This window comes from Drosophila mauritiana, chromosome 2R, assembly GCF_004382145.1.
Source record: "Drosophila mauritiana strain mau12 chromosome 2R, ASM438214v1, whole genome shotgun sequence".
NCBI lineage: Eukaryota > Metazoa > Arthropoda > Insecta > Diptera > Drosophilidae > Drosophila > Drosophila mauritiana.
In genome coordinates, this window is record NC_046668.1 from 762,971 (window position 1) to 907,149 (window position 144,179).

Below are 144,179 nucleotides of genomic sequence, written 5' to 3' on the forward strand. Positions count from 1 at the left end.
AAATCACGACAAGGCTCAAATACGAGCTCCAGGAGTAGCTAGTTCCCCGTCATTGAATATCACCTGCAACAGATATATTCTGAGTCTCCCCTATCTTCACCAGCTGAGTGAACGTAACTTGGAGTTCATCAAAGAGTTCGGGAGAGAGATACCAATCATTCCCATCCCATAATATTTATCGCAGCAGCGATTGGTTGTGCATTGATTTGTATCGGCATCACCTGTCTACGGTTCATCGGAGCGCGGAGATCTGCAATCCAATTAAACGGGATGATCGCCGAATTAAGACCATCCGAGGACTGCCGTAATCTTGAAGGGGGAGTAGTTAACACAAGCCAACGAACTAAAACAGTTGGCTCAGTGTGTGAAACATAATATCAAAGTGCTGACCCAGCATTGGGCCGGAAACCCGTGCGCAGCTGGCAAACACAGCATATTTGCGTGGCCGCAGCGAGTCTTTGTTAGCTTTCAGAATCATTTTAAGTTCAGTTTGAATTTGCATTTACCAGAATGAAGAGCGGCAGCTCGTCAACTCCGACTAAGCGTCGTAAAACACATTTTTATTACTTACTCTGCCAGCCCACACGGCTGGCAGTTAAAAGAGGAAAGTCCCTCTCAACGTAAATAATAATCTTCTGCTCCCCGGAATCCCCGGAGCAGCCAGCAAAGGAAGCCGTTCACCTCTGGCGGAAACCTGACGACGACAATATCGCAAGACGGTGCGATCAATCGTTAAATAATTTATTACAATCATAAAATTAAGCATAACACATAATTCCAGCCGATATTTTTAAGTAGGCAAGAAGATCTGCATACGATACCCAGAAAAATAAAGTAGATAACAAGCAAGATAACAAGTTAAATGAAACACGAAAGGAATTCAAAATAGATAGATATAGACAAACACCATTGGTAAAAACTAAGACAACAAACTCATTTAGAAAAACAGGAGAAATTACACAAATAGATGATAAACACTATGAAGAAAAGAACAGAGGAAGAAAAATTACTCACTATAAATTAAAATATAAAAAGAAAAATAATAAAACTTAATATGATAATAATTCCAGCACAACCCCAAACGATCAAGACAATCCAACATAATAACAAATTCTTGATGACCCTTTTCTATTTGTTACTATGCTCTACCCGATATGCCCAAGGACAAATCCTTGAAGTAAACCCAATTCAAGCCAAAAATGTCTACCTAATATTTAATACTGGATCAATAAGCTTACCAACTAATTACGAGTATCATTACTTATCTGTAAATATAACAATCAGAAGAACATGAAATTCTACCCCAAGCTCAATATTTAGTAGAAAAATTAAAATGTGAAATGAACGCAGTAAACGCGGCTTAGCTAATTTTATGGGCACAATGTATAAATACCTTTTTGAATCATTAGATCAAGCAGATAAAGAAGAGTTAGAATTAAAATTTACAATTTTTCCGAAAATGGAGTCAAAGCTAATGAACTCAACGAAGTCAAAAAAAACAGTAAATAAAGGTATAGAATTAATCCATTTATTAAGTGCGAGAAATAAAATTGAACAAAGATTAAACATTTTATTATTCAATTTACAACAATTTACCGAATATATAGAAGATATTGAACTTGGAATTCAGTTAACAACACTTGGCATTTTTAATCCTAAATTACTAAAACTTGATTACTTAACTTACTTACGCATATAAATTCCGAAAAACTTTAACATATTAAAACTCTCACCAGATTTTATCTTGTAAACTCTCTCTCATACTCATACTACATTTTACTACATACTCACAAACACAAACGGTGATAGTTGCGGGCGCGCGCGAGTAGTCGGGTGCACCGAGTTGGCGCTCCTGGAAAATCTCGGATCTCGCAGTCAGCTGGGATAGCAGTGCTGGTAAACGGCTAAAGCTCCCCGGTCTGGCAGCGCTGGTCGGATGCACGAGTCCCCAAGCACAGGCGGCGCTTTTTTCTTGGTGGATGCACTCACTGATAAGAGCTAACAGCTACGGAAATCGCCAAACGATCGGTTCTCCGGTCGTAGCATACATTTATGGGCGTCCGACGGGTATCCTTGGCAACATCGCATGGAAACCCGGAGACAGATCCATAACCAAGTAGGAGAGTCAGAACAAGAGTGTATAAAGTCAAGGAGCAGACCAATTTAGACCACTGCAGCGGGAAGTAAGCCACAACCCAGAATTCAGCAACGACCTCCCGGACCGCGCACGATGAGACCGCCGAGGGAGAGGCCTGATACGCTGGTTATCACCCCATCTGGTTTACCGTACAGCGAAGTGCTGCGGTTGGTCACAAGAGGCCAGGACACAAGGCTCAATCGGGAAAAACGTAACGAGGGTTAAGAGGACGGCCAAAGGTGAACTGCTTCTCGAGCTACGTGCCTCTGCCCAAGACTTGACGCAGAAGCTCAAGGTGGACATGGGAGCGGTGCTAGGAGACCGCGCCAGCCTTCGCGCGTTAACACAATCAAAAGTATTTTTGATTCGCGACCTTGAAGAGCTTACTACTGAAGACGAGCTGAAGAGGGCCCTGGAGGCCCAGGCAGAGATCCCAGCAGCAGTGGTGGCTATCAAGAGCCGCCGTCAAACGCAGTGTGGAGAGAAGACTGCTTTAATAGCAGTTCCAGCGACATAGGGTTTGTTTGGGCAAAGGTGGGCAGATGGTGGGTGTACAGCGTATACCTAGCTCCCAGCCTGACCTTAATCGCATTCAGTCGGGCATTGGATAGACTGGTAGCGAGTGCTAGAGGCCGCACCCAGGTTCTCATAGCTAGCGACTACAACGCATGGTCAAAGAGCTGGGGCAGTTCAACCACCAACGCGAGAGGCAGGTGCTGGAGGCATTCGCGACGTTGGACCTGGCTCTTCTAACCCAAGGAAACCGACACACAGTCAGGCGTGCTGAACTGGGCTCTGTAGTGGACCTCAGCTCACCGTTCAGGCTCGCGAGGTGGAGACTCAGCAAGGAATACACTGGCAGTGAGCACTTGGCCATAATTTGCGACCTGGGATGCCCTTCTTCGCCCCAAGCCCAGATAGTAGCCCAGACCAGGATGAAATACAAGACGAAAGCACTTCCTACACACGGTGAGCAGAGAAGGAGCTGAGCTGACGGCAGTGGCGCTGATGAGGCAGCTAAAGGCCGCGTGCGACGCCAGCATGCAAACGAGCAGGACGGATACGACAAAGAGCACTTGTCTACTGGTGGAACCAGGAGATAGAGAAGGCTCATCGAGATTGCCTCTCCGCCAGATGTCGCTATCAACGCGCTAGAGGTGCGGAGTCCTTTGCCGAACGCCCATCCGAGTATAGAGCCCACAGGAAAGCACTCAAGATAGCCATACGGGAGAGCAAGCGGAAATGCTTCATCGACCTATGCGATTCTGCTGACAGCGACCCATGGGGAAGTGCCTACAAGGTGGTGGTCAAGAAGGCATATACGAGGACTATTGGACTCAAGCTATTGGACCCAGCGATGCTCCGCAGTGTAGCGGAACATCTGTTCCCTGTGATGGATGGGTTACGTCCAGCCGACTCAGCCACAGGGGACCACGTCGAATCCGACGCCACGGTCAGCAGTGATGAGATCCTGGAGCTGGCAAAACTGCTGAAGGACGGCAAGGCCCCCGGGCCCGATGGCATCCCGATAAGGGCGCTTCGGCTTGCTCTCTACCTCCAGCCAGACTCGTTTGCGAAGGCATTCACCAAGTGCCTGACGGAAGGAGTTTTCCCGAGCTGCTGGAAAATTCAAAAGCTGCTGCTTCTCCCAAAACCAGGGAAACCACCCGAGGAGCCTTCATCGTTCCGGCCAATATGCCTCGTCTATGGAACTGGCAAGCTCCTGGAGAAACTGGTGTGCATTCGGCTAGAGAGGGTTATCGCTGACGCGGGTGACCTCTCTCGGTCCCAGATTGGCTGGTCTAAGCGCGGTCCATCGTCGACGCAGTCAACAGAGTGGCCCAAGCAATCGAGGGCACCAGATGGAAGGGGGGTAGCAAAGAGTACTGCCTCATGGTCGCACTAAACAGCAGGAACGCCTTCAACACAGCGATGTGGGACCGGATCCTAGAAGCATTAATTGGTTTCGGCGTTCCAGCTTACCTAGTCAGGATCATTCGGAGCTACTTCTCGGAACGGGTCCTACTGTACGAGTCGTCGGAAGGAGTCTTCAGGCACCAGGTCACCGGTTGAGTCCCGGAAGGCTCGGTACTCCGCCCGCTTCTGTGGAACGCCATGTATGACGGGATACTTCGCCTACCCCTGGTTGGGAGGAGCGAGATCGTAGGCTTCGCGGACGACGTGGCTTTGCTCGTTGTTGACAAGCATCCCGGTAAGGCTGAGAAAAAGTGTAACAAAAACATCAGGGCCATTGAACAATGGCTCAGCTCAATGGGGCTAGAGCTGGCGCCGGAGAAAACGAAGGCTGTCCTGATTAGCTCCAGGAAGGCAGTGGAGACGGCCACTGTCGAAGTAGGCAGTTCCTCGGTGTCCTCCTCTCGGGCTATTAAGTACCTGGCAGTCATGATAGACATTAGGCTTTCGTTCCGTGAACACGTAGCCTACGCAAGCTCGAAAGCAGCAGGAGTAAATCGGGCGTTATAAACCATAATGTTGAACATCCGAGGCCCAAAACATGCGAGTAGACGGCTGCTGACGAGCGTCAGCTCTCCCCAGTGTGGGCAAAAGCGCTTGAAACAGAAAGCTACGCTCAGGGCCTAAATGCTACCCATAGACTGTCTACACTACGTATCTGTTGCGCCTTCAGAACAGTGTCCAACGAGGCGGCATACCGCCTCTAGACCTATAAGCGCAGGAAGACAAAGTGGTCTTCAACCAAACCCATGCGCCAAGAGGTCAATACGAGGAGAAGCAAGGCAGCACACCCTGGAGACATGTCAGCACAGGTGGAACAACGGGCTAAAGTGTCGCTGGACGCAGCGGCTGATTCCTAATCTCAAGCCGTGCATAGAACGGAAGCATGGCGAAATAACGTTCCATCCAACGCAGATGATCAGTGGGCACGGTTGCTTTCGCAGCTATCTGAAGCGCTTTGGATATGATGACAAGGGCGTCGGGGGTGCAGATAGTAGAATTAATCTTCCAACACTGGAAACTCTTAGTGAAAGCACCTATTAAACAGCAATAAAACGATGAAAAATCAAAACATTTTTCTAAAGGGTGAAAAAGGCCTAATACTGCGTTAGACTGGTCGTGGCATATTTTTTTTTTGGAAGTCGATTGAAATTTACAAGACTAATAATTACATAAAAAAATATCAATATATTATTCGTAAGTGTAGCCGTGGGCGTTTTGCGCAATTTGTGGGCGCAAGAGTGGGTGGGGCAAAAGGGGTCAACAAACTGTATACACTACGAGTAACGGCTATAGAAATGTATTGTGTGTGTGTAACAAGTATTTCATTTGAAAGGCACTTGACTTCGATGATTCTACATTTGCATGTCTTAACTAAAATGTTTTATTAAATCATAGAAAAAGAATTAGGTTTATTTCAAAACATAAAATATAAAGCCAAAATAATTTCCTTCACATATCCCCTTCCGAATTTCGAAGTTACCTTCACTACTGCATAGAAATTACACATTCAAATTTAAATATATGAAGTTATTAAAATATGCAATTTTGTAATCTCATATCATAGCAAGAGAGAATGGTATAGTCAAGTTCCCTGACTTTCAGATACTTGTTACTCAGATTGAAGTGTGAACGAAAAATTTTAACATTTTATGAAATATCGGTAATAATAATAAAATGAAAAAACAAAAATTAATAATTGTTCAAAAGTCTGGACATGACTGTTTTGGGAGGTGTGTGGACATTAGTGGCAATGACAAAAAAAGATTATTACCTCAACAATTTCCTCTTATAGAAAGAAGTCCAAAAAGTCATCTGTTTAAATACAAATTTTGTGAGGGACAACGTCTGCCGGATCACTTAGTTAATAATAGATAGAAGTAGGCACAAAATTTGAATTATTCTTAATTTGCAAAACTAACATGCGCTCACTTGCAAAACTAGCACGTTCATAAATATTAATCGCTATAGTAAATTAGTTTAATTGGTCAAATATATTTTTTTTTTTTTTTGTTTATACTTTATTAAGGCATACGGGGTAGCTGAAAAACCCCTTTGTCACCTTGGTCTCTATTAATTCAGCCCTCGCAGGCGCGCCGGCTAACAAGAGTTAGCTGTACAAAACAATAATACAAATATTCCAATTAACATTATAACAATATGAGAGCATCATCTCCTGGTTCTCGTCAAGGGGGACCGTATGATGAGGTCCTTCGGCTGTCTCCTGCGGAGCCTTCTTGGTGGGCAGGCTCTGGACATTGCCTTGGCTAGGCGATTTCTGTGGCTCTCTAGCCTGTCGTGGTACCGGCTAGAGTGTATGTTTATTTCCTCAAAGACAGTGGCTAGCTTGAGGTCTTTGTGCAGGGTTGAGTTCCTTACGTACCATTCGCAGCCGGTAATCGTCCTGACGATTTTGTTTTGGGCAGCCTGAATGAAGCGAATTTGGCTGTCGCAAGCCAAGCCCCAAATCTGTCAACCATACTTCCATATTGGCGCTATAATTTGCTTGTAAATTGTCAGCTTGTTGGAGAGTGACAATTTACTTCGCGAATCAATTAGCCAGAAGTGCTTTGTCGCTGCTGCACACATTCGCAGATTTGTCACCATTAATGCCAATGTTCCAGCGTTTTGCCCATTCCGCAAATGTTGATGCAAAGTACCTGTAGGTGACACACACGTCGTCAGGAAATGTGGCCAACATTGACGTCCCTCTGGCCGAGGCATGTCGTAGCTGTACAGGCAATAAAGCAGCGGGCCAAGTACACTTCCAAGTACATTTGACAGGGCCGAGTGGAATCGTACCGCAAATGTTCTCTTTTCGAGATACGACCTCAGGAGGCCAAAGTACGGTGCAGCCTCACCATAGCGTTGAATAACAACGTAATGTAGAGGATCGCACATCTCGGTAGTGCCTTTAGGGTTGAGTTGCAGATAGTATCATGCCCTGGAGCTTTTTGGGGTTTTGTTTGGCGTTGACGTCAGCAATCTCGCTGGGGGTGATCGGTTGCATCGGCAAGTCCATTTGGAGCGCTTGGGACAGCTGGTCGTGAGTCGCGTCAACATCCTGGGGACTGGTGGGGTTCAGAGGCTGGAATCGCTCCGCGAGATGAACAGCAAACACTTCGGCTTGATCTAAGTCAGTCCGGCATCATGCACCACTATTATTATCCAATGGCGCTTTCCTTGCACAGCGCCTTTTGATAGCGCGCGTGGCATTCCAGATCGAGTGCGTCGCATCACATGCTTTACCAGTACACTGGTAAACAAGCACTGCAGTGTTTGCAAGCCTGTCATCGAACCAAGCTGATTTATGTTCGAACAGGGCGCGACACACTTTGCTCTGTTCCCATCCGCTTTGTCCAGCGGGTGGCGAGACCCCATAAGAACTGTTAATATACAAATATAAATACATAACATAGATACATATAAACATACGTAAACAAATATGTATGTTCATAAAAAAGTGTTTACACGGTCATAAATAAACAGGCAGTATAGGTTGCGAATTTCAGTACACGTGCTGGACGTTTAATATTACTTACGTTTTTGGTGACTAATACGCTTTTTCATTAGATATTTTTAATGATGAAAGGACGAAGTTTATTTAGTGATTTCGAACGATATTATTGGGCTTAGCGAACGAGATTTTGCACCGATGCGATATGTATAGGTAACGAAAAGCGAATGATAATGAGCGACTGAATTGCAGAGCGAACAGCTGAACGATAAGCCTAGGGTGTAGGTGCGAAACTAATAGAGTGATCGTGAGAGATGGGAGCTCAGATAACGAAGATATTGCTGCACACCCGAGGTGCCACAGAGTTTAACTGCCTCCAAAGATGACATGTAACAAAGTTAAAGTTTAGGAATCTTCTATCTTCTAAGAAGGGTCTTCATTTAACGCACTTATCTTAACTTTTTGCACCAAAAGATCGTAAAATAATATAATCAACACGTATCGAAGGAATCATTGATAGCTTCCCGATAACTTCGAGCTCCCATTTTCCTCTCTTATTATATCCGTTACTTGTAGAGTAAAAGGGTATACTAGATTCGTTGAAAAGGATGTAACAGGCAGACGGAAGCGTTTCCGACCATAAAAAGTATATATATTCTTGATCAGAACCAATAGCCGAGTCGATCTAGCCATATCCGTCTGTCCGTATGAACGTCGAGATCTCAGGAACTATTAATTTTAGAAGGTTCAGATTAATCATAAAGATTCTAGAGACAAAGACTCAGCGCAAGTTTATTGACCCATGCTGCCACGCCCCCACTTTTGAAAAATGTGGTGATATTTTTCCACATTTTTATTAGTCTTGTGAATTTCTATCGATTTGTAAACACGCCCATCTTAGAGCCATAAATCCGCCCAAAACTGCCACGCCCAAATTTTTTATAAATTTTTGGATATTTTTTAATAATTTTATTAGTCGTGTAAATTTTTATCGATTTGCCAAACGTTTTTGCCACGCCCTAACGCCTTAAAGCCGTCAAACCGGTCACGCCCACACTTTTGAACAATTTTTAAATTTTTTCTCATTTCATTCCCCAATATCTATCGATATCCCAGCAAATTTATGAAATTTCGCGTTCTCATTTTTACCATCTGATTCTCTCTAGCATTCTCTCTTGTTTTAACTAAAACACACATTTGGGTTTTATGTTATAATGATTATGCAGTGTTAGTGTTATTAAATGTATTCAATCGTAAGTGACAAAGAGGATATATGATTATTGTATTATAAAACCATTGGATATAAAAAAAATTATTTCTATCTGTTCATGTAGTGTTTGTAAGGAGTAAAAAATTAAGTTTCTTAAATACGCGTTATACTGATTGCGTCACTTAGAGATTCTCTTCTTAAGAGCTGTTTCTTATCATTTTCTAAATCAATCGGAGATATTCCGGAGCTGCGTTCGTTTAAATAAGTATTATCCTCCTCCACAATTTTTTCAAGGATAGCATCAGAACTGTTTAAAACTAAAAACTATATTAATTACTGCTTTCTATAAGCTGATACTAATTATTTTACCATTATGGACGACTATCGGTCCATTGCACATATTCTCTGAAGAGCCGCAATTTACGACGGAAACATCTGTAGGAGAGTTATTACGTCCGCCCTTTTGTAAGGCAACAGCTTTGCGTGCATGGCGCGTTGTCAAAACACCAGTTTCAACATCTCTTTCAAGTCGGTGTCCTGAAAATTAGGTATTTATTTTAACAAATATTTTACATAAGAATTATTACATAAGTAATATTATATTACCAGAGCGAGATCGAGTTAGTTGACGTTGCACATAGTCTTCAAGATCCTCCTCCTCTTTTCGACTTATAAGACAGTTTAAAACTAGTAAAAACAGTCCCAATCCAAGAGAAAATAATCCTGTGCAAGTTACTTCATTCCACCAGGCTGAGCTTGAGCCTAAGAAATCGATTATATGCAGCAAATAAAAAAAGAATATTCTGTTAAAATTACTTACTAAATAACTTCCATGACATAGTTTCGTCTGGAATAATACCAGCGCCGCAAAGAAAAACTCCAAACACAACGAATACAATACCTATATGCAACATGCCAATACTAGTAACTACCTATATTTAAACGATAAATATCATAAATTTTACTTATTTTATTATTTTAAACATAAACCTGGCTGTCAAGCATTCCCGGGCCAGAACTAACTGCATGACGAGGATGGTGATATTTTCGCCTCACGGATCCTGTTGGAGAATGAAATGTTTCCCCGCTTTCAGAACTTTGCGTGCTATAACGTCTTTCTCGCGCCCTTTTTTGTTCATCTCGACGTTTCCGTTGCCTTTTGATCGCCATTGCGGAATGAATGCCCACTGAATGCATTTTAGTTCCTAGAATGTTGTTTTTAATATAAAATGTTTATAGAAACTTTTTTCTTACATTTTTATGTTAAATAAAATATTAATTTTATTGTTTCATTTTTAATAAAGGATTACGATGAGGGGATTCGTTGTCCAGATTCGTTGGATAACTTATTTCCGTCTACCTAGAAAGTGTTTCCCATCCTATAAAGTATACATATTCTTAATCAGAATCACTAACCGAGTCCATCTGGCCATGTCCTGCCCGTATTTACATCAAGGTCTCAGGAACTATAAGCACAAGAAGATTAATATTTTACATGCTGATTGTAAAACAGATTGCCACGTTTACTCTTGCCATTTTCCTTGGATATGCGATAAACATCCATCCACAAACCTCACACCATCTAACAAACGGGAATATTACGTAAAAAATACTTAGCTATGCAAATATTTCAACTCAATCTACCACTGTTAACAAAAAAATTAAACTTAAAAAAGAGATAATGCTATAGGCGACTTCGCCAACTATCAGATACCCGTTACTCAGCTAGTAAAATGCGAACGAAAAATTTTGACATTTTTCTGGGATATCGGAGATATTGGAGAATACAATGAGATAAAAATTACACATCTAAAGTTTGGTCGTGGCAGTTTTGGCTGACTTGTTGGCGTTAGAGTGGGCGCGGCAAAAAGTCCTTTAGTAAATCGATGGAAATTTACAATAGTAACACATATATGAAAGTATACCCAAACTTTTTTTTAAATTATGGGCGTGGAAGTTTTGGGATGTTGGTGGAGTTAAGTGGGCGTGGAAAAAGTTTTTGGCAAATCTATAGAAATTTACAAGAAAAAAAAAATTAGAAGCGGTTTTGGGCGGTTTTAGGGCGTTAGACTGGGCGTGGCAAAAAGTTTTTTGGCGAATCGATAAAAATTAACAAGACTGCATGTATGCAAAAATATACAACAATTTTTCACAAATGTGGGCGTGGCAGTTTAAGGCGGTTTTTAGGCGTTAGAGTGGGCGTGGCAAACAATTTTTTGTATTGGCGTGGCAACATAGGCTAACATGGGAAACGCTTCCTTCTGCCTGTTACATACTTTTAATCTAATCTAGTATACCCTTTAACCAAAGACACTAGAATAACAAGATGCGTAACGCCTTACGGACTTTTTTGCACACGGCTTTTTCGGGGTGGCTCCACGCTCTCTTGAATTTTTGTTCAAGAGGGAGAGAGCGGAGAGCTGTACTGGCCTTTTATACGCATTCAGTGACATCCGACAACTTTATGTGTGCATTGTAAATTTGACAAAATATGCCCTTCACCTCAGAAGTTCTTAGACTTTAAATCTATATTATTATTGATCAATTGGCACCATGTAAAAAATTATTGTTTTGCATTGCCTTAACGTTATTATTATTTAAATATAGCTTAGAAATAGTAATTGCCGAATCTATGTACATAATATCACAAAATCAATTTCAAAATTGATTAGAATAATTGTCAATAATTAATAAAGCAATGATTGGTTGAGTGCTTGTGCCCGCACTTCGTTCCTCAAGTTATGACTTTTGCAACAAACAGTTTTCATATTGTTATTTATTTTATAAATTTTTATTTCCTACAACGCATTATTTTTATGAAATATTTTTTTCTCAATGTAATGCTTCTTTTTGATTTTGAGATTTTAACAATCGAATATTAAAAAACTTTTAAATTAAAATAGTCACGGCGTGAATTTTTTATTATTATATTATTCCATCATATTTATACGAAATTGGTCAAAACTTCAAATATGTCAATTCGTGGATTATTGGATCAGAATGGATTTCGGCCCGAAAATCGTCTTTTAGCAGAACTACGCATATGTCGGAGATTGAGTAGATCTAACATATTATTTTTGAATGTATCCGAAATAATGATATTCATTTGTTATGTTAAGAATAAGTAGCGAATAATAAAATACACGGAAAGCGTTCCGTTGTTAAGTGAGCATCATTTGTGCGTGTATTCAATGAGCATGGCGCCTGTTGTTCTTTTGTAGAGTTTCGTGGAGTTTCGTGGAGACAAAGTAAGGATGATGAAATAATTGATTGAAATTGAGCAATAGAAGAAAAGCATCGAGAGAGCGACGCTTGAGTAAATTAGTCCAGTGAGAACGATAGAACGAACAACAAGTAGGCGACTTACTGTGCTGCACAATATGGATACTGAAGTGGAAGAGAAGACGCGCTCTGCTTCTCCGTCATCAGAAGTGGGATCGGCCTACTCCCAAGACCTCTCGAGCGATCAGTGGCGTGCATTATTCGAATCGGAAAGCAAAAATTTCATGGAGTTGATTAAATCTATGCAGACTTCCAAAATGAGGACGTAACCCAGCAAAGTTACGCTACCAAAGTTTAATCCAGACACTGCAAGTGCAGATGTAGCTGCATGGCGCAAAACTGTTCATATATGGTAATTATGGCAGAAAATGTGTTAGAAGGAAGCGCTTTGGTTATGGCACTAGGCAACTCATCAGCAACTCAAAGGAGGAGCATTCCAATGGTTATCCCAGATTTGCTATGGTGGAATAAAGTGGCCAGAATTCCGAGTATTATTTACACAACTATATGATAGTGTACAGACGCCGGCAGCCATTTTGTTAAACATGTAAGTTAAAGTAAACGTTTGTTTATTTTCACAAAAAGGCAGTTCGGACCGGTGGTCCGTCTTTATTTTGACAAAAATCGAACCTAAATTTAAAGTCCAAATTGGGTGGTATTTATACCACCCAGAACCGTCGCTGCTTCTGCTAGCGTCAGTGCCAACTCCGTTGCTGACTCTGCTATCGTCGCTACCACGGAAGCGCTCCAGACGCTGATCTTGCATTTATTGGCTACTGCTGGTGCACGGCCGGATGCGCGTGGAAGACTTCGTAGATTGTTGTTGTGAATTCTTTTGGTGCTAACTTGTATAACTATGGCCCAAGAGCGAATAAGCGTTTGTCTGTATATGCCAGCAGACAACTAACGGCATTGAACTCGAAGTGGAAAGAAATGAGCAATGAAGAAATTGCTGTATCGGTCGTGCTCGCACATGTAGCTCAAATAGACCACCGACTGCAGCGTATATTATTCACAACGAATATCCAGACACGAAGCGAATTGGAAAAACAACTGCGTGCCTTTGCTTTTGCTAAACGCAATGACTAAAAGTCACCAGACTGTGCTAGTGCTCCAGAACGTAAGAAGCAGAAATTATCATCACGCATGAAGTGTAACTATTGTGCCAAACCTGGCCATCAGTTCGCAGAGTGCCGAACCAGAATGGCTGAAGAAGTGAAGATGGCGAAGAGTAACCCTTCAAACAGCAACTCTACTCCAAAGAGGGACATGTCAACCATAAAGTGCTACAAGTGTGGACAGCTGGGGCATATTGTAACAAGGTGCACAACATCGTTAAGCCAGGCTGAGAAACGAGTGGATATGTGCGCCGTTGTCGATCCAAGAGGGAATTTGCACCAAATGGGTGAGCCCGTTCAATACTTTTTTGATTCAGGAGTTGAGTGTTCCTTATTGAAAGAAAAATTAGCAGATAAGTTCATGGGAAATATAATAAATAATACTGCGCTTATAAGTTGTATAGGTGAAGGCTCCGTGACATGCACAATGCAAATTGTAGCTACCATAAAGACTTGTAATTTTTCCCTAGAAATCCTGTTCCATGTAGTCATGGACAAATATTTGAAGTACGATGTGTTGATTGGCCGTGAGATTTTAGGTCAAGGCTTTGGTGTAACTATTAGTGCCAACGAATTTGTTTTGTATAAAATTAATACTGTCAATACACTGTCTAGCATTACCAACATGAGTTATATGGATTCTATAAATGGGATAGTAATTTGAGTAAGTCCGACAAAGCTGAACTTGCAGAAATATTAAAATCCTATCCACCAAAATTATAAATGGTATACCAAGTAGCCGACTTACCACAGGTCAATTAGATATCCGTCTAATTGATGCCAATAAAACCGTAATTAGGCCCCCGTATAGGCTGAGTAACGATGAAAAGTTGTTGCTGAGGGGTACTTTTAGCCTCTAATGTTATACGTCCAAGCTGCTCCCTATTTTCAAGTCCAATGTTATTAGTTATAGCTTTATAGACCTTTATATTGAACTGGTCTAGCAGCATCCGCATTATGGGACCTGATCCAAGGGACTTTTCGTTATCTGTTATCACTACTTCAGGAATACCGAAGTTTATTAATGTTTCTTTCAGGGGTTGTTTAATTTCTTGGGTTGCTCGTGAATTGACTATTTTAGCTTGTGCGAATTTAGAAAATTTATTTATTGCTGTGAGGACTACTTGTTTACATGTGAGATAAAAGTCGACGTGAATAATTTGCCCTGGATATTGTGGTATAGGTGTGCTTTGTAGCTCTGGCTTATTTGGGTGCCTTTCGTATTTTTGTTCTTTGCAGGTCTGACCTTCCTTCGTTATTTTAGCCCTCATTTGTGGAAAATATACTTTTTCTAACAGCTGCTGTTTGTTTTCGCTGCTATTGCGGTGTGCTCTTCTGTGTTCCGATATAATTGCGTTTTCTTGGTCATTTTCGTCGGTCAGGTCTGTAACTATTTTATTAGAGAATCTGGTTTTGTAATTATTAAAAAGTGGATAAATTTCTTGTAGTTTCCTTTAGTTCTCCATGCGTTTGCAACGGAGGTCTACTAAATGCATTGGCAACCACGTTTGCCTTGCCAGGTTTGTGCAAAAGTTCGTGGGTGTATTCTTCTAAAATTGCTTTCCATCTTTCTATTTGATCGTTACGTCTTTTTGGATTGGTTGGGTGTGTGAGAGACTAGTGATCTGTAAATATATTTATTTTGATTGGACCATACAAAAAATTTTGAAGAGTTTGTATTGACCAAATTATTGCCAGCATTTCTTTTTTGTTCGGTGCGTAACTTTCTTCTGCCTTTCTTAAGGTTCTAGAAAAAACCATTATTGGTTTGTTCTCCTGAGCTAATACGGCTCCTATGGCATAATCGGAGGCATCGGTGGTTAATTGGAATTCTTTACTATAATCTGGATAAGCCAGCATGACTTATTCGGAAGCTAGAGTTTGTTTTAGTTTATTGAATGCTTCCAACACAAGCAGGCTGGTAATCAGCCGAAGATAAATTGAGCCAACGCCTCCAATGACTCAAAATCAAATAGGTTTGCACTATTGGATGACTGCGAAGTGCAGGAGCAGGGCAAGAAGAAGATAAAGCCGCCACCAATTTGTACACGTGAGAAAACATCAAGTGCGCTGGTTAACAAACTAGCTGCAATTATCGGAGAAAACAAGTTCCATGTTATACCTCTTACTAAGGGTAACATACAAGAAACGAAAGTGCAGACTCAGGATGAGTCTAGCCACCGATCAGTGATACTAATACGATTGCGAATTAAGCACCACTTTCTTGGTAATTGGCAAGAAGACTGCTTACAATGTACCTCTATAAACCTCCAATGCCATAACGGCTGCTGTCTTTTGCCCACCTCGCTTCACAATCTCTGAGGAAAAATTCACAACACTATTTGACTCGTTTGATGAAAGGTTTTGTACAGGTGGCGATTGGAATGCCAAGCACATGTACTGGGGATCTCGGATAGCGAACCCTAAAGGAAAACAGCTGTACAACGCAATCATCAAACCCCAACACAAACTTAACTATGTTTCCCCGGGAGCGCCTACATACTGGCCAGCAGATCCCATGAAGCTTCTAGATTTAATTGACTTTGCCATCACAAAAAGGATACCCCAATCAATGATTACAGCTGAGGCACTTCCAGAACTCTCATCTGATCACTGTCCGGTGCTCTTTGATCTTTTGTACCAGCTACAACACATCGAGCGACCGTGTAGGCTTACGAGCAATAGGACCAACTGAGCGAGGTACAAATAATATGTTTGTTCCCATACCGGCTTTTCTAGCCCCCTGGAAACCGAGCAAGACATTGATCAGTTTGCTGGTGATATAGAATCAATACTTGTCGCAGCAGCAAAAGCGTCAACTCCACAAGACAACCATGTATGCAGTATAAAGTTTAACAAGACAAGTAGAGATATTGAACTGCTTGTGCTTGAAAAACGACGACATCGAAGGGAGTGGCAGGAGCACAGATCACCTAACGCAAAGAGTAAATTAAAAGCAGCTTTTCGCAGACTTACCAAAGCGCTTAAGAAAGAAGAAGCAGACGCACAACTAAGGTACATCGAGAATCTAACTCCCACAGGCACAAAGAACTCGTTGTGGAAAGACCACAGGAACCTACAGGCACCAACCAAATCCGACCACTAACTCATTTACTCTCCCGCCTTTAACTGCATCTGACTTAGCACTACAAGATCCTGTAGAATTTTGGCCAAGCGAGATAACGAAAGTCATTAAAGAGCAACTGAAGACTGGAAAATCGCCTGGCTACGACTTAATAACCCCGAAAATGATCATCGAGCTCCCAATGTGGAAGAAATCAATTATAATTATGATCCCTAAGCCTGGGAAAGACAAAACACAGCCATCATCATACAGGCCAATAAGCTTACTTACTTTTCTATCCAAGTTATTTAAAAAGTGGTGCTGCTACGCATCAGTCCCCACCTCAAAACACACAACACACTCCCATCGCACCAATTTGGTTTTCGGGCAAAACATGGAGCCATTGAACAGGTTAACCGCATCACAACAGAAATTCGCACTGCCTTTGAACACCGTGAATACTGCACAGCTCTCTTCTTAGACGTTGCACAAGTTGCTGGATGGACTTATGTTTAAAATAATCAAACTGCTGCCTCAAAACATACATAAGCTTCTAAAGTTTTACCTATATAAAAGAGTGTTCGCGGTCAGATGCAGTTCAAGCACTTCAAGCGATTGTACTATAGAAGCCGGAGTACTTCAAGGAAATGTTCTGGGCCCAATTCTATACACCCTATACACAATACCAACAAACTACCAGCTAACGATATCCACATTCGCTGATGACACTGCAATACTAAGTCGATCCAGATGCCCAGTAAAAGCTACGATGCAACTAGTACGCCATCTAACTTGTGTAGAACAATGGCTTGCAAATTGGCGCATACGAGTAAACGAAGAAAAGTGCAAACAGGTAACATTTACTAAACAAACAAACCTGCCCGCCCTTGGTAATGAATCACACGCGCATCCCACAAGCCGATAACGTAACATACTTAGGTATTAATCTTGACAAGCGGCTCACCTGGCGGAAACACATAGAGGCCAAGACGACGCACCTCAGACTAAAAGCAAGGGATCTACACTGGCTTATAGACGTTCGCTCTCCCCTAAGCTTGGAGCACACAGTCCTCTTATATAACTCCGTTTTAAAACCCATATGGACCTATGGCTCCGAGCTGTGGGGCAACGCATCGAGAAGCAACATCGACATAGTACAGCGAGCGCAGTCTAGGATTCTGAGAATCATTACTGGAGCTCCGTGGTATCTTCGGAACGAGAATATACACAAAGACTTACAAATAAAACTTGTCATTGAGACGATAGCAGAGAAGAAAGTAAAATACAATGAAAAACTAGCCTCACATCCAAATCCTCTTGCAAGAAAACTTATTCGAGTATGCAGCCAAAGCCGACTGCACCGGAACGACCAACCAGCCCAGCGTTAAATTTGTTGGGCCAAACAGCACGAATCATTTCATAAAATGATATTTAGTTAGCTTAGAATAAGATTTGAGAACTTATTGTTAGTCTTTTAAGTAAAAGGGAAGATTCAATAAATAAGCAAAACATGAAAAAAAAAAAAATGTAATGCTTTCCTAGCGTTTTTGTCCAGGTAGATTAGCGTTCTGTTTGAGGCATTTTTTGAAATACGGCCTCGACCCTCTTCCCCTCTTAAAAGGGCGAGTTTCGCATAATCTTTGATAAAGCGACGTTAAAACCCTGAGAGTCCTAAAAAGGAACGAAGATCTTTGAGGGTCTTTGACTCGGGAAATTCTTCGATATCCCTGACTTTTTCGGGATTCTTTTTTATTCCAGTATCGGTTACTAAAAACCCTAAGAATTCCACTTCTTTTTTGAAGAATTCATATTTTCGAGCTGGATTCGCATATTTGCTTCTTCTAGAATATTAAATATTATCTTGATGTCTTTTAGATGGCTTTGGTAAAGATGATGATGTCATCGATGCATACGAAACACCTAATTCCTATATGTTCTCTAAGGATATCGTCCAGCGTCCGTTGAAAAATTGAAGGAGCGTTTTTGAGTCCAAACGGTAGTCTGGTAAACTCGTATTTACCCTGGTTAACTGAGAATGCCGATTTTTCGATATCGGATTTCCTTAGTGGAATTTGGCGAAAGCCGCTTTGAGGTCAATCACTGAAAAAAACTTATTCTGTCCTAGTTGTGCAAGTACGTTGTTAATGTCCGGTATCTGTCTGGAATGGTAACCATGTTCAATCTCCTATAGTCAATTACCATTCTGTGCTTTCTCTAGTTCTTAAATGTTTCGTTTGAGTTTCTGTAGCGTGTTCTACTTGAGTATCTAATTTGTTGACTTCGCGTGAGGTTTTCTGTTTTATTTTAAATCTTTTTTTATTCTGTATTGAAATATACCCCTTTCGCATATTAATTTGGGCTTTTACTTCGCGCAGTGTATCGTTTCCGATAATGGCATCGAAGGTCTTTAAGGAGGGTAGTTTTCAAAAATTAATAAAAGTATTTTTTAGGTCGAACAGATTGGCGATTGTATGGTGTGTTATAAAAATTATTCAGCCCACAGAGTTAACGAAAAAGGGTTGGTTGTTTTTTATTGGTTTTAGCTAATCTTGGTTAGATGTAATTTTTGTTGGATCCGGTGTCTATCAGAATGTTGATCATCTCTCCATTACCTGCTTTAGATTGGAAGTAGGGTAACGAAGAGTGTTCTACCAAAGACACTAGAATAACAAGATGCGTAACGCCATACGATTTTTTGGCACGCGATTTTTTGGCCGTGGCTCTAGAGGTGGCTCCAGGCTCTCTCCAGTTTTTGTTAGAGAGAGAAAGAGCGGAGAGCGCTACAGCAAACAGCTCTTTTCTACGCATACAGTGAAAGCAGACAACTGTATGTGTGCATACGTGTGCTCATGCATTGTAAATTTGACAAAATATGCCCTTCACCTTAGAAGTTCGTTGACTTTAAATCTATATTATTTTTTATCAATTGGCACCATGCGAAAAATTCTTGTTTTGCATTGCCTTAAGTTTATTATTATTTAAATAAAGCTTAGAAATAGTAATAGCCGAATCTATGTACATCACAAAATAAATTTCGAAAATGACTTTATATTAGAATACTTGTCATTAGGGTATTGAGCTTGCGACGTGAGAAAAATTAAAAAGGCAATGATTGTTGAGTGCTCGAAGTGCGGACCTTCGTGCCTCAAGATATGTCTTTTGCAACAAACTGTTTTCATATTTTTATTTATTTTATAAATTTTTATTACTTAAATTTTTAATACTTCAAAAAACTAAAGACACCATCTGATCTATTTTTTTTAATATTTGTAAAATACACATTAAAGTTTTTGAAATATTTTTTAAAATAATAAAAAACAAATGTGTATAAAAAAATTTATTGTTGAGCATTAAGTGCAAAAATAAAAGTAGTGTATATATATTACATATAATTATTTCTATTATATAAATATGTAAAGGGTAGCTAATTTGATCGGCGATCTTAACAAACGAATTTAAAAAACTTTAAAATTATAATAGTCAGTGAGTTTTTAATTATTATTTTATTTCATCATATTGCTACAAAATTGGCCATAACTCCAAATATGTAAATTCGTTTCTTTGATCAGAATTGATTTCGGCTTGAAAATCGTCTTCTAGCACAACACGCACACATATACGCGTTCTCGACTTCTTTTTCTTTTTTTTTCTACTCACAAGCAAGCAAATTCTATTTTTAGAGTTCTTACGCTCTCAGCGTAAGCGAGCGGAAAGAGAGCAAATTTGGCCTTCACCAAAAAAGTTATTTATGGCCGTTTCGCATCTTGTTATTCTATTTTATTTGGTTCTACTCTAAAAAATGTATGTATTCAGTATGTATGTATGTATTCAGTATGTTCTGTATCCTGCTCGAAATCTGAATAGTATTCATTGAGTGTTGCTTCAGTTTCTGTTGGTTCGTCGTTATACTCTGTAGTTTGTTCGCTAGCGGTGTCTATATGAAAATTTCTTTGTTTTTTGTCTGGCAGTCCGTTTAGTCCTTGTGGTGATGGTCTCTTTTCCTGCTGTCCAAATCTGGGTCTGTTTATGTAGTTAACTTGTTTTGTCTGCATACTTCTATCCATGTCTATAGGCTCTGGCCTAGGTTGTGGCTTTGGGGCCGATAGTCTTGGTGGCTGTGTTGGTAGGTTGCCATAGTGTTGTTGGTAATTCCCTCCATATTGTTGCTGTGGTACATAATGAGCTACTCTAGGGGTCTGTGGAACATAAGCCAAGTGTGTAATGAATGGTTGTCGATCTGCGTTTGAGAATTGTTGTACGGATTTTCTTGGTAGGGGTGGTCCTCGACCAGGGCCTTCGAATTTTCTTAAATGGGTTTGGCTATTATTTGCGTAATTGGTCCAAAATTTACGCGTTTATCCGCGTAGTGTGCTGTCAAACATTTTGAGATAGCTGTCCAATTTAGTGTTGTAAGACTCCAGGATTGAGTATGCGTTGCCTACAATTTTGTTCCTGATAACATTAAGAATTCGGTAATATTTGGGTGATCCTGCAAATGATGAATATATTTTTAATAAACATGTTACTATATATATATATATATATATATATATATGTGAAGACGTGTTTTCATCGAGCTCCGTATAAAATCGGTTGTTTTTAGTGAAGTGAATGGTTATTAATATAATACAAACAAATAAATCGAAAGCGAAAGAGACGCTCTGTGCGATGCACCATCGCTCGAATACATATTCTGTGTTTGAAATAGTATAAGCAAGTAGTTTTACACTATGAGCCAGAAAGACACTCGCGTTCAGCGACAACGCGAGCAAGACGATCGCCGGCTCTCATTGCAACGAAACAACGCATACTTCTCTTATGTCTCCGCGACTTCTGCAGACAGCGAGCGGTCAATCACCCATAACCCGACAAGTTTACCATTGCCAACAACTCAATAAAGAGCGCGTTCTTGCTCTCCCTCACTACTGTCACAAAACCCTCAATCTCCAAACACTTGCGAAATTTCTTTACGCTTACCTACGGTGACTAGTACTGTGACAACAACAACCACTGCAACTGCAATCACAACAACAACTGGAACGGTATCGTCAGCTCGCTCAATTTCGTCGACGCAAGCATTTGCTCCTACTGAGCCAGCGATCAAAACAAAAACACAATTTAACGGTTCTGCTGCGCTATCAGCAAGCCAAAACGTAAACAAGAACGCCGGGTCCACCATACAGACTGGATTGGATCGCTACATAACAATAAAAAGAAAACTTAGCCCTCAAAATTACAAAAGTCAACAAACAGAAAACAAATCAAAAATTACACGCGACAATGCTAACATGCTCACTAACAAAACGCCAGAAAACACCAACAGATTTGAGCTGCTGGCAAATTCTACTGATGAAAGTATACAACCGGCAAAGTCACCTAAGAAGGTCAAGCCTCCTCCAATATACATTCGCGAAAAAAGCTCAAGTGCATTAGTGAACAAAATAGCCACACTTATAGGAGAAAACTCATTTTACGTAATACCCTTAAGAAAAGGGAACATAAATGAAACAAAGGTTCAAATAGAAACCGAGGATAGCCATCGTCTACTAACCAAATTCTTGGATGAAGCAGGAAAAAACTTTTATACATACCAACTAAAAAGCGCAAAAGGCCTACAGGTTGTTCTCAAATGGATTGAGGCAACTGTTTCGACCACTGAAATCGTAGAAGCGCTCAAGGAAAAGAACTTTAGTGCAAAAATGGTCATGAACATATTAAACAAAAATAAGGAACCACAACCAATGTTCAAAATCGAGTTGGAGCCAGAGCGCCAGACACTGAAAAAAAATGAAGTTCATCCAATCTACAAGTTACAGCTCCTACTGCATCGGCGTATCACAGTGGAAGAGCCACACAAGCGCAATCGCCCAGTGCAGTGCACTAACTGCCAAGAATATGGCCACACTAAGGCGTACGCACAGCGAACTGCCATAAGAACAAGGAAGACATCTCTGTTAAAATGTGCAGCAACTGCGGTGAACTGGCGTGGCTGTGTAGTATACAAGGAACTAAAGAACCGCCTTAACAAACGCGGAGAATCAATACGCGCTCAGACCACCCACATCGCTCACACTCCGACACAATCGGGCCCGTCCTACACTGACATTCATGCAAACCACAATGCAAGAGCTTATGCGAAACCAAAATATGCTGATACAGCTTCTTCTGTCATCCAAATCAATATAATGTCTCCACTTCAAATATCTATGTGGAACGCGAATGGCGTTTCACGGCATAAAAACGAACTTGCCCAGTTCTTATTCGAAAAAAATATTGACGTCATGCTCCTCTCCGAGACACATCTAACAGACAAGCACAACTTCCATATCCCAGGATACTTATTCTACGCCACAAACCATCCGGACGGCAAAGCCCATGGGGGCACTGGTATACTTATCAGAAGTCGCATCAAACACCACCTTTATAACAGAACTGAAATGGACTACCTGCAATCCACTTCCATAAGCACTACTGTCCACCTCGTTTTGTAGTTTCTGAGGACCAATTCTCGGAATTTTTCAACTCACTCGGTGAGCGATTCATAGCGGCCGGTGACTACAATGCCAAGCATACGCACTGGGGATCACGTCTTCTGACCCCAAAGGGCAAACAACTTTACAACGCGCTCATTAAGCCGCGAAACAAGCTCGATCATGTGACTCCGGGTAGGCCTACATACTGGCCAGCAGATCCAAATAAGCTACCGGATCTCATTGACTTCGCAATAACAAGAAAGATTCCAAGAAATAATATTACGGCCGAGTCACTTGCAGAACTATCATCTGATCACTCTCCAGTTCTACTTACTCTCTGGCACCGACCACATATAACTGAGCGGCCCTACAGGCTGACAGGCAACAGGACCAACTGGGCAAGGTACGCGAGATATGTTTGTACTCACATGGAACCAACTCAAACAGTATTCACCGACGAGGATGTTGATCGCCTGGTCAAATCGATAGAGGAAACACTTGTTGCTGCAGCCAAGGCCTCTACACCTCCAGACACAAACAAAATGACAAATCATAGCAAGACAAATCGTGAAATCGAACAGCTAGTACTTGAAAAACGAAGACTAAGAAGAGAATGGCAGAATCATAGATCCCCAACGGCTAAAGAACATCTAAAAATAGCAACACGTAAACTAACCAGGGCACTTAAGCTTGAGGAAGCCAACGCCCAGCATCTATATATCAAACAACTATCGCCCACCAGCAGAAGGAACCCTTTGTGGAAAGCACACAAAAGCATACAGCCACCGGCAGAAACAGTAGTTCCACTGCGAGGTCCCTCTGGAAGCTGGATACGCAGCGACGAAGATAGAGCTAATGCGTTCGCCGATCACCTTCAGAAAGTATTCCAACCAAATCCTGCTAGCAACTCATTTGTCCTCCCTGTAGAAACTAAAAGCTTGTCCCCTATAAATCCAGTAACATTCAGCCAAAGTGAGATAGCATCTATCATAAAAGATCTGGCTGGAAGGACTGATGTACAAGATAACAAAACTGCTTCCCCAGAACACGCACAAAGTGTTCGAATCTTATCTCTTCAAAAGAGTGTTCTCAACCAGGTGTAACAGTTCGACTTCACACGACCGCGTTATCAATGCTGGAGTCCCCCAAGGTAGTGTACTGGGCCCCGTTCTTTACACCCTATTCACAGCAGACATGCCTACAAACTATCAGCTCACAACCTCTACGTTTGCTGACGATACCGCAATACTTAGCCGATCTAGATGCCCAGCAAAGGCAACAGAGCAACTTGCCTGCCATCTTAAAATAGTGGAAAGATGGTTTGCGGACTGGCGCATTAAGATAAACGAGACCAAAAGCAGACATGTAACCTTCACACTGAACAGACTAACCTGCCCACCCTGTACCCTGAACAATACATTTATCCCACAAGCAGACGTTGTAACATATCTCGGCGTTCACCTAGATAGACGCCTCACCTGGCGGCGACATATAGAATCTAAGAGGACTCATATGAAGCTTAAAGCTGCCAATCTTCACTGGCTTATTAATTACAATTCTCCCCTTAGTCTGGAATACAAAGTACTCCTCTACAATACCGTGCTGAAACCCATCTGGACATACGGCTGTGAACTATGGGGAAACGCCTCAAAAACCAACATTGAAATCATACAGCGAGCTCAGTCCACGATTCTGCGAACTATCACTGGGGCACCATGGTACCTACGCAGCGAAAGCATCCATAGAGACCTCCACATAAATCTTGTCAATGAGGAAATTCAGATGAAAAAAAGTAAACATCAAGCAAAGCTCACCGCACACGAAAATCCTCTAGCGAAGTCGCTTTCGCGAGTCTACAGTCAGAGCCGACTGAAGCGCAAAGATTCTCCAGCCCAGCAAAGAAATCCTAGGGCCGTCTCTAACTAATACAATTACTTCACATTGTAATTAATATAAGTTATATAATAAGATTTGAATAAATATTGTGTTAGTCTCACAAAAAGAGAAGATCCAATAAATAACGCAATAAGTTTAAAAAAAAAAAATATAATAAACATTTTACTATATCTGGGACTCGTTCTAAATTACTCATATTAACATTATTGATATGGACTGTTTGATCAAGTAGTGGTGTAGTGTCTGAGTTTAATTTTTGGTTCAAAATTCTCTCTACTATTTCCTGAATTTGTCCCTCCATATTGGCTACGTTAAGGGCTTGGTTTACTTCGGGGCCTGTGTTAGTATTAAGTAGGGCAGGCCTAATTAATTGTTTGGGTTTGCCATGATTATTTATAATATATTTTTCCTTAATATTTTCTCAAAGTGTTTCTCGTATAGGTTTTGTATGTTTTCAGAAATTTTTTTTCTGTATTTTCTCGTAAAGATTTTGTATGTTTTTAATTTTTGTTAAAAAATGTTATATTATATTATATTAAAAAAAAATTATATTTTCACTTTTCGTATAGATTTTGTATGTTCTTCAGTTGTGTTTTCTCTCATATCTTATCATGTTTAACTTACAGTACTTGATATTCTTCCTTTTTGCTTCTGGGGGCACTGGGGTACCTTTGTAACACTCTCGTCCAGTCGTCTGCGGCGATAGCCTTCACGCCGATGTAAGTGAATCCTTTCTTTGCAGGATGCGTCCCACGGTGATCTTGGCAGCCAGTTGGGTGCTCTTACAGATTTGTTGTTTTTATCGTTCGCGAACCGGGGCAGCCTATGGGGTGCACTTACTGGATTCTTGTTGCGACGAAGGATTTTTTCCGCGGCAGGACCCTTTTAATGTTGGGCGCCAGTTTTTTTTTCGCAAAAAAGTAGTTCGGACCGGTGGTCCGTCTTTATTTTGACAAAACTCGGAACTAAATTTAAAGTCCAAATTGGGTGGTATTTACACCCCCCAGCACCGTCGCTGCTTCTGCTAGCGTCAGTGCCAACTTGTGATCTTGTGTTCTTGCATTTATTGGCTACTGCTGGTGCACGGCCGGATGCGTGTGTAAGCCTTCGTAGATTGTTGTTGTGAATTCTTTTGGTGCTAACTTGTATAACTATGGCCCAAGAGCGAATAAGCGTTTGTCTGTATATGCCAGCAGACAACTAACGGCATTGAACTCGAAGTGGAAAGAAATGAGCAATGAAGAAATTGCTGTATCGGTCGTGCTCGCACATGTAGCTCAAATAGACCACCGACTGCAGCGTATATTATTCACAACGAATATCCAGACACGAAGCGAATTGGAAAAACAACTGCGTGCCTTTGCTTTTGCTAAACGCAATGACTAAAAGTCACCAGACTGTGCTAGTGCTCCAGAACGTAAGAAGCAGAAATTATCATCACGCATGAAGTGTAACTATTGTGCCAAACCTGGCCATCAGTTCGCAGAGTGCCGAACCAGAATGGCTGAAGAAGTGAAGATGGCGAAGAGTAACCCTTCAAACAGCAACTCTACTCCAAAGAGGGACATGTCAACCATAAAGTGCTACAAGTGTGGACAGCTGGGGCATATTGTAACAAGGTGCACAACATCGTTAAGCCAGGCTGAGAAACGAGTGGATATGTGCGTCGTTGTCGATCCAAGAGGGAATTTGCACCAAATTGGTGAGCCCGTTCCATACTTTTTTGATTCAGGAGTTGAGTGTTCCTTATTGAAACAATAATAAATTCATGGGAAAAATGATAAATAATACTGTGCTTATAAGTTGTATAGGTGAAGGCTCCGTGACATGCACAATTTTTTTCCCTAGAAATCCTGTTCCATGTAGTCATGGACAAATATTTGAAGTACGATGTGTTGATTGGCCGTGAGATTTTAGGTCAAGGCTTTGGTGTAACTATTAGTGCCAACGAATTTGTTTTGTATAAAATTAATACTGTCAATACACTGTCTAGCATTACCAATATGAGTTATATGGATTCTATAAATAGGGATAGTAATTTGAGTAAGTCCGACAAAGCTGAACTTGCAGAAATATTAAAATCCACCAAAATTATAAATGGTATACCATGTAGCCGAAAAAAGTATGGTAGTGATGCTTTGTGTATTGACAACCGGCAACTGAATTCAAATACAATTTACGATAAGTATCCTTTTCCCTTGATATCAGATCAAATTGATAGACTATGTATTTTACTAGCCTCGATATGGCGAGCAGTTCCTATCAGATACCAATAAAGTCAGAATAGATAGAACGCACAGCCTTTGTCACAACAGAAAGACAATACAAGCCACAATGAAAGCATTATGTGAGGTTGCATACTCATATCAAAGACTCTAGAATAACAAAATGCGTAACGGCCATACATTGGCTTGGCATTATGCACTCACTTTTTTGGTAAAGGCCAAATTTGCTCTCTTTCCGCTCGCTTATGCTGAGAGCCTGAGAAATCTAAAAATAGAATTAGCTTTCTTGTGTGAGTAAAAACAATAGGCGAGAACGTGTGTATGTGTGCGTACTTGTGCTAAAAGACGATTTTTGGTCCGAAATCAATTCTCATCAAAGAAACGAATTTACAAATTTGGAGTTTTGGCCAATTTCGTAGCAATATGATATATGATATAATATGATATAAAATAATAATTAAAAATTCACGCCCTGATAATTATAATTTTAAAGTTTTGTAAATTCATTTGTTAAAATCGGCGCTCGAATTAGCTACCGTTTACATATTTATATATATGTTGATAATTAATTATGTGTAATATACATATATTACATTCATTATTTACCTAAAACCATAATGAGAAAGCACTACTTTCATTTGTGCATTTTATGCATTGCTCAATAATAAACTTTTTTATACACTTTTGTTTTTTTATTATTTTTAAAAATATTTTAAAAATTTTAATGTGTATTTTACAAATATTAAAAAAAAGATCAGATGGTGCCATTAGTTTCCCGAAATCCGAGTCTGTTATAATTTATTTATAAATTTATAAAATAAATAAATATATAAAACTTTTTATTGCAAAAGTCATATCTTGAGGCACGAAGTGCGGACACAAGCACTAAACAATCATTGCCTTATTAATTTTTCACACGTCGATTCAGGAGTTGAGTGTTCCTTATTGAAACAATAATAAATTCATGGGAAAAATGATAAATAATACTGTGCTTATAAGTTGTATAGGTGAAGGCTCCGTGACATGCACAATTTTTTTCCCTAGAAATCCTGTTCCATGTAGTCATGGACAAATATTTGAAGTACGATGTGTTGATTGGCCGTGAGATTTTAGGTCAAGGCTTTGGTGTAACTATTAGTGCCAACGAATTTGTTTTGTATAAAATTAATACTGTCAATACACTGTCTAGCATTACCAATATGAGTTATATGGATTCTATAAATAGGGATAGTAATTTGAGTAAGTCCGACAAAGCTGAACTTGCAGAAATATTAAAATCCACCAAAATTATAAATGGTATACCATGTAGCCGAAAAAAGTATGGTAGTGATGCTTTGTGTATTGACAACCGGCAACTGAATTCAAATACAATTTACGATAAGTATCCTTTTCCCTTGATATCAGATCAAATTGATAGACTATGTATTTTACTAGCCTCGATATGGCGAGCAGTTCCTATCAGATACCAATAAAGTCAGAATAGATAGAACGCACAGCCTTTGTCACAACAGAAAGACAATACAAGCCACAATGAAAGCATTATGTGAGGTTGCATACTCATATCAAAGACTCTAGAATAACAAAATGCGTAACGGCCATACATTGGCTTGGCATTATGCACTCACTTTTTTGGTAAAGGCCAAATTTGCTCTCTTTCCGCTCGCTTATGCTGAGAGCCTGAGAAATCTAAAAATAGAATTAGCTTTCTTGTGTGAGTAAAAACAATAGGCGAGAACGTGTGTATGTGTGCGTACTTGTGCTAAAAGACGATTTTTGGTCCGAAATCAATTCTCATCAAAGAAACGAATTTACAAATTTGGAGTTTTGGCCAATTTCGTAGCAATATGATATATGATATAATATGATATAAAATAATAATTAAAAATTCACGCCCTGATAATTATAATTTTAAAGTTTTGTAAATTCATTTGTTAAAATCGGCGCTCGAATTAGCTACCGTTTACATATTTATATATATGTTGATAATTAATTATGTGTAATATACATATATTACATTCATTATTTACCTAAAACCATAATGAGAAAGCACTACTTTCATTTGTGCATTTTATGCATTGCTCAATAATAAACTTTTTTATACACTTTTGTTTTTTTATTATTTTTAAAAATATTTTAAAAATTTTAATGTGTATTTTACAAATATTAAAAAAAAGATCAGATGGTGCCATTAGTTTCCCGAAATCCGAGTCTGTTATAATTTATTTATAAATTTATAAAATAAATAAATATATAAAACTTTTTATTGCAAAAGTCATATCTTGAGGCACGAAGTGCGGACACAAGCACTAAACAATCATTGCCTTATTAATTTTTCACACGTCGCAAACTGAATACTCTATTAACAAATATTCTACTATTAAGCCATATTTGAAATTTATTTTTTGATATTATGATTCGGCTATTATTATTTCTAAGCTTTATTTAAATGATAATAACGTTAGGGAAATGCAAAACAAGAATTTGTCGCATTTTGCCAATTGATAAAAAATAATATATGATAGATTTAAAGTCAACGAACTTCTAAGGTGAAGGGCATATTTTGTCAAATTTACAATGCATGAGCATACGTGTGCACACATACAGTTGTCTGCTAACACTGTATGCGTAGAAAAGAGCTGTTCGCCAAAGCGCTCTCCGCTTTCTCTCTCTCGAACAAAAATTCGAGAGAGCCTGGTGCCACCTCTAGAGCCACGCCAAAAAATCGTGTGCCAAAAAATCGTGGGCCAAAAAATCGTATGGCGTTACGCATCTTGATATTCTAGGGTCTTTGCTCATATGCTGTTGTCTACATAGATGATGTTTTAGTCGTAGCTGGCACAAAGGAGGAGGCGATTTCTGTCAAGGTGATGTAGCTATGTAGCGGGGCCGCTTTCACAATATCAATGTGGTAGCCGTTTTTAAGTAAAGAGGTGATAGTTTCCGAATTGAAGGCGGCCTCATTATCGCAATATATTGTTCTGATTCTGGGAAACAAGTTTCCGATTTGAAGCAAGGGCCCTGTGACGTCCACTATTCTTCTGGACAGCACTGGTTGCACTATTGTAAACTTCGAGAACTTGTCAACGCATGTTAGGAATGGCTTCTTATCGGTTGAGCAGATATCAATGTGTAACATTTCGCCAGTGTAGCTTGGTATGGGTGTTTCCTCAACCTCCTGTTTTTTTGTCTGCCTGCCATATTTGGCTTTGGTGCATATTTTGCAATTTGCAACCACTTCCTTTGCTAGGCTGCTCATTTTGGGAATATAGTAATCGCGGAGAACCTGCTTGGTATTCTCCTGAGCCGCCCTGTTTGCACGATTGTGTTCTGTCGTAACAATGTCCAACTGCTCGTTTCTAATTGTAACGTCTATTACAATATTCTTGCAATACCGAAACTGCGTAGTCGGGAAATGAGCAATTAAGTCGTGTTGAAAACTTGCCAGGGGGAAATTGATTAAGTGGCGAGTTTTGATACGAAACAACACCAAGCTTTGCTTTAATTGGAAACGTGCTTCATCTATAACAATTTGGTTTCTGAAACAGTTTACTGGTCTGTCGCTTTGGCCGTGTAGGTCAGTGACAGTTCGCTGTGAATAGTCGCAGCGTCTGACTGAACACTCCGATCCATCTATGTAATCTCTTAAGTAAATGACACCCCCACCCCAAAAAAAAAAAAAATTTAATTATTGTCCATCTGGACGGATCTTAAATTAATAAAATGAACGTTACAAAAAAAATAAAATTTTGCAAGGCATTAATGTTCTGCCTGGAAAGACCACAGGTTGTCTTTACCCGGTTTGTAGTGGATTTTTGCGTTATGATCATCAATATGGCTTTCCATATTTTTATCTTCGGATTTGGAATCCGATCGGACACCACGAATGTCAACGGCTGATGGTCTGTATAAATATTAATATCTCGGGTGCCGAGTAACTTGCCTAAAGCCCACACTATGGCCAATAACTCCCTTTCATTCGTGGCGTAGTGTGTCTCGCTCTCTTTGAGGGTCATAGAGATCATTGTGATGGGTCTTTTGTTTTGGGATAGAACCGCACCGATACCGTTCACGGAAGCATCCGTTGTTAGATCGAATCCTCGGAAGCCAAAACATTTCTCAGCCTCTCGAATGCATCTCTCTGCAAGTCACCGAACTCAATAAGCGTCTTCTTAGACATGTGTTTGCTGATAGAGCCATTTTCTCCTTTCAGCAAGCAGGTCAAAGGCCTCGCGATCGACGCGAAATCTTTAACGAAACAACGGTAATAACTGGCTAGACCCAAAAATGATCTTAGCTCATACAGATTTGTAGGCTCTGGGTATTCCTTAATGGCCATTACTTTTTTGGGTCGGTTTTTGCACCTCCATTGGTGACACTAAATCCCAGATACTCAACGCTTAGCTTAAAAAAGTGCGTCTTCTCGCTGGATACCTTCATTTTGGCATCACACAGGCTTTTTAAAACCCAATCTATGTGCTTAATATGGTCGTTTACATTTTCAGAAAAAATAATGACGTCATCTACGTTGATATAGCACTATTTTCCAATCTGTTCCCGTAACACGTCATCGATCGCTCTTTGGAAGATGCTTCCCGCATTCTTCAACCCGAACGGCAATACTTTCCGCCGTTTACTTCTCACGGTCATAATCGGCCAAGTATATCTGGAGGTAGCCGGACTTTGAATAAAACGTTGTAAAGTACTTTGGCTTTTCAAAAGTTGCCAGTATCATGGGGATGTTTGGCATTGGGTACTTATCAGCGATAGTTTTTTCGTTAAGTTTCCTAAAGTCTGTAACCAAACGCTTATTTTTGTTCCCCAGCTCATCATGGCCTTTTTTGTCCACAACCCATGTTGGATTGTTGTACGGTGACCTTGAGGTTCTAATAATGCCTTTCTGCAGTAAGTCTGCGATATCTCGCTTAACAAAATCAGATACACCCATGGGGTGCGGTTATAATTTGGAATATACCGGCTTATCATCAGTTGTGCGAATTGTGGCAACAACAGAAGTGCTAAGGCAGTGCCTCGTTAGAGGCTGAAAATACCTTAGATCTGTTTGCTATCATGTTTCGAAATTGAACTTATACAGGCTCCGGTACGGCAAGTAATTTACGTTAGTAAAATTTACATTGTCGTAATTATGATGCTGAAGCTTGTCAGAAACAGAACCATAATTTATTGTACCTTTCTCTGCGTCGAGTTTTACTCCCACTTGAGCTATCAGGTCAAATCATATAATACCATCGAACGGTGTCAGCGCGTCTAAAATGAAGAGCGCGGATGTTTTTCCAAAAATATTTAAAAAATTGATCCCTAAATCCCTAAAAAATTGATCTGATAATTTCTCCTCGCCTATCTCGGTAACGGAAGCTGCGGCCGCGCCTTAATATTCGTTGTAATTTTTATCGTCATCCTGTTGCATGGTATTCTACAATCTCTGACGCCTGTGACCGGTCATACGTGCGGAGCCAAATCTTTTATGCAGGCTCACCGCTTCCAAAGGAAAGCTGGCAGAATTGAGTCCTGGTGGAGCCTAATTCCATAGGTTGAGGAGATTGATTACGGTAGCTGCCCGTGTTCTAGGCAGAACTACTTCTGCCCTTTTTTCCCTTGGACATCTTCGGCCATGCTTTGTTTTCCCTGTGGTTTCCTTGGCGGTTTTGATTCCTTCGGTGCTTATGTGTAAGTGCGTTGTCCTTTAAAGCCTTTGCATATGTGGCAGCAAAGGTGGTGCGCTCTATGGTAGCCTCGGACTCCCTAGTCAATTCTAAAGCTGAGGGCAAATCCTTCGGTGGCAAGACTATGGCCCTCAAGGGTTTCCTAATACCAGGAATAAACTTCATTATTAAACAGAATAGCACTGTCCAGTTAGTGTGTTATAACGATCTTGTTTGTTATTAGCGTTAATCGTTTCTCTACGTCGTCGTAGTATTGAATTATGCTAAGTTCTCCTTGCTTAACTGTTTGAAGTCCCTGCCTAAGGACACGCAGCGACATTTTGTCCGCGTAAGTGCAGTCTAATAGAGCAATAATGGCATCGAAATTTAAGACTGTGTTATGGGCAACTAGTAGCCCTCTGGCCGACCCCCTGATTATATTTCTGATAATCGAAACGGCCTGATAATGCGCTTCGCTACCATAATATGGCAGATTGAAGCCATGACACATAGTCATCTTGTTCTCCCGTAAAATCCGGCATGGTCTTCACAATGTCAAGCTTGACCTCACATCGAATGTTTGGGTCTACTGTTATTTTTTGCTTCCACTTGTGGTGCTTCCTCGCGCAAGTTTTGCATTTGTCGTTTCATCTCATCTAACTGCGACTGGAACGCCAGCATCAACCTAGTTTCTTGCTCGGCTAAAGCCAGACCAACGACTCCAGATATGACTGCCTGTAATTGGGCGCCGTTCATGTCTGCAGTGTTACCTGTCGTATTAGGACGAAAACCTTCTGATTCTTAATCCCACCCGTCGTCACTATCGTACTCGACCTTAATGCCTCTATATGCACCTACCCAACTCATTTACCATTGGTTGGCACCACACAAATTTAATTCTTTCCGAGCAAGATTGTTCGCTATGCGAGGTGCGATATTTACACGCGCGAGAAATAGAATGCGACGCTAAAAGAAAAAACGAGGGGTCTGCACGGAAGAATAATTATTTCCTATTTATTCTTTTGGGCAGCACCAAAGACACTAGAATAACAATATACGATTTTTTGGCACACGATTTTTTCGCCGTGGCTCTAGAAGTGGATCCAGACTATGTCGAATTTTTGTTTGAGAGCGAGAGAGCGAGAGAGCGGAGAGCGCTACAGCGAATAGCTCTTTTCTACGCATACAATGACAGAAGACAACTGTGCATGCTCATGCATTGTAAATTTGACAAAATATGCCCTTCACCTTAGAAGTTCTTAGACTTTAAATCTATATTATTTTTAATCAATTGGCACCATGCGAAAAATTCTTGTTTTGCATTGCCTTAACGTTATTATTATTTAAATATAGCTTAAATATAGTAAAAGCGGAATCTATGTACAAATATACGAAAATAAATTTCAAAAATTACTTTATATTACTTTATATATACTTTATATTAGAATATTTGTCAATAGAGTATTCAGCTTGCGACTTGTAAAAAATTAAAAAGGCAATGATTGTTAAGTGCTTGTGTCCGCACTTCGTTCCCCAAGATATGACTTTTGCAATAAAGAGTTTTCATATTTTTATTCATTTTAAAATTTATATTTTCCACTACGTTTTATTTGAATGAAATATTTTTTTCTCAATGAATGACTTCTGTTTGGAAAATTTATGTTTTAAATTACAGTAGTTATAATAATTTTCTTTGCATTTGCTTTAATTACTTGACTTAATATTAATGTATGTAAATGATCAATTTTTAATATTTAAAATTCAAATTAGATTCAGTTTATATATTTTGTGATATATTTAAATTTGATATTTTTAAAAAGCGTGCAATTTTAGGTGGAAAATAAAGCGAGCCAACTTTTTGGTTTTCTTTTTAATTTCTCCTCGATTTTTTGAAATTTTGGCTATATAACCGAGTTTATACTAAATTAAAGCCGTTTTGTTGCAATAGAAAAGCAGTAAAAAAAACTCGAAGGTCATATAAATATAGGACCCCATTACAATTGTAATGGCCTCCCCGTGGTGTTCCCTGGGTACCGATTATTACATATATTACATATAATTAATTATTAACATAAATATAAATATGTAAACGGTAGCTAATTCGAGCGGAGATTTTAACAATCGAATATTAAAAAACTTTAAAATTATTATTCATTTGAGTACTCTATTAGAACTAAAGTAGTAGGTTACAATATGACTGCACGCAGGCAGTTAACAGCTTAAGAGATAATATAAGTTAACGCAAGTTGCACTTGCATCAGGGTTCTCGGCTCTCGTCGCCGCATACCTCACCTTGATATAACAGCCAACATGCTGTGGTTCTCCAAGTAGTAGTCAAAAGGTTTCAGTTTTATGATTAACTTTATTTTAGGTGCTTTATGATTTGATTCGTAATCCGCTAGTGGCTCCGTTATGTGTCCGTCGAAGACTGAAGGCTGGGACCGGGCCTGGTTCCCATCAGAGCTACGGTTCCAGAATCGCAGGCAGCGTTCGTTGCTGGGGCAGGGTGAGGGGGCGACTCAGCATAGCAGTCGGCCAAGTCGCCGAAATATGAGCTGTGCTAAGTTGGCAGTCGTTTATCCAACGTCCGGCGGCTCCGCTGCACCATAGCAACAGGCGTAAGTTCCAGACGCAGCAGTTCGTCGGCAGCGTGATCGCGCTCCCAATGTTATTTGCTGGCGTAGCAGTTAGGCTGCAACTAAGTGTCGTCTGCAGACGCAGCACATCACAGCCGGCGGGTCGTTTGGGTACATTGTTGTTGGATAAGGGCGGGGAACGAAGTCAGCGTTGTGAAGTGGGGGTTGAGTGACCGTAAAGTGGCGTAATCGGAGGAAGCGCGTGTGAGTCAGGCCGGTGGGAGGGGGTGTGACGAAGAGCGCAAGAAGAGGGTTCATAACTTATATAATAGAGTTTCAGTGTAACTTCAAATTAAAGAGTTTGTCTTACGATTGCGTTGCTACATAAATACATACATAAATGTAAGACTCCTTCTCAACGCAATATGTCAACCTCTACATGCAAGTTGATTATTTAATATTACATTTAATATTCATTTGAAAAAGATCAATCTCTACTCAATACAACAATCAATACAATCCCATCATTTTTATATCTCTCATGCTTAACTCTATTCAAATTCTTACTTAATTTCAATTATCTTTTCCTTATATAATTCTCTTACATAATGATACTTAATATCAATATGCTTACTACGTGAATGGTGAGTGTAATTTTTTACTAAACATTGCGTGCTTTGAATATCGCCATAAATCTGCACTTGGAGATTTCTAAAGCCCATCTCATTTATCATCTTATCATCATTTTACCATCTTTCGCACATAGGCAGCCTCCCTCGCCGCAGTCGAGAGCGCCACATACTCCGCTTCTGTGCTACTTTGAGCAACCATCGATTGTTTTTTTAAGCCCATGTAAAAACAGCTCCGGCAGCAATCAATACCCAACCGTTAAACGATTTTCTGTCCGTGGAATCACCAGCCCATTCCGCGTCGACAAACAAGTGTATTGATACACCAGTACGCTCGTAATGCATCTTCAAATCAGTTGTACCTCTTAGATATCTCCCGCTTCGCAGCAGCTTCATGCTCCTTATGTGGGTCTGCATTCTGCTGTGCCAGTTTAGTCACAGAATGCAATTTATTAGGGCGAGTAGTTATTACCAAATACATTAGGGATCCGATTAAAGACTGGTAGATAACTTTATCTATCCTCTGGCACTCGACCCTGTCACATTTTACTTGGTATCCAGCTTTTAGGCGTATAACGTTTGGCTTCCAGTCCTTCATCTTGTAGTCATTCTATGTAAATTCTCTATGTACTGCTTATGACAATTAGACGCTTTATTTGCACAAGTTCATCCCTGCTCGAATAAGCAGATGATACGTAGGCAGACGATACGTCCATTTGGTGCATGTACAAACCATTCTCAAATGCCAGAGCAATGACGAGCTTGATAGACGAATAAAGTGCCATAGGAGAGAACGTCTCCGTAAATTTTACGCCATATCGCTGAGCGCATCCCTAAGCAACTAGTCGAGATTTTAGCCGATCTACTTGGCCCGTCTTGTCACGCTTCACTGCAAACACCCATTTCGATCCGATAGCTGTCTGACCCTCTGAGAGAACCACCAACGTCCAGGTTGCATTGGCTTGAAGACTCTCCATCTCCTTCTGCAAAGAAGCTCTCCATTCAGCAGAATTATCCATACTCATTGCCTCGTTCACACTCGTAGGGACGGGGACTTCTTCAGCATACATTGTATTGACCATATTGTACTGCTTACGTGGTCGTCCGGGTAAGCCAGTGTACACATTCTTTGGTCACCCACGACCTCTCCATTCAGCTGATTCGGAAGAAAGCCCATCAAAAGAAAGCTCTCCTCCTTCTTCATCAAGGTTCTCGCCGACAGGTGCATCATCGTCTTGGTCAGTAGACAACTGGAACGGCTTTAAGCTTCTCAAGTTGAACGTTGGAAGTACCAGAATCTTGTTGGATCCGAGCACAGTCGTCATGGTCATTCTCAAATACAATGACGTCCCGAGCCACACAGACGTTTCGCTTGCTAGGATTATACAAACGATGAGCTTTCGAAATTTAAGAGTATCCTACCAAAACATGCTCCTGGCCTCTTGGAGCGAACTTCTTTTTCTGGGTTTTGTCCAGCACGACAGTTTTAGACCCAAAACCCTTCAAGTGTGACACAATTGGCTTCTTCCCTGTCCATGATTCATATGAAGTCATTCCTGGTAAAGTAGACGTCTCGGCGCGATTGCGTAGATAGGCAGCAGTGTTAATAGCCTCTGCTCATAGCCAAACACCAAGCACCATGCAGAATCATACTTCTAGCCATTTCTACAAGAGTTCGGCTAGCAAGTTCCGCCCCCCATTTTGCTGAGGGGTGTGTGAAACCAAAGACACTAGAATAACAAGATGCGTAACGGTCATACATTGGTTTGGCACTATACAGGCACTTTTTTGGTGACGGCCGAAATTGCTCTCTGTACGCTCGCTTACGCTGAGAGCGTAAGAAATTTAAAAATAGAATTTGCTTGCTTTTGTGAGTAAAATCAAGAGACGAGAACATGTAAATGTGTGTGTACTTGTGCTAGAAGACGATTTTCGGGCCGAAATCAATTCTGATCGAAGAAACGAATTTACATATTTTGAGTTATGGCCAATTTCGTAGCAATATGATGAAATAAAATAATAATTAAAAACTCACTGACTATTATAATTTTAAAGTTTTTTAAATTCGTTTGTTAAGATCGCCGATCAAATTAGCTACCCTTTACATATTTATATAATAGAAATATTTATATGTAATATATATACACTACTTTTATTTTATTTAAGTAATAAAAATTTATAAAATAAATAAAAATATGAAAACAGTTTGTTGCAAAAGACATATCTTGAGGCACGAAGGTCCGCACTTCGAGCACTCAACAATCATTGCCTTATTAATTTTTCTCACGTCGCAAGCTCAATACCCTAATGACAAGTATTATAATTTAAAGTCATTTTCGAAATTTATTTTGTGATGTACATAAGGCAATGCAAAACAAGAATTTTTCGCATGGTGCCAATTGATAAAAAATAATATAGATTTAAAGTCAACGAATTTCTAAGGTGAAGGGCATATTTTGTCAAATTTACAATGCATGAGCACACATATGTCTGCTAACACTGTATGCGTAGAAAAGAGCTGTTCGCTGTAGCGCTCTCCGCTCTCTCGCTCTCGAACAAAAATTCGAGAAAACTGGAGCCACTTCTAGAGCCACGGCGAAAAAATCGTGTGCCAAAAAATCGTAAGGCTTTACGCATCTTGTTATTCTAGTGTCTTTGGTGGAACCGTCAACTGCCGCTTGATGCCATTTTTTGTCAAGAAAGACTTAAACGCATTACTTAAATACTCACGCCCGTTGTCGCTTCTCACGGCTTTAATCTTCCTGTTGGTCTGATTCTCCGCAAATGCTATAAATTCTTTAAATTTTGCCAGAATTTCATCTCTTGTCTTCAGGAAAAAGACATATACGTATCGAGATTTGTCATCTATGAATATATGAAAACCATGTTCAATTGCTTTGCAAGTTTTTTACATACAGTACGTCGTTATGAGTAGAATGCTGAAAATGATTTCGGATTTGCTTTCTCACTCTCTGTCGATTTTTTCTTCGCTTTGCACTTCGCAGCTTTTCGGCCACTACCTCTACAATTCCAGTATGTAAATATTCTTTTACCGTTTGCTGCTTGCTTGTGTTCTTTTTATCCGTTTCTTTTATAATCGCTCTTCTCATTTTCGTTCGCGGACCGAATTCCAAAAACCGTTTGCTCGCATTTTTCTTCTTGATCTTCTTTTACTTTTCGCCTTTGTCCTTCTTCTTGCAATTTAATTTTCAGCATACTTAGTGATGGCAACTCATCTCGTGTTTCTAGAGCAATCACGAAGCCTTCAAACGACTTATGCAAACTTGACAATAGTATAACACTTAGGTTTTCTTCTTGAACTAGAAAACCCACCTATTTTAATTTTTCCACAATGTCATTAAATTTTTTCATATGTGCCCCAGCTGTGCACATTTCACACATTTTAATTTGTAACAACTGCTTTATCTAATATCTGTGAAGTAAAAGGAATGCATACAATGTCGCGACAATGTCGGTTTTCCGAAGGTTAGTACAACAAAAATATTCAGATGTTGTGAATGATTCATTTTTTCAATTGGCAGGCAATGGCTTTCGCGAGTATTGAAAAGCGCTTTTGGATATTGGATCACAATATGGCAAAAAGCGTTGTCATCTACAATTATGAGCCGAGAGTACGAAAGCCTAAAAAGTGAGGTGAGGTTCAAAATAAAAGGTCAAAAGTTGGCATTTACAACAGATATGTGGACGGACGACTACACGCAAAGAAACTTAATTTCGGTGACGGCTTACTACGTGGATGAGTCATTCAAGTTGCAAGTGGCTTTGCTAGGAATAAAGGAGTTCACAGATTATAAGAAGACAGGCGAGAACATCCTCAATAACGTTAAGGAAATTATGGAAGAGTACAGTTTGGATTCTAATATCGATAAATGTATTTTTGTTACGGACAATGGGGCAAATGTGGTAGCTGCTTTAAAAGCTACAATAGATTATCGTGTGCATGCCACAATTTAAACCTGGCTATGGATGACATTTAAAAAAAAAAACATCTTCCTCCAATTAAGTTATAATAGAATGTTGCAAGAATCTCGTAAAATATTTTAAACATTCGCATTTGAATAACAAACTGTCTAACTGTTGCTTTAACAAGAAATACGTACGCGTTGGAACTCGGTGTTTTTTTTGTTAGACAGCATTAAATCAGTGAAAGAAGAAATAAAAGTAATTTTATTAGAAAGAGATGAGCTCAATCAAATATACGGACTAGACTTTTCATTGCTCGACAGCTTACTGCATTTTTTTTAAACCCGTTTAAAGATTGTTCGTACTTAGTGTCGATACGCAACCTACCATGCACATATTTTGTTTGTGGTCGGAGAAATTATTAAAGATGTGCACCACTGAAATGCTCGATTCTGAAATCATAATTCAACATAAAAATAATACGTTAAATTCTTTACGTAAAAGATTTGCACCATCAACGGCACATTATGTTGGCCTCTTCTTAAATCCTCCCTTTAAGGAAATGCGTTTCTCATCGCCAAAAGTTAAGGAGAATGAAATGGTAACTATCAAAGCAATGCTTTCAGATATGCAAAGTGATGAGGAGGTGTCATCAAATGAGTTTATAGGATTAAGAACTGCAAGCCCAGATGAAAAGGGGTTTGCAGAATTTCAGGATTCCAAATTTTACAATAACCAAAGTTACAACTAACTTCTTATTATATTGAAACCGAAAAATATTTAAATGGCTGTGCAGCTACTTCAGACCAAAATGTGTTAGAATTTTTGAAATGTAGTGAACTCAAATTATTGAAAAGACTTTCCCGATACATTTTAGCCATTCCGGCACGCTCAGCGACGAGCGAGAGATTATTTTCTACCTCTGAAATTGTAGTAATTTGGAAACAAATTTATTTTTAAATAAAACCTTGTCACAAATTATGTTTAAAACACTAGAACTGTAATAAATAATAAGTTTATTGGAATCAACCGAAAGTTCAACGAAGATCGCCAATACGAACTCGGACAAAGACGTATACAACTTTTACATACAACTTTTGTGATAAAGACATTCATTCTCATATCATACCCCGAACTGCTCAGTTGTTTTTTTGAAAGCTTTTCTCCCTCGGCCACAGGATTGTAACTCCGGTCCCGTAGGTGTGTGTATTTTACCAAAGACACTAGAATAACAAGATGCGTAACGGCCCTACATTCGTTTGGCACTATGCAAGTTAACACGCGCAAGCTTAAGTTTGCTGACAACGCTGCTACGCCGGATGCCGTCGCGACGGACTTGCACCCGAAACCAGAAACCCGCACGCGCAAGCTGCCTGACCGCCCGTTGCAGACGCTGACGCAACATTCAGCCGACTTTCCAGCGGCAGCGGCGGCTTCGTGGTCCGGCGGAGCTTGCCCTAAGTTTCAGATTTAATTTGTTCTCCAATTGTCACGTACAATGAATAAAAACAAATAAATACATTTAACAAATAACAGTCTTATTCTAATTTGCAGCCACTTTTTTGGTGTAGGCCAAATTTGCTCTCTTTCCGCTCGCTTACGCTGAGAGCGTACGAAATCTAAAAATAGAATTTGCTTCATTGTGTGAGTAAAAACAAGAGACGAGAACGCGTATATGTGTGCGTGTTGTGCTAGAAGACGATTTTCGGGCATTTTTTCGAAATCAATTCTCATCGAAGAAACGAATTTACAAATTTGGAGTTTTGGCCAATTTCGGAGCAATATGATTAAATAAAATAATAATTAAAAATTCACTGACTATTATAATTTTTAAGTTTTTTAAATTCGTTTGTTAAGATCGCCGCTCGAATTAGCTACCTTTTACATATTTATATTTATGTTGATATTTAATTATGTGTAATAAATATACACTACTTTTATTTGTGCACTAATGCTCAACAAAAAATTTTTTTATACACATTTGTTTTTTATTATTTATTATTGAAAAAATATTTCAAAAACTTTAATGTGTATTTTACAAATATTAATAAAGAGATCATGCCCTTAGTTTTCCGAAGTATTAAAAATTTAAGTGGATGCATAGTGCAAAACCAATGTATGTATGGCCGTTACGCATCTTGATATTCTAATGTGTTGTAACGTGTAACGAATTGAAATGATGGATGACTGGAGTACCTGTACTTGCGGGCGCACGCTTTCGAGGCCGGCTCTAGCTCATGGCATTGGGTGTGGTGGTCTTGCATGTACAGATCTCTTTTCGTTACAGACAATAATGAATAAGATCAAGAAATTGAGCGTGCTTGCAACAACAACAAAATGAAGGAGCTAGAATACAAAATCGGAGGAAGCAAATTAATACTTTCGGAAGCGGAAAGTTCTAGAATGGGAGGAAAGTTTGAGAATTTTTCGCCAGCGAAGCACAGGTGGAATCGTGTTCGCGTATTGCCTTACCCTACCTAAGACCACTTTCCTTAAGAGCATAGCTCTACTGGCCCCTTTAGTGTCCTACGTCCGGAGAAACATCAGCCGAGTCAGTGTTTAGGTTTTTAGAAATTCATATTGTTTGCCTTAACTTTACGAGTAACGAGAATAAAAACGGAAAATTTTCTCATTCCCAATAAACTGAAACCAAAGAACTGAAACACAGGAGGTATTAAGAAGAAAGTGAACGTAATCACAATCGTTGTTGGCTTCCACGCTATCCGCGTCTATAACATTGGCAACGCCCGCCGCTCCATAGCGGCGCTCATAAGCTAACAACTTCAATATCAGATTTATGCTCTACGGCACCTCAGCTGTGCAATCTCCTTAACTAAATTAGCTGGTCTCTTGCTAAAAATATGCCTATGGCAGCCATGTGATATTGTAGTTTCATTCGACCTGTCCCGACTTATATGATACCTGCAATAGAAAGAACTCTTTAAAAAGTTTTCGTCTCGGCTTTTTTAATGTTCAAAGTTACATATGTCACCTTAACTGCTTTGCAAACTTTTGACTGAAATCAATATACCCTCTGCTTAGGTATTATGCTGACGGCAGAATACCCTCTGCTTAGGTATTATGCTGACGGCAGAGTACGCGCGAGAAGCGAAGCGATAATATTGGGTGAGAACGAGCGCTAAACCACTGCATGCATTTTTAAGTGCAATCGCTCTAATGATGTGAGTGAGAGCGAAGCGAGTTGTGAGCTCAAGCGATAAAGCGCAACCTGTTTTATCACTTAAAATCCCTCGCTTATTGTATTCTGTGCTTTAATAGAATTTTTGGCAAGCCAGTAGCGTGTTTAACAAAATTTGGCCAATTCTTCGTCAAACAACTAAAAATTTCTGGGTGGTTTCGTAAGTCATTATTTAAATTATTGAATTCGCCTTTTTCATTTCTATTGCAGTTAACCTAAGGGGTGGTTGCACCCCCATAAAAGATAGCAATGTAACTCGTTTCTCCAAAGCTCTCACTCTGCAATCTTCTCGGATCGCTTCTCGCGCGCACTCTTCCGTCATCCTAAGGACAAGAGGGAAAACTCTAGTACAGGTCCTTGACCATCAAATAAGCAATAATCAACTAGTGGGAAAGATATATTTCAGAAATTTAAGCCATTTTTAAAAAAGTGGGCAAATGCCAAAATTAAAATAAAAAAACATTTTCCCAAAGTGCGCTACAAGGGCACTCTTAACAGCCTGAAACGACGCAAAGCCAAAACAAGAAGTCATTAAATCATAAAAGTATGACCCAAAGCTAAATATTCCTCAAAAAACCCGTTCGTATACATCTATTTTAATGATCAGTCGTTTTATGCCCCGATTTAGAACCTTCATTCTTGGAGTATAAAAAAGTTAAAATTAAAGTTAAATTAAAAAGTTAAGATTAGACATTCAAATTCTAATGAACGTTTCAGAACGTTACCATCCACTATTATTTTAATCCCCTATCTTAACTTAATTTTAATCATCTTTCTAGACATCTCATTAGCTGAGTAACGGGTATAGATAGATAGAAAAACAACTTCAACATCGTCTTGTGCCTTATATTTTGTCTTAATATATCTTAATATTTTAAAATTTAGGGGAAAAAAATATATCAAATACAATTTTTCACAAGTGTGGGCGTGAGACTTTTGTACGGCTTGTTAGCCTTAGGGAAGGACTAAAAAAATAAGAGATGAAAATGGGAGATTGAAGATATCGGGAAGATAGCAATGTTTGCTTCGATACGTTTCGATTTAATAATTTTCCGATCTTTTGGTTAAGTTAATGCAGCGTGAAGAACACGACGAACAATTGGAGGCTCTTCTTATTGAGTTCGAACTAAAAAAAACCCTTACCCACTGTCGGGTCACTCAGCCGCCAGCAGATTCCTAAATTGCGACATGCGAACTTTGGAGACAGTTAACCCAAGACACTAGAATAACAATATGCGTAACTGCCATACATTGGTTTGGCACTATGCAGCCACTTTTTTGGTGACGGCCAAATTTGCTCTCTTTCCGTTCGCTTACGCTGAGAGCGTAAGAAATCTAAGATAGAATAGATTGCTTGCTTGTGTGAGTAAAAATAAGAGACGAGAACGCGTATATGTGTGCGTGTTGTGCTCGAAGACAATTTTCGGGACGAAATCAATTCTGATCGAAGAATCAAATTTACACAATATGATGAAATTGCGCGCTTTTTAAAAATATCAAATTGGAATATAAAAAAAAAACTGAAACTGAAAAACAACTGAATCTAAAGTGCATTTTAAATAATAAAAATTGTTCATTTACATACATCATAATTAAAGCAAATGCAAAGGAAATTATTATAACTACTGTAATTTAAAACATAAATTTTCCAAAAGGAAGACATTACATTGAGAAATAAATATTTCATAAAAATAATATGTAGTAGAAAATAAAAATTTATAAAATAAATAAAAATATGAAAACTGTTTATTGCAAAAGTCATATCTTAAGGCGCGAAGTGCGGACACACATTGCCTTATTAATTTTTCACACGTCGCAAGCTGAATACTCTAATGACAACTATTCTACTATAGAGTCATTTTTGAACTTTTTTTGGTGATATTATGATTCGGCTATTACTATTTCTAAGCTTTATTTAAATAATAATAACATTAAGGCAATGCAAAATAAGAATTTTTCACATAGTGCCAATTGATCTAAAATAATATAGATTTAAAGTCTAAGAACCTCTAAGATGAAGGGCATATTTTGTCAAATTTACAATGCATGAGCATACGTGTGCACACATACAGTTGTCTGCTATCACTGTATACGTAGAAAAGAGCTGTTCGCTGAAGCGCTCTCTGCTCTCGAACAAAAATTCGAGAGAGCCTGGAGACACCTCTAGAGCCACGGCGAAAAAATCGTATGGCGTTACGCATCTTGTTATTCTAGTGTCCTTGGTTAAACTCTGCGGCAGCTCAGCTGTTTATCAATTTCTTCGTTATCTAAGCTTCCTTCTCCCACGATCACTCTATTTGTTAGAATCTCCTTTACTAATTAATTAATGTTTGCAATTAAACATATCGTTCGATATCGCCAAATAATCCTCGTCTTTTCATTGCCTTAAAAATAGCTAATAAAAAAGCTTATTAGATCAACATTAGATGATACCGACGTGATTTTTGCATAAACAATTTACAGTGCACATCAAACTTATCTGTTTAAGCATTAACTTAAATTAATTCGCTATTGTTGCCGAGTGCGTCGTTCAACAACAATTTGTATGTGCATTTTTCAGACAAATTTAAGGCAGTGAAAATTAGTTACATAATTAGTACATAAACAGTTATATTTGCGCTTATCTCCCAACTTTATCCGATTTTTCACATTCGCACTTACAATAGCTGAGTAACAGGTATCTGATAGTCGTGGAACTCGCTATAGTATTCTCAATTGTTTTTTATCTCGTTATCAGCTATAGCAGATTTTTATTTTTTTATATATGTCGCAGATCATTTAAATGAGACGCAATTTCGTGTTTCTGCTTGGCACGCGCCATGCAGGCGTCTCTTTTTATTTTTCTGATGCGCGGCAGACAACCGTTAGAGTTTCTGCCGAACGTAGTCTGGTCGCGGGTAGGAGCGGGGGGAAGTAGATGTCTGTACGAAAACGAGAAGCATACAGAAAAATGCGGTGTGCATAAGTATTGGTGAATGCGGACTAGAACAACTGTTATAATTGTGTTGGTATTGCATGTAAAGTCAAGAACTACGCATAATTCTGATTTTGTGAAGAAGAGATCAGTCAGTCAGTTTTCGATCGTTGCGCATAACAGACATGCTTCGCTCAAGCGCCAGGAAACGTCGCGCGAACCGTAACGAGAGTAGTGAAGAGGAAGAAGGGCATCCTGATGACTCTTCGACATCAGAAGTGGGATCGCCTATACGTACTTTGGACAATGAAAATAGTTTGCTGACAATTTTGGAGTCGCAAAATCGCCATTTTTCCGAACTTTTGAAACAAGTGCAACACTCACAAAGAGAGTCAAGAGAATCGTTTGCTGTGGTATTGCCCAGGTTTAATCCTGAACGTGCGGGATCAGATGCGCAATCCTGGTGTTCAACGGTGGACTACATCTTGTCCGAAAACCAACTGGAAGGCAGCGCTCTTGTGATGACCCTTAGCAAATCACTGGAAGGAAGCGCGTCTCATTGGCTTTCACAGACTTGCTTTCCTGGTATATCATGGCCACAGTTCCGAGAATTGTTTTTGCAACATTTTGCGGGAACAGAAACATTAGCGGCAGCAGTTATGAATCTGCTAAATGGACGCCCTGCAGAAGGCGAGTGCCTGTCGTTATACGGAAGCCGAATGGTTACTTCGCTTATGGCCAAATGGAAGACGCTGAGCGTGGAGCAAATCGCAGTCTCCGTTACACTGGCGCATGCAGCTGGAATTGACAGGCGTTTGCGGCGTTTAGTTTTCACTTCCGACATCAACACTCGGAACGAGCTGCACCAAGAACTAAAGGCCTATTCATTCGACGCTAGACCGAGCCACCTTCCAAACGATGGTACATCAGAGCCGCCAGGAAAACGAGCTAAGCCCTACTTCAAGTGTCACAACTGCGGAAAGCCTGGTCATAAAAAGGCGGATTGTCGATCAAAAACAGTGGCAGTGCACGTTCAGCAACCCGGCAGGCAACCATCAGGGAAAGACCGGTCTACTTTGACTTGTTTCAACTGCGGAAAAGCTGGACACATCTCTACCGTATGTCCTGATCGTCGGGAGCGTTCATCGTCTAGCAAAAATAACATTGTTAAAGATGTCAACATCTGTACCGTTTTTGAGCCCGTAGGAACGTTTTCGCAATCTGGTGAGTCGTTCCAATTTTGTTTTGATTCTGGAGCCGAGTGTTCACTCATCAAGGAGGCTACTTCGCAGAGACTATCTGGATCCAGAATGGGCAACGTAGTTATTTTAAGGGGTCTGGGTAGCAATACTATTTGTAGCACTTTGCAGGTATTGGCTAATGTTTTGATAAGTGAACGCTCATATGAAATATTGTTTCATGTAGTATTAGACAATTATATTAAGTATGACGCTCTGATTGGTCGAGATATTTTGAGCCAGGGAGTCGGTGTGACAATAACATCAAAATCTCTTACTATGTTTAACGAAAAATCTATATTGTCTGTTGAAGTTTCCGAAAAGAATCCCGATTTGGCTAATGTTGACACCGATTTGCGTGGACCTGATAGAGACCAATTGTTGTCAATACTACAAGAATATTCAGGGTCATTCATAAATGGAATTCCACCAGTTAGAAATTCGCTTGATTGATCAGAATAAGACGGTTCAAAGGCGCCCATATAGGTTGAGTGTAGAGGAGAAGGAAAAAGTTCGGCATTTAATTCAACAGTTGTTAGAATCAAACATTATTAGACCCAGTTCCTCCCCCTTTGCGAGCCCAATGTTACTTGTCCGAAAAAAAAATGGTACTGACCGCCTCTGCGTGGATTATAGAGAGCTAAATGCAAATACCGTTTCAGACAGGTACCCTTTGCCGCTAATTTCTGATCATATAGCCAGGCTGAGTGGTGCTAGGTTTTTCAGCTGTATAGACATGGCAAGCGGATTTCACCAGATCCCAATTCACCCGAATTCAGTCGAGCGAACGGCATTTGTTACCCCAGAAGGCCAGTACGAATACTGGACTATGCCATTCGGGCTTAAGAATGCACCTTCTGTATTCCAAAGAGCTATTAATCGTGCCTTAGGTGATCTTACCCATTCGTATGCCATTGTTTATATGGATGACGTAATGATAATTGGACGTACAAAAGAAGAAGCTTTTGATAGATTGCGAGTAGTACTGCAAGCACTTACGCATGCTGGATTTTCTTTTAATATTACAAAATGTTCCTTTCTCAAGTCTTGTGTTGAATATTTGGGTTTCGAGGTTAAGTCAGGTGAGATTCGGCCAAATCCCAGGAAAATTCGAGCCCTTTCGAATTTGCCACCTCCGCAGTCCGTCACTCAGTTGAGACAATTTATTGGGCTAGTCTCGTATTTTCGACAATTTGTACCCAAGTTTTCACAACTGATGAAACCTCTTTACGCCTTTACTTCAAAGAGCAGGTCATTTTTGTGGGAATTGGAGCATGAACAAATACGGCAAAAAGTAATATCTATTTTAACTAACGAACCTGTCCTTACTATATTCGACCCACAATTTTCTATCGAGCTCCACACAGACGCGAGTTCTGTCGGCTACGGCGCTATTTTGCTGCACCGGATTGAAGAAGAAGCCTCGAGTCATCGAATATTTTAGCAAGATGACATCTTCAGCAGAATCGCGTTACCATTCATATGAACTGGAGACACTTGCGGTATACAATTCTATAAAACACTTTCGCCATTACTTGCATGGCCGTCATTTTGTTGTGTTTACTGATTGCAATTCGCTTAAAGCCTCTCGTACAAAGATAGAACTGACCCCTAGAGTTCATAGGTGGTGGTCGTACATGCAATCTTTCGAATTTGATATTCAGTATAGACCAGGTGAGCGTATGGCTCATGTTGACTTTCTGTCTCGGAATCCGGTTCCAAAAATTGTCAAGAATTCCATAGGCGTAGTCGAAAGGCATATCAATCTGACAGAAATATCCGACAACTGGTTATTGGCTGAACAGCAAAGGGACGAAGAAACTTCTTCCATTATCTCTAAATTGCGTAATAATGAATTGTCCGAGGATTTGGCCAAGACTTATGAACTACGGTCTGGAACTCTGTACCGAAAAATTCAAAGAAATGGAAAGACTCGATGTCTGCCCATAATCCCAAAGCAGTTTAGGTGGTCCGCTGTCAACAACGTACACGAGTCAGTTATGCATCTCGGGTCGGAGAAAACTCTTGAGAAAATGTACGAGTTCTATTGGTTCGATAAAATGTCTAATGTTCGCCAATTTGTGGACAACTGTATCACTTGTAGATTATCAAAACCTCCGTCTGGCAAAATACAATCCGAACTCCATCCCATTCCTAAAATTGACATCCCGTGGCATACGGTTCATGTGGATATTACAGGTAAACTTAGCGGAAAAAGCGACCAGAAGGAGTATATAATTGTGATGATAGACGCATTTACCAAATTTGTCTATCTCTCTCATACTACGAAGCTAGACACCGATAGTTGCATTAAGGCAGTGAGGTCTGTTATATCATTATTCGGTGTCCCCTCCCGACTTATTGCTGATCAAGGTCGTAGTTTTGCTAGTTCAGCTTTCCGTGATTTCTGCTCAGCACAGAAAATGGATTTACATTTAATTGCCACAGGTGCTAGTCGTGCCAATGGCCAAGTGGAGCGAGTCATGAGTACTCTAAAGTCCATGCTGACTGCGGTTGAAACTGGCCCAGGATCGTGGCAGGATTCTTTATATGAGATTCAGCTGGCTCTTAATAGCACGCCCAATAGAGTTACTAAAGTCAGTCCATTAGAGATACTTATTGGCAGAGAAGCAAGGCCATTTGGGCTTACACCTGTTGTAAAAGAACAAAATATTGTCGATGTTGGCTTAGTTAGAGAAATAGCAAAACGCAACATGGAAAAGAATGCCAAAATTGATAAAGCTAGATTCGATAAAAACAAAGCCACTATTGTAAGACACAAGCTAGGAGACCATGTTTTACTTAAAAATGAAGAGCGTCACCAGACCAAATTAGATCCTAAGTTTAAAGGTCCATTTGTAGTGGCCGAAGTATTACCAGGAGATCGATATAAACTCAAGGCATTAAATAATAACCGAACTTATAAATATTCTCATGAATCTTTGCGATGTATGCCTGAGAAGAGGATTACCACAGTGTTTGAAGATGAAGGCACAGAAGATGCCAGTTATCAAGCCAGTGAGGGCTGTGATCTTGAGAATGACTAAAAATTTGTAGACCTCCGGACCTATTCCAAATGCGACTTTCTCTACCTCATGGGTGCCCGAGTTAAGTGGTTCGCCATTTTGTTGGAGTTAAGCTTAAATTTGGTAACGGTTGGTGGTGTGAGTTAGTTGGCCGGCTTATAGACTGTGTCATCTGGGTGCCACGTATGTTGGCCGGATTGTCGAGTTGTAAGCTGTGAGCTAGGCTAACAAAAGATGGACTGGCCGGTTTGAAAAACTGTGCGCTAGTAGAAAAATGTATTGAAAATCAAGAACGGTAACGATTTATGTTTGAAGAAGACAAAATTATGATTGTTTGATTGAAAGCTGATGGTAGTCCTCATGGTTCTCATGGCTTAAATGTAATAAATGAAATGTTCTAAATATTTGTATTGGTTTGATTTAAAGTAATAAAGAATGAAGAATAACTTTATATTTTGAAAGAAAAAAAAAAAAAAAAGGCTTTGAAAGATTCTGTTTAATTATTGAGAGACCGTTAGCACACGAGGACGTGTGATAGGTCAGGAAGGCCGTGTCGCAGATCATTTAAATGAGACGCAATTTCGTGTTTCTGCTTGGCACGCGCCATGCAGGCGTCTCTTTTTATTTTTCTGATGCGCGGCAGACAACCGTTAGAGTTTCTGCCGAACGTAGTCTGGTCGCGGGTAGGAGCGGGGGGAAGTAGATGTCTGTACGAAAACGAGAAGCATACAGAAAAATGCGGTGTGCATAAGTATTGGTGAATGCGGACTAGAACAACTGTTATAATTGTGTTGGTATTGCATGTAAAGTCAAGAACTACGCATAATTCTGATTTTGTGAAGAAGAGATCAGTCAGTCAGTTTTCGATCGTTGCGCATAACAGACATGCTTCGCTCAAGCGCCAGGAAACGTCGCGCGAACCGTAACGAGAGTAGTGAAGAGGAAGAAGGGCATCCTGATGACTCTTCGACATCAGAAGTGGGATCGCCTATACGTACTTTGGACAATGAAAATAGTTTGCTGACAATTTTGGAGTCGCAAAATCGCCATTTTTCCGAACTTTTGAAACAAGTGCAACACTCACAAAGAGAGTCAAGAGAATCGTTTGCTGTGGTATTGCCCAGGTTTAATCCTGAACGTGCGGGATCAGATGCGCAATCCTGGTGTTCAACGGTGGACTACATCTTGTCCGAAAACCAACTGGAAGGCAGCGCTCTTGTGATGACCCTTAGCAAATCACTGGAAGGAAGCGCGTCTCATTGGCTTTCACAGACTTGCTTTCCTGGTATATCATGGCCACAGTTCCGAGAATTGTTTTTGCAACATTTTGCGGGAACAGAAACATTAGCGGCAGCAGTTATGAATCTGCTAAATGGACGCCCTGCAGAAGGCGAGTGCCTGTCGTTATACGGAAGCCGAATGGTTACTTCGCTTATGGCCAAATGGAAGACGCTGAGCGTGGAGCAAATCGCAGTCTCCGTTACACTGGCGCATGCAGCTGGAATTGACAGGCGTTTGCGGCGTTTAGTTTTCACTTCCGACATCAACACTCGGAACGAGCTGCACCAAGAACTAAAGGCCTATTCATTCGACGCTAGACCGAGCCACCTTCCAAACGATGGTACATCAGAGCCGCCAGGAAAACGAGCTAAGCCCTACTTCAAGTGTCACAACTGCGGAAAGCCTGGTCATAAAAAGGCGGATTGTCGATCAAAAACAGTGGCAGTGCACGTTCAGCAACCCGGCAGGCAACCATCAGGGAAAGACCGGTCTACTTTGACTTGTTTCAACTGCGGAAAAGCTGGACACATCTCTACCGTATGTCCTGATCGTCGGGAGCGTTCATCGTCTAGCAAAAATAACATTGTTAAAGATGTCAACATCTGTACCGTTTTTGAGCCCGTAGGAACGTTTTCGCAATCTGGTGAGTCGTTCCAATTTTGTTTTGATTCTGGAGCCGAGTGTTCACTCATCAAGGAGGCTACTTCGCAGAGACTATCTGGATCCAGAATGGGCAACGTAGTTATTTTAAGGGGTCTGGGTAGCAATACTATTTGTAGCACTTTGCAGGTATTGGCTAATGTTTTGATAAGTGAACGCTCATATGAAATATTGTTTCATGTAGTATTAGACAATTATATTAAGTATGACGCTCTGATTGGTCGAGATATTTTGAGCCAGGGAGTCGGTGTGACAATAACATCAAAATCTCTTACTATGTTTAACGAAAAATCTATATTGTCTGTTGAAGTTTCCGAAAAGAATCCCGATTTGGCTAATGTTGACACCGATTTGCGTGGACCTGATAGAGACCAATTGTTGTCAATACTACAAGAATATTCAGGGTCATTCATAAATGGAATTCCACTAAGCCGTGTGACTACGGGCCAGTTAGAAATTCGCTTGATTGATCAGAATAAGACGGTTCAAAGGCGCCCATATAGGTTGAGTGTAGAGGAGAAGGAAAAAGTTCGGCATTTAATTCAACAGTTGTTAGAATCAAACATTATTAGACCCAGTTCCTCCCCCTTTGCGAGCCCAATGTTACTTGTCCGAAAAAAAAATGGTACTGACCGCCTCTGCGTGGATTATAGAGAGCTAAATGCAAATACCGTTTCAGACAGGTACCCTTTGCCGCTAATTTCTGATCATATAGCCAGGCTGAGTGGTGCTAGGTTTTTCAGCTGTATAGACATGGCAAGCGGATTTCACCAGATCCCAATTCACCCGAATTCAGTCGAGCGAACGGCATTTGTTACCCCAGAAGGCCAGTACGAATACTGGACTATGCCATTCGGGCTTAAGAATGCACCTTCTGTATTCCAAAGAGCTATTAATCGTGCCTTAGGTGATCTTACCCATTCGTATGCCATTGTTTATATGGATGACGTAATGATAATTGGACGTACAAAAGAAGAAGCTTTTGATAGATTGCGAGTAGTACTGCAAGCACTTACGCATGCTGGATTTTCTTTTAATATTACAAAATGTTCCTTTCTCAAGTCTTGTGTTGAATATTTGGGTTTCGAGGTTAAGTCAGGTGAGATTCGGCCAAATCCCAGGAAAATTCTAGCCCTTTCGAATTTGCCACCTCCGCAGTCCGTCACTCTGTTGAGACAATTTATTGGGCTAGTCTCGTATTTTCGACAATTTGTACCCAAGTTTTCACAACTGATGAAACCTCTTTACGCCTTTACTTCAAAGAGCAGGTCATTTTTGTGGGAATTGGAGCATGAACAAATACGGCAAAAAGTAATATCTATTTTAACTAACGAACCTGTCCTTACTATATTCGACCCACAATTTTCTATCGAGCTCCACACAGACGCGAGTTCTGTCGGCTACGGCGCTATTTTGCTGCACCGGATTGAACAGAAGCCTCGAGTCATCGAATATTTTAGCAAGATGACATCTTCAGCAGAATCGCGTTACCATTCATATGAACTGGAGACACTTGCGGTATACAATTCTATAAAACACTTTCGCCATTACTTGCATGGCCGTCATTTTGTTGTGTTTACTGATTGCAATTCGCTTAAAGCCTCTCGTACAAAGATAGAACTGACCCCTAGAGTTCATAGGTGGTGGTCGTACATGCAATCTTTCGAATTTGATATTCAGTATAGACCAGGTGAGCGTATGGCTCATGTTGACTTTCTGTCTCGGAATCCGGTTCCAAAAATTGTCAAGAATTCCATAGGCGTAGTCGAAAGGCATATCAATCTGACAGAAATATCCGACAACTGGTTATTGGCTGAACAGCAAAGGGACGAAGAAACTTCTTCCATTATCTCTAAATTGCGTAATAATGAATTGTCCGAGGATTTGGCCAAGACTTATGAACTACGGTCTGGAACTCTGTACCGAAAAATTCAAAGAAATGGAAAGACTCGATGTCTGCCCATAATCCCAAAGCAGTTTAGGTGGTCCGCTGTCAACAACGTACACGAGTCAGTTATGCATCTCGGGTCGGAGAAAACTCTTGAGAAAATGTACGAGTTCTATTGGTTCGATAAAATGTCTAAGTATGTTCGCCAATTTGTGGACAACTGTATCACTTGTAGATTATCAAAACCTCCGTCTGGCAAAATACAATCCGTACTCCATCCCATTCCTAAAATTGACATCCCGTGGCATACGGTTCATGTGGATATTACAGGTAAACTTAGCGGAAAAAGCGACCAGAAGGAGTATATAATTGTGATGATAGACGCATTTACCAAATTTGTCTATCTCTCTCATACTACGAAGCTAGACACCGATAGTTGCATTAAGGCAGTGAGGTCTGTTATATCATTATTCGGTGTCCCCTCCCGACTTATTGCTGATCAAGGTCGTAGTTTTGCTAGTTCAGCTTTCCGTGATTTCTGCTCAGCACAGAAAATGGATTTACATTTAATTGCCACAGGTACTAGTCGTGCCAATGGCCAAGTGGAGCGAGTCATGAGTACTCTAAAGTCCATGCTGACTGCGGTTGAAACTGGCCCAGGATCGTGGCAGGATTCTTTATATGAGATTCAGCTGGCTCTTAATAGCACGCCCAATAGAGTTACTAAAGTCAGTCCATTAGAGATACTTATTGGCAGAGAAGCAAGGCCATTTGGGCTTACACCTGTTGTAAAAGAACAAAATATTGTCGATGTTGGCTTAGTTAGAGAAATAGCAAAACGCAACATGGAAAAGAATGCCAAAATTGATAAAGCTAGATTCGATAAAAACAAAGCCACTATTGTAAGACACAAGCTAGGAGACCATGTTTTACTTAAAAATGAAGAGCGTCACCAGACCAAATTAGATCCTAAGTTTAAAGGTCCATTTGTAGTGGCCGAAGTATTACCAGGAGATCGATATAAACTCAAGGCATTAAATAATAACCGAACTTATAAATATTCTCATGAATCTTTGCGATGTATGCCTGAGAAGAGGATTACCACAGTGTTTGAAGATGAAGGCACAGAAGATGCCAGTTATCAAGCCAGTGAGGGCTGTGATCTTGAGAATGACTAAAAATTTGTAGACCTCCGGACCTATTCCAAATGCGACTTTCTCTACCTCATGGGTGCCTGAGTTAAGTGGTTCGCCATTTTGTTGGAGTTAAGCTTAAATTTGGTAACGGTTGGTGGTGTGAGTTAGTTGGCCGGCTTATAGACTGCGTCATCTGGGTGCCACGTATGTTGGCCGGATTGTCGAGTTGTAAGCTGTGAGCTAGGCTAACAAAAGATGGACTGGCCGGTTTGAAAAACTGTGCGCTAGTAGAAAAATGTATTGAAAATCAAGAACGGTAACGATTTATGTTTGAAGAAGACAAAATTATGATTGTTTGATTGAAAGCTGATGGTAGTCCTCATGGTTCTCATGGCTTAAATGTAATAAATGAAATGTTCTAAATATTTGTATTGGTTTGATTTAAAGTAATAAAGAATGAAGAATAACTTTATATTTTGAAAGAAAAAAAAAAAAAAAAGGCTTTGAAAGATTCTGTTTAATTATTGAGAGACCGTTAGCACACGAGGACGTGTGATAGGTCAGGAAGGCCGTGTCGCAGATCATTTAAATGAGACGCAATTTCGTGTTTCTGCTTGGCACGCGCCATGCAGGCGTCTCTTTTTATTTTTCTGATGCGCGGCAGACAACCGTTAGAGTTTCTGCCGAACGTAGTCTGGTCGCGGGTAGGAGCGGGGGGAAGTAGATGTCTGTACGAAAACGAGAAGCATACAGAAAAATGCGGTGTGCATAAGTATTGGTGAATGCGGACTAGAACAACTGTTATAATTGTGTTGGTATTGTATGTAAAGTCAAGAACTACGCATAATTCTGATTTTGTGAAGAAGAGATCAGTCAGTCAGTTTTCGATCGTTGCGCATAACAGACATGCTTCGCTCAAGCGCCAGGAAACGTCGCGCGAACCGTAACGAGAGTAGTGAAGAGGAAGAAGGGCATCCTGATGACTCTTCGACATATACATACAAATGTATGTATATATCGAATTATCTTCGTCTCCCATTAGAGCGTAGCGCGTTTCGAACTATTCACAGGGGATCACTCAAGTATACTGTCCTGCTCGTCTTCTAACAGCCTATACGCATCGTCGTGCAACTAAACAGGTGACGCGTCGTTATCGCTCCGCTCCAACGGTACTTGCAGAAAAACGACGGACAACCACAATGCAAAGACGCAAAACATAATATGATGAAATAATTCGAGCTCATGAGTAATCTTCTACTACTACTACTTCTCCGACACGGCCATCCTGACTCTAACACGACCTCGTGTTCCATTCAATTGTCTTTTTATAAAAAAGATTTAGTATTTCCATCTAAATTCGTACAAACTTATCAAGTTAATTTCACAAAACAATATCAAGCCTTCTTAACCAATATCTTTACATAATTCTTACTATAATGTAAGTTCTAACAAAATCAATTATTCTTCTTTATTCAACATTACAAATTCAATGCCCCACACGCCATGATCAAAACAAACATCAGTTTGTTTTGCACTTGTGCTTGCTTTATTTCTCTGGTCTTGTTACTCTGCCATTTTCTTTGGCCAGTAGTAAATCTTTCATCACCTTTATTGGTGTGCTTCACTTTCTTCATGGTCATTTAAAACACACACAAATGATGCCCACTCAATAACGGAACGCTTTCCCTGAATTTCATTATTCGCTGCTCCTTCTTAACATAACGGATCAACCACATATTTTCGGTTACATTCAACTAATACGTCAGATCTACTCAATCTCTCAACACAAAATCAGAATTATGCGTAGTTCTTAACTCTACACGCATTACCAACACATTTTGGAGACCCATTCCAGTCCACATAAATCAATACTATTCTCCATTCTTTATGACTTGAAAGCAAACCAATACAAATATTTAAAACATTTCACTTATTACATTCAAGCCATGAGATCCGGATTACCAACAACTTTCAAGCAATTATGATTGATAATTTTATCTTCTTCACACATAAATCGTTAAGGCTCTGGATTTCCAATACATTTTTCTACTAGCGCACAGTTTTTCAAACCGGACAGTCCATCTTTTGTTAGCCTAGCTCACAGCTTACACTGGACAATCCGGCCAGCATACGTGGCACCCAGATGACGCAGTCTTTAAGCCGGCCAGTTAACTCACACCACCAACCGTTACCAAATTTAAACTTAACTGCAACAAAATGGCGAACCACATAACTCGGGCACCCATGAGGTAGAGAAAGTCGCATTTAGAATAGGTCACAGCCCTCACTGGCTTGATCACTGGCGTCTTCTGCGCATTCATCATCAAACACTGTAGTAATTCTCCTCTCAGGCATATATCGCAAAAATTCATTAGAATATTTATAAGTTCGGTTATTATTTAATGCTTTTAGTTTATATCGATCTCCTGGTAATACTTCGACCACTACAAATGGACCTTTAAACTTTGGTCTGATGACGCTCTTCATTTTTAAGCAAAACATGGTCTCCTACCTTGTGTCTTACAATAGAAGCTTTATTTTTATTGAATCTAGCTTTATCAATTACGTTTTGCCATTTCTCTAACAACATCGACATTTTTTGGAACCGGATTCCGAGACAGAAAGTCGACATGAGCCATACGCTCAAATGGTCTATACTAAATATCAAATTCAAAAGATTGCAAGTACGGCCACCACCTATAAACTCTAGGGGTCGAAAATAAGAGACTAGCCCGATAAATCGCCTAACACTTAATAAAAAATATTTCATATGAACGTTCACATATTAAAACATTGGCCAATATCTGGAAAGTGCTCCAAATAGTATTTCTATCAATACCCCTTAAAATAGCTACGTTGCCCATTCTGAATTCAGATAGTCTCTGCGATGTAGCCTCCTTGATGAGCGAACACTCGGCTCCAGAATCAAAACAAAATTGGAACGACTCACCACATTGCGAAAACATTCCTACACGTTGACATCTTTTACAATGTTGTTTTTGGTACACGACGAACGCTTCTGACGATCAGGACATACTGTAGAGATGTGTCCAGCTTTTCCGCAGGTGAAACAAGTCAAATTAGACTGTTATTTCCCTGATTGTTGCTCGCCGGGTTGCTGGTCGTGCACTGCCATTGTTTTTGATCTAAACAGGCGACGCGTCGTTGTCGCCCCGCTCCAACGGTACTTGCAGAAAAACGACGGACAACCACAATGCAAAGACGCAAAACATAATATGATGAAATAATTCGAGTTCATGCGTAATCTTCTACTACTCCGACATATATATAGTGACATATCCATAAGTCCCTAAGACTTAAGCACATGCCTACACACTAATACACATACAACATGTACACCCAAATACACCCTACGCGACTCCGGATGTACCTAATAGATTCCAGATAAGAATAAGATTGTTATATGATCCTCAAGACTGGGTTGAGTGGAAAATTCCCAACTCCAAATAAGTCACCCACTAGTAGTCACTAGGGGACATCCGTCCCCTAATTTAAACATTCCTTGCCTAAGCCCTCACCCCATCGTCAAGTTCCCACGTTCAAAGCTCGGACTCGCAATCCCGAAAACAAAATTATTAGATTTCAATAAACAAAACTATAAGGATCTAAGAGCACATGTATCCAAGAGCGAATGCACTTGAATCCAAGAGAAATCCAAAGACAGCAACTCCAAAGCTCTTTCTCTTCACTTGATCAGAGCCCCAAAGTCTAAAGTCCATATCAGGAAAGCTCGATACCGAGGCTTGAACGTCAATCAAATCAGAATAATTACATGAGTTCAGTTTGAGACATAATTGTAATCGGTCGGTGTTCTTCAACAAATAAAATATTGTAATCATTCAGTGAAATAAAATTATATTTTCTTTCACATATGAGTATTGCAAACATTTTATTATATATATTTACGAATTCAGACCGAGAGTTTAATAAAAAAAAGAACACAGTTAGGTTTTTTATGTATTATTAAACGTTTTTATTATTTCCAATAAAGGAAGAAACTAGAGCCTTTGGATTATCACTAGGCTGGATAATGGACTTCGAAGTTGAAGTGGGCTTAGCAGTGTTATCGCGATTGATAACGTACTCAGAACTGAACTACTGTATGGGGACATGTTTGGGTTTATATAGGCAGATTGGGTAGCTTAAGAGTGAAGTTTAAGAGAATAAAGTTATCAACGTCTATTCTCCCGAAAAGAGAGATGTCTATTCTCCCATTAAGAGAGGAGCTCTCGAAAAATTGGAGTAATTTGAGAATCCTGAGACGATTGTGTGGGCGGGAGTTTTTGTTATTTAAGTTGACTCGCCAAGTGATCGAATGTTTAGAGGACGTGGATTTTGGCTCGCCCCAGAGTCTAGACTTTGGACTTCGGACTCTTGCACTTTGCTGTGCGTAAATGACAGCTAAGCATAATCGAAGGGCTCTCGATCTTTGATTACATTTCGTACTTAAACATTAATGTGTGTGTGTGATTGTTTACAATAGTGTGTGTGGTCGGGTAGTTGTGGGTGTAGATATGTAACTTCCCCATCCTTAAGAAAAAAGCCTGTCCTCAGGCGTTTAGATTAGGGTACAATACAGGGGTATTGGGGGTGCAGTATTGTCTGCTTCAGGACTTATAAAATTTTCATTTTTTAGGGTTTGTTTTTTAAATGTTACAATTAACTTTTGGGCTATAGTTTTACATTTATAGATAAAGTACAATATTACAATAATAACTATTATGACTAATTTTGTAAGTGTTATTATTTGAAAGATATTATTCGTCTGATTGTGTTGTTCATTATTTCTTTTGCCTGAATCGAGTATTCGAGTGTTTCAAGTTTTGTTACATTATTGTTTACATAGATAGTTTGAGTATAGTCTAACATTGTGTTGGTAATTAATATTTCTTCTAGTTGGACAGAACAATTAAATGCTTTTATCATGTTATTGCCTTCTATTATAGTTTCTCTATTGATACAGTTTTGGTTTAGGATAGTCTTGGGAAGGTTCCAAGTTGTGATTATATTAGGTTCTACATATTTTATTTCAAAATCAGAATGTGTTTTACTGTATCTACATTGTGTTGGGACGTGGTTTAGTATACCAGTTATACATTTATTTACAACTAAGCTTTGAGAACTAGCCGTGTAAGTTTGATTATTGTGTGAAAAATATTTGTCATGTACTTTTTTTTCGCACGGATCCCACGGCCACACCTCTCGCTCAACCGACCGAGGGGCGCTGCCGTGTATTGTACGTCTCGATTCGCGAGAAGATAGACGCGTTATAGAAAAGAGAACAAAGACGAGAAAATGAACATAAAGTAATAAATAATAATAAATATTGTAACTAAATAAGAACATAACTCTACTAAATATTGGTGTTAGTAGGATCTAATTATGTACTAAAAAAGTTAAAATTGATTGCTTTAAGAGCGGCAGAGAGTCAAGATTACAGATAATAGGATAAAGTTATAGTCAGAACATAATATTCTGTAAGGGTCATGCAACTCATAGTTAGACATACAATGATTTAAGATAAGTGGTATATAGTTTCTAGTGAATCTATTTGCAACCGAGAAGTTAAGCCGACTAATCAAGTCGGAACTCTCAACATCACCACGAATAAGCTTACAAATAAAGACTGTTCCAAGCATAGTTCTACGGTTAGCTAGGAAAGGTAAATTAATTAAAAGTAGTCTTCTGGAATAAGGAGGTAATACGGTTTGCATCCCAATTTAGGCGCCGCAAGGCAAAAAGTAAGAAGTTTTTTTTGACCGATTCAATGCGGTCCGAGTGGACTGCGTATTGTGGACTCCAAACAGGTGATCCGTACTCGAGAATCGGACGGACTAACGAAATAAATAAGGTTTTAGTCAAGTAAGGGTCATCAAATTCCTTAGACCACCTTTTTATAAAACCAAGCACACCCCTGGCCTTATTGACAATAGACGAAATATGGTCAGAAAATTTTAGTTTTGGGTCCAGAAGAACACCAAGATCATCAACTCGTGTTATTCTGTCCAAAGGGCACGACCCGACAAAAGGGTCATAACTTTACACTTGGAGCCATTTAAGTTTAATATTTTATCACGGCACCATATTTGAAAGCTGTCTAGATCGGATTGTCAGTCCAAATGGCGCGAAAAGTCATTGTGCTGAAGGCACAATTTAACATCGTCTGCGTACATAAGTACACGCGAATGTTTTATTACTAAGGGGAGGTCGTTAATGAGGTAAAATGAGGTAAAAAGAAGCGGACCAAGATGGCTCCCTTGTGGGACACCGGATGTGACTCGGAGAATAGAAGATAACGAATTTTTAAAGAGGACTTGTTGTGTCCTGCCATTCAGATAGCTTGAAATCCAATTTAGAAGATCAACAGGGAAACCTATAAGATCAAGTTTTCTTATTAGAAGGTAATGATTAACAGAGTCAAATGCTTTTCTAAAATTAGTGTAGATTAAATCTGTTTGAAGATTATTTTTGAAACCCTGTATTACGAAAGAAGTTAGCTCCAAGATGTTAGTGGTTGTTGATCTGCGTTTCATAAAACCGTGCTGACAAGGTGATATGATTGATCTACAAACGTGCTGCTAACATTTTCAAAAAGTTTTGGGATAGCCGACAATTAAGAGATTCCTCTGTAATTGCTTGCATCCAGTTTGCTACCTTTTTTATGAAGAGGAATCACAAAGGAATCCTTCCATATATGAGGGAATTGTGAAGATTCCAGAGATAAGTAAACAGTTTCAGTAGAGGCTTGCACAAGGCTTCCGCACAGAATCTGAGCACACAGCCAGGGATTCCATCGGGACCTGGCGAATAGACCGGTTTAACACGCTGAAGATCGTTAAGCAGTGAGCTTTCGTTTATAGTGGGGCAAAATATTAGATTCGACTTAGATACCGCATAAGGGTAAGGCTGTTCGGAATGAGGTGAAGTAGAATATGTTGTTTGAAAAAACTTGGCAAATAGATCGGCTATTGCCTGATCCGATGTTACCGTAGTGTTTTCAAAAAAAAAAAAAATTACGAGGATGGGTAGGAACTTGCTTTTCACTTAGTGTTAACGAAATTATAAAACTGTTTCGGATCCTGTGCGAACTGCAACTTACAACGGTTTAAATAATTTCTGTAGCACTGAGCATTAAGCACGGTAAAGTTTAACCGAGCGCTTACATATTTAGAAAGGACGGACTGAGAACCGGTATTTTTATATTTTGTATAAAGTCTGGACTTTACATTTCTTAGGTGTGTCAACTCTTTATTAAACCATGGAGGTTTAGAGATTGACGGATAGTATATCGGAACAAAAGAGTCAAAAAATGATTTAATTGTGGTATAAAACATATTAATGGCATCCGTCATTATGTTGCAGGAGTAAAGATCGGACCAATTAAAGCCAGCTATAAAATTGTTTAGCCTCCGAAAATTTCCCTTGCGAAAACAGTGAATTCGCTTTGCTGATTTCTCTGAATTTACTTTTAAAACCGTACCCATGTCGATTGCCACCTCGAAAGTCGGATGATATGGATCTTTAGGTTGAGTAAGAGGTGCTACCAAAGACACTAGAATAACAAGATGCGTAACGGCCATACATTCGTTTGGCACTATGCAGCCACTTTTTTGGTGAAGGTCAAATTTGCTCTCTTTCCGCTCGCTGACGCTGAGAGCGTAAGAAATCTAAAAATAGAATTTGCTTCATTGTGTGAGTAAAAACAAGAGACGAGAACGCATATATGTGTGCGTAGTTGTGGTATAAGACGATTTTCGGGCCGAAATCAATTCTGATCGAAGAAACGAATTTACATATTTGAAGTTTTGGCCAATTTCGTAGCAATATGATGAAATAAAATAAAAATTCAGGCCCTGACTATTAAAATTTAAAGATTTTTTTAATTCGTTTGTTAAGATCGCCGCTCGAATTAGCTACCTTTTACATATTTATATTTAAGTTGATAATTAATTATGTGTAATATATATACACTACTTTTATTTATGCACTAATGCTCAACAAAAAATTTTTTTATACACATTTGTTTTTTATTATTTTTAAAAATATTCGAAAATTTTTAATGTGTATTTTACAAATATTAATAAAAAGATCAGATTAGTTTTCCGAAATATAAAAAATTTAAGTAATACAAATTAATAAAATAAATAAAAATATGAAAACTGTTTATTGTAAAAGTCATATCTGGAGGCACGAAGTGCGGACACAATCACTCAACAATCATTGCCTTATTAATTTTTCTCACGTCGCAAGCTGACCCTAATGACAAGTATTCTAATATAAAGTCATTTTCGAAATTTATTTTGTGATGTACATCGACTCGTCTATTACTATTTCTAAGCTTTATTTAAATAATAATAACGTTAAGGCAATGAAAAACAATAATTTTTCAAATGGTGCCAATTGATAAAAAATAATATAGATTTAAAGTCAACGAACTTCTAAGGTGAAGGGCATATTTTGTCAAATTTACAATGCATGAGCATACGTGTGCACACATACAGTTGTCTGCTATCACTGTATGCGTATAATTTACTTGCGACAACGATAAGTCGAGCAAGCCGTCAATAAATTCATGTTGTGCTAAAGGATATTCGAATTTTCTTCTGGGGACTACGTTGTGTCAGGTATATTAAAATCACCTAGAACTACCAATTGGTCCCTGTCAGAAAGTTTATTTAAGATGGACTGGATAGCGGACAGATGATTCTGATATTCTGGGAATTCAGAAGATGGTGGAATGTAGGAGCACGTAATATAAACTGATCTGTCGGAAAAAGACAGCTTTACACATAAGAATTCCGAGTTACGGGAATCGTTCAAAAGTAACTCCTCCGACGCGAGGGTAGATCTAACCGCAATTAAGACTCCACCTCCCCGTCTGGAGGGACGGTCAAACCTATATATAGTGTACATACCTGGGAAGACTTCGGAGTTAAGTATCTCCGGCTTTAACCAAGTCTCTGTGAGCACTATTATATGGGATGCAAAGAAAGACTATCACAATACAATTTGCTTAATTTGCTACGCAAGCCTCTAACATTTTGATAGGAGATAGTAAGATTTGTTGTTAGTTTTTTGAAGAAGAGGAAGAAGATGAAGAGGCGGATGGTGCAGTGGTCCGGCCACGTGAGGGAAGTTTAATTCCCACGGGCTAGTATGTTACTTTTTCCGTCTGGGTAGGGTATTATTTTTAAAACTGGTGTTTTGGTTATTTCTCTTGTAATGCGGGATATTATCAGAATTTCGTTCGTATTAGATTTATGCCAAGCTGAAGTTTTAATATTAAGAAGTTTTTCAGAATTAATGTGGATTAATGAATCGTGTTTTAAAAGTTTTGGATTAAAGATACCTAAGCGTGTCAGTTGCAAACCAAGCCCTATGTCTTCAATGTATTCAGTGAATTGTTGTAAGTTGAAAATTATTAAATTTATCATTTGTTCTCCTTCAAAGTTATTATTTAAATGAATGGTCAATTCGATTCCTTGGTTAATGACTTCTATTACGTGGTTAAGTTCGCTTATTTGTACATTATTTTTAGAGATGTCGGCTATTTGTTGTTTTAGTTCTTTTTTATCTTTTTGATCTAAAGTACCGAATAAGTATTTGTAGATTGTTCCCGTAAAGTTAACAAGACCGTTCATTTCTCTGTTAAGTTTTTCTACTAGATACTTTGTGGTGAGTTCATAAAATGTTGAGTTTGTTTAATAAGTTTTTCATAAGTATTTTCTGTTTTAGTTAAGTTAATAGATAAGTAATGATATTCGTAGTTTATCGGTAAATCTATTGATCCAGTTTGAAAGATTAGGTAGCCGTTTTTGGCCTGGATAGGGGTTACTTCTAGGTATTGTGTGCTAACTGTCGATAGGAGTCATAACATGAGTTCATGCTCGGGAGTAGGCTTGGAATTATCGTTATTATATTTACTTTTATTAATTTTCTTTTTAAACTTAGACTTATAGCGTATTACCTTCCTACCTCTATTTGTTTCTTCAAAATGTTTATCTTCTATTTGTCTTAAATTTCCTGTCTTTTTGAATGGGTTAGTCGTTTTTGATCTAACTAGAGAGGATTCTTTGAAGTTTGTCTATTTTCGTGTCTATTTTTATTGAGTTTGTCAATATAGTTTACTTTATTTTGTTGAGTGTTATATGCAGGGGTTCCTGCAGAAATGAAGATGTCTGCTGGGGCTCGACCACTCGTGTTGTGTTTTGTTTTGTGATTGTAAATGTAAAGTATTTTTTCAAATTTTGTGAATTGGTTTTCAGGTTCATTTTCGCTTGTTAGTATTATTAATTTTTCATTAACGGTTTTATGAAATCGCTCAATGTCAGAGATTCCATTTTTACTTCCATTCCAGAGTTCCTCCTTCTGATTCTAACCAAAGTTTAAGTGCAATGCACATGAAGGCGGAGTCTTTGTCGGCGTATATTTCTATGGGTTTACCCATATCGTTGAATATGCGTGAAATAGATCTTTTAGTTTCAAGCCAATCTCTTCTGTTTACTTCTATCAGAGAGGCGTATTGAGAATAAATGTCAATACACGATAGGTATTGTTTATTGTTTACTAAGTAAAAATCCATGACATACTTGTCTCTGGGACTAAATGTTTCTAGGGTTGTTTCAGGGGTTAATTTTGTGTTTCTTTGTTCAGTTTTAGCGATGTTACAGATTTCACATTCGTTTATGATGTTTTGGATAAGTTTTTGATAATCAGGATAATAGTAAAGTTCTTTGAACTGAAGTGTGAGTTTTTCTATACCAGGGTGTAATAATTATTTATGTGTTTTTAAAATGATTTCTTTGAATTGGGCATATGTTTAAATGTCTATTAGTTTACTACTAGTTTTCATAGCTTTAGTGCAACTGTCGGGTCTTATGATTTGAATATACGCATTTTGAATTTTTTAAAATCAGGGAAGTAAATAACACTTTTCCTAATGCAGAAGTATTCTTTAATGATATCTTTAGCAAGGGTATCAGTCATTTCTTTATAATTGATTTTAATTCTGGTTTTATGAAAATATTTTATTATTTGGACGTCGTCAAAATTGTCTTTTATGAATTCGAATTGTCTGTTATAATAATTAAGAAGTCTTTCTGTTATCAAAATGTGATTTTGGTTGTTTTCTTGTGCACAGGTGCACAGTAGCTGCTGTGGGAAGGGAAACTGGGTTGTCTTCTCCTAGGAAGTTTTCTTGAATTTGAACCCTAGATAGAGATAGATATTGAATATTGATATTGGTAGATATTGAATAGTATAATCGTATTCGATAAGTTTTATCTTCCATCTCTGTAATTTCATATTTGGATCTTTTATGTTACTTAGCCATACAAGTGGCCTATGATCGCTTAATATGTCGAACTTTCTACCGAATAGGTAGGACCTAAAATATTTTGTTGCCCATACTATAGCTAATAGTTATTTTTCTATAGCCGAATAGTTAAGTTCGTGATCGTTTAAAGTTCAGCTTGCATAGCAGATGGGTTTGTGCTCTTGGGATAATACAGCACCTATGGCTATATTACTTGCGTCTGTTGTCAGTGAAAATTTCTTTTCAAAGTTGGGGTTTATTAGGATTGGATCGGACGTGATGAGTACTTTTAGTTTCTCGAAGGCGGACATGTAATCATTATCTTAGGTCATAGGTTTTGGTATTTTTGCAAAATACCGCAGAGTGCAAGGAATGATTTTATTCCTTTTGTGGTTTTAGGAATAGGAAAATTAATAATTGCTTTGTTTTGTTAGGTTTTGGTTTTATACCGTCTGTTGTGATAATGTTACCGAGAAATTGTGTTTCTTACTTCAGAAATTCAAATTTATCAAGTTGCAATTTAAGATTAGCTGATTGTAGCTTATCAAATACCTTTTTTAGTGACATTATTTGTTCTTCCAATGAAGTGGAATAAATGATAATATCATCTAAATAAACTAAACAAGCTTTATAAATTAAGTCTTCTAGGAGATTGTTCATGCAGCGTTGAAATGTTGCTGGTTCATTTTTCAGACCAAAAGGCATACGAGTTCGTAATGTCCATGTTTTGTTGAAAATGCTGTTTTGGATATTGATTGCTGGTCCATTTGAATTTGATGGAAACCTTTAGCTAGATCAATGGTTGTGAAGTATTGACAGCGTCCAAGATTGTCTAATATTTCGTCCATTACTGGAATAGGGAATTTGTCGTCAATGGTTATTTCATTGAGACTACGATAGTCTATGACTAATCGAAATTTTGGTTTACCAGAAGCATCATTTTTCTTTGGCACAATCCGAATTGGAGAACAACATTTTGTTGATTTTCTCATTGTCTTCTTGATCAAACGCTTGGGGGTATTTGTATAGTTTTTTATAGATAGGGTCTTCGTGTTTTATATGAATATAATGTTTAATCGTACTTGTAAGGGTCTAAGTTTCATCATCTTTGTACTGAATATTACGGTATTCAAGCAAAACGTGGGAAAGTTGCTTTTTTCTTCTGTATTTAGATGTTATAATCTGAATACGTTAGATTCTCTTAACTCGTCATCTAAGGCGTAGTTAGAGGATGTTACTAGAAGGGCTTCTTCTATGTATGGGGTAATAAGAGAATTTTCCTCAGATTTAGAAGTCTTGGGACACTCATGGGTAGTCTTGGACTCATCTGTTTGGATGTGGTCGTACTGCATTTTAAATGTGTAGCCATTTATACTGTTTGTGTTGAATAATTAATTTGAGTGTTAGTTGGTTCTAAATAGTTTCTGCCTAATAGTCATAAAGTAAGTAAGTCATATTTTTCTGAAAAGTTGTGAATATAGAATGTTTTTTTAATGGAACAAAGTTTGCTTGACTGCAATGAAACGCTTTGGTTCAATGTTATAATGCCATTAATAGTGTGGACATTTACTTTAGAAGGCTTAATTGGGAAATTAAAGAAATTTTGTTTCGAACCAGTGTCTACTAAGCATTTAAATGTAATATTATATTGTAATTTTTAAGAATGGGTTTCCTCCTCCTCTGAATCGCTTTCTGATTCCGAGGCTGGTTGAAGAAAATGTTCGCATCCTGTATCCATTCTGTATTGGGCACTATCATTTTCTCTCTGTCTTTTGACGGGAGGGTTTGGGGCACTATTAATTCTGTGTTGAAAATTTAATGGATTCTGGACTCTACCTGTATTTAATTTTTGTTCGAGCTCTCTTGCTAACCTTGGATTTGGTTCGCAGGGTCTCGGAGTAGTGCTTGGATTTGACTTAATTGTGTTATGCATAGCATTGTTCACGAAATTTGGATAGTTTCCCTTATTCTTATAGGTTTGGGGTTGGATTTTGTTAGAATTGGAATTATTTTGGGGTCTTGTTCTGTCATTGAAAGTTATTTCGTATACACCTTCTTTTGTTTGCGTTTAGATACTGTCGTAATGTCAAATCTAGCAAGAGTCATAAATAACCTATCGGGCAATTTTCTCATGATTACATCTTAGATTGTATTATTTAATGCATTTGTGTATAATACGGTATTGTTGATATCATTTTCTAGCATAAATTTATTCGATATTGTGAACGATTTCATTTCTAACTCTTCGACGATCTTACGGATACTTCCGCTGAAGAGTGTGTTGTAAAGACGACGGAGTAATTCTTCAAATGGTGTTTGGGTTTTTTATTCGCTGATGAGCGCATTCATTAGGGTTGGCCAGGTTGTTGCTCCGGATAAGTGGGATACTCGTTGAGCATCTCCTGCAAGTTGCAACTCAATTTCTCTGAAGAATACATTCCTTTGCCTGGTGTCCGTTGATGGATAGAGCTGAAGTATGAACTCGATCCTTCGGAAAAAGGCACTGAGTTCTTGGGTATTACCGCTGAATGTTGGTATGTGCCTAATTTGGCTTAAGGATTGATTCAGATGGGATTTCGATAACAGTTTGACTTGCTCGGTTGCCATGGTTGATGATTTTATTTTTATTTTTGTTTTTATGCTTTTATTAACCGTATGCAATTGGTGGTTGACTATGGCGTGTCTCAAAAGAATAAAGACGTGAAAACTATTTCTCCGATAATTTTTTATTTCTTAGGGTGTTCCTTGGACATTAGTTCGACTCAAATATATAACAACAATTTTACTGGCGCAGTCGGTAGGATACAAAAAGTATCCGAAAAAAGAACCTTCGAGTGGAAAATAAGTTAAGTTTTAAGTGCTCGAAATATTTCCCAAAATAAATTCGTGAAAACTCTTCAAGTTGGATTATAATTCCAAGTCAGTTATCCCATAAAAATTGGAAGTGAAATACGAAACAAACACATTATGTCCAAAGGTAACTAAGTTTTAAAAACAACATATAAAATTATAAAAAGTGCTGTAAAAAAAAGTAAAAAAAAACTTTTATAAAAATAAAAAAAAGAACAATATAGAAATTAAATAATACAACACGAAAATTAAAAATTTACAATAAAAAAACGTGAAACTAGCAAACTTAAAAAAAATGACATTGAATTCGAAACAAAAAAAAAAAAATAATAATAAAACACAAAATTTTAAATTTTAATTTAATTTAATTTAACATTTTTTAAAAATAAAAAAAGAACTATAAAGCAATTTAATAATACAACACCAAAATCAAAAATATACAATAAAAAACTCGAAAACATAACATTAAATCCGAAACAAAAAAATAAAAATAAAAAAAGCACAAAACCAATTAGTGCCTCACCCCAAGTCGTTGAGCTGAGCGACAACCTTGCCGAAGCCCGTCGGCAGCTTAAAGACATTATGCCATTTTAGGGTGTTCCGGAAACCCTTCACACCTTCGTCAGCAGAGTGGATTACGTAATTTCGCTCTACCAAACCAATGATGTCCGAAAACAGAGGATTCTACTGGGAGCCATCAAAAGGAGCTTGGACGGACAGGTTACACGATCTTAACATCGAAGATTGGCCTACCCTCAAAGCAAGACTCATCGCGGAACTTAAAACTAAAACTCCAAACTACAAACTTCTGGAGAACTTCAGGGATACAACATACAGAGGAAACCTAAGAGCATTCTGCGAAGAAGCTCAAAGCTGGAAGGTAACCAATCGGATTTTCTTATTTATATTCATAAGGATAAGGAAACTACCATAACAATTATTTACTCATCACGATATTACAGACTTAAGATCCTTAATTACCATTGCACAACATGAGGCAATTTATAAAGAAACCCAGAATATCGTAATAAAAATTCAAATTCTAATCAGAGTTCGAAAGCACAAAAATTCAATACAAATGTTCAAAATCAATATCGACCAAGTTACCCACAATATTCCCAACCCTTCCAACATAATTTTAATCAATACATTCAACCATTTAGACAAAGCTATACACAGCAGATGATTAACAACCCACCAATGTGGCACGCACCTAATTATTTCAGACCCAACCAATACATAAACACACAACCCATTATTCAACAAAAACCTTTCCAACAACATCCCAACAAAGCCCAAAATCCCCAAACAACACAGTTTAGAGTACAATAACCCTCTACATTTAAAAATACAAACTTTCCGATTACTAAACGACTAAGACTATCGGACAGTGAACCAACTAAAATGTCTATTCCAAGACGCGCATGAATTCGAACAAGTCCAACCTAATTATTACGAACAACAGTATTATGACAAAAATCAATACAATCCGTATAAAAATCATGGGTTTATTAATGAAGGGCAACAACAAGTCCAATCCGTACAAATTAATAACAAACAAAATCAAAATAATTCTGAACTTAATGAAAATTACATAAAAATAGTATACAAAGGGTGCTCATACAAATGCCTTCTAGACACAGGATCCACAATTAATATGATCAATGAAAATATATTTTGTCTTCCCATTCAGAATAGGAGATGTGAAGTTTTAACATCAATGTCTTCCCATTAAAAATAGTAGATGTGAAGTTTTAACATCAAATGGCCCTATTACCTTGAACGACTTGATTATGCTACCCAGAAAAAGTATTTTCAAAAAAACGAACCATTTTATGTGCACAGATTTTCTAATAATTACGATATGCTATTTGGCAGAAAATGGTTGAAAAATGCTCAATCTGTTATTAGTTACAAAAATAATACAGTTACCCTTTTTGATCAAACATAAAAATTAATTACTTCAGAATCCGAAAGAAACCAAAATTTGTATATCCAAAGGACACCAGAACCAATTGCAAGCTAAGATAAGGAATCAATAAAAGACACTCTGGACACGCAGGTGTATCGAGAGCAGTTCCTACCCACGGCGAGCAGACAAAAAGCCGAGCTGACGGCAGTGGAGCTGATGTGGCGGCTGAAGGCCGCGTGCGACGCCAGCATGCAAACGAGCAGGACGCATAGCCGACAAAGAGCCCCTGTCTACTGGTGGAACCAGGAGATAGAGACGGCTCGTCGAGAGTGCCTCTCCGCCAGACGTCGCTACCAACGCGCAGAGCCCGCAGAAACCCCTTAAGATAGCTGTTGGGTCATGCAGCCGCCAAAACTGTGGCGGAGGCTACGCAAACTGGGCTGATTTTTACTCCGTGTTCACGAGCATAATCGACAGCCATCCTGACCTCTCCAACATTGAGAAATTTCAACATCTGCGGTCATGTTTGAGGGATTCAGCGCTGGAAACTATCCGATCATTGGAGATTTCAAACAGCAATTACGACGCGGCTCTAGAGTTGCTTCAAAAAAGGTTTGATAATCGGCGTCTCGTTTTTCAGGCGCACATTACCGAGATTCTGGGTTTAACGGTAGTACGGAATGATGTGGCATCGCTTCGGGAATTGTCGGACAAGTTTAACGCTCACATTCGTGCGTTGAAGGGTTTGGGCACCACTGAGCAAATCGCTGGCTGCATCATAGTGCAAGTGCTGCTGCAAAAGCTGGATGCGGCGAGCCAAGCTAAGTGGGAGGAGCGCTTGGAGGATCCGGTCTTTGCCAACCTTATTCCGTCGTGGGAATCGATGGCTGCATTCCTGGAACAGCGATGTAGGACTTTGGAGGCCGTGGATTGCGCCATGGCAACCTATGCGCCAGGCGTTCAGGTGGGCAGAATCGCTCGACGCTAGTTGCTACCACCCAAAATTCTCTTGGTTGCATGCTTTGCCATAGTGCAGAACATGCCATATATTATTGCCCGCAATTTAGAGACTTAGCGCCAGTAGATCGTCTGCGCGAGGCGTCTGCTAAATTGCCTAAAGGCAGGTCATCAGCTACGGCAATGCAGCTCGAGCCGCTGCCGCACCTGTGGAATCAGGCATCATACGCTGCTCCATCTAGATGGTCGGCCTTGCTCGCAGCCACGTGTTCCGGTGTCTTCAAGCCCCCACACTGAGCCTTCTGCCCCGCTTTCGAATTCTTCTACTCTAATTGCCCAGGATCTCGGTAGTGACCTTGTGCTGCTAGCCACTGCAACCGTTCTAGTGCAGAATCGATCGGGACTGTTCGTTCCCTGCAGGGCCTTGTTAGATTCTGGCTCTCAACTGCACTTGGTCACCTCTCGGTTTGCAAATCAACTGCAACTTAAGAGGTCGAGGTCGTCCGGCTCCGTCACTGGAATCGGGGATTCCAACTTCGCGACTGATGGATTCTCGGTAGGAATTGCGATTCGGTCTGTCACTTCGGACTTCTCAACGAACATAACAGCAGTTATCGCTCCCAATATCACGGATCGCCAGCCAAGTTCTAATGTGGACATTGGGGACTAGAAGATTCCAGAAAACCTGCAGCTCGCCGACCCGGAATTTCATAAAGCTCAGCGTGTTGACATGTTAATAGGAGCTAGCCTGTTTTATGAGCTGCTGTGCGTAGGTCAGATAAGGTTGTTGCCAGGACTACCCCTGCTTCAAAAAACTCGCCTGGGCTGGGTTGTGTCTGGAGGCTGCGCGCGCCCTTGCGGTAGCACCTTAATAGCTTCACGCGTTCCTTCTTCAGCCAGCAAGGAAAACATATTTGTGGCAAATAGGGTTGCTGCCATTCAGGAGCTGACAGATGTCACGGCTTGGCGTTTTGTTCCAAAAGCGTTAAATCCGGCTGACATCTTATCCAGAGGATCCCTGCCGTCTGAGCTTAGCGAATCGTCACTCTGGTCGCATGGACCCGCCTATCTTACGGAGCCTGAAAGAGATTGGCCAACAGCTGTTTATCCTGAAAAACCGGTGCTTGAGCTTCGTCGAAGTGTGTTCATCGTAAAGTCGCCGTACGTGGATGTAATTGCTAGCTCCAAATTTGCATACATTTACAAATTTTGTAATGGAATTCGTCATCCTGGGCTCACCGTCGCACACATTCAAGAGGGTACTCATATGATGCTGCGGTTGGTGCAGCGCGCGCATTTATGGGAGGACCTGCAGTCCCTAAAAACGCTGGGAAGAGTTTCCTCGTCTAGTCCCATATCATCGCTCTCGCCGTTCCTGGATCAATTTGGACTTCTTAGAGTAGGCAGTCGCCTCCGGAATTCGTCATTGGACTTTGATGGCCGCCACCCGAAAATCCTTCCAAGGTCCCATCCGGTGACTCTATCAATTATCTCGCATTACCATGAAAGCAATCTTCATGCCGGACCTCGAGCTCTTCTGGGTGCAATTCGATCCCAATATTGGCCTATTGGGGGGAGGAAGACGGTTACCAAGGCCGTGAACAGGTGCATCAGATGTTTTCGGAGTAAGCCGCGGCTGATAGAGCACATAATGGCAGACCTTCCCAAGGAGCGCTTGGAAGGATCTCACGCTTTTGAGATGGCCTTTGGCGAGAGTCATGCAGTTGATTCCTGACAGAGACGGCATCGCTCGAGTTGCAGAATTGAGGACCGCGTCTGGAGTAATAAGGCGGGCAGTGAACAAGCTGTGTCTGCTTCCCCTTGAGGACTCTGTTGGAAGCCAAGCTTCCAATGGGGGGAGGATGTTGGGTCATGCAGCCGCCAAAACTGTGCAGTAGACTAAGCTCATATTCTTTAATATTATAAGCCAAATTAGGCAGTGGTAGCAGTTGCGATGCCCATAGTGCAAACCGCTGCTCTCGCACGCATTTATCTGTACGGCTCTCATTCATTGTTTGTTGTTGTTAGCTACCTACGTTTAGCTTGGGCGCTGCATTTCGGCTGCCTGCCCCGCCAGTTGCCAATTCGTCGTGTTTCGGAAAAGACCAAACTTACGCATTCAATTATCGCTATCGTAAAGGCATAACTATTCGCAAAATAAAAACTGTCGTTATAAAAGCAAACTTTCTTCGGTTTTTTATTATTCGCAACATCTATTGAAAAAGCTCAATAGCTAAACAATAGCCATAAGGGAGAGCAAGCGCAAATGCTTCCTCGACCTATGCGATTCTGCCGACAGCGACCCATGGGGAAGTGCCTACAAGGTGGTGGTCAAGAAGGCGTACACAAGGACTCCCAAGCTACTGGACCCAGCGATGCTCCGCAGTGTAGCGGAACATCTGTTCCCTGTGATGGATGGGTTACGCCCAGCCGACCCAGCCACAGGGGACCACGTCAAATCCGACGCCACGGTCAGCAGTGATGAGATCCTGGAGCTGGCAAAACTGCTGAAGGACGGCAAGGCCCCCGGGCCCGACGGCATCCCGATCAGGGCGCTTCGGCTTGCTCTCTACCTCCAGCCAGACTCGTTTGCGAAGGCATTCACCAAGTGCCTGACGGAAGGAGTTTTCCCGAGCTGCTGGAAAATTCAAAAGCTGCTGCTCCTCCCAAAACCAGGGAAACCACCCGAGGAGCCTTCATCGTTCCGGCCAATATGCCTCATCGATGGAACTGGCAAGCTCCTGGAGAAACTGGTGTGCACTCGGCTAGAGAGGGCTATCGCCCACGCGGGTGACCTCTCAAGGTCCCAGTTTGGATTCAGGAAAGCGCGGTCCACCGTCGACGCGGTTAACAGAGTGGTCGAAGTAGCGGCCCAAGCAAGCGACGGCACCAGATGGAAGGGTGGTAGCAAAGAGTACTGCCTCATGGTCACACTAGACATCAGGAACGCCTTCAACACAGCGAGATGGGACCGGATCCTAGAGGCACTAATTGGCTTCAGCGTCCCAGCCTACCTAGTCAGGATCATCCGCAGCTATTTTTCTGATCGGGTCCTACTGTGCGAGTCGTCGGAAGGAGTCTTCAGGCACCAGGTCACCGGTGGAGTCCCGCAAGGCTCGGTCCTCGGCCCGCTTCTGTGGAACACCATGTACGACGGGATACTTCGCCTACCGCTGGTCGGGAGGAGCGAGATCGTAGGCTTCGCGGACAATGTGGCCTTGCTCGTTGTCGACAAGTATCCCGGCAAGGCCGAAGAAAGGTGTGAACAAAACATCAGAGCCATTGAACATTGGCTCAGTTCAATGGGGCTAGAGCTGGCGCCTGAGAAGACTGAGGCTGTCCTGATCAAGGAAGGCGGTGGAGAAGGCCACTGTCGAAGTAGGCCGTACCACGGTGTCCTCCTCTCGGGCAATTAAGTACCTGGTTCCGAGAACACCTAGACTACGCTAGCTCGAAAGCAGCAGGAGTACATCGGGCGCTATCAACCATAATGTTGAACACCCGAGGCCAAAAACAGGCGAGCAGATGGCTGCTGACGAGCGTCACCCGAGCGACCATGCTATATGCCGCCCCGGCATAGCGCTTGGAACCGATAGCTACGCCCAGGGCCTAAATGCTACCCACAGACTGTCGGCACTACGTGTCTGCTGCGCCTTCAGAACAGTGTCCAACGCGGCGGCATTGGTTATCGCAGGCATACCGCCTCTGGACCTGTTAGCGCAGGAAAACAAAGTGGTCTTCAACCAAACCCACGATCAAAGAAATACGGGCTGAAGCAAGGCAGCACACCCTGGAGACATGGCAGCACAGGTGGAACAAGGAGCCAAGGGTCGCAGGACGCAGCAGCTGATACCCAACCTCAAGCCGTGGCTAGAACGAAAGCATGGCGATATAACGTTCCGCCTAACGCAGCTGATCAGCGGGAACAGTTGCTTTCGCAGCTACCTGAAGCGCTTTGGACACGAGGAGGCGGATCACTGTCCATGGTGCGGAGGCGGACGGAGCTAAACAGCTAAGCACGTTCTATTCTCGTGCATTAAATACGCTAGGGAACGGAGCTCTCTGGAAACCGTACTTGGCGGCAGACTGAATGCGGACAACCTAGTCCCATTCATGCTGCAGGGGGAGGCGGAATAGCAAGCGGTCAACAGCTTCGCCGCAGCGATAACCACCGAGCTCAGAAGAGCCGAGAGAGCCAGGAGGGTCCACGAGTGAGCAAATCCTGATCGTCCTCGCGAAGCAATGCTTCACGGCCATACAGCGGGGAGTCCTGGGGGGGTCCGGGGAAATAGTTTAGCTTAAGGGTTCAATAAACGAATTTAAAAAAAAAAAAGTACTAAATACAACACATAACTCCCCAGTTTATTCAAAACAATACCCACTTGCGCAAACGCACGAAATTGAAGTAGAAAACAAAGTACAGGAATTGCTAAATCAGGGATTAATTAGGGAAAGTAATTCACCATACAATAGTCCTACTTGGGTTGTACCAAAAAAACCGGATGCTTCTGGAATAATGAAGTACAGGGTAGTAATTGATTATAGAAAGCTAAATGAAATAAACACATCTGACAGATATCGAAATATGGACGAAATTCTTGGCAAACTAGGTAAATGACAATATTTTACAACAATCGATCTGGCAAAAGGATTTCACCAAATAGAAATGGATTAGGAATCAATTCCTACAACTGCATTCTCCACCAAAAGCGGTCATTTCGTATACCTTCGAATGCCATTTGGCCTTAGGAATGCACCCGCTACTTTTCAAAGGTTCAGGAATAATATCCTTCGACCGTGCTTAACAAACACTGATTGGTGTATCTGGATGATATTATATTTTTTTCAACATCCTTTACAGAACATTTGAATTCAATACAATTAGAATTACAATACAAATACAAAGAAAATAGATAAAATAAATGAAGACCGACAGAAATTTAATATTGACACTAATTACAGAAAAGGTCCACTACAGAAAGGCTAATTAGAAAATCCATTTAAACCAACCAAAAATGTAGAACAGACAGACCCTGACCATTAAAAAATCACTTATAGAAATAGAGTTACGCACTACTACAAAAACAATTCAAAAAACAAAAGAAAAATAATAAACTCTCAATTTCACAGGCACCTGGTACACGATAACACTATTGCTTCAAGCCCAAATTACTAAACTATGACTAACTTGAGAATGTGAACAGCCAAAACATTTTGAACATTAAAACGTCCCATTGGATTAACTACAATGATAACCAATTATTAATAATATCCCACATACCCATTTACTTTTCACTAATAAACACATTTAAAATAATCCCTTACCAGACTCCAACGGCTATCAGCTAGATTACACAGTCACACAATGAAAAAGAAACTAAATTTTATAATGCCGAAAATGAAGAAATATAAAATGAATGTGTCACCAATATTATTAAACACTTCAAACCAATTTGTAATTTTAAGCCATTGCACACGAAAGAAATTATAAAATACATAGAACCAAACACAATTGTAACCTGGATCTTAACCCAAACCATTTTTAACCAAAATTGCCAAAATTCAATTAATAATATAAAAATAGAAGGAAACAAAATGATAAGAGTAACGCAATGAAAAATAGAAATCAAATGCAAACCAGAAATAGATTTGACACCACTTAATATAACAAATATAAAAATTGTAAAACACAACGACATTGTTGAGATGATGTCAGAGAACAATATTTCACATTACATACTAATGACCATTGTAATAAATGCACTATTTTTGTTGTACTTATATTTAAGATATGTAGCATTTAAGCCATTTATGATGCTGTATGCAAAACTTAAAATAAATAAAATCAAAACACCACAACAAATAAAAATAGAAGAAACTCAATTTTCCCAGCCCAAGTATAGGCTTCTCTTTAAGGGAAGGGGAGTGACGTTTTTGAGTGGTCCAAATCGGCCACTTCATTTATTTCAAAGAACTATACCATAATGTATCCCAGCTGAGCAGCATCTGTTTCTAATAAAGAATTCTTTGGCAGTGGCACTCAGCCGTTCTTGTAAACATCCTAAAGCCTGACCTAAGCCGATTTGACTGCTCTCTTTGAACACTCCCCAATCTTAAGAACCCAATAGCGAGGCTCTCCCGAAATACAAATATTGTTAAAATACTGAGGCTTCTCCCCAATCCAATTTGCATTTGATTTTTAGTCTTAAGCTGAGATCAAAAGAATAAAGACGTGAAAACTATTTCTCCGATAATTTTTTATTTCTTAGGGTTGTCCTTAGTCAACTGACGGGACATTAGTTCGACTCAAAAATATAACAACAATTTTCCTATATACCAATAAAAATTGGATAGACAAACAATATTACAAAGATATAAAAACATCTTTCAAATGTGTTGGTGTGGCAAATTTTTTTTCTCAAATCGATAGAAATTTAGAATACAGTTAATGTGCTTAACTGCCTCACGATGTGAAAAAAGTGCACTTATTCTAAAAATGCATTCAACCGCAATTCAGATATAATTCACATTTTTATGTACTTTTATGGATGGAATTTATTGTTCCTATTTATTTACTTGAAATAATCTGATATATTGTTTGAACAACGTTCCTTGCCCTTATTATCAAGAGCTTTTTCTCTAATCTTTGAAGCTCTCTAAGTAACCCAGAACATTTATACTCCATTCCTAGTTGTTCCAGAGTCTTGATAGCACCAAAACCTTATTTGCCTTATTAGCAGCTTTGGTTCTTCATCACCTTCATCTTCATCTTCAGTCTGCTCATTCAGAAGAGCACTTGTTATCTCTTTTGTCGTCAAGGTACCGTCACAATCAAGGCTCTCATCGATTGCCACATATTCGTCCCAGTTGCATGTTGACTCTATTTCACTAGTGAAGGCACATTCTTTCTCAAGATCACTAATTTCGTCACATTCGGCAGACTCGCCATGCATTTTTTCATGTTTAATGTTGTGGCGTAAGCGCCAGTTACAATCTGGAATGTAATCTACTTTGAATTAATCAAAGAACTCTTTTGCTTTTCCTAGCAACACGTGACGATCCAGTACTTCATTACCAGCACTATGTTGTTTGAACCACAAGTACAATGCGTTCTTTACCAAAGCGTGCTTTCCTTTCCGTTGGTGCTTGTATTTAAGTCCCACTGTTGTGGCCGATTGTTGTATGTCATTCTCCTTACGTATGATGCGGTTTATTGTTGAAAGATCACAATTGTGTTTAACTGCAAGTCTCTTTTTGTTAACATTATCCATAACTTATTCGATTACTGATAGTTTTTCTTTGATTGTAAGCCCTATATTTCGCTTGGTTTGCCAAGCATAAGTATCGGGCATGCTCAGTTTGGCGGCACGATCAAAACGAACGTATCCCCCTCTGAGCGGCACTAGTCGTGCTCGCTCAACCTCTATACATTCTGTTCACAGGTTATTCGTGACTCACCAGGTTATGGCCAGACATACAACGCTTCCAGCGAGTATAGTGCCACCAAAAAAAAAAAAAAAATGAATCTTATACAACACCCCTTACATTGAACCCAATATATTCAACAATTTTAATTTTAAATTAATTTTAAATAAGGATTCTTAGGCAATCACCTTATATATTTGATTCCATTTTCTTACATACCTTGATTGTGTGTGCTCTCATTTTATTAGAGCGTTCAAATAAAAGCTCTAACCTGTCAATTATATTAACAGACACATAGTAAGATATTTTATTTATTGTTACTTAATTATAAGTTACGTAGTTACGTATTATGAATTCGTAGACCTCGACTTGAACATGTAAAGAAACACCCTGGTATTCGACCAGATGAAAAGAGTTTTAGAAAGAGTACAAATTATTTCCTGTGATGCCAAATTAGTTTAAAAGAATTCAATGGTAAAATTAAAACTAGCAAAAAAAAAAAAGCAGGAGAGAACGTTTAACAGAGAAATTTCAACATTTTACTGACATATCGGTAGAAATTGGGAAAAAGTAATAAAACAAAAGTAGTTTGTGTCAGTTTTTGGCGGCTTGGGTGAGTTAAAAATTTTTTTCAAATAGATAGACACTTAAGAAAATGAAAAAATTTATTTTGGGATTTGCAACCGGTTTCCAGTCTTGGTTTTCGTTTAGAATTTGGGATATCTTCTACTAGACATCTGTCGTTTGGCATCACCTTCGTGATAATAAAAGGTCCCTTGTAGAGAGGCTCAAGTTTTCGTGATGTCCCAGTGCTGAACGGCTCATACTCTACCAGCACAAGATCACCAAGGTAATAAAAGATTGGTTTATAATGCCTGGCATCGTAACGCTTCTTGGCTGCAGCTCGTTGATCGTTGATTGTTACTACGGAGCCGGCTCTCAGTTTAGGCAGATCGACATCTGTTATCATCTTTTGGTCCTGACTTTGAATTACGTTGGGCAAGATATTTTAAAGAATATCCCGGGGCTCATAACCATAAAAGAGCTGAAAAGGAGAACATTTAGTGGGCATATTTGCTCATCCTAACGCTTTTCATTCTTGTTTGAAGGTAGTAACATTGATAATATAATTGGGTTAGTTCGCTCACCATGATCATTAGCTCTTGGTGTTTTCACTGCATTATTTATCAAAATCCTTCGAAGTAAAGGCTGTCGTATGTAGCTTGTGACATTCTGTAGGATATCCAGGACGTGTTTGTTGTACTTTACACAGCTCGTAATGTATTTGAATCATTTTGAATCTTGTAGACGCTCCTTAATATTTGGTACTCGAAATGTATTTGAATCGTTTTGAATCTTGTAGACGCTCCTTAATATTTGGCAATCGGGAATTTTCCTTCTTGATTAGCTTATGGCAATGGTAATCGACACACATTCGATCACTACCGATAGGCTTCTTAAGTACCACTGGGCTGGCATACTCTGATGTGGGTGGCTTTATCATGTCTTGCTCCAACAACTTGTCCACTATTTTGCATACTATTTCCTTTTTTGGCTTAGATACTAGAAAATGGGCTGACCACCTGACCACTTTCAACAATAATATTTGCTTGGACTATGCTAGTTTTTCCAATGCCTTGCAATCTAGTAGAGAACATCTCAGAAAACAGTTTGCACTTTTTATCTCTCTGATTTTCGATTTGGAAATTTATGAAGTATTGCAGTTTTACTATTATTTACAAAATCAACCGCCGTTACAATTGACCGTTTTACATCGGTTTCGTCTGGCAATAAATCAGTGCAGAGCTCTGAGTGAGGATTCATAAACCACCTAAAATTCCTCTAATTTTCATCGATCACTTGTGTCGTTTGGCGTTTATTTGACTTGCAACTGATTGGCTTACGATACGAGCCTGACTACCGATATCAATGTAGTCGTCATAATTATATGATCCAACTCCGACTTTTCTGGTAGCTTGTTTTTCCAGCTTGGCCCACTGCCGTTGGTTCGCGAAACTTATTGCATTTGGTACAGCGCTTCTTTTCCTTTTCTTTAAGGCACAAATTGGCAAAGTGACCTAGCTCTCCGGAGTTGTAGCACTTCAATGCTGTTTTGCAGTTCTTGGTGCTGCAGACCGGCTCGAGCATATCAAATAACTTCTGCTTCACTAAGTCTATAACGCATACCCAGGGCAGACATCCGAAAACAGTATTCCTTTAATGTTGCTTTAAATAGTCTTGTTGCATTAGCCATAAAGATGTGCACCTCAGCCTCGTCAGGGCTTGATCCAAATTCGACTCGAATAGCATTCGCAAAGTCGTTCAACGTGTTGTGAAGAATAGGTGAGGAATCCAACCACATCTTGGTTAGACCCCTAAGCCGTGAGTATATAGCGAGCAGTACACATTTTTCATCCCTACATAGACCTTTGGGAAAACATCCCTTTTGCAAATTTCCCTCCACGACTATTCAGCCGTTTTCTGCATACTTATTCATCTCTCGTATTGTTTAAACTTCAAGCCACTTCTGAACTGTGAAATGATAGGTGTAGGCTATATTGGATCGTGGAGTAGAAAAATAACGAAAACTTAAGACTTATTCGTTCTATGCTTCTATGCTTCTTGCTCCGTTGCACTCCCTTCTTAAAACCGATTGTGTAGGGAACTATCGATGTTATTCCGATTGAGGATTAATTACAGTGGTTTTCCAGCACTGGTATAGTATTAACTTACAAAAGTAAATGAGGAAATAAAATATTTTTAAGGCTGATGTGTCAGGCGAAAATAAATATTTCATTGATGTTGATAGCCGTAAGCTATATATAATAACCATATCAAATATATGTTCAACTCCCGAGATAAATAAGGCTTAATGATACACTTGGATACAAGCTTTCTTTATAGCCTTATAGATAATAATAGCAATTCATAGTCAAGAAACAACAATAAAATTCTATTCAAAAAATCATTTCTGTTAGTATCCAGACAGGCCTATTATTTTTATTAGTCTTTACCCTCTAAGGCTATTTTCTTCAATTCTAAATAAAAAAAATACTCAAATAATATTTTCTTAAATAAATATTGCCACTGAGCTCAAAATTAGCATCAGAAAAAGTTTTGCCTGCCAGGTGAGAAAATGTGAAAAAACAAACACATATGTTTTCAATATACTCGTTACTCGTAGAGTAAAAGGGTATACTAAATTCGTTGAAAAGTACGTATGAACCTCGAGATATAAGGAACTATAAAGGCTAGAAGGTTGAGATTCAGCATCCAGATTTTAAGGGCAAAGACGCAGCGAAAGTTTGTTGACGCGCCCACTCTAACGACCACAGGCCGCACGAAACGGCCACGTGTTAATATTTTTTCACATTGTTATTAGTCTTGTAACTTTCTATCGATTTGGAAAAAAAAAATCGTTCCACGCCCACAGTTTTAAACCATTTTTAGATATTTTCTCATAATTTTATTAGTCTTTAAAATTTTTATCGATTTGCCAAAAAAAATGTTTGTCACGACCACTTTAACACCCTAAAAAAATCCTTTGAAAAATCTTTGGATGTTTTTTTTTATAATTTTATCAGTCGTGAAATTTCTATCGATATGCCAAAAATCTTTTTAGCACGCCCACTCTAACGCCCTCCGGCCGCCAAACCGGCCACACTTTGGAAGAACTTTTAAATTTTTTCTCATTTTATCCCCAATATTTATCGATATCCCAGAAATATCACACTATCCCAGATATCACACTAGCTGAGTAACGGGTATCTGATAGCCGGGCAGCTCGTATATAGCATTCTCTATTATTTTATTTTTTTATTGAAGAGATAGCATTTTTTTGCAAATGAATTCGGCTTGGGACGAGTTGTAACGTTTTTAGGGTTCTCTTTATCATTATTTGATATAAGCCTGTACAATATATAGGCGTTTGTTGCAGCCATATCCACCAAATGGTAAAAAATAGGTGTCGCAGAATCTCTGGTGTTGACTTTAATGTCGTAACGTCCGATTTATCCATCAAGTCTTCTCCACCCATGTGTGAGTTGTTAGTTGTTAAATTTGCCAGTTTATGGCGTTTAAGCATTAGGTCTCCAATTTTTCATAGTCTTTTAATTGCAAAGTTTAAAATTTAGTAAATTACAAATGTTCTAAGAACTGGTAAATTACCTTATTTTAACAACACCTTTAAAAAGTACACTCTAAGTCCCTAACGTACATAAGCTAATTAACGACCACAAGCTGATAGTGGGAAATTCGACTAAACTCGTATACTCAATAATACAGGAACGACAAAAAGCAGTATCGCATTGTGGAAGAAGAAAGGCGAAGACTGAAAAAATGAGAGAGAGAGGGAGATAGAGAGTCCAATAAGAGCAAACTGATTCGCAGTCGAGAAAAGTTCTACTCAATCAAAATATGCTGAGCAAGATTCCATTTTGACTAGACTTTGAAATCGAAATTCTTAAACCGTGACAGTTGTGAAAGGCTTCAAAAGCGAACGGTCATGTTTTTTTTTTCTGCGCTCCGAATTTATTTTAGTGTTTCTAAAACCAGCAGAGATTTTTAATAATTTCTTTTATAAATTTATTTTGTAAACATAATATTTTTCCGATCTGTTTTCCAAGCTTAAACAACATATTCTACGTTACCTCATTCCGAACAGCCATACTCGTACGCGGTATCTAACCCGAATTTAATACTTTTGCTCAGATTCTATCTACTGAAACTGCCTACCTTGTCGCTGGAATCTACACAGTTCCGCCATATATGGAGGGAGACTCTTGTGATTCCTCCTCATAAAAAATTGGATTCAAGCAATTACAGAGGAATCTCTTTATTGTCGGCTATTCCTATGTTTTTTAAAAATGTTACGCCCTCATTTGCATGACCACTAACCTTTTGGGGCTAACTTCCTTTGTAAGACAGGGTTTCATCTTCAAACAGATGTTATCTACACTGCCTTTAGTAAAACATTTGACTATGTCAATCATTCTGTTCTAGTTAGGAAATATGATTATTAGGTGTTGCTGTTAATCTTCCAAATTGGATCCTAATTTATCTAAAATGGAGGACGCAACGAGTCACATCCGGTGTCACACAAGGAAGCCACCTTGGCCTGCTTCTTATTTAATTTAATAAGCTTTGAAATATAGTGCTGCGATAACGTACTAAAATTAAATGGCTCCAAGTTTTAAGGTTTGACCTTTTGTCGTGGGAACTCACTCTAAGTGGGTGCTCTTTGGACAGAATAAAACGAGATGATGATATGGGGATTCTTCTGGACCCTAAACTAAACTTAACAGACCATATTTCGACTATTTCCAATAAGGCCAGAGCACAGTGGTTCCGTCAGAGGCCAAAAATAAAAAAATCCATCTAAATATATTTACGCATAAAGTAACCAAATTGTCTCCAAATAGTCCAAATATTTCCAGCCAAAATATTTTAAAATATTTTTTTAGACCTTAAGTTATGATTTTATCAGTCTTCTATGATATATGGTCATTTTATATTTGATTTAAAAAATGCTTCATACTTCTACGGGGGGAAGCATATTTTGTTTGCCAAAAAATGGTGTTGGGGGTCCCCAATCTCAAAAATTTTCAAATCTTAGGCTTCTAGCTATACTGGAAGTATTTATGGCCGCCGCTCCATACAAGCGGAACCACAGAGGTGTGCTTGGCATTTTAAAAAGGTTGTGAAAGGAATTTAATTATTCTTACACGACCAATACCATTGAATCGGTTCTTATTGTTTGCCTTGCGGAGCTTTATTTCAGAAGACTACTTTTAATTAATTAAATTTCGCTAGCTAACCGTAAAACAATGCTTGGTGTGTGTTCATAGCGCCTTGGTTATTCGGCTAAACTTCTCTAATCCCTAATCTTAAATCATTGTAGATCTATGACTTGCATGAACCTTCAGAGTATTATGTTCTGAATATAACAGACTTTATTATAATATCTGGAATCTGGACTGTTTGTCGGTCTTAAAGTAATCAATCCTTACTCTTTGAATACACAACTAAACCGTATTTCTGAGCTTATAGACTATTTTATTAGCTATTTTCGAGCAATGAAGACTTTTTCAGCAGAACTCTAAGCCAAAAGTGCGAGAGTCCTAGAAAGAGAAAGAGTGTGAGAGTGGTGAGCTCAGATACTCACGCAACTGTTCTGCATAGATAAGGAAAGCATATTATTGAGGCATATTTACAAAGAACATTTTTAGGAATTGCTGTTGGCTGCGTGACCCGACACTATTTATATATATATATCTATATAGAGATATATATATACATATATATATCGTGTCTATCTTTTCGCGAATTGAGCCGTGTGATATACGGCAGCGCCCATCGGTCGGTTGTGCGAGACGTGTGGGCGTTGGACACATAATAAAAAACTAGTTGAGCAGAATGTCAGCATCAACAAAGCCATTGTAGTCGTTGTAGTCAAAATTAATAATGTCAGTCTACGAGCTTGAATTGCCTACATAAAACCATCAAGATGCGGCATTATTCTCTCTCCAATTTAAGAACTTTTTCTCTCTGCAAAGGAAGAATGACTTTTCTATTTGGCTGTGTAAATTCAGCAGCTGAGCTTATAAGATCTGTCAATTAAATATTCCAAGACCTGATTCACAGACGTGATATCACGTATGTATGTCCCTATATTTTTTTCACGTTTTTTTTTTTTTGTATTTTCACGATTTTAGCTGCGACGTTGTGCTCAAGCCGGGAAAAAGATAAACAGATAAGATAAGACTTCTAAAGAAGTCTCTTTTACTGCCTTGCAATCTTTTGACTGAAACTAATATACGCTTAAAAACGGTATGAGGACAGGAGTTTTCATTTTTTTGTAGTCTAGTAAATTTCTATAGTTTCAAAACTGCCACGCCCACGCATTTTAAAAATTAATTGCTTTTTCTTCGTTTTATTTTTGCCACGCTTCCTCTAACGCCTTCAAACCTCCGAAAAGTGTCATGCCAACACTTTAGAACAATGTTTTAATTTTTTCACATTCGCACTTCCACTAGCTGAGTAACAGGTATCTGATAGTCGGGGAACTAGACTATAGCATTCTCTTTTGTATTTCTTTTTTATCTTCTTCTTTTTTTCAATCCCTTTAATTATTTCCGCCTTTCGACTGCTGTGCCAGATCTTTATAACTCTCAGCTATAGCACATTTTAATTTTTATACCCGTTACTCGTTGACTAAAAGGGCTTACTAGATTAATTGAAGAGTACGTAACACGCGGAAGGAAGCGTTTTCGACCATATAATGTATATATATTCGTAATCAGGATAAATGGCCTAGTCTTCCTGCCCATGTCCGTCTGTCCGTGTCCGTATGAACGTCGAGATCTCAGGAACTCTAAAAGCAAGAAGGTTTAGCATACTGATTCTAGAGACATAGACGCTGCGAAAGTTTGTTGACTTATATTGCCACGCCCACATTTTTGAAAAATGGTTGGACATTTTTAAATAACTTTATTAGTCGTGTTAATTTCTATCGATTTGCCAAAAATATTTTTTGCCACGCCCACTCTAACGGCCTAAACCCGCCCAATAATGCCATTCTCACATATTTAATAAATTTTGGGATATTTTTTCATAATTTTATTAGTCGCTTAAATTTTTGTCGATTTGCCAAAAAACTTTTTGGCACGCCCACTCTAACGACTAAGAGCCGCCAAACCGGTCTTGCCCACACTTTTGAAAATTTTTAAATTTTTTTCTCATTTTATTCCCCAATGTCTAAAAAATATTCCAGAAAAATGATGAAATTTCGAGTTTGCATTCACACTAACTGAGTTAAGAGTATCTGATAGTCTGGGAACTCGACTATAGCTTTCTGTCTTGTTTCTATATACATATGTATATATGTATAGTTATTGTTATATTTTTAATATTCTCTGAACTATTGGATTGTTATCCATTTTTACTTAAATCTACTGTATTTCAGACGGTTGTTATTTTTCTGTTTAGCATCTAAAAAGTATTCAAATTATTTTTCTTTAGCGATTTAAATTAACATGAACTTTAAAATCTAACAAGCATTATATCTTACGCTATTTAACTTCACTTAATATATAGATATAGTCCTGATATATATTACACGCAGTTTTTTTTTTTTTTTGTTGTTTTCTTAATTCAACAGGTTACCATAAGAGATCCGTTTTTGGTTTTTAAGATAAGCAAAAAATTTAAATTTATACCTATATAAATAGGTACATAAATATATATGAATATAGGTAACCATAATAGACCCGTTATTGGATGTGAAATAAGCAAAAAGCTTTAAATTATTGTGTATGTAATATCAATAGGTATATAAATATATTTGTATATATATGTATAAATATATCTGTATTTTGGAAATGGTTTGACACACTCCAGATATTTTTTACGTCATTCCCTTAAAAAACTGGTAAACTTACCTTTACTCGTCGACTTCAGTAAATTATTCAAATATATTATATTATGATTTGCAAAACTGGGAATCTTTTCTGAAAACTCATTATAAGATTGTCCTTAAAGTTCCTTCCTCTCAATATTTAACACGAAAATACATTGTAGATAATTTTTTTATCGATTTCATTGTAAAAGATGACTGTATGCGCATGATTTCTAACATTTGGTAGTGCAATTCGTAAAGCTCTCGAATATAAAGACAATTGAATTAGATATCATTTTAGTAAACATAAGTTTTAATCCCTATACAATTTTATTATATTTGTTTGGGCAAACGAAAGAACGCTGCCTAAAATTACATATTTTTTCCAAGATCTAAAAAATATATTAGAAAAAATACTAAAAACTACTAAAATGCAATACTTTGCCAAGTTTTTGGTTTGTGTCTTAGACTTTAAAGCTTTTTCATAGGTAAAGCTTTTGAAAAACGTTTTGGCTTTAACCAACTATTTAGTATGATTATTATTATCTTATCATCCCGGGCAGACTATTATTCATTATTAGTTTAGTCCTAAAATAATAGTAATGATTAAAGTGGCAATTTACTTTTAAAGCCGTACATTTGTATTTACGTGATTACGTGATTTACGTGATATTTTCATTTTCTTAGATAGTATTTCACAAATGCTATAAACAACAAAAAATACTCATATAAAATATTAATATATATGTAAATGGTAACAATTGTATTTTGAATATGCACATTCTTATTTTAAAAATAATAATATGAATTCCAAAATATCTTTATACCTGTTGCATCAATGCCGTCACGAGAGGGGAGGAAATTTCAACAATGAAATTAGGCATTACCACACCCACATTACCTACGATTCTAAGTATTGCGATTTTTGAATGTGTGTAGTTTACTTTGGTTATAGCGATGTAAAAATACAAAGGTAGCAGAGGGACGACATCGGATACTTATTTAGGATAAGAGCCGATAAAAAGGAGTATAATACAGAATATATTCACAGCAGCACTAAAGAAAACCATTAACACATGATTTATGTTATGGGGTCGAAAACGCTTCCTTCCACCTGTAAAATACTTTCCAATGAATCTATTTATATTTGTTTCAGTAATCCCCAGATAATGATCAATACCATCCTGCATCCTACCAAAGATATTACAATAACAAGATGCGTAACGGTCGTACATTGGTTTGCACTCTGCAGCCACTAGTGACGGCCAAAAGTGCAATCTCTCCGCTCGCTTAAAACTGATATCTAAAAAATCGTAAGAAATCTAAAAATAGAATTTGCTTGCTTGTGTGATTAAAAACAATAAAAGAGAACGTGTTAACAACTGAAGGGGCGATCAATATATTTGAGTCAGCAGCTCAATAAGTTTACGTTAAAAATACCCTAGCAACTAAGTAGCTTCCCATGAACAATGCTGACGCCCCAACTAAGTTGAGCGATCTGCGCTATTTTTTTTTTATTAAACGAAATTATTTTATTTAATTGACTAGCATACTATTACCCTTCTTGGACAACTTAATCTAATCGGTATAAATTTTAACGATTCTTAATATCTAAGTTATTTACACAGATTATGGTATATGATTAAGAGTATTAATGAAATGGAATGTTTATTCAGTAATATTTAGAAGATTTTAATTAAGTAGGACTTATGTCGATTTCCGGTCAGTCAGGTCTTGAGGGTGGTGGCGTTTCAATCATCTTCTCGTAATTGTCCGATGGCTTTGGGCTGCGATACTTAGTCGGGTAGCTAGACTATTAGGATGAGATTCTAGCCTGTCATTGTATTTTTTCGCTATTTCCTGAATCCTGTCTCCAATTTTTGTCACATTCAGATCACGTTGGATAACTCTGGTCCTCATATACCAAGGAGCGCCTATGATCTTCCTAAGAGTTTTTGCCTAAAGAACCCGAGTTTTATTCAGGTGCGTTTTTGAAGCGATTCTATATACCTGTATGGCATAGAATAGACAAGGAGCTAATATGCTCTTGGAAATAGAAAACTTATTTTTAAAGGACTGCTGTATCGCCGTGACATGCGAAGGTTAAACTTCTATCTAAAATCACTCGAAGATAATTGTATGATGACTTGTGGTTAAGCACTCTTCTTTTAAGTGAGACAGAATGGCAACTACCTATGCGCTTTGTGAAGGTGACTTTTGCACATTTGTCAGATGTTTTACAACTCTGCCCAATTCTGGAATGAGGCCTCGATAATGCAGTTGCTTTTTGTCAGTACCGCTGTGTCGTCAGCATATGTTGCAATCAACACGGTAAAGAGGTGTCTAATCCAGTGACTGCTGTCTGGATGAACATGGCCGCGGAGGATGGCTTCGATGGCTTTAATAGACAAAGTGCATCCATCGGTCGTCACACAGAAAGTACGTCCTAACAAAAAGGTCTTTACAAGCTGGAATAGCTGGGGTGTTCGAATTTTCTTTGTTTTATGTAGAAGTCCAGGATGCCACACTCTGTCAAAAGCTTTTTGAATGTTCAGAAAACCTGCTACCGAATATTCTTTCCTTTCTATGGCTTCTAGTGCAAAATTGACAACTCTATGGAGTTGCTCGGGTGTTCCATGATGAGTCCGGAATCCGAATTGGAAATCAGGTATCGCCAATACTACAGGCTCAACGTCACGCATCCTATTGAGAATTATCCTTTCCATAATTTTACCAAGGAGGCTGATTGGTCTATACGAGTCTACCTCTGTTTGCTTTTTCCCTGGTTTCAGTATTAGTAATATATTTGCAGTCTTCCAGACTTATAAGAAATAACCCTCAAGTAAAACTCTGTTAAAATTTAGTACCAGAAATCGCAGAGCTTGGTCTGGTAGGAGTTTTATCTTTCTGTTGTCGAGAAGGTCATGACCTGGGGCTTTTTTTGACTTCAACAAGGAAACAAGTTGTTTCAGTTCTTCGAGAGTGACAGGATCCGCGGACAGTGCCATTTGAAATAGCGTTTCAAAAGACTCCGCAACCAGATGGCAATGATTCGCATCGGCAAGTGTGAGCGGCTTAAATCTTTGCTCCAAACTGTTTGCAAACACTCCTGCTTTGTCCTGTGATGTGCGGCACCAACCACCAGATGGGCTTCATATAGCGGATGTCTGAGTTGCCTGAAACTCGAACCTTTTCGTGATTCTCCACAGGGAGAATTGTGAAGAGGCATCGGTGCCCATGTTCTCCAAAAGGTTGTCTATCTGTTGCGGTTGTCTTTGGGTCAGCACTTTATGGAGCCGATTTGGCAACCTTCTGTAGATCTGCTGGATTAGGATATCTCCTGTTCCTGCAAATTCCTTTCTGACGTTCCGTTTGAGGAGAAGGAGGTCATCTATTGCAGAAGGTAGGAGAGACTGAACAAAGGCTTCCGTAAATAAATAGTGAATAAATAAGCTCATGGCGCTGTCAATACCTTCTATACCTTGAATTTCCATGTTTAAGTCGATTAGTTCAGACAGGTGATCCTTGAACGTCTCGACATGAGTACCAGAAGCTAGGAAACGGGAGCGTAGAGGCTTCTTCAGTGGCATGGTTTGTAGATCAGCCAGGAGAGGGGTGTGGTCTGATGAAAGATCTTGCAGAGTTCGGATGTTGAATCTGTTCATGGAGTAGCCCTTGGTTACAAAAAAATTTAATGCAGATGGAGCTACCTGTGTGTTGGGAGAGAAAAATGTTGGCTCTCCAGTTGCCAAAATTTGGTAGTGGCCGTTTGCGACTACATCCTGTATGAGGATCTTGAGTTTCCCCACCAATGATGTTTGGCATTGTAGTCTCCACCTGCTATAAATTTGCTACTAAGAGTTACAAAAAGTCACTCAATATAAGCTTTTATCAAGCGCTCACTGGGTGGGAGATACACCGATGCTATAGTAACCGTTCCCTCTGAAGTCTGCAGCTGCACGCTCGCTACCTGCCGGTCGTTGGTTGAGATTAAAGGTTGGGGACAATGATTCAAGGAAGAGCGCGCCACTGTCAGCTCCACCTCTGCCGTTTCCACTGGGGTGGATGGCGTGGTAGGTAGAGTAACCAGGTAGAGAGATGCGTTGTCCTTCATGCATGTGTGTTTCAGTGGCAAGCATGACATCAATATTTTGTATTCTGAGGAAAAGCTGAAGCTCCTCAGAGTTCCTATCTAGTCCGATTCCGATTTGTATTATTGGTTGGGTCATTTTGACGTCCGTGATATGAGGATCTGAACTAGTTTCTTGTTGGATTCTACAGTCTCCTCAGTTAGTTTAAACATTTTGTCCATTCTCGAGTTTATATCCCGGATGGCTTTCCAGCGCCCGAAACTTTTTTCCAAGGCCTGAATCTTGTGGTGAGTCAAGTTCGCTGTGTTGTTGGTGAGTCGCAAGTGAACTTAATTGAGGTCCTTTGGGCCTTGCGTTATCAGCGTATGAAATATTGCTTCTGATGGCCTTAGCCGGAATGAATCCTTGAGTAAAGCTTTTACCCCTTTTAGAATTGACAGTGTTGCCATGAGCAACAAAGGTAGGGAGCCTTGGGTTGGGCTTGAGCTTCTTCACTTTTTCAATTCAGTTGCAGCACCACCGCAGTTGATGCACGAATAGTTGTCCCTCGTACATAGCGTAGAGCCTGTTGCGTGGGGCGCAGCACACTTGCCAAAGATTGGATCCTGGAAACAATAGTTTTTGGAGTGCCCAATAATGCGGCATCTGAGACATTGCAGCACTTCTTGCCTGCGACGAGCGTTCTATGGTGACTCTGTGTCTACCAAGTTGCGTTACCTTTAGAACATCAGAAATTTTTAATCCGTATTTTAGATTAACGAAGAACAGGTTTTGCCTTATCTTGTGGTTGATAGCCGTTTCGTCATACCCATCACAAATTGGTTCGCTCCACCAGTGTCCCTTTCTCGAGTAATATAGTTGACAGTTTCGTAACCCAGATCAGGAAATGCTTTCTTAATTTGCTCCTTGTTTTTTAACTTAATAGATTCCATAGATGTAGATGGGTCGGAGTGTTAATTAATTATAAGTTATTGGTGGGGAATATCTAGGGCATATTTCCTCTGCAGGCGTCTAAGGGTTTGTCTGTTGGCCAGGAGGTTTATGGCCAGATGGTTTGGGGTGTTGTTCAGTCTTTTTGTGTATCTGCCACTGAGGCGGGAGATCTCCTCTGCTACCCATCGCATTCCAAGCTCCTTGTGTATTGTGTAGTCACTTGTTTTGGAAGCGCTGGATATGGATGCTGTTTGATACATTAGGAGTGCACCACAGCTGTATCCATATTGGCTCCAGCATGGCCTTGTAAAGGAAAAGTTTTAGGTTTTCCCTCAGTTTGGATCTTTTCCCGATGAGCCAGTACAGTTGCTTTAAACGCAGGTCGCTTGGAGATCAGGTGAGGGCGCCGTGTGAGCCTGCGATCTAGGATCAGCCCTAAGTATTTCGGGAAGCTTGACGATGGGATGGTTTCCCCGTTAAGCATGACTGGGGGGCAGTCTCCTCTGCGCAGCGATAAAGTAATGTGGAAGGACGTCTCTGCATTTACTGCGATGTTCCATCGTTTCAACCATGGATCGAGGGCATCCAGTTGGGTTTGGATGATGGCTGATGCTTCTTGGGAGTCTGAGGCGGAGGCTAGGAAGGCGATGTCATCAGCGTATGTGGCCCCTATAAGCCTCCGAAAGGGTGTGATGGGAAAGTCTGCTGTGTACAGCGTGTAGAGGATTGGTCCAAGAACGCTGCCTTGAGATACTCCGGCTCTTATGGGCCTAGGCGTGGTGGTTGTTGATCCGCATCTGACTTGGAACTCTCTACCCTCCGTAAAGGATTTGAGAAAGGCGAAGTGGGAACTGGGAAGGTGCATCTTTGTTTTGAAGTGGAGTCCAGGCTGCCAGACTTTGTCAAACGCCTGTTTCATGTCCAGCCTAACGGCGCAGCAGTATTGCTTCCTTTCGAACGTCCAGTACTGGCAACACTCTGCGCAGAAATACTTTTTCGATTCGGAGAGAATTGCCAGCAGACTTATCCGACGATTAGAGGCTAGATTGGCTTCAGGTTTACCAGGCTTGGGAATAGTGATCACTTCGGCGCGTTTCCAGTGTTTCGGGAAGTATCCTAGCCGGAAGCAGCTATTGAAAATGTTGGCCAGCAACTGGGAGCAAAATACGGGCAACATTTTCGAGCTGTTGCGTCGATGCGATCAGGGCCTGGAGACTTGCCGTTTCTCAGTGAATAAAATTCCTGCGCGATCTCTTGGTGGTCCAAGAGCACATGGGCTTTCTACAGACCTAATGCATTATAATGGTGGCAGCTTGCTCTTCAGCTGTGCATCGGTCGAAAGGGGTGAAAGTAGTATGCAGGTGGTCAGCAAATGGTTTAGCTCTTTCTGCCTCAGACCAGGAGCTGTCCGCTTTTCGCACTGGTGCCAACTTCATGGCAGGTCTTTTAATATGCCGCGCGACGTTCCACAGGTTGTGCAGCGGGTCTCCAGGTTCCAGTCTTTCAAGGAATCTTTTGAATGAGTCTTGCCGTAGGGTGGTTAATTGGTCCTTAAGTTCCTTGGTGGCACGGTTGAGCGGTGTCTTGTCCCTGGGGCTGCGCGAGGAGAACCAGATTCTTCTGAGGCGCCTTTTTTCGGCCACGATGACAGCGATTTCTGGGGACCACAGGTGCAAGTCTCTTTCGGAAGTTCTCGGGATCGTAGGAGGAGGACGGTTTGCAGAGCCAGCATTATTGCGCATCTTCTTATTGAGTTTTTCTATGGCCGCATCTATGTTGCTTGGTGTGGAGAGGGGTGGGTCTAGGTTTAATTCGTTCTAGGAGAGCATCCAGAACGTGAACTTAGGGGCGTTTGTGTGATTCCCCGTGATTCTTCAGAGCGGGGACCAAAGAGGACCAAAGATATCGAACGGGAACTTAATGTGACACAAATTGGAGACAGGATTCAGGAAATAGCGAAAAAATACAACGACAGACTAGAATCTCATCCTAATAGTCTAGCTAGACGACTAAGTATCGCAGCCCAAAGCCATCGGACAAGTACGAGAAGAAGAGTGAAACGCCACCACCCTGAAGACCTGTCTGACCGGAACCTGACATAAATCCTACTTAATAAAAAAAAAAAATTAAAAAAAAAACAAAGACACTAGAATAACAAGATGCGTAACGGCCATACATTGGTTTAGCACTATGCAGGCACTTTTTTGGTGAGGGCCAAAATTGCCCTCTGTCCGCTTCCTAACGCTGAGTAAGAAATCTAAAAAAAGAATTTGCTTGTTTGTGTGAGTAAAAATAAAAGACGAGAACGTGTATATGTGTGCGTTCTTGTGCAAGAAGACGATTTTCGGTCTGCAATCAATTCTGATCCAAGACACGAATATAAATATAATGAAATAAAATAATAATAAAAAAAAATTCACTCCGTGACTATTATAATTTTAAAGTTTTTTAATATTCGATTGTTAAAATCTCCGCTCGAATTAGCTACCGTTTACATATTTATATTTATGTTAATAATTAATTATATGTAATATATGTAATAATCGGTACCCAGGGAACACCACGGGGAGGCCATTACAATTGTAATGGGGTCCTATATTTATATGACCTTCGAGTTTTTTTTACTGCTTTTCTATTGCAACAAAACGGCTTTAATTTAGTATAAACTCGGTTATATAGCCAAAATTTCAAAAAATCGAGGAGAAATTAAAAAGAAAACCAAAAAGTTGGCTCGCTTTATTTTCCACCTAAAATTGCGCGCTTTTTTAAAATATCAAATTTAAATATATCACAAAATATATAAACTGAATCTAATTTGAATTTTAAATATTAAAAATTGGTCATTTACATACATTAATATTAAGTCAAGTAATTAAAGCAAATGCAAAGAAAATTATTATAACTACTGTAATTTAAAACATAAATTTTCCAAACAGAAGTCATTCATTGAGAAAAAAATATTTCATTCAAATAAAACGTAGTGGAAAATATAAATTTTAAAATGAATAAAAATATGAAAACTCTTTATTGCAAAAGTCATATCTTGGGGAACGAAGTGCGGACACAAGCACTTAACAATCATTGCCTTTTTAATTTTTTACAAGTCGCAAGCTGAATACTCTATTGACAAATATTCTAATATAAAGTATATATAAAGTAATATAAAGTAATTTTTGAAATTTATTTTCGTATATTTGTACATAGATTCCGCTTTTACTATATTTAAGCTATATTTAAATAATAATAACGTTAAGGCAATGCAAAACAAGAATTTTTCGCATGGTGCCAATTGATTAAAAATAATATAGATTTAAAGTCTAAGAACTTCTAAGGTGAAGGGCATATTTTGTCAAATTTACAATGCATGAGCATGCACAGTTGTCTTCTGTCATTGTATGCGTAGAAAAGAGCTATTCGCTGTAGCGCTCTCCGCTCTCTCGCTCTCTCGCTCTCAAACAAAAATTCGACATAGTCTGGATCCACTTCTAGAGCCACGGCGAAAAAATCGTGTGCCAAAAAATCGTATATTGTTATTCTAGTGTCTTTGGTGCTGCCCAAAAGAATAAATAGGAAATAATTATTCTTCCGTGCAGACCCCTCGTTTTTTTAAAAACAAATTTTTTTCTCGGTCCAAAGACCGATCGATGACGTGTTACGGGAACAGATTGGAAAACAAAAAGTGTCTGACCATGTTGGAGTTCAAATAGAACAAATACATTGGTCAGAATATATATATATATATATAAAAAGGAAAAGTGTCTGACCATGTAGGAGTTCAAATAGAACAAATACATTGGTCAGAATATATCAATATACACAAGTGTCTGGCTGCATAAAAGTTCAAATAGAACAATTATAGTGACCAGAATAAATCTTTTAAGTGTAAAAATCTGTATGAAATGATTTAAATCAAAGAAGATAAAAATGAACATTTATGTTGTAGATCAAGATGTGTACAAGTGTGTGGTGAGGCTCGGTTGGAGCATAATAAGTGAACCGTGTCAAACCTGTGTGAAAGTGTCGAGCGGTTGGGTTGATGTTCGAACAGATTGCCGACGATCTTTTTTGCTCTCTCTCTAATACATATTGATATACATAAATATACAAATTATAGACATATATTAATGCATCTATTATTACAGTTCTACACGAGGACTATTAATACATCACCACGACGAATACAGTCAACAATCAACAATTAATTAAGTACACAGAAACACACACACAACAAATTAGATACACATAATCACACCCAATATTACACACATACATTTAAGATTTAAACACTCATAAAGATACATACACATACATAAACATACAAACAATACTATATTAAAGATTAAAGGATTTCTCTTAAGGAAGTAAATGTCTAAGATTGCAAAAGTTAAAAAGCTCATTCCTGCAACTAGAAGTAGGACTCGTTTGAGTGTAAGTTTATCAGACGTTAGGGAAGATCAGATTGACTTACAACCTATTGTTAGGCCTCCCTCTAGTGACCCACCAAGCACAATGAATACTTCACCGGGGACTAGTCAGTTTTCTCCACCACTACCTCCTCTCTGTCAATCCCTGAAAATTCCGGATGGTATTCGTTACCTTATCCCTTATGATGGAAACCCAGCTACCCTAAATGATTTTATAAACAAATGATTTTATAAAAACAAAAATCAGAGTACAATAAAATGACAGCACCAACAGGCGCTGAAAATATTAAAAAAAAAAAAAATAAATAAACAATGTCCAAGAAATCCTCCTTCTCATAGGAGGCACGGATAAAACTCCGTATGGTCAGTTTTTGAGGGCTATAAGAAACAAAATAGAGGGAAAAAGCAAATGAATTATTAATATTATCAGGCATAGGATTAAACTGGGATGACATCAGAGAAACCTTAATATGGAAATTCGCTGACAAAAGAAGTGAAAAAACTTTAAATTTCGAATTACACGGACTGGTTCACAAGAGGTTGCAGGAGTTCTATGAACGAATTTTAGATATCAAAACAACATACAATAGAATCATTGAAAACACAGAAATAGAATAGTCGGGCCCTAAAATTTAAAAATGAATCGTCTGTGAAGACTTGCTTGTACAAGTTAACACAATCACCAAACAGCCGAAATATAGTCGTAAGCCTCAAGCGTTTTTCCTATTTATAGATCGAGCTTTACCTATAAGAACTGTACCTTGTTATTAGTAGATTAAGCTTTAGAGATAAGAACTCTTGATATACTTAGGTCAGTCGATTTTGGGAGATTATAAGCGTCGGTCATCGCCACGTACTTACAATTCGCCTCATTAAGTGCAGACCGCACAAGCCCTATTATAATTAATAAACTTACACTAATAAATATATGGAAAAACTATTCAACAATAATTGGCGCCCAAATGGATATAAAAACCTACGATAACTGAATAATTATAAATAAATAACAAAAGGTGGATCCGGAGACAAAAACCAGCGGCATTGGCTAATCAACTATAACCTAAGAAATAAAAAATTTCCTGATTACATAAAATATAATATTAATTACTAAGACCATCTACCTTAAAATTGTTTGTTAAACACTATTATTATTTTGTAAGTATAACGCTTATTGAACGAATTCAAAATACCAATACCTTTTTATTACATAATCTATGCAAAGAGTATTGATAATAAAAATACATGAGTGATAGTGATAACCTTTTAGACAGCCTCGTGTCAAGCTTAGATAAATGGTCAGCGCACCAGGCAAGTAGGCAAAACAGTGCAGAAAAAAATAATAAGTCATCAGATAATTGGTGGTCAAAAACAAATACAACTAGCGAAATGGAATTTGAAGCTCAGTTAAAAGCGATCGTAGAGGGTGCTGTTGCCGGTGCGCTCGCAGTCCAAAAACAATCATTTGAAAAGCAATTGCAGGAGATGAATGAGCGAATCGGGAAATTAACAGTGAACACCCCAGAGGTGGAAACATATGTAGATGCTGAAATTAGACCAGGTGTTGTCTGTAACGAGCCTCTAGATATAGTTAAATCTCTGCCAGATTTTGAGGGCAAAAGTGAAACATATGTGTCGTGGAGAAAAGCGGCTCATGTCGCTTTTAAAGTTTTTAAAGACTACGAGGGAAGTTCAACATTTTACCGAGCTCTTGGTATTATGCGAAATAAAATAAAAGGTCCAGCGAATACAGTATTGGCTTCTTTTAATACTCCGTTATATTTCAAAGCAATGATCAGCCGTCTTGATTTCACATATTCTGACAAAAGGCCGATCTACTTAATCGAACAAGAGCTATCAACTTTGCGACAGGGAGACATGACTCTTACTGAATTCTACGATGAAGTCGAGAAAAAACTGACCCTACTTACCAACAAGACAATAATGACATTTGATAGTGCCTTGGCGATGTCACTGAATGAAAAGTACAGGGCGGACGCGTTACGTGTATTTGTAACCGGAGCTAAGAAATCGTTGAGCGACATTCTTTTTGCAAAAGGTCCAAAAGATTTACCAACTGCTCTCGCTTTAGCGCAAGAGGTCGAGTCGAACCATGAGCGTTACCAATTCGCCCTTATTTATTCTAAAAATATTGGAGACAGGGGTCAGAAAACCGAACAAAAGCACAGCGATAGGGATAGAAATTCAATCATGCCCATGCAAACTAAAAACCCATATTTTAGCAAGCGCCAGGTGCATACTTATGATAACCAGGAAAGACAAGATCCAGTCCAGTTAACAAATCCTGATGTATCCATGCGATCTAGAAGAACTGGAAATTTTGGACAAGCTCCATTTCCGACTCAGGGAAATATTTGGCCATCCCAACAACAAAATTCTTGGCCATCTCAACAACAATATTCTTGGCCATCCCAACAAAAAAATTCATTTCAAACACAAAATCAATTCGCATCGCTACCGCAACATCAAAACACAAGTCAGGCTCAGGGACATGTTGGGTATGCGCAAGCATCAAAAAGACCAATGAGTGGCAGTGCAAGGTTTACAGGGCCAAAACAGCAGAGGATCAACCACTTACCTCATGAGAAATGTCAATGTGAGGAAGACACAGACGGTTATCAAAAGGAGGCAGAAGCGGAGGTTGATGATTATGAGGACGAACTAGTGAATTACGATCATGTTCATTTTTTAGCCACAAATCCCTGCTACCGTACATAGAAAGAGAGATAGCAGGGAGAACCATAAAACTTTTGATTGACACCGGGGCTTCGAAAAATTACATACAGCCCATCCCTGAATTAAAAAACATAATGCCGGTACAAAATAAATTCACGGTCAAATCGCTTCATGGTTGCAACACCGTCAAACAGAAATGCTTTATTAAGCTATTTAACACATCTGTTCAATTCTTTATTCTTCCAAGTCTCTCTAGTTTTGACGCAATAATAGGACTTGACCTTTTGAAACAGGGAAATGCAACGTTAGATTTTAAGAACAAAACGTTGAATATCAACAATGAAGTGGAATCTATTCAGTTTTTGAGATGTGACAGCGTAAATTTCACCAACATAGAGAATATTGTGGTCCCAAATCAGATATCTAATAAATTCCATACAATGCTTCGAAACCGATTGGCCGTCTTTGCGGAACCGGAAGAAGCACTGCCGTATAATACAAACATAATTGCCACAATACGTACTGAGGACGACCAACCCATTTACTCAAAACTCTATCCGTACCCCATGGGCGTATCAGATTTTGTGAATAAAGAGACAAATGCTTTGTTAAAGGACGGAATTATCAGGCCCTCGTCGTCACCTTACAACAATCCGGTTTGGGTAGTCGATAAAAAAGGTACAGATGAAAAGGGAAATACTAAGAAAAGGTCCATCTTGTCAAATTTGGGAAAGGCCAGGTTCTTTACAACCCTTGACCTAAAATCGGGGTTTCACCAAATTCTGCTCGCAGAAAAGGATAGGGAGAAAACTGCCTTTTCAGTAGGAAATGGAAAATACGAGTTTTGCCGTTTGCCGTTTGGCTTGAAAAATGCCCCAAGTATTTTTCAACGTGCTATTGATGATGTTCTTAGGGACCGTATAGGAAAGTCATGTTATGTTTACGTTGATGACGTAATAATATTTTCAAACGGAATTGAAGACCACGTAAACGACGTTGCTTGGGTACTAGACAGGCTGTCTGAGGCAAACATGAGGGTTTCTAAAGAGAAATCGTTTTTCTTCAAGGAAAGCGTCGAGTATCTCGGATTTATGGTGTCAAGTGGAGGTATCACAACCAGTCCTAGCAAAGTAGAGGCTATTCAGAAATATAATCAACCTACTAATCTGTTTAGTGTTCGATCGTTTTTAGGGCTAGCAAGTTATTACCGCTGCTTTATTAAGGACTTCGCCTCTATTGCTAGACCACTCACTGACATTCTGAAGGGTGAAAACGGAAAAGTTTCCGCAAGCCAGTCTAAAAAGATACCAATTTCTTTCGATGAAAGACAATGTTCTGCTTTTGAGAAGCTTAAAAATGTTCTTGTCTCCGAAAATGTAATGTTATTGTATCCCGATTATAGAAAAGCCTTTGAATTAACAACAGACGCTTCGGCTTTTGGCCTGGGGGCAGTCTTATCACAGGATGGCAAGCCTGTTACAATGATTTCGATAACTCTACAGGATAGAGAACTTAATTTCGCAACAAATGAACGAGAACTTTTGGCCATCGTTTGGGCTTTAAAGTCTCTTAGGAACTATTTATATGGTGTCAAAAACTTAAACATTTTTACAGATCACCAACCGTTAACATACGCCGTGTCAGATAGGAATCCAAATGCAAAAATCAAGAGATGGAAGGCGTTTATAGACGAACATAATGCTAAAATTTTCTATAAACCTGGCAAGGAGAACTATGTTGCCGATGCACTATCCAGGCAGGCTATTCATGTCCTAGAGGACGAACCCCGGTCAGACATTGCAACAATACATAGCGAAATTTCATTGACTTTTACAATCGAAACTATCGACAAGCCGGTTAACTGTTTTAGAAACCAAATTGTAATAGATGAGGGCACCTCAGACTCAACTCGAACTTTTGTTATTTTCGGAAGCAAGACAAGGCATCTAATACAATTTCTAGACAAAGAGACCTTAATCGGAAGAATTCGTGATGTCGTTAAGCCGGATGTAGTGAATGCGATACACTGCGATTTACCTGTGCTAGCTTTCATTCAAAACAGTCTTGTAAATGAGTTTCCAGCAACGACCTTCCGACACACTATGAAAATGGTTAGCGACATTTTTAATCAAGCTGAGCAACGGGAAATAGTGTCTTTGGAACACAACAGAGCGCATAGGGCAGCACAGGAGAATGTAAAACAAATTCTTCAATACTACTTTTTCCCTAAAATGTCACAAATAGCCGCTACCTTTGTTGCTAACTGCTTGGTTTGTCAAAAAGCCAAATACGACCGCCATCCGCAAAAGCAAATCCTCGGGAGAACACCTATTCCGTCACATGTAGGCGAGACATTGCATATTGATATATTTTCTACGGACAGGAAGTACTTTTTGACATGCATTGACAAACTTTCCAAATTCGCTATTGTGCTACCAATCGGCTCTCGAACGATAACTGATTTAGAACCTGCAATTATGCAACTAATGAACTTTTATCCCCATTCAAAGACAATATTTTGTGACAATGAACCGTCCATAAATTCCGAGTCAATCAAGTCACTTTTGAAAAATCGTTTTAATGTTGACATAGCGAACGCTCCTCCACTTCATAGTACCTCAAACGGACAGGTTGAAAGGTTTCACAGCACGCTTTTAGAAATAGCTCGATGCCTGAAACTTGACAGTGGAATGAATGATACAGTCAACCTTATTCTTCAGGCAACAATAGAATACAATAAGACGGTGCACTCAGTCACCAATAGAAGACCGATCGACATTATTCATTCAACTCCTCCCGAATTGGCTAACGAGATAGTAGAAATGGTTATCGAAGCTCAGGAAAAACAGCTAAGAAGAGAAAATGTAACAAGACGAGACAGAACCTTTGAGGTGGGAGAAACCGTCATGGTAAAACAAAACAATCGCTTGGGAAATAAACTAACCCCACGGTATAGGGAAGAACTAATCGAAGCAGACCTCGGGACAACGGTCCTCATAAAAGTTAAAGTTAGCAAAATACAAACGTGAAATCCAGACACTAGTAAAAGAGTTTGCAAAAGTTTTTCAATTAAATATTTGTCAAATCCTACTTATTTAATCTTTAAACATTTCGTATTATTTCCGCTTCATCCTCTTTAGAAAAGTTTAAAGGTATGTGATGAAATGCTAGACCCGAATGATTTGAAAACTTAAAATCCACGCAACCACAAATATTTCCTTAAACTACCATAGAAAATAAATACATTACCAAAACGGCATAATAACAGTATAACGCACTCACTCTAATTAGATTTCAAATTCCCGATTAAAAAAAAAAAAAACACTAACACTATCAATACCCTTTTCTGATTCTGTTCAACTAAATAGGAAAATCAATACTTGCAATCAATAAGCGTTTTACTACATACTTTAATATCAAAAATATCTGAATGAACTTTATTATAAAATTATAATTGTTATACTTAATTATTGTCAAAACTTTAGTATTAAAACTGTAACTACCTCTTAAGTAGATGAGAAGAGTAGAAGAGGGAATTAAGATCTATCAACGTATTATCTGCTAAAGACGTAAAGATGCGGCAACTATTTCTGCGCCTGGGTACTGAAACGACGAACTGAATAATATCTGCCATCAGACGCCATCCAGAGTGCGTTCAACAAATACGTTTTGATGGTCAACTAGTTCAACCAACATCAGCATCATCGTCATCAACAAGTCGACGGTTAAAATAAAGATTTTTTTGCAAGTTCGCTACGATCATCTCCAGAACCTTGTTGCGAACGCATTACATGGAGAATCAACAGCATTTACGAACTTCTCGGATCATCCAGATATGCAGAGCTGCCTTCCCTTCGATGGTTTAACGCAGTACCAAGTTGGCAGTATGGGATCTTAGTGGCAATGAGTAAGCTGTAAGCACAACCAATGTTACCCGTAAGATCCGCTTTCAAATAGATTTGCCAATTGTAAAAAGTCTGTGGACAGCCTTCGTCTTAGAAGGAAAGGAGTTAACACAATCACCAAACAGCCGAAATATAGTCGTAAGCCTCAAGCGTTTTTCCTATTTATAGATCGAGCTTTACCTATAAGAACTGTACCTTGTTATTAGTAGATTAAGCTTTAGAGATAAGAACTCTTGATATACTTAGGTCAGTCGATTTTGGGAGATTATAAGCGTCGGTCATCGCCACGTACTTACAATTCGCCTCATTAAGTGCAGACCGCACAAGCCCTATTATAATTAATAAACTTACACTAATAAATATATGGAAAAACTATTCAACAATAATTTACACATTTATACACGGCATTAAAGGTCCACTTGGGGCTACTGTCAGAACTTTTAAACCTAGAAGTCTCAAGGAAGCCTTTGATGTGGCTATTAAGGGATATCTTTATGAGAGAAAATTGGTCTAAACTAACACCGAGTTCAAGACCAAGCAGTTCCAATTATAATGGGAGAGAATTTCGTAGATACGACAGACCTCGAGACGAGAGATTTAATAGGAAACCAAACTTTGATAGAAACTTCAAACTTCTAGGGATCAAACATTAAATCACTCAGAGACAAGGACAGAAGTTATACCAAAATGAAGGCTATTATGCCAAAAGAAGAGGACAGGAAACACTATGACAAAAGCAATCAATACCCACGAAATTACGGAAGTTCGGGACAACAAAGACAAACACCCCTTAACCACATAGAAACCACAAATGATCAAGAACTGCACGATATTGATGACGGAAATTTTCAATTAAAAGCCTAGTCGGACAGACGTGATATTTAGAAAAATTTAAAGTTGGAGGTTCCTTATTTTATATATTAATTAACTTCGGTCAAAATAAACCACTAAAATTTCTTGTGGACACGGGTGCCACTTCTTCATTCATTAATCCAGAACTTATTGAGGAACACAACCAACAAACGCTAGAAATACCTATTTTAATTAACACATCCCTAGGCTCTCAGGAAGTAAACAAAATGGCTAGAATCAAATTATTCGATAAATACAACTGTAACAATACCTTTCCATTATTACTCTTCAAATTCCATAACTATTTTAACGGTCTTATAGGGATGAACACATTAAATAAAAGAGTGGCATACCAAGAAAAACCCTAACGACACCCAATTTTACTATGTTATTATTTCAGAAAGTAAACCAAAAACCAAAATTATGCAAAATAGAAGAAGCATCTAAGAAATTGGTAATGCTACCCGGTACCATTGTAGAAGGTACATTTTTATGCGAAGACCAAAAGATTTCAGAAAACATGTTTATTACCGGTGGTCTATACACGGCCCTCAACTATTATAGTTGCATGGAAGTGACAAACTACTCGGAGAAGCAAGAAAAGTTTTATCTAGAGTCACCAATAGAAGTAAACCATTTTAACACGGACGAATTTTTAATAATAAACGACATTAAAGATCATATGCTCGGACAAGGAAAAAGAAGGAAACAGTAAGCTAAGACTATAACACTTAAAAACAGAAGAAAGTAATATATTCAAGAGGTTATGCAAACAATTCCCAAATATCTTTTACAAGGAAGGAGACAAATTAACTTACACCAATATATATAAGCATAATATTACTACCACTGACGAAGTCCCGGTACACAAAAGACCCTTCAGATACAGTCCTTCAGAAAAGACAGAAATAACCGAACAAATTAACAAACTCCTAGAGCAAGGCATAATTAAGCACAGTCATTCACCTTGGAGTGCTCCGGTTTTTCTGGTCCCCAAAAATTGGACGCTTCAAATAAGAGAAAGTGGAGACTGGTTGAAAATTTCAGACAACTAAATGACAAGACAATCAAAGACAGATACCCAATGCCACACATCAACGAAATCCTAGACAAACTAGGCAGATGCATTGAGTAGAATTTTCGTGGAGCTCTACACTAATGAAACTAGACCAATTACTGCTAATACAGAAATTTTGAATTCTAACAGACCTATAAATGAATTTGCAATCCAAATTATATTAAAGGATGCAGAATGTGCAAATGACTCGGTGGAAACACCTTTTAAAAATAAAATCAGAAGAATTATTTCTAGGCCCTTGTTCGATGACAAGACAATAGTAGACATATTAAAGGCAGTGTTAAGATCAAAGAAGACACATAATCTACACCACTGATACAATTTTCGAATCGGTGCAAAAAATGTATGCAACATTTTTCGCTCCAAATAAATCTTACAAATTATAAGATGCACAACCTTTCTAAAAGAACTCAGAACTCCGGAAGAACAGATAGAGTACATATCCGACTATCATATCAAGAACAATCATAGAGGTATAGACGAAACTTTTAGTCACATGAAGCGACAGATTTTTTGCCCCTGTTTAAAAGAAAAGATATCTCAGCTTATAAACAAATTTGACATTTGTCAAACCCACAAGTATGATAGACAGCCCCAAAAACTAATATTTCAGTTAACAGAAATTCCCAATAAACGTCTAGACATTGTGCACATAGATCTATACTCGATTAACAAGAAAATCATTTTAACAATAATAGACAAATTTTCAAAATTCCCGGAGGGTTACACCCTTCCATCCCGGGATTCCATTAACATCACTAAACATATGATGTTTTTCTTCAAAACCCATGGAATCCCTAAGACAATAGTATGCGATCAATGTCCCGAATTTGCAGGAATTCTTTTTAAAGAACTCTGCAATCAATACGGGATTAATGTACATATAACATCTTTCCAACAATCAAGTAGCAACGCCCCAGTAAAGAGATTGCACTCATCTCTAACTGAAATTTATAGGATCATTTTCGAAAAGAAAAAGACATTAAGACTCAACTTAGACCATTACCTAATACTAGCAGAAACAACAACTTTGTAATTTTGTAACATACAACAACGCCATACACTCGACTACCAAGTTTACCCCGCACGAAGACTTTACAGGACGAACACACATATTCGAACAATCCTACAAGGCAGTTAGCCAACAAGATTACCTGAGGTAACTGGACAGTCTTAGGACCCAGTTATATACTTAAATAAAGGAAGACCTTGAAACACAAAAACTAAACAAAATTCAATAATAATATCAAAATTCAGAATAACAAGATGCGTAACGCCATACAATTTTTTGGCACGCGATTTTTTGGACGTGGCTCTAGAAGTGGCTCCAGGCTCTCTCGAGTTTTTGTTCGAGAGAGAAAGAGCGGAGAGCGCTACATCAAACAGCTCTTTTCTACGCATACAGTGATAGCAGATAATGCTCATGCATTGCAAATTTGACAAAATATACCCTTCACCTTAGACTTTAAATCTATATTATTTTTTATCAATTGGCACCATGTAAAAAATTCTTGCTTTGCCTTATTATTTAAATATAGCTTAGAAATAGTAATAGCCGAATCATAATATTACAAAATAAATTTTAAAACTGACTTTATAGTAAAATATTTGTCATTAGAGTATTCAGCGTGCGTGAAAAATTAATGAGGCAATGATTGTTGAGTGCTTGTGTCCGCACTTCGTGCCTCCAGATAAGACTTTTGCAACAAACCTTTTTCAAATTTTTATTTATTTTATATATTTTTATTACTTAAATTTAAAGGTACCATCTGATCTTTTTTTTCATATTTGTAAAATACACTGTCTAAATATGTGTTTAGACATGATAAGTAGGCAAACTATAAATATGTTATATTTATGGGCTGCAATAAACATGTCACGAGACATAAGTGGCAAGCACAGATAAGAACGATTGCAGCGGCCTATTGCCGGAGTGTCAAGAGATATAGGTATATAGATATAGATATATATACCGCGGGAGATGATTAGCGCGGTCATAGGCCTTTACATTTAAAACGCAGACTGCGGCATTATATAATTAGATGATAAGAACCTATGTAAGAATAAATAAAAGGCGAAACCCTCGCAGCAGCGAGTCAGTTAGATTCAAACACCCGAATTGAACTCATTAAGTGTACGCACAAGTTTATAGTGTGAACATTTTGGTCCTTCGAGCCGGTTTTTTTGTTTCCCCCACCAGTGGTAAGAAACATTTTGGTGCTTCGAGCCGGATTCTGTTTTTTCCCCCACAAGTGGTAAGAAACATTTTTCTCCTCGAGCCGGATTCTGTTTGTTTCCCCCACCAGTGGTAAGAAACATTTTGGTCCTTCGAGAAATTCTGTTGTTTTCCCCCACCAGTGGTAAGAAACACAGAAGAAAAAACCAGCGCTTCAAAGTAAAAAGAGCAAGGTTATTCGAGTGATTCTGTTAATTCCCCCACCAGTGGTAAGAAACACAGAATAAAAGACCACGCCTTAAAGTACTAGGACTATAAGGTGAAACATTGTGTTCTTGCTTTTCCTTGGCTGATCAATCAGCTGTGAGTCGAGGCACAGCTAGGTCAACTGGGCGACCAATCAAAAAATCCTCCAACGGATCACGCCAAAGAATACAAGCAGAAAGCAAGATGTTGTCGGAAAGATCTGTGAAATTGATGCAAGAACAAGGAGAGCTGCAGAACAAAATACTGCAAGCCATCAAGGAAAAGGCATCTATATCAGCAATAGATGTATTGGTAGTCCGATTTACTCCTAACAACAATGCGCTGGTAAAATTGGAAGTTGGCGATCATCAATATTTTAATGATAAAATATTTATGAAAACTATGGATGCTATCAAGGCCTACAAGGAGTCACTATTAATGGTAGAGACACTTGAAGATATAAATATACCAAGCGGATAAAAATTATCTGATACCGCATCAGCTCGGAGCTCCAGTCCAGTTGATAATCTGTTTCAACCGGTGGATAGAAGAGCGGACAGGGTGAGGCAACAGATGAGCCTAATCTACGAAACCCTAGATAGTTCAAGTGAGATTGAACTAGTCAAGCAGCTGGTAATGATGAAAAGTCATTGGTCCAACGTGACGGACACACCGAAACTGCTTGAAAACAAGTATGACAGAACTGCCTTTGATCAAAATGAGGCAGACATTCTGCAATCTGAAGTTGCCGCACTAGATATGGTACTTCAAACGAAGTTGGAACAGTTCAAAAGTTCCAACTACGACGTGCCAGAACTCCCAAAAGTGGACCTTCCAACGTTCAATGGAAATGCGAAGGAATGGCCAACATTTTACGAGCTGTTCTCTGAGCTAATAGACAACAGGAAGGATCTCAGCAACACAAGGAACCTGGGATATTTATGAGCCTGCTTAAAAGGAGAAGCTCAAATGGTGGTTTGCCATTTGATAACGGGATCAGCGGCTAGCTATACAGCAGCGTGGAAGCTTATCTGCAAACGCTATGAGAATAGCAGAAAAATATTCTCCCAACACTTCAATAAATTAATGGAACTGGAATGCTTGCTGCCCCATGATGAGAAAAATTTAAAGAAGTTTTTGGATACTGCGACTGAGAGCATATTCATCATAAAGGAAAAAGGAAAAAAAAAAAAGAAATTCTACTGCGGAAATTTTCGCCAGACGCCTTACAGCTGTATGAACAGCATGTAAAAAAGGCAAGAGCTATACAGTCCTTGCAAGACGTACTGGAGTTCATTGAGCAACAATACAACTCAGTAAATGCCATTACAAAAAATACCGCTCATCTTGCTACAAGAAATGTGCAAGTAAGATCGTGTGCCTTTTGCTCTAAAGATGGCCATGATATGATAAAGTGTCTCAAATTCAGAGCACAATCAATTGAAAAAAGAAAAGAATTCGTTCAAAAGAACAGCATGTGCTTTAGATGCTTTGGAAAGCATAATGCTATCGAGTGCAGAAAGGAAATTACATGCAATCGATGCTCCAAAGGACACAACAGCCTTCTTCATGAAGACAACAAACGCAGTATCAACAGCAATAGCCTCAAGCAAGGCCAGGACACACTATTGGCTACAGCTGTTGTTTTAGTGAAAAACAAAGCTGGAGGTTACAACGAGTTGAGGGCGCTTATTGACGGTAGATCCCAGAAGACGCTGATTTCAGAGGAAGCAGCTTAAGGATTCCCAGAATAAAGAGTACTATAGAGGTCGAAGGTATCTCCCAGAATACTCAATTATCCATAAATAGCGTCCACCTGACGATCAAACCAAAAATTCCAAGCAGCTTCAAAACATCAACGGAAGCATTGGTTTTACCAACACTGCATAGAGCCCTTCCCAGCAAAAAGTTAGATATTGATATCAACAAAGAGTGGAAGGGCTACAGGCTAGCAGATCCACGATTCAACGAGCCAAGCAGAATTGACATGGTGATAGGTGTGGATCTATTTCCCCTGATTATGATGGAGAAAATAAAAACCATGAATGGAATCTTGGGACAAAAAACCAGATATGGATGGATTGTGTCCGGAAATATAACTCGAGCAGCAAAGCAAAAAATAATAAGTGCCACTACAACAATAAATCTAAAGGACCTGGAATGCTTTTGGGAATTGTAAGATGAAGCCGATGATACAATTACAGACAATGCAGAATGCGAAAGAAAATTCCTGTTTACCTGTACTAGCTTTCATTCAAAACAGTCTTGTAAATGAGTTTCCAGCAACGACCTTCCGACACACTATGCAAATGGTTAGCGACATTTTTAATCAAGCTGAGCAGCGGGAAATAGTGTCTTTGGAACACAACAGAGCGCATAGGGCAGCACAGGAGAATGTAAAACAAATTCTTCAATACTACTTTTTCCCTAAAATGTCACAAATAGCCGCTACCTTTGTTGCTAACTGCTTGGTTTGTCAAAAAGCCAAATACGACCGCCATCCGCAAAAGCAAATCCTCGGGAGAACACCTATTCCGTCACATGTAGGCGAGACATTGCATATTGATATATTTTCTACGGACAGGAAGTACTTTTTGACATGCATTGACAAACTTTCCAAATTCGCTATTGTGCTACCAATCGGCTCTCGAACGATAACTGATTTAGAACCTGCAATTATGCAACTAATGAACTTTTATCCCCATTCAAAGACAATATTTTGTGACAATGAACCGTCCATAAATTCCGAGTCAATCAAGTCACTTTTGAAAAATCGTTTTAATGTTGACATAGCGAACGCTCCTCCACTTCATAGTACCTCAAACGGACAGGTTGAAAGGTTTCACAGCACGCTTTTAGAAATAGCTCGATGCCTGAAACTTGACAGTGGAATGAATGATACAGTCAACCTTATTCTTCAGGCAACAATAGAATACAATAAGACGGTGCACTCAGTCACCAATAGAAGACCGATCGACATTATTCATTCAACTCCTCCCGAATTGGCTAACGAGATAGTAGAAATGGTTATCGAAGCTCAGGAAAAACAGCTAAGAAGAGAAAATGTAACAAGACGAGACAGAACCTTTGAGGTGGGAGAAACCGTCATGGTAAAACAAAACAATCGCTTGGGAAATAAACTAACCCCACGGTATAGGGAAGAACTAATCGAAGCAGACCTCGGGACAACGGTCCTCATAAAAGTTAAAGTTAGCAAAATACAAACGTGAAATCCAGACACTAGTAAAAGAGTTTGCAAAAGTTTTTCAATTAAATATTTGTCAAATCCTACTTATTTAATCTTTAAACATTTCGTATTATTTCCGCTTCATCCTCTTTAGAAAAGTTTAAAGGTATGTGATGAAATGCTAGACCCGAATGATTTGAAAACTTAAAATCCACGCAACCACAAATATTTCCTTAAACTACCATAGAAAATAAATACATTACCAAAACGGCATAATAACAGTATAACGCACTCACTCTAATTAGATTTCAAATTCCCGATTAAAAAAAAAAAAAACACTAACACTATCAATACCCTTTTCTGATTCTGTTCAACTAAATAGGAAAATCAATACTTGCAATCAATAAGCGTTTTACTACATACTTTAATATCAAAAATATCTGAATGAACTTTATTATAAAATTATAATTGTTATACTTAATTATTGTCAAAACTTTAGTATTAAAACTGTAACTACCTCTTAAGTAGATGAGAAGAGTAGAAGAGGGAATTAAGATCTATCAACGTATTATCTGCTAAAGACGTAAAGATGCGGCAACTATTTCTGCGCCTGGGTACTGAAACGACGAACTGAATAATATCTGCCATCAGACGCCATCCAGAGTGCGTTCAACAAATACGTTTTGATGGTCAACTAGTTCAACCAACATCAGCATCATCGTCATCAACAAGTCGACGGTTAAAATAAAGATTTTTTTGCAAGTTCGCTACGATCATCTCCAGAACCTTGTTGCGAACGCATTACATGGAGAATCAACAGCATTTACGAACTTCTCGGATCATCCAGATATGCAGAGCTGCCTTCCCTTCGATGGTTTAACGCAGTACCAAGTTGGCAGTATGGGATCTTAGTGGCAATGAGTAAGCTGTAAGCACAACCAATGTTACCCGTAAGATCCGCTTTCAAATAGATTTGCCAATTGTAAAAAGTCTGTGGACAGCCTTCGTCTTAGAAGGAAAGGAGTTAACACAATCACCAAACAGCCGAAATATAGTCGTAAGCCTCAAGCGTTTTTCCTATTTATAGATCGAGCTTTACCTATAAGAACTGTACCTTGTTATTAGTAGATTAAGCTTTAGAGATAAGAACTCTTGATATACTTAGGTCAGTCGATTTTGGGAGATTATAAGCGTCGGTCATCGCCACGTACTTACAATTCGCCTCATTAAGTGCAGACCGCACAAGCCCTATTATAATTAATAAACTTACACTAATAAATATATGGAAAAACTATTCAACAATAATTTACACATTTATACACGGCATTAAAGGTCCACTTGGGGCTACTGTCAGAACTTTTAAACCTAGAAGTCTCCAGAAAGCCTTTGATGTGGCTATTAAGGGATATCTTTATGAGAGAAAATTGGTCTAAACAAACACCGAGTTCAAGACCAAGCAGTTCCAATTATAATGGGAGAGAATTTCGTAGATACGACAGACCACGAGACGAGAGATTTAATAGGAAACCAAACTTTGATAGAAACTTCAAACTTCTAGGGATCAAACATTAAATCACTCAGAGACAAGGACAGAAGTTATACCAAAATGAAGGCTATTATGCCAAAAGAAGAGGACAGGAAACACTATGACAAAAGCAATCAATACCCACGAAATTACGGAAGTTCGGGACAACAAAGACAAACACCCCTTAACCACATAGAAACCACAAATGATCAAGAACTGCACGATATTGATGACGGAAATTTTCAATTAAAAGCCTAGTCGGACAGACGTGATATTTAGAAAAATTTAAAGTTGGAGGTTCCTTACTTTATATATTAATTAACTTCGGTCAAAATAAACCACTAAAATTTCTTGTGAACACGGGTGCCACTTCTTCATTCATTAATCCAGAACTTATTGAGGAACACAACCAACAAACGCTAGAAATACCTATTTTAATTAACACATCCCTAGGCTCTCAGGAAGTAAACAAAATGGCTAGAATCAAATTATTCGATAAATACAACTGTAACAATACCTTTCCATTATTACTCTTCAAATTCCATAACTATTTTGACGGTCTTATAGGGATGAACACATTAAATAAAAGAGTGGCATACCAAGAAAAACCCTAACGACACCCAATTTTACTATGTTATTATTTCAGAAAGTAAACCAAAAACCAAAATTATGCAAAATAGAAGAAGCATCTAAGAAATTGGTAATGCTACCCGGTACCATTGTAGAAGGTACATTTTTATGCGAAGACCAAAAGATTTCAGAAAACATGTTTATTACCGGTGGTCTATACACGGCCCTCAACTATTATAGTTGCATGGAAGTGACAAACTACTCGGAGAAGCAAGAAAAGTTTTATCTAGAGTCACCAATAGAAGTAAACCATTTTAACACGGACGAATTTTTAATAATAAACGACATTAAAGATCATATGCTCGGACAAGGAAAAAGAAGGAAACAGTAAGCTAAGACTATAACACTTAAAAACAGAAGAAAGTAATATATTCAAGAGGTTATGCAAACAATTCCCAAATATCTTTTACAAGGAAGGAGACAAATTAACTTACACCAATATATATAAGCATAATATTACTACCACTGACGAAGTCCCGGTACACAAAAGACCCTTCAGATACAGTCCTTCAGAAAAGACAGAAATAACCGAACAAATTAACAAACTCCTAGAGCAAGGCATAATTAAGCACAGTCATTCACCTTGGAGTGCTCCGGTTTTTCTGGTCCCCAAAAATTGGACGCTTCAAATAAGAGAAAGTGGAGACTGGTTGAAAATTTCAGACAACTAAATGACAAGACAATCAAAGACAGATACCCAATGCCACACATCAACGAAATCCTAGACAAACTAGGCAGATGCATTGAGTAGAATTTTCGTGGAGCTCTACACTAATGAAACTAGACCAATTACTGCTAATACAGAAATTTTGAATTCTAACAGACCTATAAATGAATTTGCAATCCAAATTATATTAAAGGATGCAGAATGTGCAAATGACTCGGTGGAAACACCTTTTAAAAATAAAATCAGAAGAATTATTTCTAGGCCCTTGTTCGATGACAAGACAATAGTAGACATATTAAAGGCAGTGTTAAGATCAAAGAAGACACATAATCTACACCACTGATACAATTTTCGAATCGGTGCAAAAAATGTATGCAACATTTTTCGCTCCAAATAAATCTTACAAATTATAAGATGCACAACCTTTCTAAAAGAACTCAGAACTCCGGAAGAACAGATAGAGTACATATCCGACTATCATATCAAGAACAATCATAGAGGTATATCATAGACGAAACTTTTAGTCACATGAAGCGACAGATTTTTTGCCCCTGTTTAAAAGAAAAGATATCTCAGCTTATAAACAAATTTGACATTTGTCAAACCCACAAGTATGATAGACAGCCCCAAAAACTAATATTTCAGTTAACAGAAATTCCCAATAAACGTCTAGACATTGTGCACATAGATCTATACTCGATTAACAAGAAAATCATTTTAACAATAATAGACAAATTTTCAAAATTCCCGGAGGGTTACACCCTTCCATCCCGGGATTCCATTAACATCACTAAACATATGATGTTTTTTTTCAAAACCCATGGAATGCCTAAGACAATAGTATGCGATCAATGTCCCGAATTTGCAGGAATTCTTTTTAAAGAACTCTGCAATCAATACGGGATTAATGTACATATAACATCATTCCAACAGTCAAGTAGCAACGCCCCAGTAGAGAGATTGCACTCATCTCTAACTGAAATTTATAGGATCATTTTCGAAAAGAAAAAGACATTAAGACTCAACTTAGACCATTACCTAATACTAGCAGAAACAACAACTTTGTAATTTTGTAACATACAACAACGCCATACACTCGACTACCAAGTTTACCCCGCACGAAGACTTTACAGGACGAACACACATATTCGAACAATCCTACAAGGCAGTTAGCCAACAAGATTACCTGGGGTAACTGGACAGTCTTAGGACCCAGTTATATACTTAAATAAAGGAAGACCTTGAAACACAAAAACCAAACAAAATTCAATAATAATATCAAAATTCAGAATAACAAGATGCGTAACGCCATACAATTTTTTGGCACGCGATTTTTTGGACGTGGCTCTAGAAGTGGCTCCAGGCTCTCTCGAGTTTTTGTTCGAGAGAGAAAGAGCGGAGAGCGCTACATCAAACAGCTCTTTTCTACGCATACAGTGATAGCAGATAATGCTCATGCATTGCAAATTTGACAAAATATGCCCTTCACCTTAGACTTTAAATCTATATTATTTTTTATCAATTGGCACCATGTAAAAAATTCTTGCATTGCCTTATTATTTAAATATAGCTTAGAAATAGTAATAGCCGAATCATAATATTACAAAATAAATTTTAAAACTGACTTTATAGTATAATATTTGTCATTAGAGTATTCAGCGTGCGTGAAAAGTTAATGAGGCAATGATTGTTGAGTGCTTGTGTCCGCACTTCGTGCCTCCAGATAAGACTTTTGCAACAAACCTTTTTTCAAATTTTTATTTATTTTATATATTTTTATTACTTAATTTTAAAGGTACCATCTGATCTTTTTTTTCATATTTGTAAAATACACTGTCTAAATATGTGTTTAGACATGATAAGTAGGCAAACTATAAATATGTTATATTTATGGGCTGCAATAAACATGTCACGAGACATAAGTGGCAAGCACAGATAAGAACGATTGCAGCGGCCTATTGCCGGAGTGTCAAGAGATATGACCACGCGGGAGATATAATTAGATGATAAGAACCTATGTAAGAATAAATAAAAGGAGAAACCCTCGCAGCAGCGAGTCAGTTAGATTCAAACATCCGAATTGAACTCATTAAGTGTACGCACAAGTTTATAGTGTGAACATTTTGGTCCTTCGAGCCGGATTTTGTTGTTTCCCCCACCAGTGGTAAGAAACATTTTGGTGCTTCGAGCCGGATTCTGTTTTTTCCCCCACAAGTGGTAAGAAACATTTTTCTCCTCGAGCCGGATTCTGTTGTTTCCCCCACCAGTGGTAAGAAACATTTTGGTCCTTCGAGAAATTCTGTTGTTTTCCCCCACCAGTGGTAAGAAACACAGAAGAAAAAACCAGCGCTTCAAAGTAAAAAGAGCAAGGTTATTCGAGTGATTCTGTTAATTCCCCCACCAGTGGTAAGAAACACAGAATAAAAGACCACGCCCTAAAGTACTAGGACTATAAGGTGAAACATTGTGTTCTTGCTTTTCCTTGGCTGATCAATCAGCTGTGAGTCGAGGCACAGCTAGGTCAACTGGGCGACCAATCAAAAAATCATCCAACGGATCACGCCAAAGAATACAAGCAGAAAGCACAAAAAAGTCAGAGTGATTGTTTTCCCAAGATGTTGTCGGAAAGATCTGTGAAATTGATGCAAGAACAAGGAGAGCTGCAGAACAAAATACTGCAAGCCATCAAGGAAAAGGCATCTATATCAGCAATAGATGTATTGGTAGTCCGATTTACTACTAACAACAATGCGCTGGTAAAATTGGATGTTGGCGATCATCAATATTTTAATGATAAAATATTTATGAAAACTATTGATGCTATCAAGGCCTACAAGGAGTCACTATTAATGGTAGAGACACTTGAAGATATAAATGTACCAAGCGGATAAAAATTATCTGATACCGCATCAGCTCGAAGCTCCAGTCCAGTTGATAATCTGTTTCAACCGGTGGATAGAAGAGCGGACAGGGTGAGGCAACAGATGAGCCTAATCTACGAAACCCTAGATTGTTCAAGTGAGATTGAACTAGTCACGCAGCTGGTAATGATGAAAAGTCATTGGTCCAACGTGACGGACACACTGAAACTGCTTGAAAACAAGTATGACAGAACTGCCTTTGTTCAAAATGAGGCAGACATTCTGCAATCTGAAGTTGCCGCACCAGATATGGTACTTCAAACGAAGTTGGAACAGTTCAAAAGTTCCAACTACGACGTGCCAGAACTCCCAAAAGTGGACCTTCCAACGTTCAATGGAAATGCGAAGGAATGGCCAACATTTTACGAGCTGTTCTCTGAGCTAATAGACAACAGAAAGGATCTCAGCAACACAAGGAAGCTGGGATATTTATGAGCCTGCTTAAAAGGAGAAGCTCAAATGGTGGTTTGCCATTTGATAACGGGATCAGCGGCTAGCTATACAGCAGCGTGGAAGCTTATCTGCAAACGCTATGAGAATAGCAGAAAAATATTCTCCCAACACTTCAATAAATTAATGGAACTGGAATGCTTGCTGCCCCATGATGAGAAAAATTTAAAGAAGTTTTTGGATACTGCGACTGAGAGCATATTCATCATAAAGGAAAAAGGAAAAAAAAAAAAGAAATTCTACTGCGGAAATTTTCGCCAGAAGCCTTACAGCTGTATGAACAGCATGTAAAAAAGGCAAGAGCTATACAGTCCTTGCAAGACGTACTGGAGTTCATTGAGCAACAATACAACTCAGTAAATGCCATTACCAAAAATACCGCTCAGCTTGCTACAAGAAAAGTGCAAGTAAGATCGTGTGCCTTTTGCTCTAAAGATGGCCACGATATGATAAAGTGTCTCAAATTCAGAGCACAATCAATTGAAAAAAGAAAAGAATTCGTTCAAAAGAACAGCATGTGCTTTAGATGCTTTGGAAAGCATAATGCTATCGAGTGCAGAAAGGAAATTACATGCAATCGATGCTCCAAAGGACACAACAGCCTTCTTCATGAAGACAACAAACGCAGTATCAACAGCAATAGCCTCAAGCAAGGCCAGGACACACTATTGGCTACAGCTGTTGTTTTAGTGAAAAACAAAGCTGGAGGTTACAACGAGTTGAGGGCGCTTATTTCGGCTTATTGGTAGATCCCAGAAGACACTGATTTCAGAGGAAGCAGCTTAAGGATTCCCAGAATAAGGAGTACTATAGAGGTCGAAGGTATCTCCCAGAATACTCAATTATCCATAAATAGCGTCCACCTGAAGATCAAACCAAAAATTCCAAGCAGCTTCAAAACATCAACGGAAGCATTGGTTTTACCAACACTGCATAGAGCCCTTCCCAGCAAAAAGTTAGATATTGATATCAACAAAGAGTGGAAGGGCTACAGGCTAGCAGATCCACGATTCAACGAGCCAAGCAGAATTGACATGGTGATAGGTGTGGATCTATTTCCCCTGATTATGATGGAGAAAATAAAAACCATGAATGGAATCTTGGGACAAAAAACCAGATATGGATGGATTGTGTCCGGAAATATAACTCGAGCAGCAAAGCAAAAAATAATAAGTGCCACTACAACAATAAATCTAAAGGACCTGGAATGCTTTTGGGAATTGGAAGATGAAGCCGATGATACAATTACAGACAATGCAGAATGCGAAAGAAAATTCCAAGAAACAACTGTCACCAACGAGGAAGGCAGATTTGTGGTTTCAATTCCACTCCACAAAGAGGCAAAGCTTGGAGACTCTCGCAAGCAGGCAATGGCAAGGCTTATGCAAATGGAAAAGAAGTTTCAAAGAAACCCAAAGAACTGGGCTGCATACAACGAATTCATGAAAGAATACCTTAAGATGGGACATATGGAATCTGTAAAGACAACGGGTCAAGGTAAATACTATTTACCCCATCAAGCAATCATAAGACCTGAAAGCTTAACTACGAAGCTACGAGTAGTTTTTGACGCATCCGCAAAGACGACGAATGCACTAAGCCTAAATGACGTTATTATAGCTGGTCCTAAGATTCAAAAGGATATATTCGATATTCTAATTAAATGGCGCAAGTGGCAATATGTTATGGTAGCTGACATTGAAAAAATGTATCGCCAAATAAAGGTTGCTGAGAAAGACCAAGAATACCAATATATCCTATGGAGAGATGATCCAAAATTGCCGATCAGTGAGTTTAAGTTAACAACCGTAACTTATGAGAATGAATCGATCAAAACCTTAGGTCTTCAATGGGATCCGAAGAAGGATACGTTTACGTTTTCGGCAGAAAACCCAATGCTAATACGCATAACAAAGCGGTTAGAGTTATCACAGCTGTCCAGAATTTTCGACCCACTAGGATGGTTGGCACCTGTAACGATTCAAGGCAAATGTTTCATTCAGGAACTGTGGAAGTTACCGATGACTTGGGACGTTGAATTGGAATACAACTTAGCTAACTGGTGGATGGAATATGCTAAATGTCTATCATGTTTAGAAGAAATTAGCATTTCACGCTGGACTGGATGCTCCAAAGGTATTATGCAGCTACATGGATTCTGCGATGCATTAGAGAAAGCATATGCAGCGGCTGTGTATACAAAAGTAGGCGGCAGAGTTTCTTTGCTAGCAGCAAAAAGCAAAGTAAATCCTATAAAAAACACGAAAACAATTCCAAAGTTGGAATTATGTGCTGCGCATTTATTAGCAAAGTTATTAGCGAAGGTGCAGGCTATATGGAACAACAAGATCACAACGCATGCATGGAGTGATTCGCAAATTACTATTGCTTGGATACAGAACAAGCGCAGCAAAGATAAGTTCGTCAGAACTAGAGTGGAAGAAATCAATAAACTAATTCCCAATGTCAAATGGAATTACGTTAAATCGGAAGACAATCCAGCAGACGTGGCTTCAAGAGGGATATCACCGCAAGCTCTTAAAATCTGTGAAATTTGGTGGAGAGGGCCTAATTGTCTAGATATAGATGCACAACACTGGCCAACTCAAAAGGAATCGGAAATTGTTGTGGTATCCACATTGATAGAATCCGAATATCTTCAAAATCATCTTTTATCGAAGTATTCATTGATCGACAAACTTCTTAGAGTAATGGCGTATGTATTACGCTTCATAACAAAGCTGAGAGGAAAGCCCCAGCAGCCGTCACATCTTACGGTGGAGGAATTAAAGCTAGCAAAGATTGCCGTGGTAAAGATACAACAACAGCTGGATTTTGGACACGAAGTCAGACTACTCAAAAACAAAAGACCATTAGACCCAAAGAGTAAGTTACAGGCATTAAATCCGTTTTTGGATATTGATGGCGTACTTCGAGTTGGTGGACGATTGCAAAACGCATAATGTAAAATATCCAATTATACTGGATAAGTCACATTTGACTTGGTTAATTGCAAAGATGCTCATAGAGAAACTCTACATGAATGAATTAACATTATGAGAGCTTATATTCAGAGGGAGTTCTGGATATTTGGCATACAAAATTCCTTAAAGAAATATTTAAGGGAATGTATTGTATGCATACGATACAAGCAAGAGATATCCAGTCAACTGATGGGAAATTTACCAGTTTATCGAGTAACGGCTGATTACTCATTTCTGGAATCTGGAATCGACTACGCCGGACCGTTCCAGATTCGCTGCTCAAAGGGAAGAGGTCAAAAAACGTATAAAGGAAACATTTGTGTATTTGTTTGTATGGCAACAAAAGCGATACATCTGGAAGCTGTTAGCGACCTTTCGTCAGACAAATTCCTGGAGGCTCTTCGACGGTTCTTTGCAAGACCAGGCAAGAGTGAGAACCTATACTCAGATAATGGAACAAACTGCAAGATGGCCAATGGGAAGAATCATTAGTACGACTAAAGGACAAGATGATAAAGTCCGGGTAGACACGGTTAAAACAAACGATGGGGAAGTAAAAAAAACGCTAAACAAGATCTGTCAACTTCCTGTTAGAGAAGCATCATAACGGAGTCAACGCATAAATGAGAGACGACTACTGGCCGTACACTTTTCCCCCCGGAGAATGTCTAAATATGTGTTTAGACATGATAAGTAGGCAAGCTATAAATATGTTCAATTTATGGGCTGCAGTAAACATGTCACAGAACAGCATAAGTGGCAACTACAGATACATACATACTACATACAGTGATAGCAGATAATGCTCATGCATTGCAAATTTGACAAAATATGCCCTTCACCTTAGACTTTAAATCTATATTATTTTTTATCAATTGGCACCATGTAAAAAATTCTTGCATTGCCTTATTATTTAAATATAGCTTAGAAATAGTAATAGCCGAATCATAATATTACAAAATAAATTTTAAAACTGACTTTATAGTAAAATATTTGTCATTAGAGTATTCAGCGTGCGTGAAAAATTAATGAGGCAATGATTGTTGAGTGCTTGTGTCCGCACTTCGTGCCTCCAGATAAGACTTTTGCAACAAACCTTTTTCAAATTTTTATTTATTTTATATATTTTTATTACTTAAATTTAAAGGTACCATCTGATCTTTTTTTTCATATTTGTAAAATACACTGTCTAAATATGTGTTTAGACATGATAAGTAGGCAAACTATAAATATGTTATATTTATGGGCTGCAATAAACATGTCACGAGACATAAGTGGCAAGCACAGATAAGAACGATTGCAGCGGCCTATTGCCGGAGTGTCAAGAGATATGACCACGCGGGAGATGATTAGCGCGGTCATAGGCCTTTACATTTACCAACGCAGACTGCGGCATTATATAATTAGATGATAAGAACCTATGTAAGAATAAATAAAAGGCGAAACCCTCGCAGCAGCGAGTCAGTTAGATTCAAACACCCGAATTGAACTCATTAAGTGTACGCACAAGTTTATAGTGTGAACATTTTGGTCCTTCGAGCCGGATTTTGTTGTTTCCCCCACCAGTGGTAAGAAACATTTTGGTGCTTCGAGCCGGATTCTGTTTTTTCCCCCACAAGTGGTAAGAAACATTTTTCTCCTCGAGCCGGATTCTGTTGTTTCCCCCACCAGTGGTAAGAAACATTTTGGTCCTTCGAGAAATTCTGTTGTTTTCCCCCACCAGTGGTAAGAAACACAGAAGAAGAAACACAGAATAAAAGACCACGCCTTAAAGTACTAGGACTATAAGGTGAAACATTGTGTTCTTGCTTTTCCTTGGCTGATCAATCAGCTGTGAGTCGAGGCACAGCTAGCTCAACTGGGCGACCAATCAAAAAATCCTCCAACGGATCACGCCAAAGAATACAAGCAGAAAGCACAAAAAAGTCAGAGTGATTGTTTTCCCAAGATGTTGTTGGAAAGATCTGTGAAATTGATGCAAGAACAAGGAGAGCTGCAGAACAAAATACTGCAAGCCATCAAGGAAAAGGCATCTATATCAGCAATAGATGTATTGGTAGTCCGATTTACTACTAACAACAATGCGCTGGTAAAATTGGATGTTGGCGATCATCAATATTTTAATGATAAAATATTTATGAAAACTAAGGATGCTATCAAGGCCTACAAGGAGTAGGCCTGATACCGCATCAGCTCGAAGCTCCAGTCCAGTTGATAATCTGTTTCAACCGGTGGATAGAAGAGCGGACAGGGCGAGGCAACAGATGAGCCTAATCTACGAAACCCTAGATAGTTCAAGTGAGATTGAACTAGTCAAGCAGCTGGTAATGATGAAAAGTCATTGGTCCAACGTGAGGGACACACTGAAACTGCTTGAAAACAAGTATGACAGAACTGCCTTTGATCAAAATGAGGCAGACATTCTGCAATCTGAAGTTGCCGCACCAGATATGGTACTTCAAACGAAGTTGGAACAGTTCAAAAGTTCCAACTACGACGTGCCAGAACTCCCAAAAGTGGACCTTCCAACGTTCAATGGAAAAGCGAAGGAATGGCCAACATTTTACGAGCTGTTCTCTGAGCTAATAGACAACAGGAATGATCTCAGCAACACAAGGAAGCTGGGATATTTATGAGCCTGCTTAAAAGGAGAAGCTCAAATGGTGGTTTGCCATTTGATAACGGGATCAGCGGCTAGCTATACAGCAGCGTGGAAGCTTATCTGCAAACGCTATGAGAATAGCAGAAAAATATTCTCCCAACACTTCAATAAATTAATGGAACTGGAATGCTTGCTGCCCCATGATGAGAAAAATTTAAAGAAGTTTTTGGATACTGCGACTGAGAGCATATTCATCATAAAGGAAAAAGGAAAAAAAAAAAAAGAAATTCTACTGCGGAAATTTTCGCCAGAAGCCTTACAGCTGTATGAACAGCATGTAAAAAAGGCAAGAGCTATACAGTCCTTGCAAGACGTACTGGAGTTCATTGAGCAACAATACAACTCAGTAAATGCCATTACAAAAATACCGCTCAGCTTGCTACAAGAAAAGTGCAAGTAAGATCGTGTGCCTTTTGCTCTAAAGATGGCCACGATATGATAAAGTGTCTCAAATTCAGAGCACAATCAATTGAAAAAAGAAAAGAATTCGTTCAAAAGAACAGCATGTGCTTTAGATGCTTTGGAAAGCATAATGCTATCGAGTGCAGAAAGGAAATTACATGCAATCGATGCTCCAAAGGACACAACAGCCTTCTTCATGAAGACAACAAACGCAGTATCAACAGCAATAGCCTCAAGCAAGGCCAGGACACACTATTGGCTACAGCTGTTGTTTTAGTGAAAAACAAAGCTGGAGGTTACAACGAGTTGAGGGCGCTTATTGACGGTAGATCCCAGAAGACACTGATTTCAGAGGAAGCAGCTTAAGGATTCCCAGAATAAGGAGTACTATAGAGGTCGAAGGTACCTCCCAGAATACTCAATTATCCATAAATAGCGTCCACCTGACGATCAAACCAAAAATTCCAAGCAGCTTCAAAACATCAACGGAAGCATTGGTTTTACCAACACTGCATAGAGCCCTTCCCAGCAAAAAGTTAGATATTGATATCAACAAAGAGTGGAAGGGCTACAGGCTAGCAGATCCACGATTCAACGAGCCAAGCAGAATTGACATGGTGATAGGTGTGGATCTATTTCCCCTGATTATGATGGAGAAAATAAAAACCATGAATGGAATCTTGGGACAAAAAACCAGATATGGATGGATTGTGTCCGGAAATATAACTCGAGCAGCAAAGCAAAAAATAATAAGTGCCACTACAACAATAAATCTAAAGGACCTGGAATGCTTTTGGGAATTGGAAGATGAAGCCGATGATACAATTACAGACAATGCAGAATGCGAAAGAAAATTCCAAGAAACAACTGTCACCAACGAGGAAGGCAGATTTGTGGTTTCAATTCCACTCCACAAAGAGGCAAAGCTTGGAGACTCTCGCAAGCAGGCAATGGCAAGGCTTATGCAAATGGAAAAGAAGTTTCAAAGAAACCCAAAGAACTGGGCTGCATACAACGAATTCATGAAAGAATACCTTAAGATGGGACATATGGAATCTGTAAAGACAACGGGTCAAGGTAAATACTATTTACCCCATCAAGCAATCATAAGACCTGAAAGCTTAACTACGAAGCCACGAGTAGTTTTTGACGCATCCGCAAAGACGACGAATGCACTAAGCCTAAATGACGTTATTATAGCTGGTCCTAAGATTCAAAAGGATATATTCGATATTCTAATTAAATGGCGCAAGTGGCAATATGTTATGGTAGCTGACATTGAAAAAATGTATCGCCAAATAAAGGTTGCTGAGAAAGACCAAGAATACCAATATATCCTATGGAGAGATGATCCAAAATTGCCGATCAGTGAGTTTAAGTTAACAACCGTAACTTATGAGAATGAATCGATCAAAACCTTAGGTCTTCAATGGGATCCGAAGAAGGATACGTTTACGTTTTCGGCAGAAAACCCAATGCTAACACGCATAACAAAGCGGTTAGAGTTATCACAGCTGTCCAGAATTTTCGACCCACTAGGATGGTTGGCACCTGTAACGATTCAAGGCAAATGTTTCATTCAGGAACTGTGGAAGTTACCGATGACTTGGGACGTTGAATTGGAATACAACTTAGCTAACTGGTGGATGGAATATGCTAAAGGTCTATCATGTTTAGAAGAAATTAGCATTTCACGCTGGACTGGATGCTCCAAAGGTATTATGCAGCTACATGGATTCTGCGATGCATTAGAGAAAGCATATGCAGCGGCTGTGTATACAAAAGTAGGCGGCAGAGTTTCTTTGCTAGCAGCAAAAAGCAAAGTAAATCCTATAAAAAACACGAAAACAATTCCAAAGTTGGAATTATGTGCTGCGCATTTATTAGCAAAGTTATTAGCGAAGGTGCAGGCTATATGGAACAACAAGATCACAACGCATGCATGGAGTGATTCGCAAATTACTATTGCTTGGATACAGAACAAGCGCAGCAAAGATAAGTTCGTCAGAACTAGAGTGGAAGAAATCAATAAACTAATTCCCAATGTCAAATGGAATTACGTTAAATCGGAAGACAATCCAGCAGGCGTGGCTTCAAGAGGGATAACACCGCAAGCTCTTAAAATCTGTGAAATTTGGAGGAGAGGGCCTAATTGTCTAGATATAGATGCACAACACTGGCCAACTCAAAAGGAATCGGAAATTGTTGTGGTATCCACATTGATAGAATCCGAATATCTTCAAAATCATCTTTTATCGAAGTATTCATTGATCGACAAACTTCTTAGAGTAATGGCGTATGTATTACGCTTCATAACAAAGCTGAGAGGAAAGTCCCAGCAGCCGTCACATCTTACGGTGGAGAAATTAAAGCTAGCAAAGATTGCCGTGGTAAAGATACAACAACAGCTGGATTTTGGACACGAAGTCAGACTACTCAAAAACAAAAGACCATTAGACCCAAAGAGTAAGTTACAGGCATTAAATCCGTTTTTGGATATTGATGGCGTACTTCGAGTTGGTGGACGATTGCAAAACGCATAATGTAAAACATCCAATTATACTGGATAAGTCACATTTGACTTGGTTAATTGCAAAGATGCTCATAGAGAAACTCTACATGAATGAATTAACATTATGAGAGCTTATATTCAGAGGGAGTTCTGGATATTTGGCATACAAAATTCCTTAAAGAAATATTTAAGGGAATGTATTGTATGCATACGATACAAGCAAGAGATATCCAGTCAACTGATGGGAAATTTACCAGTTTATCGAGTAACGGCTGATTACTCATTTCTGGAATCTGGAATCGACTACGCCGGACCGTTCCAGATTCGCTGCTCAAAGGGAAGAGGTCAAAAAACGTATAAAGGAAACATTTGTGTATTTGTTTGTATGGCAACAAAAGCGATACATCTGGAAGCTGTTAGCGACCTTTCGTCAGACAAATTCCTGGAGGCTCTTCGACGGTTCTTTGCAAGACCAGGCAAGAGTGAGAACCTATACTCAGATAATGGAACAAACTGCAAGATGACCAATGGGAAGAATCATTAGTACGACTAAAGGACAAGATGATAAAGTCCGGGTAGTCACGGTTAAAACAAACGATGGGGAAGTAAAAAAAACGCTAAACAAGATCTGTCAACTTCCTGTTAGAGAAGCATCATAACGGAGTCAACGCATAAATGAGAGACGACTACTGGCCGTACACTTTTCCCCCCGGAGAATGTCTAAATATGTGTTTAGACATGATAAGTAGGCAAGCTATAAATATGTTCAATTTATGGGCTGCAGTAAACATGTCACAGAACAGCATAAGTGGCAACTACAGATAAGTACGATTACAGCGGCCTATTGCCGAAGTGTCAAGAGATATGACCACGCGGGAGGTGATTAGCGCGGTCATAGGCCTCAGAAATAGATTTAAGAATAAAACTCAGCTGCATTTACCAACGCAGATTGCGGCGTCTTACAAGCGCTGCATTATATAATTAGATGATTAGAACCTATGTAAGAATGAATAAAAGGCGAAGCACTCGCAGCAGCGAGTCAGTTAGATTCAAGCACCCGAATTGAACTCATTAAGTGTACGCACAAGTTTATAGTGTGAACTTACACATTAAAGATTTTGAAATATTTTTAAAAATAATAAAAAACAAATGTGTATAAATAAATTTATTGTTGAGCATCAAGTGCACAAATAAAAGTAGTGTATATAGTAAAATAGTTTTTAATTTGAGTCGAATAAATGATCCATATTTGAACTAAGATCATCGCCGAAATAAATAAAAACTCCGAATGAATCCGCTTTGCGTTTTTATTGATTGAATATCAGCTTAAGACTGAAACAGTTGGTGTGAGAAAATCTCAGATGTACTGGGTTAGTGGATTGTTTACTTGATCTGTGCGAGAGCGCTTCTTGCTTATGCTTATGTGCATACATATGAAAAAGAATTCTTATGTGCTACGTGGCTATGTGCCTGCCTAGTGGCTGGGTTTTGATTTCGGCTTAAGTGGATGCGCAATATCGGGAAATGTTTGTTTATTTAACAAGGAATCGATGCGGCGGACCACCGCGGTCGGTCTTTTGTATAAGTGAATTATGAGGAAGGCATAATTACGTTACTATATATATTACAAATAATTAATTATCAACATAAATATAAATATGTAAAGAGTAGGTAATTCGAACTGGCGTGAATTTTTAATTATTATTTTATTTCATCATATTGCTACGAAATTGGCCACAACTCCATATATGTAAATTCGTTTCTTCGATCAGAATTGATTTCGGCCCGAAAATCGTCTTCTAGCACAACACGCACACATATAAGCGTTCTCGTCTCTTGTTTTTACTCACACAAGCAAGCAAATTATATTTTTAGATTTCTTACGCTCTCAGCATAAGCGAGCGGAAAGAGAGCAAATTTTGCCTTCACCAAAAAAGTGTCTGCATAGTGCCAAACCAATGTATGGCAGTTACGCATATTGTTATTCTAGTGTCTTCGGTAGAACACTACCAATAGCCGTACAGGAGGGAGATACTATTTTCAGAAAAGAAAATAGAAATAAATTAACTCCCTGATTCACTAAGCACGAAGTAGCTAATGTCAGCGCGGTAACATTCACAACAAACAAACAGGATGCAGAGGACGCATACACAATTGACACCAAATTTAACCAAATATTTGTGAACGAAAAGACCATAAACAACAATCTTTGGCAACAAATAGCCAACAACAATGATATAATCATAAATTTTAATAACATTTTCAAACACTTTTATAAGGAACAGGAAAAGATTGAAGAATATATTAATAACTTTAAGAATAGCATTTCTAAGGAATTAGTAGTAGTTAGAACTTTACAAATATTAAATATAATAAATAACAATTTAGACGTTTTGCAGAACCATATACACGATATAGCAGAAAGTATATTATTGGCCAAATTCAATATAATTCCAAACTTTATCTTACAGATTGACGAGTTAAGAGATATTGCACAGACTTTGAAACTTCAAAATTTCTCAATCAATTCAGAAATGCATATTTACAGACTACTCAACATAGAGATAGAATCCGAACAAACTAAAATTATATTTCACATTAAAATTCCAATATTTGAAAAATACACTTTTACATTTAAAGTTACCAATTAATGGCACAAATTTTCTCACTCTACCTAAATTTATATTATATGATGATAAATTTAATTATATGATAAGTTTTCAAGAAAGATGCCCTAAAGTACATGGCACATTTATACTGCGACCCCAGAACTGCGGAGAACAACATGGACAACAAAGAATGTATAAAACAAGTAATACAATAAACCCTATTTGCGAGGCAAAAATTATCAACACAGACGAGACAGTAGTGTAACCTGAGCATCAATGGATCGTAATTATCAGCCAAAATCAAACAAGTGCTGAAACAAGTTGTGCTGAACCATTCCTCATTGCAGGAACGACAATAATAAACCATATAAACTGTTCCATATTTATAGAAGGAACCAAATACGATGACAGCGAGTTGTTCTACGAAGAAAGGGTTAAGTTATCACTACCTACAACGAAGAATATATCAATAAATACAACAATGGAGGATCTAAGCCTGAACAAAATATCAATGGATCGTAATTATCAGCCAAAATCAAACAAGTGCTGAACCAAGTTGTGCTGAACCATTCCTCATTGAAGGAACGACAATAATAAACCATATAAACTGTTCCATATTTATAGAAGGAACCAAATACGATGACAGCGAGTTGTTCTACGAAGAAAGGGTTAAGTTATCACTACCTACAACGAAGAATATATCAATAAATACAACAATGGAGGATCTAAGCCTGAACAAAATAGTACTTCACCTTCAGGAAAATAAACCCATAATACTTGTAACGTGTAACGAATTAAAATGATGGAAGACTAGAGTACCTGTACTTGCGGGTGCACGCTTTAGAGGCCGGCTCTAGATCATGGCGTTGGGTGTGGTGGTCTTGCGTGTACAGATATCTTTTCGTTACAGGCAATAATGAATAAGACCAAGAAATTGAGCGTGCTTACAACAACAACAAAATGAAGGATCTAGTATACAAAATCGGAGGAAGCAAATTAATACTTTCGGAAGCGGACAGTTCTAGAATGGGAGGAAAGTTTGAGAATTTTGTCGCCTGCGAAGCACAGGTGGAATCGTGTTCGCGTATTGCCCTACCCTACCTAAGACCACTTTCCTTAAGAGCATAGCTCTAGTGGCCCCTTTAGTACCCTACGTCCGGAGAATCATCAGCCGAGTCAGTATTTAAGATTTCAGAAATTCATATTTTCAATATTAATAGTTACTTAATAATTAATAACAATATTTATATCTAAAAAATAAGTACATACTAAAGGAATCAAGTAAATATGGAAATACAAACTAGAGTAACTCAAAAGAATCTAAAGCAAGATTTTTCTTAGTTGCGAGATCAGAAAAAGAAGGTTTAAGTCGATATTCGAGACCGTTACAATTAAAGAGTTAAAGTTACTAGCGGCTAAATATATTTAAGGGAAGGAACAAAGCATTCATTTAAATCTTCCATAATTTTTAGAGTTCTCTCTATAATCTTGTTCCATGAATTATTTTTTTTTTTTGGTTTTATCGTTATAAAGAATCCTTAACGAGAAGAAAAATTAATTTTGTTTGAGAGTGAGCCGCGAGTAATTTTTTTTTTTTTTTTTACTTTGCTTTTTTTTATTTATTGAATCTTTTTGTATAAGAACTAACAATAAGTTTAAAAATCTTAACTATAACAAGTATTTTTTGAACAGTTGTATTATTTTTCCAACTGTTCTATGATTAAACGGCCCTAATAATTTATTCGCTGGGTTGGTAGGTCCTTTCGCCGGAGACGGGAACGGCTGCTGAGCTGGATTAGACCTCGCGCTAGGTGGTTGGGGTGCGTGTAAAGCTTGCTATGGTATTTTTCCTTAAGTTCCGTGATTGCGTTGGTAACTGATGGGATATTTAAGTCTCTTTGGATGTTTTCACTCCGAACGTACCACGGTGCCCCAGTGATGGTTCTCTGAATCTTTGATTGTGCTCGCTGTATGATGTCAATATTGCTGTTGCTGGCATTGCCCCATAACTGTGATCCATAGGTCCAGATAGGTTTCAATATAGAATTGTAGAGCAAGACCTTGTGATCTAGGCTGAGCGGAGAACCAGAGTTGATGAGCCAGTGTAAGTTGTTGGCTTTGAGTTTAAGTTAGGTTTTTTTGGCTTCAATGTGCCTGCGCCATGTGAGTCTTCTGTCAAGGTGTACTCCTAGGTACGCTACTTCATCTGCTTTCGGGAGTGGTATGTTGTTCAACAAGAGCGGAGGACAGTCTTGTCTGTTTAGCGTAAACGTCACGTGCTTGCATTTTTGCTCGTTTACTTTTATTCGCCTGTCAGAGAGCCACTTCTCAATGTCGATGAGGTACAGTGCCAACTGTGCTGTAGCTTGGATAGGGGACCTTGAACGGCTAAGGATAGTTGTATCGTCGGCAAATGTGGATACCGTTAAGCGATTATTTGTAGGGATGTCGGCTGTATAGATGAGGTATAAGGTTGGCCCAAGAACGCTGCCTTGGGGGACTCCAGCCTCAATTGTATGATCAGTGGAAGTGGCAGTGTTGCACCGCACTGCAAACTTTCTGTCATAGAGGTAAGACTTTAGAAGTTTGTGTGTGCTTTCGGGTAGGGATGTTTTAATTTTAAACATTAGGTCGTCGAGCCAGACTCTGTCGAGTGCTTGGGATACGTCTAAAAATACTGCTGTACAGTATTCGCGATATTCAAATGCAGTTCTTATATCCGTTGTAATACGATTCACCTGTTCAATGGTTCCATGGCTTTCGCGAAATCCAAATTGGTGGGCTGGGATTATATTGTGGTATATCAGATGTTGATTAAGTCGGATCATTTTTCGAATAGTTTCGAAATACATGAGAGTAGACTTATTGGTCTGTAAGATGAAGCGACTGTGTGGTTCTTACCAGGCTTTGGAATCATTATGATAATCGACCTCTTCCATCGTTGTGGAAAGTAACCAAGTTTGGTGATGGCATTAAAGAGCTTGGTTATGTAGCGAACTGCAGAATGTGGCAGCAGTTATAAGGTCGCAGCCGGGGGATTTTTTCGGGCTGAGATTGTCTTTGATTATTTTAGTTACTTCTTTAGGACGAAACACAATTGGGGTGTGTTGCTGGTGGCGGTTTACGGGATAGGACGGTAGCGCGAATGTGCTAGTAGCCTGGTTTGGCGTGAACACATTTTGTAGGTGAGCGGCAAATGTGGTGGCTCTGTCTTCATCACTACGGGCCCAGCCACCTGAGGAATTCCTTATCGGCAAAACGGTTTCAGTCGGTGGGCGAAGAGTTGAGTGGGCTCGCCACAGTGACTTTTGTTTTGTGCCTGTTGGTGTGAGTTGCTCTATGTATCGGCGCTGATCGTCGTCCTCTTCTTGTTTCAGAGCGTTGGCCAGTTTCCGTGTGGCTACTTTTAGCTTTTGTTTTGCAGTTGAGGATCTGCAAGATTGCCATTCTCTGCGTAAGCGTCGTTTTACGTGGACGAGTTGCTCGATTTGTACGTTGGTCCTTTTTGAATTAATTATATTATTTGTTATTTTGGGTGTTGCAGTAAGAGCTGCTGCAGTAAGGATGGATTGCAATGCACACGTGCAGTTCTCTATATCAGATTCAGTATTGAGTTTTGGGCTTAGCTCAATATGTGAACTTATATATTTTTTATACCTGAGCCAGTTTGTTTTGTGAGAAGTCAATCTGAATGGTGGTTTCACGTTTTCTGCGTACCGGCGGAGGTGAATTAGTACAGGCGAGTGATCAGATGACAGATCCGGCAGACATTCAGCTTTAACCAAACTGCGGGAAATATTTTTCGTAACTGCGAAGTCGATCAGGTCAGGCAGCTTATTGAGGTCTGATGGCCAGTATGTAGGACTCCCGGGGGTCAGTATACGGCCGCTAGTGTAAGGAGAGTGTTGTCATCCAGCTGAATGCTGATGGATGTGGCCTGAAGATGATTTTCCGCAAATTCTTTGTAAAAGTGGTGCTTCATACGGTTCCTTATGAGTATGGCGGTGCCACCGTGTGCTTTTCCGTCGGGGTGATTTGTACCGTAGAAATGGTAGTCTCTTATTTGAAAATTGTATTTGCTTGTGAGATGAGTTTCCGAAAGAAGCATTACGTCGATATGCTTCTCATGTAGGAATTGAGCTAGCTCAAGTTTGCGCTGTGAGACGCCATTGGCATTCCACGTAGCTATGCGTAAGGTAGCCATTATTTATTTGATTGTTGGGCTACAAGCATTTGTATCAAAAGGTTTTGATTACGCATCATGTCTTGAATGGTGGTCTTTATAAATGTCATAAATTCCATCATGCTCTGTTGTAAGGCTTGCATCATAGCTTCAGTTTTTGTTTCCTGCTGCGCAGCTGGGTTATAGTTTTGTTGTGTGTCTAATTTTGTGTGCACTTCATGTGGAGTTCGGGAATTTTGGGTTGGAGGCTTCATACCTGATTTTAAAACATTTGCAAATGTTGTCTTGTTAGTGTTGGATGTAGGCCAGGGAGCGAAACTTGCTGCTTTCGAGAAAATTACTTCAGGATTTGTCTCTGATGGTCTCAGCGTAGCTGTTCCTTGGTGTGCCCGCGCCGTGTTCATTCTTTTGTGAAGACGGATTTTCAGCTCTTTGTAGATTGGACAGCCTCTGTAGTTTGCTGTGTGGTTGCCCCCACAGTTATTGCATTTTTTCTCGCATGCATTTTTTTTGTTAGTTTGACACTGTTTGGAGTCGTGGAGATCTCCACAGACTACACATACCGGGCGAAGTGTACAATACGACCTCGTGTGGCCATACTGGCAGTTTGTACATTGTACAGGAGCGTTACGTTTGTGCGGCTCTTCTACCGTGATCCTACGGTGCAGAAGGAGCTGGAGTTTGTAAATTGGGTGAACCTCGTTTTTTCTATGAGGCTTGTTTTCTGGTTCAAGCTCAATCTTGAAGAGTGGTTGGGGCTGCCTGTTTCTGTTTTTGATATTGAACACGCTTTTGGCGTAAAATCCCTTTTCCTTTAGCGCCTCAGTTATCTCTTCGGGCGTAACATCAGACTCAATGCCCTTCAGGACTACTTGCAGGCCCTTGCTGCTTTTAAGCTGGTAGGTGTAGAAGCCTATTTTTTGTGCGGTAAAATAGTTTGTGACTTTTCTGTAGTTGTCCTCCGTTTTCGTCTGAAGTTTGATTTCATTGATAGTACCTCTTACGAGGGGAATTATATGAAAGCTATCTTTTCCAATAAGGCCAATCAAAGTATTTACAAAACCGCTTGTGCTCTTCTCGCGGATGTATATTGGCGGAGGTTTTGTTTTCTTCGGTTCGATATCAACGGATCCCAGCGGCACGTCCTCAGCTGTGTCTACCAGCAAGGCAAATCTGTTGGTATTTGCAGGGGCTACATTTTTGATCAAGGTAGAGTTGTCGCGTGTATTTTTCGGCTTGTTTTCCAAATCTGAATTTTCCGGGCTGAGCTTTCGCTTTATTGTAATGTAGCGGTCCATTCCAGTCTGCCAGGTCGACCCAGCTTTTTTGTTTACGTTTTCGTTTTGTTTTGCTGGTAGTGCAGCAGTACCGTTTATTGCTTGCGGTTTTGCTTTCGCTGACTCAGTCAGAGCGTGAGCGGGTGCAGCCGATGACGAGGTAGAGCGGGCTTTCGGTCTATCTCCAGCTGTTGTTGTTGGAGGTAGCGGGGCTTCTGTCGGAGCTAAGAGAGCGGGAGAGCAGGAGCGCGCTCTTTCTTGATTTGTTGGTAGAAGAAGGTTTATTGACCGCTCGATGTCTGCGTTTGGGATTGTCGGTGAGACGTAGGAGAAGTACGCGTTGTTGCGTTGAATTGAGAGCCGGCGTTCGTCTTGCTCGCGCTGTCGCTGAGCGCGAGTGTCGTTCTGACTCATAGTTTTATAATTTAAGATAACAAATCACTATATATTTAAGCGATCTTGCATCGCATAGAGCGTCTCTTTCGCTTTCGGATTTTTTATTTAGTTTACTTTATTTGGCGTTCACTTCACTCAAAACAACCGATTTTGTGCGGAGCTCGATAAAAACGTCTTCACACTTCGGCGGTCAAAACGCGAAAGTAAATCCGAGTAAATTCGGTTAGATTTTCTCCTTTCTTTTTTTTTCTTTATATTTCAAACGGCTGCTCTCGCCACTCCATTAGTATTAAGTGTATTTAGTATTAATAGTATTAATAATTTTGGATCACACGACTGCGAACAAACTCTCATGAATTCCTACTCGAAAATTCAAAGGAGCACTCACAGAAAATGAACTCTTCTAATGAAATGACTAGCTTTGGTTCGCTTACCTACCATATACAAATTTTAAGTACGAACGGGAATTCAATTCAAATGCAAGAAAAATTACAAAACGGCATGACTGAGTCTCCTACTCGAGTACATATTCTTATAGCTTATTGTTAAACTTATATTACATAAAAAAATTTAACTTCTTTCTCTCTCTACGTTCAAGATGGCGGTTCGGGAATTAATACATCAAAGTACAGGTTAGCTCAGATATTTAGCGTTTTCCCGCATAAATTCAGAATTTAGATCAACTTAAACTCACTATAGTTTTTAATTTTCTTTATGTCCATTTTGGACTACCAATCGCGCTATAAATGTAACTTCCATTTGGGCACTGTGTATTCCGGACTAAATCCCGCTAAATTTTTCGCCTCTTTTAACCTCACTTTCGGAGTTGTTGCCTTTTGGCTATTTATTTAAACAATCCTCCTAGGGTCCCGGTTTAGGGCGGTTGCGGTCCTGCTACTGCGGCTGGTCCTTCGCTCCTCCTCGCTGGGAAGGCGCTTCACTTCACGGCCTGGCGTAGTTATCGTCTCTCCTTCTGCCCGCCGGTGGCGGCCCCGTAGAACTGTGGGACCAGGGCAGTGATGCGGATACGTAAACGATGCCAAGCGAAGACCCTCCTGCCTTCAATTTCAGCTGTGATTGTATTTCCCGCATCAAACCACAGTTCACCGTTTTCTGAAGTTTACTAACCTGTGATTGACCCAGTCGAAACTGGGGTCTGGCGACAAGGCGGCGGTGAGATGGCTGCGCCAAACGACGATCTTTTCGGCTTAATATTGCCGGGAAACACACGCCGGACTTATCTCGCGCACCACTATTGTCGAAGAACCTCAGTACTACAATATTTCCCGCGACAAGAAAACACGTATGCCCGCAAGTTACAACTTTTCAAAACGCACTTTCGCAACTTGACTGTCGACTGTTCTATTTGAAAAAAAAGCAAACAGGAAACACTAGCCGAGGCGAAGGCTATCGGCGGAAATCACGATCAGCTGAACCACACTTTTTCCCGATAACCGAATTATCCCAAACTTATCGGGTGCGGCTTATAAGGGTTGCATCCAGTCTGGTATATTCTAGCTACTTCTTACTGCATCTGGTATGACCTTACATTGGTGTGTCACAGCTGACCGCCAACCCCCTATCGATTATTCATCGAGATTTTTATGACCCACTGCTTCAGTCGCCTGTACATACTCCAAGTCAAGGAATCCACGATTGATCTTCGATTCCTGACCTACGCGTCGAACGTCATTCTGGTCATCTTTATACTCTACGCCTTAGTAGTAAAAAGAAACATTACTTACCTGCCCAACCATACTCCCTCGGTCAACTACGTTTCGTCCATTCCTTCGTTATGGCCATCACTTCATTCTAGGGGGGGGAGGAGTTACCACATCAGCAGTACCTACATCTACTCCCCCGCCCCCAAAACCTCCACGCCAAAACTGTTAGATCGTTGTCCTCTCTTACCACATCAGCAGTCTACGTCTTCTCCGCCGCCTCCCTAAAACCCTCACACCAGAGCTGCTAGTTCGTCGCACTCTCATGTTGCAACATTGTCGGCGGAAACAGCTCAGCAAATCGGAGACATTCCCCAAATCTGATGGGTCAGCAGATTCGCAATAACCAAGCATAGTATACATATATTATAATGTTCTTATATTAGATTGCAGTCTTAAGCTAACTTCTGAACAGAAAGCATTCTAGATATTGGCCTGTATAATTAAATTACTTAAATAATTAAACTACCCAACTGAGTATTGTTGGGAGACCTGGAAATTGTCTTACCTGCAGCTAACTGGTAAAAGGATTAACCGAAGTCGTCTGATTGCTAACCTGGTGTATCACTAGTATCATATTGTAACTCTCGCCTTAGCGCAAGAGGTGGAGTCCAACCACTAACGATACACTTTCGCAACTTCGTTTGCAAGAAGCCAGTGACCGAAGACAATATCCAACAATATCCAATATCCAACGACAATATCCAGGAGCGACAACAGGCCCCTCCACAAGCTAACTCACAGGGAAGTGCCGGGAAGAAGCCGCACTTTGCTAGTCAGCACCGGACACAGGTGCACTCTGCCCCAAGAAGCGACAGAGTGGCTCGACGAAACACGCCGGATCACATTGACGTTCGGAAATTCCCAGCCACAAAGTTTTTGCACTGTAAGAATAGAAGAATTTCGCGGTCGAGGAAAGAAAAGAAATCCTTACCGCTGAGCACAACAGAGCTCACAGGTCGGCCTAAGAAAACGTGAAGCAGGTACTCTCCGAGTACTACTTCCAAAAGATGACAACATTGGCTAGCGAGATAGCCGACATTTTACAAACTTGCTCCACAGACGAAATGTCTGTCACATCCGAGAAAACAGGAGCACAGCGAGACACCAGTCCCAACCTATGTAGGGGAAATATTGCACATCGAGATTTTCTCGACGGATAAAAAATACTTCCTTACCTGCATAGACAATTTTTCGAAATTCGTTATAATTCGTTATTAAAGATCAATCTAGACCACTATTCAATTTTAGAGGAAGCCCTTATAACGTATATTAACGCCATCCATTCAACCACAAAATTAACGCCACATGAAGTTTTTACAGGACGAACCCACATTTTCGAACAGACCTACAAGGTCCGACAGTTTTAGAACCAAACTGTATGCAGATGTCAAAGAAGAATTTGAAAAACAAAAATTAAATAAAATTCACAAACTAAATGCGGACACAGTAGTACCGAAACCGGTACAGGAGGGAGTCACTATTTTCAGAAAAAAAAATAGAAGGAATAAACTAACGCCTAGATTTACCAAACGTAAAATAGTTAGTGATTACGGAGTGACAGTTACTACAACAAAAAACAGAAATTACACAAATCTAAAATTAAGAGAATTACTAGACGAGACAATATATAAAAACTATAAAAATAAATAATATCATCATTACAGATTATACATGATAGCAGATCAACTGAAAATACCCCCCTAGCAGAAATAAAAGTGGGAGAAGCAAGGTGCATTAAAACGTATAGTTCAATGACCCACATAATATAACTGACCGGATTGACAAATAACTTGAACGACCTTGCAGCAAACTTACAAAACTTATCAGAGGAGGACTTAAACGATTCGATAACACCCCTACAAAGGAAAATATAACAAATAAGGAATAAGATTCAGTCCTTGACCTCGAACCAAAGAAAAAAAAAAGGTTCATAGACGGTCTGGGTAGTGTTATTAAGAAAGTAACTGGAAACATGGATGCGGAAGACGCATCGACAATGGACAGTAAATTTAAAAGAGTTTTTGAAAATGAAGAAAGTATTAACAAAAACCTTTGGCAACAGATAACTAACACCAATGACATAATTGTACATTTTAACAATATGTCTATCCATTTCAACAAAGAACAGGAAAAAATTGAGGAATACATAAACAACTTTAAAAATAGTATATCTAAAGAATTAAGACTAGAAGATAGGAAAATTAAAATCCTACAAATACTAAATATAATAAGTAATAATATAGACATTTTACAGACCCACATACAAGAGATAGCTGAAAGCATGTTGTTGGCTAAATTCAACATAATTCCAAATTTAATTTTGCCCTTAGAAGAACTAAGAGATATAGCACAAATCTTTAAATATCAAAATATTTCTATCAGTTCAGAAGTGCATTTTTGCAGACTTCTAAAAACAAACACAAATCATTTCTCACATAAAAATTCCTATATTTGATAAACACACTCCTACACCTAATTAAACTACCATTTAATGGCACCAAATTTCTCACTCTACCTAAGTATATATTATATGATAAAAGATTTTACTATATGATAAGCTTTAAAGAAAAATGCCCGAAGATACACGGCACACACATCTGCGACCCAAGAACATCGGAAAACAATATGGATAACAAGGAATGCAAATTATACAGGGAATGAACCCTGTATGCGAAGCCCAAAACATGGACACAGACGAAACAGTGGTGGAACCGGAGCTACAATGTGTCGTTATCATCAGCAAAAACCAAACAAAAGGTGAACCAAGTTGCGGAGAACCAATCCTCATTGAAGGAACCACGATCATAAAACACATAAATTGTTTAATAATTTTAGAAGGAACCAGGTACGATGACACCGAATTTTTTTACAAGGAAAATATCAAATTATCGTTGCCAACGACAAAGAACATTTCGATAAATACAACAATAAAAGATCTAAGCCTAAGCAAAATGGCATTACACCTTCAAGAAAATAAGGCCAAGATTCTTCAAGTCAAGGATTCTACGCTCGATCTTCGTAGACATATGCATCGAGTGTCATCCTAATCATCTTTACACTATACGCCCTACTTGTGAAACAGAACGTTACTTACCTGCCCAACCCTGTTTCCCCGGTCAACTACGTTTCGTCCATACCTACGTTATGGCCGTCACTTCATTCTAAGGGGGGAGGAGTTACCACATCAACAGTCTCGACGTCTACTACCCCGCCCCACTTTTAGTTCGTCGTCCTCTAAAGTTGCAACATAGTGTAACATTGTGGGCGGAAACAGCTCAGCAAAACGGAGGCATTCGCCAAATCCGCTGGGTCAGCAGATTCATAACAACCAAACATAAATATATAATATCATTCTGTACAGTACTTCAGTCTTAGTTTGACGAGTTACTGAACCACATGTTCGTTCCATTATCCACACGGACGAACGCTGGTCTATCGTTAATAACGATAATTTCTTCGTCGACATAGGTGATTGGGTGTAAGTCGCTCTGCTGAGTATCGCAATGTGCCACGACTCCAGCGTGGAGCTTTTGTTCGCACGAGCTAACCGAAAATAACAGACAGAACGTGGCCCCTGGTGACAGTTCTTGACGGTGCGGACTTCTCCATTACACTCCACCACTTTATCCTCTAGCTTCAACACCAAAGAACAGCCATCTTGTTGCAGGCTATTTTAACCCTGGGGAATTTTATAACAAGGTGCAACATGTTAGGGGATTGTAAAACTTTTACAGACGCAACGGACAAAATATATTCCATGATAATTATTCTGTAACGATATATTACGATATCAGTGACATGTGCGGCTAGGAGACAGAGCAGAAGCGTTGGTAACAACCTGTTATTTGTGTGTTTTGGTTAATACGTATTCGGAAAGGAGTTGCCTACCGCTAATTATAGTAAATAAAGGATGTAAAAGCAATTATACTAAGAAATGTAATAAAAATTTGCCAAGTAGCTATGAATAATAAAAGGTAATAAAACTTATGCCAAGTGGCTACAAATAATGTAAAATATAAAAAGTTCCGAGTAAACCGCAAGCAGGGGTGGTGCAAGCAGGGGTGGAGACCCTCTATGGTCCTAGACGGAATCGGCTGTTCCATAACGAATTTCGAAAAAATGTCTATGCAGGTAAAGAAGTATTTTTTATCCGTCGAGAAAATCTCGATGTGCAATATTTCCCCTACATAGGTTGGGACTGGTGTCTCGCTGTGCTCCTGTTTTCTCTGATGTGACAGACATTTCGTCTGTGGAGCAAGTTTGTAAAATGTCGGCTATCTCGCTAGCCAATGTTGTCATCTTTTGGAAGTAGTACTCGGAGAGTAGCTGCTTCACGTTTTTTAGGCCGACCTGTGAGCTCTGTTGTGCTCAGCGGTGAGGATTTCTTTTCTTTCCTCGACCGCGAAATTCTTCTATTCTTACAGTGCCAAAACTTTGTGGCTGGGAATTTCCGAACGTCAATGTGATCCGGCGTGTTTCGTCGAGCCACTCTGTCGCTTCTTGGGGCAGAGTGCACCTGTGTCCGGTGCTGGCTAGCAAAGTGCGGCTTCTTCCCGGCACTTCCCTGTGAGTTAGCTTGTGGAGGGGCCTGTTGTCGCTCCTGGATATTGTCGTTGGATATTGGATATTGTTGGATATTGTCTTCGGTCACTGGCTTCTTGCAAACGAAGTTGCGAAAGTTTTTTTTTTTTTTTTTTAAATTAATTTATTTATTAAGGCATACGGGGAAGTCATGAAGCCCCTTTGTGTCCTTCTTATCTATTAATTCAGCCCATTTTGGGCTCGCCGGCTAACTATAGTTAGCTTTTTCAAATTTACAGTAATTTAACTAGAATTACATAACAATCACATATAACAAATAGGATTTAAGATAAGCGTCAGCTTCTGCGGACCCTTGTCAAAGGAGATCGGGTAATGAGATCCCTCGGTTGCCTTCTATTGAGCCTCCTTGGTGGGCGAGATCTATTTAGAGCGCTGGCCAGCCGATTTCTGTGGCGCTCCAGCCTGTCATGGTATCTGCTCGAGTGCTGGTTTATTTCATCGAAAACCGTTGCTAGTTTCAGGTCTCTGTGCAGAGTGGTGTTTCGAACAAACCACTCGCAGCCGGTGATAAGTCTTGCTACCTTATTTTGAATAGCCTGGATTCTTTTGACTTGGCTGTCACATGCCAAGCCCCAGATTTGGCACCCATACTTCCAGTTTGGTGCTAAGATCTGTTTGTAAATTGTCAGCTTGTTGGATAGCGACAATTTACTGCGCGAACAAAGTAGCCAGTAGTGCTTCGCCACCTTAGCACGTAGGCGCGTTCTGATGTCGGTCACATGCTTGGAAAATGTGAGTCTGCGATCCAGAAGCACTCCAAGGTACTTTGCTGCGTTCGGCTGTGGTACGGGGGCTTCCTCGATGTAGACGGGCGGTGGCGTTCTCCGCTTTAAAGTAAAGCAGACGACGTTGGATTTACTGCTATTGATGCCAATGTTCCAACGTCTTGCCCATTCCGAGAACCGGTATGCAAAGTCCTTGATACCATCGGCTGCGTCGTGCTCGCATCGGGACCTGTAGGTGACGCACACGTCATCGGCAAATGTGGCCAACATAGATTTCCCGTAAAGGCTTACATCCGGCTGCGGCATGTCGTGGCTATACAGGCAGTAGAGCAGGGGGCCGAGGACACTACCTTGTGGAACACCAGCTGCCACGTTGTGCTCGGTGGAAATTGCTGAATGAAAGCGCACAGCGAACCTCCTTCCTTCCAGGTACGATTTTAGCAGCCCAAAATATGGAGCAGGCAGCGTCTGCTTGATTTTCAGTTGGAGTCCAATGTGCCACACTCGATCAAACGCTTCTCGAATGTCCAAGAAGAGGCTGTTACAATATTCCTTACTCTCGATGGAGCTGCTCGACAGTACAGTGGCCAGCACGGAAACCGAACTGGTGCTCAGGGGTAATCCCCTGGGCTTCCATAATCCTTACAATCCGGACAGCAATCAGTCTCTCAAACACCTTCGAAATTGAAGGGAGGAGACTGATCGGCCGGTAGGAGGCGGGCTCCCTTTCCGGCTTGCCAGGTTTGTGGATCATGGTGATTATCCCGAGCTTCCACTGATAAGGGAAGTATTGCAACCTCACAATAGCGTTGAAAACCAACGTAGAGGATCGCTTGTCTGGGCAGGGCCTGCAATGTGGCGTTGCAGATGACGTCATGTCCAGGTGCTTTGTTGTTACTCTGGCGCACAATGACTTCGGCTACCTCGCAGGGTTCAAACGGCGTGATTGGCATATCCATTTGAAGCGCTTGGTTCAGCTGGTCCTGAGTTTCTTCAACCTGTTGCAGGCTGGCAAGCTTGAATGGTTGAAATCGCTCGGCGAGGTGCGCAGCGAATACCTCCGCTTGTCCCAAGTCGGTCCGACACCAGAGGCGCCTTCCTCGTGCAACGCCTTTTGATTGCGCGCGTGGCCTTCCACAGCGAATGCGTCGCTTCGCTTTCGACTCCAGTATTGGCAAGCCTTTCGTCGAACCATGCGGCTTTGTGCAGCACCAACGCGCATCGGAGCCTACTCAGCGCTCGATTCCATTCCGTTTTGTCCAACGGGTGCCGAGACCTCATCCACCTAGTGCGTAAGCGCCTCTTCTCAGCTATAAGCAGCAGTGTGGACTCCAGTTGCGATTGGAATACCTCCAGGTTAGTACGCCTAGTGATAAGCCGCTCCATCTTAGGGTAGGATATTGCCCCCGCATCCAGCGTAATTACCAGAGGCAGGTGGTCGGAGCTAAGCTCAACAACCGCACTTATGCTAGCGTGGATGCCCAGCACACCCTTTGTCAGTGCAAAATCGATGTATCCTGGTGAGCCTGTACTGCCGTACGGGTATCTTGTTGGTCCTCCTGTTGCTAGCGAGTCCACCTCCGAATTTAGGACGAGATTCGCTAATGCAATGCCTCTTTGGTTGCTCCTTCCCGCACCCCAGAGCCAGTGGGACGCGTTCCAATCGCCTGCAACAATGAACTTCGTCTGGAACTCTTCCAAAATGTCCTGAAACTCGTCCGTAGTCCATGCAAATCTCGGTGGGCAGTAGACCGCTCCAAAGCTTATAGGACCAAGTGCCGTTTCAATAACCGCCGGCGCAAGTTGCACCTTGGCAGTGGCTATTGGTGTTAGCGGAAAGTGGGCAAGGCTAGATTTGATTAAGATAGCTGCTCCGCCTTTGGCGTTGCCACCACTCGGATCATTGGCAGTGTAGGCTACAAATCCATATAGCTTAGGCGTCTCTGCCCCCTTGCAGTGTGTCTCGCTGAGCAGTAATACATCGATTTCGTGACGTCGCACGAAGCACTCTACTTCAGGCAACTTCGTGGATACGCCGTCGGCGTTCCACACTAGGATGCGCAGCGGCATCATTATGGCGCTTGACGCGCTTGGAGAGCAGTGAGCAGATTGATAATCTGCCCCTGCTGCTGAGACTGTTGTTGCTGTTGCTTCATCATCATCATCATTAATTCCATCTGCTTCTCTTGAATCGAGCGCAAAGAATTAATGTTTTCATTAAGCGTCTGCAGGATGGCTTCAATGCTGCTGCTAGCATCCGTCGAGCGCTGAAGTGTACCCCTAGACGTCCTTGTCCGGCTGCGGATCCTTTGACGACTGGGACTTCCAATTGGGCTGTTGCTGTTGCTTCTGTTGTTGGTGCATCAGGCTCAGTGGTTGCTTGTGGTGAATGGACCCTCTAGCCACATCTGCATAAGATATTCCGCCTCGAGAAGAGGGGATCTCCTTACCTCCAGCTAAGCCCCGTGAAGTTGGTCGCTCGT

At 39.4% G+C, this 144,179-nt stretch overlaps 1 protein-coding gene across 3 annotated transcripts; it reads right to left on the reverse strand.

Annotated features, from left to right (window-relative positions):
- Window positions 1-8,235: 8,235 nt before the first annotated feature.
- Window positions 8,236-88,178, reverse strand: LOC117135602. Of its 3 annotated transcripts, XM_033295952.1 has the most exons (8): window positions 87,885-88,178; window positions 10,195-10,244; window positions 10,033-10,138; window positions 9,769-9,983; window positions 9,599-9,710; window positions 9,385-9,540; window positions 9,148-9,315; window positions 8,236-9,095 (listed from the first exon to the last, which is right to left on the reverse strand). In XM_033295952.1, exons 4-8 carry the CDS (start codon window positions 9,973-9,975, stop codon window positions 8,932-8,934), a joined length of 807 nt encoding a protein of 268 aa, XP_033151843.1. In that variant the 5' UTR covers window positions 9,976-9,983; window positions 10,033-10,138; window positions 10,195-10,244; window positions 87,885-88,178; the 3' UTR covers window positions 8,236-8,931. The 3 variants fall into 3 exon arrangements, with proteins under 3 accessions (XP_033151843.1, XP_033151842.1, XP_033151844.1); XM_033295951.1 differs by lacking the exon at window positions 10,033-10,138 and having other exon boundaries at window positions 87,885-88,177; XM_033295953.1 differs by lacking the exons at window positions 10,033-10,138; window positions 10,195-10,244.
- Between the last annotated feature and the right edge of the window lie 56,001 nt (window positions 88,179-144,179).

What these genes read in the sequence shown, in the direction of transcription:
- LOC117135602 (XM_033295953.1), bottom strand. Translation starts at nt 9,975, where the DNA reads ATGCATTCAGTGGGCATTCATTCCGCAATGGCGATCAAAAGGCAACGG. An exon ending in CGGGAATGCTTGACAGCCAG is followed by an intron (nt 9,711 to 9,768) that starts GTTTATGTTTAA and finishes GTTTAAATATAG; the next exon opens with GTAGTTACTAGTATTGGCAT. An exon ending in TATGTCATGGAAGTTATTTA is followed by an intron (nt 9,541 to 9,598) that starts GTAAGTAATTTT and finishes TCGATTTCTTAG; the next exon opens with GCTCAAGCTCAGCCTGGTGG.